This window comes from Melanaphis sacchari, unplaced genomic scaffold (genome assembly GCF_002803265.2).
Source record: "Melanaphis sacchari strain LSU unplaced genomic scaffold, SCAv2.0 Contig0_pilon_pilon, whole genome shotgun sequence".
In the NCBI taxonomy this organism is placed as follows: Eukaryota; Metazoa; Arthropoda; class Insecta; order Hemiptera; family Aphididae; genus Melanaphis; species Melanaphis sacchari.
In genome coordinates this window covers 3,000,811-3,122,706 of record NW_020270366.1, presented here as the reverse complement: position 1 = coordinate 3,122,706, position 121,896 = coordinate 3,000,811, and the positions used below count along the sequence as shown (strand labels likewise).

General features: G+C 25.9%; 5 protein-coding genes across 18 annotated transcripts; 4 read left to right on the top strand and 1 right to left on the bottom strand.

The window, feature by feature from the left end:
- Positions 1-760: 760 nt before the first annotated feature.
- Positions 761-7,659, bottom strand: LOC112596008 (ubiquitin-protein ligase E3B). The gene is made up of 19 exons (XM_025341448.1): positions 7,505-7,659; positions 7,275-7,430; positions 7,070-7,201; positions 6,496-6,826; positions 6,249-6,437; positions 5,970-6,164; positions 4,535-4,821; positions 4,325-4,470; positions 4,092-4,263; positions 3,901-4,019; positions 3,645-3,823; positions 3,422-3,570; positions 3,222-3,358; positions 2,999-3,162; positions 2,667-2,929; positions 1,662-1,791; positions 1,436-1,600; positions 1,253-1,364; positions 761-1,175 (listed from the first exon to the last, which is right to left on the bottom strand). The coding sequence occupies exons 2-19, from the start codon at positions 7,427-7,429 to the stop codon at positions 1,003-1,005; spliced, it is 3,198 nt and encodes a 1,065-aa protein (XP_025197233.1). The 5' UTR covers position 7,430; positions 7,505-7,659; the 3' UTR covers positions 761-1,002.
- Positions 7,660-10,187: 2,528 nt separating this feature from the next.
- On the top strand, positions 10,188-15,096 carry LOC112600576 (beta-centractin). Its single transcript, XM_025347845.1, has 8 exons — positions 10,188-10,321; positions 11,783-11,847; positions 11,940-12,266; positions 12,330-12,473; positions 12,540-12,705; positions 13,168-13,341; positions 13,406-13,468; positions 14,594-15,096. The coding sequence occupies exons 1-8, from the start codon at positions 10,274-10,276 to the stop codon at positions 14,735-14,737; spliced, it is 1,131 nt and encodes a 376-aa protein (XP_025203630.1). The 5' UTR covers positions 10,188-10,273; the 3' UTR covers positions 14,738-15,096.
- A 23,688-nt stretch (positions 15,097-38,784) lies between these two features.
- LOC112599623 (sterile alpha and TIR motif-containing protein 1-like) lies at positions 38,785-75,850 on the top strand. Of its 7 annotated transcripts, none has more exons than XR_003114953.1 (13): positions 38,785-39,187; positions 49,565-49,702; positions 54,875-55,510; positions 67,786-67,887; positions 70,106-70,261; positions 70,624-71,146; positions 71,568-72,390; positions 73,087-73,239; positions 73,458-73,540; positions 73,613-73,715; positions 73,849-74,038; positions 74,256-74,760; positions 75,477-75,850. XR_003114953.1 is itself a non-coding variant. In XM_025346674.1 (13 exons), exons 1-12 carry the CDS (start codon positions 39,089-39,091, stop codon positions 74,625-74,627), a joined length of 3,378 nt encoding a protein of 1,125 aa, XP_025202459.1. In that variant the 5' UTR covers positions 38,785-39,088; the 3' UTR covers positions 74,628-74,647; positions 75,477-75,850. The 7 variants fall into 7 exon arrangements, 1 of the variants encoding a protein (XP_025202459.1); XM_025346674.1 differs by having other exon boundaries at positions 74,256-74,647; XR_003114960.1 differs by lacking the exon at positions 54,875-55,510.
- Positions 75,851-86,195: 10,345 nt separating this feature from the next.
- On the top strand, positions 86,196-95,765 carry LOC112590937 (sterile alpha and TIR motif-containing protein 1-like). Of its 5 annotated transcripts, XM_025334559.1 has the most exons (7): positions 86,212-86,229; positions 90,902-91,073; positions 91,187-91,298; positions 91,356-91,706; positions 93,366-94,203; positions 95,143-95,295; positions 95,461-95,765. In XM_025334559.1, exons 1-7 carry the CDS (start codon positions 86,213-86,215, stop codon positions 95,552-95,554), a joined length of 1,737 nt encoding a protein of 578 aa, XP_025190344.1. In that variant the 5' UTR covers position 86,212; the 3' UTR covers positions 95,555-95,765. The 5 variants fall into 5 exon arrangements, with proteins under 5 accessions (XP_025190341.1, XP_025190344.1, XP_025190365.1 ...); XM_025334556.1 differs by having other exon boundaries at positions 86,196-86,229; positions 90,911-91,073; positions 91,187-91,706; XM_025334580.1 differs by having other exon boundaries at positions 91,187-91,706; positions 95,426-95,516.
- A 4,226-nt stretch (positions 95,766-99,991) lies between these two features.
- LOC112592679 (sterile alpha and TIR motif-containing protein 1-like) lies at positions 99,992-113,840 on the top strand. Of its 4 annotated transcripts, XM_025336832.1 has the most exons (10): positions 102,056-102,146; positions 102,276-102,548; positions 105,564-105,667; positions 105,794-106,319; positions 106,500-107,325; positions 109,823-109,975; positions 112,901-112,983; positions 113,053-113,140; positions 113,300-113,489; positions 113,589-113,840. In XM_025336832.1, the coding sequence occupies exons 4-10, from the start codon at positions 105,851-105,853 to the stop codon at positions 113,787-113,789; spliced, it is 2,010 nt and encodes a 669-aa protein (XP_025192617.1). In that variant the 5' UTR covers positions 102,056-102,146; positions 102,276-102,548; positions 105,564-105,667; positions 105,794-105,850; the 3' UTR covers positions 113,790-113,840. The 4 variants fall into 4 exon arrangements, with proteins under 4 accessions (XP_025192633.1, XP_025192617.1, XP_025192621.1 ...); XM_025336836.1 differs by lacking the exon at positions 105,564-105,667 and having other exon boundaries at positions 102,276-102,521; XM_025336848.1 differs by lacking the exons at positions 102,056-102,146; positions 102,276-102,548; positions 105,564-105,667 and adding an exon at positions 99,992-100,024.
- Positions 113,841-121,896: the final 8,056 nt, after the last annotated feature.

The window sequence follows — 121,896 nt, the reverse complement described above, 5'->3', positions numbered from 1 at the left end:
AATTAAACATAATACTATGTTTTAGAGAAACATACTAATTATGAGAAACTATAAGAACTAAAATAAAAAATAATTTTATTAATGAAGTACATAAATACATATATAGTTATCAGACTTATACAATAATTATATAATTTGGTAAAAAAAATTTTTAACAAAAATAAAACAAAAAATATTTAGAAAAACTATTCATATAGCACAATTATGAAAAACAATATAGGTGTGTGAATTATTAATTGTTTATTATAAATTAATAATAGTAGTATGATTTAAAATAAAATCAATGTTTAACGGTTTAATAAAAACTAAAAAAAAAAAATAAATTAAATGTTTATTATTACTATAAGTGAATATTATAAATAATTTTCAACGGCAAAAATATCATATGATCAGTCTCAATTTTTAAGCAAATTAAATATATTCAGATAAAATAAATATAAGAAATTGTAAAGTATTAAATCTCATAAAAAAATAAAATAATTATCACAAAATATAATTTTATTTATGTAAGTTAATGGAAAAAAAAAAAAAAGAAACAATTAGATTCTATAAACAAAATCATATAGGATAGAAATAATTGATATTTATTAAAAAAATTTAATACTTTTGGAGTGGTCTATGTGAAAAAAATAAAACATTGTTCTAAATATTACTTAGTGTTAATTCAAAATTAACTTAATGTTAAAGTAATTCACATTTTAATATGCTGACATGTTAAATATTTAAATACAGTTTGTATTATCATCATCATCAATAATATCTATGTAAATCAGCCTAATATTTAACTATGTAAAATTATTTGGAATGATAACTTGAAAACTATTAATTCCCCTATATAATGATGATTTTCAGTCCTTACATTATTAAAATTATAAATATTTATAAATAGATTAATTAACTACATCACATACAATAATCATAATTCGTAAATCTTAGTTTCATAACAGCAATTATAATACTCAATGCATTTAATATGAAATTATCCTGTTGTTCCAAGAAAATTCATGACAATTCAAATCCAGTATTTGATGAAATTGCATACCTAAGTTTGTCTCTAAGGATACTTTTTTTCTGATAGTTTGGGAGTTTGAGTAAGTTAAAACATGTAGAAGCTGAAGGTAATCTAAGATTTGGATCTTTTTTACGAATAGTGAAGAATCCTCGAATAACACTAACTAGAAATAAGAAAATAATAATTGTAAAGTATGAATGAAAAAAAAAATTACTTTTAAGAAGGTAAAATTGTATTCACCAAGAGTGTCACCAAAATCTTCATCGTCCGCTACTTGGACACATCTTATGGAAAATGGTGGTTCCAAGTATGCAAATCCAAGTAAAGGTGGTTTTGAACAACTTGTTACAAACTGCAAGGTAAATTAAAACATTTACTTTCAACTTAGTTTAAATGTATTTATAAATTAAGAATAACACATACTTTTAGGAAAAGTGATCTTTCTTTTTCTGTGAAGTCTTTTTGAAGAACTTCCCACAGCCATAGAATCACACGATGAGAGTCATGAAATCCTCCATAATATTGTGTAGTTCTTCGAAGATCAAGTAAATCAATAGGAGCGTTGTCTCCAGATATTAGTTTTTGAAGCTAATAACAAAAAATAAATTGATTAAAATTTAAATAATTTAAATAAATAAAAATTGTTTACTTCAGGAGTAGAAAATAGTGATAACCATTCAGGATTTATAACATATTTAAAACCTTTGATAAAAGCTGCTGTTTGTGCTTTGATCTGTGTATGCATAACATAATGTGCCATTAAATGTACATAATTAATCCTGAAATCATTAATTACAATAATTAGTATTATGATTCATAATAATTTATAAATAAATAGTTTATCAATAAGTTAATAAGTAAATAGTTAAAAGATAATATTTCAAAAAGTTTTTTCTACTTGTTACTTTTACTTTTTTGTAGATAAATAATACAATATCAAAATATTTAACTATATTATTGATTTTCTGCAATTTAAATGTTTGTATGTAACTTATGTATTGGGTGATTCTTTTAGCAGTTAAAATTTATTATCTTAGAAAGTATTTTTTTAAATTTAATTTGAAGTCATTTATATTTTTTATAAGGATAATATGTATTACATTTTTATTTTGTGCATCAAGACAGAATATATTTAAAACATTATGTATAAAAATTAACTATAAATTGGCAAATTAGAAGAAAGCATTTTATAGGGTGCACTAGGGACGAACAAGGACACATACTTAGCTATTCTAACCTTAAAATATTTATAATTTACAAGATATTAAGTTATAATTAATTATTCATTTACGGTTAATTTTGTAAGAATTAAAGTTCTCAAAAAAAAAAAAAATAATAATTTGTTTAAGAATATGAAATAAAAATGTAAGTAATATAAAAAGGCAAAACTTAAAAATGGAAATAAATTTATTTTCTTAAAAATAACTTTAAATCATGTAGAAAAAATGTTTTATAAGTGTTTGTACGTTTTTATATAATAAGTCTTAACTGATTAAAGAATAAAACTGCGTGGAAATAAACTATCTATCTAAAATCATGGCATGATAATTAAAAATGTATATACATATCATACAATTCATAATATTAATATACATGTAATACAAATACATAGTATTAAACAAGTTTACTATAAAATAAGTAAAAATGTTATTACTTGTTTTGATTAGTAACTGATATGACTCTTCCACCAGGTATAAGATCATGAGTAGTCAATTGACCAAGGTGATTATCAACCACTGAGAAAGTCAAGTCTAATTCTGAAACATCACCCTCATAATGTTTGACAGATGTTAAATTTCGATACAAGTCATTGTCTAATGAAGGCAACTCATCCATTGAACTATATAGTAGCTCTTGAGTTTGTCCTAATAATTGACTCAAAAAGAATGATGCAAATGGAACATCAACTACAATACCCTATAAAAATAATACAAATTCCATTTTATCCAAAATTAATTAATTTAAATGGATTATTAAAATAATTACCTCATAAACAGCTTTACCCAAAATGCGGCCAACAAATTCAAATAAGTTCAGATGGTTTTCTTGAATATGTGATGAAGGTGATGGATATAATCGTTGTTCATCTGTAGTACGAAATAAATTTAATGATGGATCAAATACTCTTTTTATAGTTTCTTCAAGAAATTCTGTAAATATCAATTTATTATCATCTAAATTACTAAATATAAAATTTTTGAAAATAGACCTTTAAATACACCATCTTGATCAATTCCTGCTTCGTCTAATCCCTGTTCATTTATAAACTTTACTCTAATTACACCTTTGAAGCGTTTCAGTGGTAATTCAGATATATATGTATAACCATCTTCAATTATTCGATTCCTTCACATTTATTGTAAAATATTTAATTTGCATTTTTTAATTATTTTATTAAATTAATTTTACCTCCGTATAGTGATGATTGGTGGTATAAAATTGTCGTTATCATGTAATTCATGTACACCCAAAGCAAACTTTTCACGAGAAACATACTTTCTAAATAATCGAACACGTGTTTCATGAGAAACTATATGAGGAATTTCTTGGATTAAAGTCTAAAGACAAAATATATTATAAATAGTTTTATAAAATATTAAAAAATAAATTAAGAATTAAACAAATTCAATACAGAGTATATTTTACGACCCTTTTTGAGTTCATTAAAAAATGAAGAAGTTTTAAGATCACCAATCAGCCAGTGTCCTGGAGGTGCAAAAGATCTACGGCAATCTCTGCGATAAAGAACCATTAAAAGTGTACGGCAAGATCGAAACAAGCTATAAGACGAAGAAGCTGTATCTTGAATATCTAAGATATCCAAAACAATAAATACATTTTTATTAAATTCACATTTGTAAAGAGTAAAAATAAAATTAATATCTTACTAAATAAATTCTGAGATATTCCTTTATAAAGAAATATGTTTAAAAAACTAGACATTAAAATGTAGTCACGCATAACAAATGGTTTCTGTTGCTCATACATTTCTATATCATCAAGAATACTAAAATAAATAATAAATATTTATTTTTCTTTAATCATGAATAAATTATTATCTAAAGAAACTCTTACTTACGTTATATAATGTGACATACTATCACAAAATAGTTGTAACATGCGCAATTCTCCTGAATTGCAATTTTTATCATATTCTAGAATATCCAACAGGTTTTTGAGACCACAATGAGAATCTAAAAATGCTAAAAACCTCCACAATAAATATAATGTGTCTTCATGATAACATAAACCTAAAAAGAGGAAATAGTTATAAATTTAAATGTCTAAATAATTAATGAAAAATATGTATACCAGTTATAATATCTAGTCTAAGTTGTGTAATTGTTTTAAGGCATGTAAAATATAAGTTGCAAGCAGCGACAACCTTTGTTCCATGAATTCCAGTAAGCTTATAATTTGATTGACTAGTGTTGGATAGTCTTAAATCGAATGCCTTTCTATCATGAATAATAATTATTATTTAAGGTTTTTATGTAATAATTATAATAATAAAAAACTAACTTGATTATCGCTATTGGATTGTTGGTCTTAGGCGGAGGTGATGGTACTTGTTGATTTTCAGGTATTTGTTCTAAAGCATTTATTAGATGACACCGAAGTAATTTGGAACATAAAGTTCCACACCATAATGGAATTAATTGATTTTTTAAAGGTGGTATATTAGGAGAACATTGACAATTTGAATTTGCGGTAAACCAACCAAGTTCAGGATGCCAAACACTAGATACATTTGAATGTTTTTTAACAACATTAACTCTAATAGTATCCAAAAATGTTGTTAAACCAATCTGAAAATAAAAAAATTATCTTAAGATAAATGATTAAAAGTAAAAAAAAAAATATTTATTAAAATATTAATTTTTACAAACAGTATATAAATTATAATATATAAACTATAAAAATAAATATTTTTCTTTAAAACCAAAAAATATTTGTGATGAAAAACATATTCTACTAAAACAATTTACAAATTACAGTTACTATTTATCATATTTAATAGCAAATCATATTAATATCATTTAAGTAATGTTTAAACAAAAATTGTTAATTATGTATGTCAATAAATAAGAATTACTTAATTTTAAAATAATTCATAAACATTATCTTTTATAAGAATAATCAATTCTTAATTAAATGAATTAGTTTTATAATCATATTTATAAGAGATATAACTCTACACTTAAACTTGATACTTAAAATGAAAATATTTAGTTCAATTAAACAAATATATTTTTGATTAATGATATTTAAAATTGAAACTTGGTAATAAAAGCCAATGTATAAGCATAGACAGTGTAATTAACTTTAAATTTGATGATTTAGAAGTAGTAATGATCAATGCTCTCCTTTTATTTGTCTTTCAAATCTTATATAAATCTTAACTAATCTACTTATTTTATTGATTTTGTATACAGATAATAAATGTCTTTTTTAAATAAATAAATAAACGATTTTGATAGTAAATTAATTTAACCTAATATTAATGACAAAACGAGGTTAATTTTGTTAAACACAAATTAGGTATATTGGGCCATAGAGGAAAAATTAGTACTCAGACATTCACTTAACATTTGAATAATTTATTTAAGGATGTTTGTTGATTAATTAAAAGAAAAACTTAAAAAATTGTTTATATATTATAGTATTGAATTTTTTTATTTTTGATAACATAAACAATTTTATAATTTGAATTAAAACTAACTTTGGATTTTTAAATGGTTACAAATTGCATTTGGATTTTTAAACATTAAATTATTTAAATTATTATATATTTAATATAACTGATTTAATATTTAAAAATAATATAATCTTTTTTTGTTTATTAAAGACCATAATATCACAGATGGTTTTAAATGTAATTAAATAGTTATATAACAATTATATAAATACATAAGACTAATTTTATAAAAAAATAAAAATAATATTTGAAACTTACAATAAAAACAGATGTAGAATTATTTTCAAATTGACCTGTTTCCGCACTTAATTCTGCTAAATGCACAATATTTGCAATTAACGATAAACACCAACTTGGATGTAAACAATGAAATATTTCATCACATTGATTTTGATCATTTAATAACTGCATTATCTTATCAAGTAAGTTAACAGAATTAAATGTTTCAATGATCTAAAATATATTTTTGAATACAATCATTATAATTTTATTAGAACTCTAAGAATATAATTATTAAATAAAACATATTATACTCACTTTAGTTGAGAGAGATATCAAATGCTCTACTAATAAAGGTATAGAATAAATCTTTATAACAAACAGTAGAAAAATATTTGTTGAAAAGTTGCTCAGAACCAAACATCTCCAGCAAATAGTCATTATAGCTGTCATAGCCACAGGTTTTAAATAGATTTTAATACCCAATAAACCAGTTATTAGCAAGGCCTAAAAAGATAATTTGTTAATACATTTTCAAATTAAAATATTATTTTTATTTGAATACCTGCATAGTATCAAACACATTTTTATTCAATAAGTGTGCTATCAAGTTTTCTGTTAAACGCTCTAATCCAGGTTTTAATCCTTGCAAAGAATTATTTGAATGTATGGCACACCATCTTGAAGTCGATGTAAAAGATACAATCATATGAAGTAGAGTGTGTAAAAAAGAAGAATCATCCAATGATTTTGGCTGAAGTTTAGTAAGATAACTAAGACAAATAGATAGAATTTCTTTGACATGATTTATCCAGTTAACTGCATGCTCACTAGTCAAAGCTACTGATATGTAGCTACGTTTGATTGAGTCACATTCCAGACTAAGAATTATATACCTAGAACATAAAAAAAAAAAAAAAAAAAAAAAGAGAAAAAACACATAATATTAATGGTCAATTAATAACTACATACAATATTATGAGATGTTACTTGAAAGAAATTAAAAATGAATTAAGTCAAGGATGTATTAATTATTTTAAATATATTATAAAATTTAGGAAAAAAATATGAACTAAATGAATCAAATTGAATGAATGATAGCTCTCATAACTAATATATGTTAAATATATGCATCGAACCTGCAGAGTTTCTCAAATCTATGTCTATCTTGTTTTTCATCCCAATAAATTAAAAATTTTTTCACAGATAAATAAGCAGTAATAGCAGGTTTTAAATCATTGATATTTTCAAACATTTCATCAAATTGTTGCCTATAAACACATAAAAACAAATACCTAATAATAACTTATTTACTAATAAAAATGAGCCATTAATAAAACTGACAGTATTAAGTTTCGAGTGCGTTTGCGGACTAGCCATCCTCTAACCAAAGATTGGACAAGGATAATTGATTGTTCACGTTTACGATCATTTGCTCTTTCTATTCGTGCAGCTCTTGTTTGTTCAATAAACTGCGTTTTAGAGTCACCAAACATCATTCTGATTAAATAAAGGTACAAAATTATATTATATAGTTAATTATTTATGCAATTGACTTTTGATAAATAACTTACTTAGTTACTTAATTAGATATATTTTGCGTTCATACTTTATTTCATAACTCGTACTCGGTAAGTCATAATCATAGGTAATAGCCAATAATAGGTATGATATGAATTATGAACTGTGAACTGTGAAGTTGGATGACCAAAGTTAGGTGACTCTTTCGTACGCCTAGTGATAAGAAACTATGTATGTTAGGTTGCATTCCAATACATATTTATATCATATGTTTATGAAGTCTAACCACAAGATAGCGTTATAATATTCATCGGTTGTCCATAATGGGCATAATGATCTATGTTATTCTATAACACTTGACCAGAACGAATCCAGGCCCAGGTGATCAGATGACTGTTTTTCGTAAGTTTATATTGTTTTAATTTTTTTTTTTTTTTTGGGGGGATGTTTTGGAAGGTGTCAAAGTACTTAACTAGCATATTTTTAGAGCCTGTAATATATACTATCTGCCTAGGCTACTTAAAAATTAAAATTAAAAACGTACACGTTAGCGGTAATTTAAATTCAAAACGATCGTTACTACAAGTTTGAAATTCATGAGATCTCTTTAAGAAGTCCTCTTTGGATAGTAAATTTTCCAAGCTCTACTATGTGTTTTGCCACCTTATTGCCGACAATAATCCGGTAACAATGTTTGGATTCAGTGCATTTGAAACGTAAATTTTAAAGGACTAGGAGGTCTAGGGGAGGGACAGTTAACCAGAACAATATCGTAGAGGTTGATCAAGTTGAAAATGTTGAGCTGCAATATTAGAATGCGACCTAACTAACGCGTCATTAATAGTGCAGAATTTAACTTTAGCCAGGGAATGGTCAAATGTTTCATTGAGACTAATTTGGTCTTAGTGCTAAATGCCAATTTATTAGAAAAAATCGAGAGTATCTACACTACATACAGATACATCGATACATGTACATGTCTTGTTACTATTGAATATAGTTGACATAAGAATGTCGATGTCAATTTGATATTAAATACGAGGAGACGAGAATTAAACTGTTGGTAACTTTTTTAACCCGTGTAAAAAATAAACAAGTTTCAAAGAGGAATTATTTATTTTTCAGAGACAGCAATTATTTATTGAGTATACATTTTTCTAAATTTTTATTTTAATTTTTAATTTTTTTAACTACAGAATCGTCATTTACAATAATTTTAGTGATGGATAATATAGGACGGTGTGTACGTGTACCTACTGAAATATGAAACGTACTCATGAGTTTCAAGCTTTTCGATGTATCGATAAAATAGTTAATAAAAAAATAAATAGTTGAAAATAGTTATTTTTATTGTTAATACATTTATTGTGGTGTTGGGTATACATACGTACATTATTGCCGCGTAACCAATTTGCGTCGTAGACTTGTGGAGTGTGGTGGGTAACAAGGCATATTCGTATGTAGTCAAATTAATGTAACGAGGTATTCAAATATTTAATATAGCAAGTCCGATACAATTGATACAAAGGCACTAATCAGAAATCTTGTCAAGTAGAGGCTTATCTTATCCCAGGACAAACCATACCACCAAATATATCTAACAGACCAAATATCCGCGCGTAGAATATTGCGTTTCTTACAAACAGACATCGGTTGACGGTTCGATATTTAACGCGCAAGAAAATGAACACTGCCTATTGGGATGTCACTCTACACCATGGTCTTAGAAGACCGAGCTCTACACATTAGTACTGTAACCAGTGTAACTGTTGGACGTCAATCGCTTCAGACGGTATAAGTGCACACACGTCATCTGCGGTCGGTACGGCATTCAATTCAGACGGATTGTTGAAAACTCATTTTTTCAATTTCAAGTCCAACTTATTTAAAACGTAAATTAGATCTACCTAATGGTTAGTCACAGATGCTACTTTTGACTCCTCAACCTGCCAAGATGGTTTCATTTGGCTAGAATATACACAGTTAAATGTCGAAAAAAGGAGTGACTCACACTCAGATAATGGTCTAATCAAAGTTCAACCTAAAATTGAATTTTACCTTTTAAAGGTAAGGCGATATCAATTGATTGCTTACGAGTTACACCGGCAGAAACGGCAATCTGTTGACAAAGAGCAAAAACCGTACGCGCTATAAAGGGGTCGTCGTGGTACACACAGCGGTGCCCCGATCGACCTGCTTGCGGACAAGGTAGTTGCGAGGGCCTGAACGCCGGGTTCAAACCTTGTACCACGGGACTCGGAGTAAGCTCCGTCGAGTCGGCTTGCTAATAGCGCCTCGACGCTCCGGGGGTGCTGGACCCGAGGCGCACGACCGCGTGGACTCACCGAGACGCCTAATATATATTGGAATGCAACTTAGTTTACAGGGTTTATTATCACTTATACGAAAAACGGGTAAGCCAACTTCACAACCATCAATAATTGAAGATCATAACAAATAAACCGATTAAACTTTTATAAAAAAAAGTTGTACTAAGCTAATTATACTAATATATTGTGTGAATTTTAAATTTCGATTCAAAAATCTGGAGTAATAAAATTGTGAGAAAATTACACTCATTACAGAGGTTTAAAAATAAAAAATTATTATTATCATTGCTATGATAATAAACCGGTTATGTTGGTAATGGTATTTAGGTTATGTTAACGCTTATTGTAATGTTATCAACTCAAGAATAATATTATAATATTGAACGTTTTTAAAGAAAGTTTTACTTATTAGTTATATGTAATTTTTTACAGTTTTATTTCATCAAGAATTTAAAGTTATAATAGTTATTTTTTACCAAAAAACGGCTCATCATGGAAACCTATGATGTTATTGTTAACCAGCCGGTTGTCATAGACAATGTAAGTCCTCGTCATCATTATATGATTTATGCATAATATTTTATACAACTATGAAAGCATGAACATTTTATAAATCATTTTTCGACCTACGTATTTTTTGTATAAGTAACAGAAAACGTGTGTTATTATTTTGCTTCTTCTGTAATTGAATTTAAGTTGTTTGGAAAATTTCATTTTTGATCTTTTGTATGATTTATTATTAGAGTTTTATTAGTAATTTATTATTAGTGTTTTATATTCTATAAAACATTTTTTTAACTCAATTTTATTTAAAATAATTACTCTATATGAAATTATTTAATATTAAATTGATATTTTCATGTTTGTGTAAAAGCTTTTTGTAATTATCTAGTATTATTTTAATTATCACCAATTAGGTTTAAGCTTATTGACATAATAAGCCATGTACACCTATATAATATGAAACTTTACTTGGACATAATATTACATTAGATTACATTTTAACATTTAACTATTAAGTATATGTATAATTTATTACCAAAGAACTAAATTTAAATTTTTTTTAAAAGATTAGGTATGTCTAACTTTTTGTTAAGTATGATTATATTATTTTCAGGTGTTATACCTATCAAGATTAAATAAGTTTTTGAATAAATTATTAACTAAATGAAAATCAGGCTTACATTTATTTTTAGATATATTCAATTATACTTTTAAACTAAATTATGTTTAGATCAAAGACAATTTAATCAGATTTATATCTATAGATTTCAAAAAGTTTATTAAAATATACTCATTTTTTAAATTAAATTTGTTATTAAATAAAAACGCATATTTATTTATATTTTATAATTGTATGTATGTTCATTTGTTTTTTTTTTATTCTGAGCCTTTTTAATTTAAGTAGGATTCATATATTGCATGATTAATTATAGCAATTCATTCAACACTTAAATAATTGTTTTGGTTAGAAATTTTTATTTAACAGATGTCTCTAAAAATGTTTATTTTAAGAAACTTGAATGACTTAAAAGTTGAATAATACATTTACCTTGTATTAAGTTTTAAAGTTTTTACAGTTATATATTTTTTATAAAGTACAAAATATATAACTATTCATGGTTTTAAGATTAGGATTATTTTACTGTAAATAAATGCCTTAAGTTATGTTTTATTAAATAAGTTTATGGACTTAATATTTATTACATTATTTTTCCTATTTTGTTTTATAAAACTTATTTCAAAATTTTTAATTAAATTAAATTAATATAAATGTTATTTTTATATTTTAGTAAATATTTGACTTATATATTATGTATAACAAACTTTTAATGATTCTTATAATTTATTTTTTATATTTATGTTAAATAAAACTAAAAATTATTGATTAAGTTTTAATTTGTATAAAGTTTTAAAGGTTTACTAAATTTATAAACTGACTTTGAGTAGTTATTTAACTCAATTTTGGATTATTTGTACTTATAAATTGTATTTTTGTAGGGATCGGGTGCTATTAAAGCTGGATTTGCCGGGGAACAAACACCAAAATGTTGTTTTCCAAATTAGTATGTATTATACAACATAGAATTATAATTGTACACACAATAGAATAATATATGTAGACTGTAGACAAATATAAATGAATATTGTTTTATAGTATTGGACGACCAAAGCATGTTAGAGTTATGGCTGGTGCTTTAGAAGGAGATACGTTTATTGGACCAAAAGCAGAAGAACATCGTGGTTTGCTTTATATCAAATATCCTATAGAACACGGTATTGTAACTGATTGGAATGATATGGAAAGAATATGGCAATATATATATGGAAGTGATCAACTTCAAACATTTTCTGAAGAACATCCTGTGCTATTAACTGAAGCTCCTTTAAACCCACGACGAAATCGTGAAAAAGCTGCAGAAATATTTTTTGAAACTTTCAATGTTCCTGCATTTTATGTGTCAATTCAAGCAGTTCTTAGTTTGTATATAACAGCAAATGTTAACAAAATAACTGAATATTAAAATTACATTTTTTTTATTTATAGATACGCTACTGGTCGTACCACTGGAGTTGTTTTAGATTCTGGTGATGGAATTACTCACACTGTTCCAATTTATGAAGGTTTTGCTATGAAACATGGTATTATACGATTAGATTTAGCTGGCCGAGATATATCACGCTATCTTAAGTAATTAATTATATCTTTGTAATTAAAATTAAAATATTATGTATAATATTTTAATTTTGTACTTAGGTTATTACTAAGAAAAGAAGGTTTGAATTTTTCAACATCTGCAGAATTTGAAGTAGTTAGAGCAATCAAAGAAAAAGCTTGTTATGTAGCTCTTAGTCCAGTTAAAGAAGAATCCTCTGATAGTAATGTGTATCAATATATGTTACCTGATGGTAATAAAGTTGATGTAAGTCTATACTTTATTATTTTTAATTTTTTGTTCATATTTTATTTACCTGCTTTTTTTTTTTTAATTTCTTAGACTCATAAAAACTAGTTATTAATTTACTTGTGTTGTCAATAACTTGACATATTTTATAACATTAGTATACAATAATTAGTATGATTTTTATGTATTATAATAAATCAAAATACATAAAGTATAAAATATTAATGAAATTGTTAATCTAAATTAAACTAAAGATATATAAATATTTAAGGTATAAAATTTAAAATAGTCAATGTTAGAATTTATATCTTAGCAATAATTGTTCAAAATTTAATATGATTTAACAAAAATGCATTTCAAAACTTAAATTAAAATGAAAAAAAGCATAGATAATTTAAACATCTATCAGTTAATATAATAATAATTTAAAAAATTTTAATTATATTCAACTGAATTTATTTTATTGTTTGTTTTTATAAGATTGGCCCAGCTCGTTTTCGTGCTCCAGAAGTGTTATTTCATCCAGATTTAATTGGTGAAGAATGTGAAGGTTTACACGAAGCATTAGTATATTCAATACAAAAATCAGATTTAGATGTACGAAAAAAATTATATCAAAGTATTGTTCTAGCTGGAGGTTCAACTCTATTATCTGTAAGTGAAAAAAAAAAATATAAATCAAATTTTTATTTATATTTTGTATTTTTTTTTTTTTTAGGGATTTGGTGATAGGTTATTATCAGAAATTAAGAAACTAGCACCTAAAAATATGAAATTAAAGGTAAATACTCAACAATGCTTAAAACTCTTAAATCAGTATTATAAATTATTATGTATTATTATTTTATTTTCCTTTTTTGTTGAGTACATTGGTACTTAATAGTTAGTTAGTTATTTATACACACAACAGTGACACATTGACAATGTTTATGAATAGTACATAGTTAATACAATCAATTTTAATATTATGGTTATTAGTTATGGGTTTTGTTGAGGCATTATATAATTTGTGGTCAATAGTGCAGGACTATAGAGAGGAAACACTAGTATAATATATTTATATAATATAATATTATTCTTTTTATTATTTAATGTGCATAAATAGTATTTGTGTAATTGTACAATATTGTGAGTAAATATTAAAAGAAACCAAGTTTAATAATCAATACAATTGTTTGTTTTAAAATAATTTCTTAAACATTTGACATACAGTTGATTTTTTAAAAATAATATGCTAGATTTTACAATAAATGTTTTAAAGTAATATGGATTAGTTGTATACACTAATTTTGTAAAGATAAATAAAATCGCTATAAACGGTTATTGGTTGTCAAATGGAGATGCCTATTGAAATGGTAAATGAATCCGTTGATAGAATAAGGATTGTGTATTATACGAAAATTATTAAAAAAAAATATGTTTGCAATTAACATTCTGTAAAATTATTATATATGTGTTAAAATTTTTGATTCCCATATTATATGAAATGTGAGCCTAATATTGTTATTATAAAGTTCATGGCCCTAGTAATTATTTGATGTGTGTCTATTATCGAGACAAAATAGTGCAGGTTGTGTCAATGTTGTTAAACTCCATGACGGTCATTGTTTATCAATTTATTTATTTTTTATCTATTCTTTTACTTATATTATGGTGTGTGAAAATATTTCATTATAATAATTGCATAGAAAGGTTTTTCTATGAAAATGGTCTGTATAATACATAATGGTTATTTGTTTATTCAACGTCCTCCAGTTATCACCGTGTCAAAAAATCACTTCCGTATTGTTATGTTTTAACCTTCAACCTTCAATCTCTGTAGATCTTAAGGTTTTTTTGGAAACATGGTACCTGCATACAATTGTGTATAATATAAAAATTAAATGATTTTTACTTTTTTTTTAAGATTTTGGCGCCACAAGAACGTTTGTACACAACGTGGATTGGAGGTTCAATTTTGGCCTCGTTAGGCACATTCCGCCGGATGTGGGTGTCGAAACGAGAATTTTTCGAAGAAGGCGCTCGAGTGATACACAGAAAAACTATGTAACCATTGTCGCTGATCTGCTCACCTGCTACGTTTATGACCTTTTTGGTTAAGCGTCACGTCACCACTAGGTACACGGTCATAATTACCTTATGCGAATCAATCATCATTTATATCGTATTTTTAAACAACGTCTCATATGATCGAGAAATAATCTATTTCACGTGGGCAATATTTTATACACAACCGCGTGGTTCTTTTTCTAACACGGTTTAATTTGACTTTTTTGTCATTCTTATTCGCGCGATGCCTAAACACCAATAAAGAAGTTCTTGTACAAACATCCATTTTTTGTCATTGGCCAATTTGTTTTCTTTATACCTTTTATTATTATTATTTGTTTCGCTTATCGATGTATATTTAATAACAATTATATATGTATACATATAAATATACTTATATATATATATTATATATTATATCGTAGAATTAATTTCTTTTTTATATTTGAAATACTTCACTACTGTATAAATACATATGATAATATGATATAGACGAAAGTCTCTGTCGTATAAGATTAATTTTTAATTTATCTATAGTTATTTTATTGTTCTAAAAAATTAATTTAATTTATTGACGATGTCGCTGCAGTCTTAACAGTTAAGCGGAATTGGTTAATAGTGTCTGTAAATATAGTATTATATAATTACTAAATTAAATTAATTTATTTTTGCTATTGAAATAAAAAACAATATCTATTAAAAATATTTGTTACTATATTATGTTTATGTGAAAGTATCAGCTTTAACTATGTATAATGTTATATAGTCCAATCTTCACTGCCCTAATTTGATTGACATAATCGGTATTAATTTGCCAAAAATAAATAGAGTTACTTAACAAAAAAAATTTTTATTTACAATGTATTTTTCTATTTTAATGAATCCATTCCATTTCCACCTAACTTTTAAACATTACAATATTATAATTCAATGGGCAACGATAATTGTATAAATAGGTAGTGGAAAACCTTCAAAAATAGACACTATCATAAAGTTAGGTATTGAAAAAAGCAGTTGAGACTTAGAACTTTTAGATTCTGAGCGGAGCAATAAATGTTTTGATTTTACAATGATGCATATTTTATTTTCTCGTTTTGGGTTTCTTATTACTTTTTGAAGCAGCTGTAAAACAATTACATTTTCGAGTTCAATATTTTTCCTGGTACTTTAGGGTAGTGTTTCTCAACCTTTGTATTATGGCGATATATTATTAAAATATTTCATATTTTGTATCCCACAATAAATAAAAAAAAAAAAAAATAGGCAATATTTAATTTTAATTGTTAATGTAAAATAAAAAATAAAATAAAAAAAATATATAACAAAAAATATTAATATGTACGCTATTATCATTTTCAAAAATTGTAAATCTATATTTCTTTTAAAGAATTAGTGATGATAATTTAAAATTTTAATTGATTATTATTTTTTAAGCATTTGGCTTTGATATCACAGATATTAGTTGTTAATGTACCTATAATCTTTTCGTTAGGATGAATCATCATCACTATATGATATTTGTGTACAGTTTTAGGATACTTACATACAATACAAACAAACCATGTCAATTTTTGTCGTATTTTTTCCACTCTAAAACGTTTTTAAATGTTTAATTGATGACTTCCTTCCTTCCTTCCTTCCGGATTCCTAGAATGGATTCGCGTCACTGCATGTTGAATCATATTGACAAATGGTATGGTACTATATTGCCATACTGTGTGTTTGAGTTGGTTATTTACTATGCAGAGATAATACAAAAAAAAAAAGATATTAACATAATAATTTATTGTACACCGCACAAATTACATGAAAGAGCGGCGCCACATGTGAATGAATCACAATAATAATTATATGTATATTATCTTATGTGTACATCTCGGATGAATCATACATTAAATAGGTGTCTACCGCCGTCGTCTTCTCGTTCTCATGTTTTCGAGTGAATAAACCGTGTGTTTATTTTAAATGTTGTAAACATTGTGGACTAAATTTGTAATATTAGGAAATTAAAAAGATCTGAACATAATTTGTTCTTTTTTTATCAAAATTAAGTATTGGCATATTTAATACTAATTATTAAAAAATACCATTCTATGAAAATTTCGGTATTATTTATTATTATAATATAAACTTTACAAACTAATTTTTTTAACTAGTTTGAGTGAAGTTATCCTAAAATAAAAACCCAAAAAAAGGTCAGGCGGTATATTGTTGCGACAAAGGTTAAACCATGAAGTTATAAACCTGTTATATATAAGACACGTCCTGGTGACTACCAGCATCTCTGACAAGGAACGATCTTAGAGATAGCCTTTGACCTATCTGTAACCAAGATAGTGTAATATGTACTTGCAATATATATGTATATTGTATATGTATACGCAGTATTGGCCTACGATTACGAGTATTACGTTTACTACGGTATATTATACTTTTTTTTCCGAAAAATTGTATTTGAAAATGTCATTATGTGTACTGTTTATAAATAATAATAATATATCATGGAAAAGTTTCAAATCCCCACGGGTCACGAATAATACTTTTTAAGTGGCCATTTGTGGCGCGGTGGTTGGCTTTAGTCCACTAAATGTATTCTGAGGTCAATCATTGGCCGGTGTCGTCAGTTCTCGTATGGGTGACCACTCAAGTTCTTAGTGATGAATCCATGGCGCACACACACACGTGTTCCAGCCCTACTATAACCAAACCTTACAAACAAACCTTATACAAAATTAAAAACCTAATGTTCCTATATCCACAGCTAATGGCCTCAGTTGCGGGCTTAAATGAGATCAATAAAAAAAAAAAAAATAATATTTTAAATAATTACAACAAAATAATTAAAATTGCTATTTTTTGTTTAAAATGTTTAAATATCTAAATTTATCAAAATTAGATTGACAAATATCAAAGAAAAAAAATTGATTATATATTTTAAAATTTTTGGTTTCAGAATAAACTAGGTTCAAAACTACCCCTATTTTTGGAAATCAAAGTATTTTATCGACAACTTGTCGCGTATTCATCCACAAAAAAGCATAGGTATTTAAAATCAATACATTCTTCACTCTACTCCGAATCTAAAATTAAATCATAAAATATTCTTAGTAATATAGGCTAACAGTATGCCTTTGCATAGAATCGTTTAATAATTTATCATTGAATTTAAATTTGTATATACATTACTGTGATTTATTTAATGAAAATAACGATGTAGTTACGTCTCACTGTAAATTAAAAATACCAATATTTTTTTATAATTTTATAATTTTATAATAATAGTAATGATAACGGTAAATTATACATACTAATGTATTGGGTATTGGTTATTATTATTTTACCTTGATGAAATGTTGTTTAACGCCGGTATATTATAGGCCTACTATGATATTAAGTAGTCATAACATAATAATTAAAAAAAAAAAAAATTGCGATTGATTATTATGTTTTTGGATATGACGTGACGACAGCGGTATAGTATATATGAACAATGTATGATTCATCTATTATGTATGTATAAGATATTATTATGATTATTATTATTGCTGTGTGTGATTCATTCACTTGTGGCTCCACGTATTCATGTAATTTGTACCTAATCGTGTTTTTTTTTTTTTAATCGCCGTCGCATAGTAAATAACTGATGCTCGACAGTGTAAGGTACGATACGGTGAGTAACGCGAGTCCGTTCTAGTAATCCGGAATGTAGGAAGTCGTAAATTATTCATTTAAAAACGTTTCTAGAGGAAAACAATAATTGATAATATGATTTTTTTGTATTGTGTGTGTAGGTATCCAGAAATGTGCCAATATATGGTTAATTTTTTACTTAGAAAACTGACGAAAACATTAAAATAACGATTAACTACTAATGTATTAAGCGTTAAAGTTAAATGCATAAACAAATAATAATATAATAAAATTATTTGTCAACATTATGCGTCCGGATGACAATGCCGATTCATATATTCACGCAGAAATGAAAATACTTGATATATTAATTATAAAGTAAATTTTTATTTAACATAGGCTTAAATATAAAAATACTCTATTGTAAGTACAAGATGTTGGTGAGCAGTGTTACGAACTGACTTTGAAATACTGTTAAACAACATTGTGAGTAGTGTTACGACTGACCTCAGAAATACTGATAATGATAAATAAGACAGTGAGTAGTGTTACGATCTGACTCTGAGCGTCTTGGATATCCCTAACCGTCTGCCGACCTCTTGCTCAGGTCTCTCTTATGAATGGTTGATTTAAAAAGAATCGATGGTGACTTCCGATGATACGAGGGCTCTCGCATTTAATTACGTATTCTTGTCGACTCTTGCACTCTCAGGATTTCGACTTTTCTAAGAAGTGAGCGACGTGTGATCATACCTAAATTGTCTTAATTAAATAATACAATGCTCTCACTATCTGCTCTGACCTCACATTAGTCGTATTGTCTTATCTTATTAAATAATCGGAACATATGCCACACTACACCGTACAATATAAATGTTTTAAAATAAACTAAATATTACATGGTCCGTAACAATATTATAAAAGCTTAGTATAATTTATAACACTGACATCAATGGCATTTGTCTAATATGTGGCCTACCAAACGGCAAGCGAAGATCGAGTTTAGTATGCGATCTTTCTGTATTACAGAATTTAATAATATGTGACTTATGTACCGTACTTGTGCTTGCCTATCTTTATAGTTTATTATAAAAATGTAATACTAATAACTGTATTTTAGTTTTATTATACCTTATTCTAAATTGATAATAATTGTCAGTACGTGTTTTGCCATTGGTTCATCGTTCATCGTGTGTATAACAAAATTATTTCAATTGAATTGTATGAAAATAAAAACATTAGGTAACTCTTACCACAATATATGTATTTAAAATTTTAAACTAATTCATATCATACGTTTCATGGTTCTATTATGATATATGTACATTAGAAAAAAATGATCGGCTACGGGTGAAATTCGAAAAAACAGCACTATAAGATGTATCAGAAAAGAATGTTAGATATATATATCAATTGATACGAAAACAAATGCATTTTTTTTACATAAATTGAAATTAATATATGATGAAACTCAAAACTCAGTTTGGATCGAATAATTGAATTTATTTTTAATTGATCACAAGATTTACCCATTATTACTGTTTGAAATGTTACGGGCCGTTCAAATAACAAGTGTTGTCGATTGGTTTAATTTGTGTAGAGATGTGTGTTAATTATTTTAAAAACCGTTCAAAAATGTCGAAAATAGGTATAAAAAGTATGTCATACAATTGATGAATCTTTAGTGAGAAGGAAAAGAAAATATAACCGAAATATTTTAAAACAAAAGTTTATTTTTTATAGTGGGAAAATGTAACAAAGGAAGTTTAATACCGATAATCGAAACGAAATATTACTTGCAGTTCTATTGTAATATCGGACTGAGTTAGAGTTTATTCTTGTTTACAAAATTTAGGCTGTTGTAAGCAGTGAATCACTATAAAAATTTGATTGTCCCAAAAAAAGAGGCTCACACAAAAACAATCGATTAACGGGTAAGATATTTATTTTTTTACATTTTTAAATTGATTTTTTTACATAGAAAGCGGATAACTATAATTTAAGATTTTTTTAATAAGCAATAATACCTGGATTTTTACACTTAAAGTAGAATTATGCAAAAATAATTTTTTTTTTTCATAAATATTATTTGGTTATTAAATATGAGTAATATGATTAAAAATAACTAAAAAAAAAAATTCTTGATATCTAAAAGGTCAATATTTAAAATGTCGATAGATTACGCGGACCGATAGATCATAATATACTAAATGAATATCTAAACAACAAGTAATTAAGATTTAAATTTGGCTCAAAAATATATAATAATGGATTTTACTTAATGAGATAGCTTTAAACTTTTATAACTTAAAAACTGTGACGACATTAGAATTTAAAATTTTGTAAAATAGACTTTAGCGCGACCTGTTAAATTATAGTTGTATACCAAATGTTAATGATAACTACCAAATTATTAAATTATCTACTTATAAATAACTAATTATTAATTGTTATTACTATATCTAATATCTAGTACCTATATAAATTTATTGATTATCATTGACGATCCAAATCGAAAGTTCGACTGAGTACTGAACTACTGACACTAAATATATTAGAACTGGCCGCTTGAAATGCAGTCGGTAATCTTTATATTCTAATCTCCAAATTATTTTTAACTATACAATGTTTGTTTTTTCACTCAGGTAAAATATCGCTTCATCATTATAGATGATCATTGAACTTGAAATGTTCATAAATCTCTAAGAATTTGGCGAATGGTATAACTGTAAACTCCAACAAATGTATCTTACACTCATAGGCGTGCGCAGATTCCAAAAGTAAGTAGTGCCCAACGCTCACATATTATTATCGGCCTTTTATATTAAAACTATAAGACTTTATTCTAAGCTTTATATGATTTTAATTTATATATTATAGAAAAATACAAGTTACACACTAATATACATCATCTCTGAGAGAGTGATCATGGTGGGTTAACATTCAAGTTAAAACACAATCAAGAATGAAAAATAAATGAAGAATACTGTTGATAATAGATGATCTCAAATCAAGGGTGGATCCAAAAATTTATCAAGGAGGGGGGGGGGGGTAATAAATCGTCATACTAAGGCCTGATTGACAGTTTATCGTAATTCTTTTGGGTAGTGGGTACTTTATTATCGTTATTTTCGTATTATAATGATACGTAACGCAGGACTAACGCTAGTGGATATTTTTAGCTATTATTACTGGGCGAAATTAAAAAAAAAATTACACACGTCATAATCAAAATCAATATATGCGCCTAAAAAATACTTTTTAGAATTAAATATACAAAACCTTACTTATATCTAACAATACCATCAAAACTTACAATACATAAATGAATACAAATAATTTATGTGTTAAACTTACTCTTTTTAGTTAAAAAAAAGGAATCAATAACATACAGTACCAATACATTTTGTTATAAAAGTATAAAAAACGACATATTAAAGTAAATATAAGAATTAGCTTGTACAAACCAGGACTAAAATAAAATCGAAAATAATTTGTAGATATTAATTATTGGAACTGCTGATGACCAGATGAAACATGTCATATTGTCGCATAGAATAAATTGCTTATTGCGTAGGTACTTTATTATTTTATGAGTACCCAAGGAGATCGGTCACACGGGTTTTCCATTGTAGAAAATTTCAATAATTATTTGTACTCCCAAATTCAAATGATTGAACGATGTAATATAGATATAAATAAATAACAATTAATTTAAACATAAGAAATAATTGTATAATAATTTTAAACATTGTCATTTTTACAAATAATCGTTGTCGCCCAGTAATTAAATATATGGTCTATTAGGCGACAAAAAGTTTTCTCTAGGCGACATTTTTGTCGCCCAGTATATTAGTTAAAATATCCACTGCGGTAACGCTGAATATAACTAGTATCTATTTTTCACAAGTCACAATGCAATACACTTTTATGTTATAAGCTCAGGGGGGTATTTACCTTATTATCCCCCTCCTCTCCTCCTTTGATCCACCACTGCCACAAGTTTTACTTGTGTTTTACTTCAATTGTAAATTGAACAATTGGTTTCTCAATGTACAATTACAATTAACTCATAAAATTTTTTAATACATTATACTAGTCACTACACGTTTACACGTTAAACTACATACAAACTTTCAACAATAGACTGTACCACAATGAATTATTCTAATTTTTCAAATTTGCTTTAAAAATTTAATCTAAAATTTATTTTGGTAACCGAGGTATATTTATTGCAATTAATATTAATATATGGGCAATTTAATTTAGATATTGGGCACTTCGGCCCATGAAATTCACATGGGTGTGTCTGGGTACACCCTGTACGCCCTATGCGCACGTCTATGCTTACATTTTTACTCCTCATAAAAGCAACTAAACCAACTACAGATGATACGGTTTCATAATCAATCGGTAAAATGGTAACTTTTGACACATAAAGTGATTCATTAGAAATCATAGTACCTTCTATTTATTACGAGAATACTTTTTTTATGAGAGGATGGGGCTGGGGTTATTTATCGATAGTTTCATAGCCAAACGCAGAAAATACTTGGCAGAAACACAAACCACATACATTTCACAGAAAAGTGAAATATATGCAAATAAATTCGTCGTCTTTAAGGTTCTTTGATATTGTATAATATATTATTTTATATAAATACGTTTTGTAATATACTCAACCGTTGTATAACGAACACTAAGTTCTAAAAAATAAACGGTTCTTAGCTGCTTGATTTTACGAGACTACATAAATGTAATTTATCGATACTTATCTTATTTATAAATATATAGGAGGTACCTATATAAAATTATATAGCATGGTTAAAAGTAAAATTTTGTGATAAATCGTAGTCGTAAGTGTACAGTGTACGAGTACACTGTATTCATTTAAAGAGAATAAAGAAAATTTAAGGTTTACTTATATCTAAAAATAATTCTAAAAAAATAAAAGGAAATTTTATAATACATTGTTTAAAAATCAATACATTTTCCTCAGTGCTCAGATTATAAAATTTTATTTTTTAAATTATTTATTGAAGTAAAGTTTTTTTTGTTTCTATAAAACATCTTAGTATGACATTATGAATTTAACAATAGTACCTATATGGATCTTATGGACTTATTATATATGAAAATATATTATTCAAATATAGTATGATTAATTAATTATTTTAAATTATATATTTAGATAAATGTACGATTTGTATGAATTTGCTAAGACGTATCTGGTCTTTTTTGTAGAGTTTAATTCATGCCGGAACTCAAGTACTATTATTATATTGGAAATTAGTAGAACTAATGACCTAAAATGTAATAAAAAAAATGTTCTAATTTCATTTTAAACATCAATGTTTAAATTCCACCATTGATAATATTACAAAATTATTTTATTTTTATTTTGGTTTAGATATTTATTGAAAATTTCAAAAATTCACAAATTATTTTAAATTGAAATACTTTAGGTTTAAAAATGTGATACAATGTTTCTTTGAAGTTATTACAGCAATAAAAAAATATCAAAAACCAGATGTACATTAATTTAATTTAATGCGCGTTTTAAATATGAATCGTTTATCCGTACAAACATTTATTGACTTCAAACCTACTATATAATAGAAGAAAGATCTCTAGTTTTGTTATAACTTATATTTGAAATAATTTAATTTGAGACTTTTTAAGTTCATTTTTCCTAAGATATTGAAAAAATTAGGTTTTAGGCGGTAGTCCCGCCTCTCTACGTCAAAATTGCTTTAAGAAAATTATAAATTTTAAAGCTTACAAATTCCGGGATTGAACTTAAAATTTATATTATTTAAAATTAAAAAGCTTTAACTTATAATTTGTGCAGGAAAGGGGGAATCTTAACGTAATTAAATGTTTTTCTGATTAACCGGAAAACTCGAATTTGTTACAATGAATTCATGAACTAGCTAAGTAATTTAGCTAATTATAAAATAACCTAGCTAGTTAATGACTGATTTTGGTAAACAGAAATAATAACATTAATATTCACTATATAGTATGTTAATATATTGTTATACAGGATAATAATTAATAATGTTATTACTTAATAAAATATTTTAATAGTAATTTTAACTATTTATGTATTAGGTATAATGTACAATAAAATGTATTTGGGATCGTACAGTTTATCTGTGGCCATAATTATTCATTGAATATTGATGATCGATTTTTTTAATATTGGTTACGAATTACAACTTGTGAATTTCTATAGTTCTATAGTATAAACTCACCTTACTGTCAAGTAAAAATTTGTCTCCGTGGTTTTATTTTTAGAAACTTTAAAGGCATACATTGTTTCAGTCTCGCTCGAGTCGTATTGTTCCAATGCATTTAAAATTAGATAGAATCATCAAATGAACATGATAAATTCGAGAAATTTTGCGATTTAAAGTAATCAAAATAACGAAGCTATTTACACAATATATATTTACTCCTTTATTGTGCCATTTGAGGAGTCAAAACTTTCTTGGCATTTTTTTATTATTTTTAAGTTTTTAAATGTTTAGTTAGTAGTCTTTATTAGTTGAATAATCATAAAAAATGTTGTTTTTGTAATCACATTATGTCAAAATATGCCAAAATGAAACAATAGTTGCGTAAAATGTAAAATTATGGAATGTTATTGATGACAATAAATATTAATATGGTAATATTAGGTTTAGAACGTAAAAATAACCTTTATATATAAATATATTATAATATTCTATCGTTTGAGCTATCTATTGTCTCTATATTTTACATGTTCGATGTTACCTACTTATGTGTGTTGATGGGGTACGTGTTTAAATTAGATTTATCTTGTAAGTTCTGATGTTATTTTGTTACGTAAACACAATAAACGATATATAGGACCGAGGCACTCTAAAAATTGTGTTAAAAAAACAAAATTTATTTAGGTGTATAAAATTGTTTTGTAAGTACTTAAATAATTTACACACGCGTTTCTAGTGGACTGCAGGTGCTGTATTACTAGAATAACACCATACAGTCAAAATGTAATGTAGATTAATCTTAACATTTTAAATTCTAATGGCTGAGATTATAATAGAGATCGGTTAAATAGAATTACATAAATATAGTTCCAATTTATTCATGGTTGTTAAAAATATTTTGTTAAATAAAAATTAATGCCGTTGAATTGAAGTTCGTAGAATAAATAATTGGCATGATATGACTATTAACATCACGCCGTTGCAAAATGCTAAATTGAAATGAGTCATGAATATAGTAAATTATATTGTCAATAATAATAATGAAAATAGTTAAAATGCGTGTATAAATATATAATAGAGTACATAATAGTAAATACTCGTACAACGACATCATTGAGTCATTCATTGATAATCGCATACCATTCATTCATCATTCATTTCATTCATAAATCGTATTACTGTACGTATGTTTAGCTATTGTATGGTGCATGATAATCGCTGATTGATTTAGTATTATTATTATTATTATTATTTACTCTATGCATCAGTGGTCTTTGACCGAAGGATCATGATATAGGTTGAATTAATTTTTACTGAAAATATTGTATTTGAAAGTATAAATGTGTGTAAGTAATATAATAATATACTTAAAAGTTTTATGTTCCACGAATAATGTTTTTAAACTATTACAAAGTAATTAAGTTCGTTATACATAATTTAGATATAAATTAAGATGTAAATTTGTTCAACTTTGAATTTAAAATTCAATTTCATAATGAAAATTATAATACCTAATAGAAATTAAGTTTTAAAATTTTAAATATCTATAAATAGCTTAAAAAAGCTAAATAGTTTAAAAATTATACGGAGGATAAAAAACAATAATATAAACATTTTTTGAAAATTTCAAATATCCACGGCTGTTCGTTTCTTAGTTACAGTAAAATAACAATAACCGTTTGAGGAAAAATTGTTATTTTATGGGTGAATATGTTGAAATGTAAAAATTTGAACTTCAAACGGCTATAAAAAATCAAATTGACTTTTTGATAGAATATATTTTTAATACAGGTTGACACAATTTATAAAATACTTACTACATTTTAAAATCTTAGGTACGAGTAACAAAAATTTTATGAACTTTGAACTGGAATAATTTACTAATTTTCGCAACTAAAATTCAAGTTTTAAATGTTTGTAAAAAGAATTGTGACTATACATTTTTGATATTAAAACTATTTACTAAAGGAAAATTATTTTTATTGAAAACTTTAAATATACATGTGTGAAAAACTAAAATATTTTGAAAATTCTAATAGGACTAGAAAATACTAGATAATACAGTTAAAAATTTGGTGAGCATTTTAGCCTTTATAAAATTATATTGTTAAATATATTTTTTGATTGCTCATAAGATCATAAAAACTTTGATTTCAATTATTATATTAACTGAATTTTTTTTGAAATTTGTTAAAGTAATTTGTGTTTTAAAATCTCTTCAAAAATGAACATAATAAAAACCTATCTATTAAGTATTTTTGATTTTAGGCCGAGCTTTTTAAGACATTCAAAACTATAATTGAGTAGTTGACTAGAGAAAGAGTAGACGATTGTTAATCTATCTTTTATTTAAAAAAGTAATTTGTGTTATTTAAATTTGACCGTGACTTTAATATGCATACTTTTATACCAATCATATTATACATATTTAGTACATTGTGTGATTAAAATACTAAAAATTATAGGTTCTTTATATACCTACATAATATCAACATCATTTTTAGCAGCCATATTTGACTTAAGTCGAGCAATAGTTGTTTGTTCTGTATTGTCTAAATAATTGTGTAGCTTAAGAAGATTTTTGAACTTTATTAAAAATATACTAATTATTAGTATAATAATTAGTAATATCTACTGTTCTATAAAATTAGTGTTATATTAATCTATATTGATGTATTATGAATATAGAAGTTGGTTGCTGAATCTCGGTGCGTCTGCAGAGATATTGAAATTTGAAAAAATAAATTGAAAATATTTTCCACCGGCTACGGACCTTTGTTTTTTGAGATTAATTAATTGTCTTAATTTATAGGTAATTATACCAAATACTAATTGAATGAGTGATACGTACTTATTTATCAAATAAAAATATAATATTAATATAACTTAATAATTGTGTAAGTGTCGGTGATCCGTCGCAAAATGTAGATATATGAGCATTCCACGTGGGTATTCACTCGAGTGGGCTAGACAAATAAGATGCATAATAGTATAATATTATGTTAATTTAAAATTAAAATTTTTATGTCGTCAATAAATTATCATTAATTATCTTCCACCGAATGATTCTTAAAATTGTATACCGTAATATGACACGTTGGATCATTATCATTTATTCTGCACAAAACTTTTTATTAGATTGCGTTAGTTTAAACCACTCATAAGTTGATTTTTAAATAACACTATTCGTTGAATTATTTATTTCACGTAGATTGATTAATTTATTGCTTAAGTTATATTACATATTATAAGCATTAAATTATAATACTATACTATATTGATGCACAAATGCACAATGTCGACTTACTTAAACTATATGTACCTTCTTCATATGTTATTGTATTAATATTAAGTGATCTTTTGATAATTCATTAAAGGTATCGTTTAATGTTATCCTTTATTTAAATACAGTTATAATTTACATGGTTATTTAAATGGATATTAAATAATTCCACAATGCTACGAGGAAGTTGAGTTTTTGGATACAATATTTTTGTAGAGCCTAATTTGTTTCCTATAACAAGCCAAAACTCTATTTAGGGGTATTTCGATACTATCGATATAAGTAAAAGTATTAATATAGTCTCCTTTCAATACTTTCTGGTATCATTTTTCGTTATATTGTTAGATCAAATAAAACGTACTCATTTTAGGAAAACTAGAGCTGGATCCCGAGATATTTTATCACTTAAATTAAACTAAAGTTGGATTCTTGGTGTTATTTAATAATACCCGAATGATATTTTATAATTTTATTTTAATGTTGTTGACAACAACACCACGGTTGCACGCTAACAGAAAACATAAGTAGAATTTGCATACTACTTCGGAGCTCAGCAGCATCACAGTCGATAGAAAAACAGCCAAAAGAATGCTATTATTAGTAATTAGTAGCGCTAATGGAATAAATCCACTCGTATTAAATTTTTTTTAAAACAAATAAATTAATGAGACTTAAATCGTATTGGTACTCAATAAAATACGTAGGAACTCAAATTATGCTAATTTTTTTAATTTAAGACCCAATTCGATATTTTCTCTCGTTTTTAATTTAATTATATTTTATTTTTATTTTATCTTTGATCTATATCGCTTATCACCCTCAAAAAAAAAAACAACCATAAAATGTACAAACGTAAATTTATTTTTACCCATAAAATTAATTTAACTTACATTTTTATGCAGTGCAATGTACAAATTATCTACTTATTATTAATTATTCTGTTAAATATAATATATTAAGTTCTGTAATTACTTTTCTCTTTATTAGTTGGTTAATGTCTAATAACAGTGAAAATGCTTTTGAAACAAAAATAAAAAGTAATTACTTATTATCAGATTTAAGACAAGTATCAGAGCTTTAATTTTATTTTTGACAGACCAAAGGTGTTTTATAAATAATATGTGCAAATAAACACCCTGTACCAATCTACTGATTTACCGAAATTTAGGTACTAATGATTAATGATGCGTATGTTTCATCAATTACATTAGTATCAGGACCATTACATTATAGTATTGTTATCAAACATTATTAGTTTATACAACAGTATCAATAACTTAGGTACTGGGGCCGATAAAAATAATATTATAATATAACTAATAAGATTATTAAATATTTTACATTATAAATGTATATTAGTGTTATCTGTTATTGTTCCATGTAGGTATTAAAATATGCATACAGTAATAAATTTAAAGTTTCCAAACCCATTGAACATATGGTATAATATGATAGAATTCATAAATTTGTATTTTCGTAATATCTAATTAGTAAACCAACAGGATACATTTTAATTCCATAATAACGTTAAGTTGCAGTGTATCTATTTTGAGAATACTTATTGTTCTATTCCAGATCTATGTATTTTTTTTTTAAACCATGTTAGATTTACTGTAGTTTAGTGTAATATATACTTATTGTCAACTGTGAAAAGTAATTTACCAAATGTAAAAACATAAACTTATAATTATAATAACGAAAAAACATTTAATTAATAAGTTTAAGTTAATATCAAAATATTCTTAGCTTTTGTGAAAAATAATATTATTCATAAAAATAATTCATCCTAAATATATTCTATATTTCATTGTTTAATTAGTCAGATACTATCTTAAATCTTAATAAAAGACAGGCAGAACATGAAATGCTATAGTTGAGGTATTATATTATTATTATCAATATTAATGTATTAAATATTAGGATTTTTGAGTAGTTGGTGATCGATGATATGACAATCATATGTTTATACTGACAAGTACTTTAAAATACGTTTAATTATTTACAACAATTTTTTTTTTTTGAGTTTTATAGGTATAACATTTGTTCTATTTCCTCTATATCCGCATCATAGTTAATTTCGGTAGAAATAGTTGTGTAATGTTTTGATTTCAATAATTTCGTAATACCTACACTGAATGTTTTGTTTAACTGATTATAGATTTTTTTTTTACACATCTAATATTATTATTTGTTTAGAAACAATTTTTTTTTTTAGTAATTATAAACACAATTAGAATTGAAATAGGTACAAATTGTAAGTAAAACTTTTTAAGGTAATTTTATTACAGTAATATATTTCATATTTACAATGAATACTTTATGATACATATTAAAATGTTACTCATTTTTACTTATCATAACTGTTTAATGCATGTTTAATAATCCTATAATATTACTGTATAAACATGAATAAATGCCTCCGATGCTGTATATTTATGAAAAATTAAATATCTTTAAAATATTACAATGATATAAATAATTAGATAATTTATTTATATGCCTAATCTATTTTATAGCAATGACATATGCAATCAATATATTATATCAAAAGTATTATTAAGCGGTATCGTATTTTTTATAAGTTGGTTATAATATTCCGTATATACATATATTGTAAAATTTACGTTTTATAAGGCCAGAATAGCAATCTAAAATAATTTTACGATTTATTGAACTAAGAAGGTAGTTTGATGATAATTCACCTGATAAAATATCAATTACTTTAGTTCAATTAATAATTGGAGCAAAATATTAAAGCTTAATTATACACATCTATTTACACTGTTTTATGGTAAGGCAGTATTGAATCAAAACTCAAAATTAATTTGAATAATATAAATAATATGGTTATGGTATAAATTATAATTTATAATAATTAAATAATAAATACAATATTTCGAAAAAATACTAAGAGCAAAATAAACTTTAATAGCTTTATCATAAAACTAATAAACTTAGTGATACAGACTGACAGTCTGTCTTTGCTTAGAACTGTGTTCGTATACAATGATATATTATTGAATTAAAATTTAACACATCCATTACAGTGAACCCCTCAACATTTACTATACAACAGGTACCTTTTTTTCCACATGTAATTTACTTAAAAGTTGCGTGTAATTAATAAAAATAAATTTGGAAAACGTGTTTTTCAACAATGATTTTATACTTTTATCTAATTGTTTTTTAGAAGTAGAACAAAAAAATATTTTATTAAGATAAATTCAGAAAGTTTTAATAACTTTAATAATTGTGAAGTATTTACATAAATTTAATTCATAAAATCTATTTAAAAAAATGTATAAGCCACTAGTTATACTTTATTTTTCTTACAATATGTTTCATTACATAATGTGTGTTTAGCAACACAACGAATATAAAAATTTAATGTTTAACTAAGTATTGAAAAAATTGAATAAGACATTCAGAATACTTGATAGAATAATGAGAAACTAAATACAAATATATAGCTTCTTGATGTATCATTGATGAACTAATGTAACTATAACCTTGACATCTATAGGTCAAATTTATGTATGCAATCAAGTAAACAGGTTTTGTTGTTAAGTTTTGAAACAAAAATAATATATTTGCTTTTCTTAAATTTATATACTTTGGTAGTTTTATTTTATTATTGAATACTGATTCAATAAGTAACAGTAAATATTTAAATATAAAAAAAAATCATTTTAATTATTTTTAATATAAAACAAGATAATTTCGAAGGCGTTTGTATTTTGCAATATAAATTATAAATTTAGAAAGGAGTAATGAATGTATTGATTATATATATAATGATATATATTTTTACTTTTACTGTTGTTTTTGATATTACTTTTTCTAGTAGAAAAACACTCCAATATAGGCTATATCTCAACTTTGTGGAAGGTGTCTTTTAGTAAATTAGATCTAGTTTGTAATTTTAATGGATTAAATGTTTAAACAAAATTTAAAATAATCGGGGGGAGGGATTGAAATTTAAAAATTCAAAATGTAATAACATCTTTTTGTAAATATTATAAAACAGTAAAAAATAAATTCATAATATGAATAGATAATATCTTAAAATAAATTAAAAATGTCATTATGCATAGAAAAATTCATGATAATATAATTACGAATTTTGTCAAAATTTTAACTTCAAATGCATATAAAAAATTGTGCTTACCTATTTTCAATATTTTTATACTTAAAAAAAAATAGTTTATGTAGGATCTTATATTTAGTTTTCAGAAATTTTGAATCTGCGAATAATTTTTTATTGTTATTTATGAAAAATAAAATGATTTGAAAATTTTTTATATGTATAAATAGCTCAAATATATTTAGATAATTTAAAAAAATTGTAGAAATTTCAAGTATCTACGGTTATTTGTTTTTAAATTACAATAATAAACAAAAATTGTTTGGAAAGAAATAGTTATTATAGGGGTAAGTATCCAATATTGTAAAAATTTGAACTTCAAATGATCATAAAAAAATAATTTAGCTTTACAGTAGAATTTTTTTTTATTTAGTCTGAAAAACTTATAAAGAACCTTTTGTTCAATTTTAAAATCTTAAGTAGAAACAGAAAAGTTTTTTATGTATTTTTAATTATACAATGACTTGTATTTTTCAAGATTTCTACGAATTTTATCAAATTCTAAATTTAAATGCGTATGAAAAAATATTGTGACTATAAAGTATTGATATTTTTTAATTGGAAAATGAATCACTTATTAGAAAACTTGTGTATTTTCAAGCATTTTTACTCATAGTTTTTTTTAAATAACCCCGAAAACCAAAAACTTTTTTAATACTATAAAATGTATAGAAAATTATAATACAAATATTTGGTAAGAATATTACAAGTTCCTAAAAAATTAAAATTATATTAGGTACTATAAATAATATTACAAATAAATGATGTAAATACATACTTATTATTTATGAAAAAAATTTGTAATTCTAAATTTTAACTAAATATGTTTATTTTCTATTATTTTTTTTTTTTTTTACGAAATTTGAGTCTTATAATTGAATTTTTTAAAATATATTTAGATATGTCCGGACCATTCCATACGATTTTGACTCTAATAAGTGACTGAACTTTATATATATGAGTCTTATAAGCGGCGTTCTCTGTATAATCAATTACATTTTTATCTTTGATTTTAATTATTGGTATGATTTAACTATTTAGGAAAAACTAAAAATGTTTTTAAAGTATCTTTTAAATTATAAAACTACTTTAACGGTTGTGTATTAATCCTGGAATTAAAGTTTAGATTCTGAAACTGAATAACTACTGATTATATGAAGACTCGAAATTTACTTCACGAAATATGCTGTCATCAAAAATAATAACTTTTTACTTTCTTTTTTTTTAACTGCATATATTATATTTATACGTATTATTAAATTACCCAATAATCATAGTTCATGTCATATTCATCTTAAAAAAAATAAATATCATCCCAGACCAATACAAACAATAAGATGAAAACATTTTTTGATTAGATATAAATAACTCGTTTGCTTTATATTTGAAATATCATCACATTGGTATTAAGTTTACTGGAGTGGATCAATTTTGTTGTCGATTATTAGTCTAAGTATTTATATTTTTAGACAGTGATTTTTTGAATCAATCTTTTAAGTTTTGTCATTTGCTAATTTTTTTACCATAATCATTTTTTAATTTTTTCTTTCTGATAATTTTTGTTACTAACCATTGACGATACAATGGTTATAAGGAATTATTAACAGACTGGCTGTTAAAGAATGACGTAGGCAATATCGATGTATGTAAAGGAGATAAAAATCGAAAATTACCTTTTTTTGTTTATTACAAATAACACATAAATGTGTTGCTATACACTATATATATTTTACGTTACAGGATCATCAGTATCGCCGTAAGATAATATTATGCGCTGAACGAGTACGTTACAATACATACTCGTATGCCTATGTGGTTATGTATATTAAACGAATTGCTTGCATGCCTGTGTTATGTAATGCTCCCAATATTGAAAATAATTATAAAAATAATAGCAAGTATAATTGTTATTAATAATTTTTGAGGGCTTAGACAACAATGAAAATGTCCATCGTCCCCACCCATGATAACTATACGGTTCATACAGCGAGTCCTGTCGCAAGTTTAATGTGTGCGTAGGCGTTATAATGATAATATATAACTTATTTAGGACTCTATATATATCTACTCTTATGGCCGTTGCAGGCCATTTAATAATATTGTTGTGCCACAGCGTGGCGTTTTATACGAACGCCGCAAACTTACAGCATAATATGGTACAGTTAGTATACATGTAGTAAGTGTGTGACAGACGAGATACGGCCCGTTAAATAAATTTCTACGGCAAAATGAAATAGGCAAACAGCCCATTTGCTGCGCGGGATAAGTCTTTTAATAGATTCACCGCGATGATATCCGACGACATGTATTTCCTCAACGGCCTATATTGCTCGAATAATACACGTTTTAGCGTGAGGATGACAACCGGATGTAACACGAACATAGTAATAAATACTGTACTATACGACTGCATATCATTGTACTTGTCACCGACGTCGTTCCGCCAGTCGTTATACTATATAATGTCGTTGGCAAAATTAGTTCTTTTCCTCCGAAATACACACACGCAATCTATACTTACGCACGTTCTTAATATTGGATAATATAGGACACCGAAAAATATTTCAGAAAATTTTAGACGAATAATGTTGTTTTATTTTGCGTCTTTTTTACTTTTAATGTAAATGCGTATATCATTTACTTCATATTATAATAAATATATACAGTAAATACAAAAATAAAAATTGCCTCGATCTAAATGAATTTTCTTTTATCAGATAAAAATCGTGATACCTAACTTGTTTGGACCAAGGGAAAGATAATTAAAAGCGGCATTGTATTAATAAAAAAAACCTTTATCATTTTCAAGGGCTAGAATTATAAGTTGATAAATTAATTAGCTGTAATGTTATTTAGTTATTAACCATTGCTATCTATAATTCAAGATTACAAACAAAAACAACTATATAGATCTATTATTTAAACAATTATCTAGAGTTTAATATTAAATAAAAGCAATAAATAGATCTGTTATTTAATAATTAATAGTAATATAAATAGAACTTTTAAGTTCTTAACTATATAGTGTTAAAACGAATATAGATTGTATTTATAGTTAATACAATTAATTAATGACAACATTAACAACTGATAACCAAAAAGTATTATTTCATGTTTATTGTATCAATTACCTAACAATAACCATACGATAATACAATATTATTTACGATTGCACATCTATCAGAAAGATAAATAATTCTTTGAATAAAATACCATTACATAATTTTGGTTTTAACATCATGACACATTCTCTTTAATATGACCGAATTTCGTTTTTCAGGAAACATATCTATATGTTTAATTTAGAACATTTAAGTTCTAAGTGAAAAACATAGAAATATATTAATAACAAAAAGATTTTATCTGTTAACAAGGTTTTTAACTGACTGTTTTTACCATATCGTTTTTTATAACTAACAAAGTTTACAAAACTTATACAGAACAACTTTGATATTTTTTGTTCTTAACAATTATTAAAAATCATTCATTACATAAGAAGATATTATAATACAATTATTAAAATTTAAAATTGTTCTTCTGATCAATTTGATGTTTTAAAACTGCACCTTTTAGTCCTGAACTTACGATATTATAATGATCATTAATCACAGTAGTATATTTTTATACTTTCATCGTTTGTATAATATTAGTATTAACTACTGATTATTATAATATATATGTTAATATGCTATTATATTTTGGCAACGGGTTACGAGAGTTTCGGTAAAAAAAAGTTTTCGTGGAAATTCGTAAGGCGCCGGTGACTCAATATATGGTCCAACCGGACACATTTATTTTCGTCGTAGTTTTAGTTTTTTATAATATTGTTTTTAGGAAAAGGAAGTAATCAGAAAAACGCCACCAACGGAAACCTTTATGTTTCTAAGATTTGAGAACTCCCAAAATAAAACTATAGTCTATATAATATGGCAGCGAACTTTAAAAGTACATATAATTTGTAAAAATTAATTCTATATTTAAAATAATTATTGTTATTTACTTAAAACTCTTTTCGTTAAAATACATTGCGGTTATGTTATCTTGTGATTTGTTTTTAAACGAATAACGACAAAGTTATTATCAAAAATGACTGATTTAAAATGGCATGGTACAACACTGCGGCATGAAAATTACAAATATTACAATGACTATTTTACGTAGGTATTTAATAACTCAAATAATAGTGTATTACAATAGTACTGTCTTTTTGAATAATTTTTTTAAATTTGATTTTGCATATAATCTATAATTTATTTCAAGTTTTTCAAAGGTTAAATGTTTCATCCACATATTTAATATTGAAGAAAATGCATTAAATATGTAATGTTTGGTCTGTTTGGATAATTAGAGTTGATATACTTACTTGGGTTGAATGTGGTCTGCGGGTAACCAGTAGTCCCATAAAAATTATTTAAGTTGGTTATTCATATTAATCGCTACGATGTACTGATATTTACCATTGTTCAAAATACAAATTATCGTTTGTTAATAAGTTATTATTTCACAGTCGGTAGTTCATGCACACCTGAGCACATTTAAGCTGAAGTGCATATGTTCTAGCGTTTATGTTTATTATTTAGTATGTGTTCAGGTATAGACGAAGTTTTTTACGACTTAGGTTTCCCTATAATTTAAGAAGTACCTTATTTGACTTCAAATATAGATTAGGTCGAAAATAGTCTAATGAATGATGTGAAATTGATTGAAAACAAAAAAACTTGTATTATACCTATATGCATTGTTTTACTCCGTTACAGATATTATAAAAATTTGGTTGCCAGAAATAGTAGAAAAAATCTAAAATTACAAAAAAAATAAATAAACAATCAAATTATCTTCGACCTATAAAAATATAAACAAAGTGATTTACTGAGCGTTCTCACTTTCTTTTTAAAAATTAAATTATTCAAATAAATAATAAATGTTTTCAAATATTTCAAGTTTTTAAATATTTAATTCACTTGATAACTATATATTTTCAACTACCAGAAATTTTAATTTTGAAATATTCACTATTTTGATAAATTATAGTAAAAAAGGGGGTTCTTATTTTTGAAAAAATAATATTGAATAGCATTCGTCTTTCAACTATTATTAATAGCAATATTATTTCTCATTACAACTTTAAAATTGAAAAAAGCTATTTGTATACACTTACTATTTGCATAATTTTAAGAAGGTATTCATTTAAGAGTATGTCTCTGTACGCTTAACATAGATAAAACGCATTTACGTAAAATTATTTTTTTGATGTTTTTAAGTTATAATAGAATCAAAACATATAAAACAAAATTTATACAACATATTGGTTTTATATTTTATTATTATTTGACTTTGTATTCGACTTTCAAAAAAAAAAATAAAAAAAAAATTATAAGTTTAAATAATGTTTTAACTTTTGTGATAATATTCAGACAAATCGATGTGTTATATTTTCAAAAATATTCTCTATAATTTTTGTTATAACTAATTTCACTCTAAAATTACTCAAAAACATAAAAAAAAAAAATTTTGTGTAAATGCGTTTTGTTTGTGTTACACGTGGGCCAGAGAAAGAGAAAACAAACAGTGCGCTGATATCTTCTTAAACGTTTATCACTTTTGGTTCATTTTTATCTAATACCATTGTCTCACTTAAATAATCTATGTTTACAGTTCTTTAAAGTTTGAACGTATTGTCGTCAATATATTATAATTTTTTTACATTTTATTAAATACAAAACAAAAAAAAAATTTTTTACTATAATAATAAATATTATTTTATAATCAACAACTATTTTGTAATAAATCGTATTTAATATGGCCAGTAAAATAAATGAATAATGGTGTAGTATAAAACAAAGTTAATAAGCAATATTATACATAATAATATAAATATAATATTACGTAGGTACACTGTACAGGGAAGTTAAAATAAATAAATATATAAATGGAATTTTCATTTTATAATAGCTTAAAGTGCAGTTGAAAATTTGGCAAAACTATATATTTTACATTAATTTTAACCAACGAGTTAATGAATATTTTGGCACATTGGCGTTCGTTTTTTTAAAGGTTAAGGTCAAAATTTTGGTTAAAAAAAACAGGTAAAATAAAATAATTTTCAACAAATTGTATACTTGATACTTTTCAAAATATAGATATACATAGCAGTCTATTCCAAATTTAACTATGTGGTCATATCATAATGCTAGTGTCTTTATACTTGATGAGCATGAATTGCCAAAATGTACATAGAAACTGAGTTCAAGAATTTGCGGTAATTATGCAATGTTCCGTACGGTGTATGATACATCATTTTTATAATCATAAAAAATTAATAAATACATTTTTACGGACATTTTTTTTTTAGTAACTATGCCAGTTATCATTAAGACTGGGAAAAAAATTACCTACAAATAAATTGAAATTAATGTAAAATGAGTAACAGGAAATTTACCTAGTGTTGAGCTCCATTTAATGGTCGCCCACACTATTTTTGGGTTTTGCGCTCGTGCTTAATGTTGTGCTAAAGAACGTTATACCATTGATATGACACAACATCAGTATCACTAAATGTAATTTTTAATAAATATCATAATATAATAAGAGATTTCCAATAACTCGATATACACGAATAATAGTTATTTACAATCGCGAGACTGTGCGGCGCTGTTTATGCGCGTGCGCGTGGTACAAACAGCCACCGCCACGCCAGGCTAATGACGCGTATAAAAACGGTTAGCCGGCAGTCATGTCGTACTAGTTCAGAAACGCGTCGGGCCCGGTGTTTGTAGTAGTCGTTAAGTGTGTGCTCGTCGTACTTAATAAGTGTTATCGTTAACGTCGAGCGCTTCCGATTTCTTTCGACGTCTGACTGATATTTCACCAAACTTCTGATTCTCCGGGTTTTTTTTTTTTTAGTTTGTAATCTTTGTCTTTAATTGGAGGTAAAACAAACAAAAAGTTAGTCTTGCAGTTATCATCTTCGACTTAAGTTTTTTCTCTTCCCCCCTTTCATCACCACAGACGTTGATTACCGAATTGACGAGTGTCGCATCCGTTATATACGCGTACATGTATGCAAAAACCCATACTTTTGGAACGCCACAAACCACCACGGCCATGCCGTCGCAGCCACCACTTATACGTCCTAGATTGTTCGGGAATAAAAAGGTTGGTGCACAATCATGATTTTCATTTCATAATATTACAATGTTTACGGTAAAAAATTTTTACTAAAAATTAATACATTTGATACATATAAAAATTAAAAGTTGTTTTTTTTAAAATAATATCAATAACAATTTTATCTTAAAATATTACAATATTTTAATCAAAAAATATAACGAAATTTTAATGTGTTGCAAGACATTACGAGTTTGTTATATCATAACATAAATAGTTGATTTTAAGATGTTTATAGGTGCTGCGGGGCAAGACAAATTTTAATAATTAATTATTTTTTGTTGATAAGTGTCTTTTTTATGATTACTAAAAAATTTTCACGAAGACAAAATAATAGGGACAAATAATTACTAATGCAGATTTTTTAACCTGTCAAACGGATTTAAATAATTAGTTGTGTGCTTGAATTTTGATTCATAGATATATTAATGTTGATTATTGACCGCTATCTGTAATGATTTTGAACGGTTCGATAACCTTTCACTTCGATCATATTATGCATTTCAAGTGTATTGCTTTGTCCTTAAATTATTCAGATTTCATTAAATTTATCCACGAACAGGTCTGGACATGTTTTTGACTCATTCATGAGTTAGATAAAAGCGTGACTTTACCCCATGTTTGTATATTCTATATAATATGTAGGTAGGTAAATTGTAGATAGTTATTTCCATGTGTACTTATCAATGGATGAAAAATTGTTCACTTCGTAATTTTTACAAATAGGTAGCTGTTTGTGAATTTGTTGATCATTATGAATTGATTGGTGACAATGTTTTTATATAATATCCGCTCCGTCGTTTTATTCTGGTCGCATTATACTTACGAACAGGTCCGGACTGGGAGGATACCGGCCTACTAGTCTTAGTAGGCAGGTGGCCCATAGATACTTTTCATGAAGGACGCCCATACAATAATATTAAAAGACCTTTTTTTCTGCTCATTAATTGTTCATAAGAAGTCAAGTGTTTTATAATAAATTTGAGGCGTTCGGCCTACTGTGCAGTAGAACGGTAGCACAGTAGCCCAGTCAACAGGTCCGGGCCTGTTTACGGAACATGAAATGATTCGTGTGTTAGATGATCTTGTGAATTACTCAGGTAATAAAAACATATAAAATCATAATGTTCTCCGAGGTAACTTTGCGCGAAAATTTCGTTTCATTTAGTAGAAATACGTACAAAGCTAGATGGGCTCAAGTCTCTGTTTGAATAATAGGTATTGCTTATGAATCACGTCAGGCGTCAGCGGCGGAGACAAAGAAAAAAATTCTCGTGTAAACGACACGCTTACAACAGCTGTTGCGCACTCATTTATTTTAATTTCCGAGCACACAGTGAATGGATATATAAAAATACACATGTATGATGTTTATTTAAATTTTTTTCATGCAATAAAAATGTAAAATGCTTTTTTAATTAAGAAACTAGTTTAGTGGTTGTATTTTCGTAGCTTTTTTTTCTATAATTCGGAAAAAAATAATAAAGCTTAAGGAATTTTAATTTTTTTGATAAAGTTTTCAATCAGTTTTTGGTAAACTTTTAAGTTTATTTGAATTGTTTTATACAAATTCATTAATTTACCGTATTGCTTTCTAATTTATGCATAAACTCTGGATCTAGCATAATTCTGAATTTGATAGTAACGTTTAAAAATTATTATACAATATAAACATAGAACTTAGATATTTTGCTTTAAATAACTGTTGTCTGTTTAAAATGAGCTAATTTATCAAATTTATAAATATATTTATTTACGTGTAGGTAGGTAATACTATTACAATGAACAATGTTATTTATATTAATACTTAATAATACTTGGATAATATTTTTAAAATGAAAAAAATATAATAATATATAATTAGGACATTCCTATGTACTCGTAATATGGTGAAAAAGATAGGCGAAAATTATACTTCCACCTATATAGATCCACCTCCACCATTGATGGCACATATATCACGACTTCTTTTGCTACGTGCGTATACCTGTCGCAGTGTTAAACAAAATTCTTGACGATCATCAGATGAGAATCCTTGAGATTCCGAAGACGGCGACTGATATAGTGACGTTTCGGGCAGATTGCCCGCGCAGGCTCACATACTCATCCCCACTTGGCTGTGGTTGATGCTGGTGCATGCAGTCGAGACCGGCGACGAAAGTCTCCGAGAAAACAAAACTCACATACTCACGCATAGACACAGTTGGCTGTGGCAGCAAACGTTATTATAATTACACAGACGTCGTAATATATTGTGTGTGCCAAGCGAGTATAATATAAAACTATTTCGGCTGTATATATTATAATTTATAAGTATGTTACGATATTATTCGCGTTGAAAAATGAATGGAAAAAAAAACTAAGCGATCAATTGAATTAGGTAAATAATATTTTTATACTCGTCCTATAATTTATGTATACACGTTCAAACTATCTACACTATATGCTCCATGTGTGTACCTCTAATCTCTTTATAAACATAATATACGATTCGATATAACTGTATACGTATATTAATGCTCAGTGAACATAAATCGGACTAGAATTTTTCGTGGGTGGATGAAAAGTGCTATAATTATGTGTATAATATAATTACATGTGTGTATGTGCATTTGCATTGTGCAGTAAATGCGTTTTTGTGTTTCACTTTACATCTAAACCGCCTGCCCGAGAGTAATACTTTATATTTTTAATATATATACATGCCGGATTTGTACAAGTGCATTATATATTATCGTTATTATTAATCGTTTTAAACTTAAGCTCAATATAATATTATATTATATGTAAATAAAAATACCATTTCATTTTTTTTAACATACCATAACGAGCAATTCTTAGTAAATAGTTATGAAAAATAATAATAATAATAATAATAATAATAATAATAAAGTTGATTATAATATACTTTTAAGCCATATAAGAAGTAGTTATACTATGATTGTTTTTAAGCATAGTAATTTGATCATTTATTATGGTAGCAGCTGCTGTGCAAATTTATGTATTTGTATTATTATATACGTACGTATTATTGATTCAGACGTATATGATTCATTGGCTTATCTACATGAAATCGATTTTATTATCGTATGAAGTCTACGTGCTTTTGTTTAAAAACATTATTAGTTTCGATATTATCCGATAAATTGTTAGTATTTGAGATAATTTTTCAAAATTGTTCATATTGATCGTATAGGTATGATTGTATAAACTATAAGATATACAATTGATTATTTAAAACTATTATAATACTCGTACTATAATATCGTGTATTAAAAATATTTCTATTGTAAATATCACAAAAAAAAACAAAATTGGCAAAACAAAAGTATATAAAATTAAATTAAAAATTAAAGCTGTAGAGATTTTAAAGAAATTTTAACAATGAACGATTTTCAATGTGTAAATTTAAATACACATCACGGTATTGTAGTATATTAAATTTTATTTCACGTATAAACTTTGATTCATCTCAATTAGTATACTAATTTTGGAAATAAATATATTCTATAATCATAATGAATTTGTGTTCTTGATACTTTCGGCAAGTTTTTATCATAGTATATAGGTACGAAAATCGGTACATGTGCGATTACAAACGATTTCCTGAAATGACGCAACGATCATGATTTCACATAAATAAGTGAAATATATAGTGGGCTAGAACTGACGTGTGTAAATATTGTATTATAATCAATAATAATAATTATAAAATAAATTGATGACATAGGCGAACAGCTCCGCAAATGCATTTCTACTGCACTAACTAAAAAAAAACTATATAGGTATGTATGTATGTTTATATAATAATACACTTAAATTGTGTAGTATATTATTGAAACAAATTTTGTTAGTGACTCAAAAAACGCATACCGGGATAAAATTCAATGCACAGCAGTTAAATAAATTAAATAATAAGCATATTAGTAGATCATATAATAATATTGTATTAATGTGCAGTAGGGGGTTTGGCGTCTTTGATTACATGTTACCTGAGTGTGCAATAAACGCGTATTATTATAGATTCGATCGATTTCACGCGTGTGAACCAGCTGTATGATATAAGAGTGAATCGTATTCGTTCCCGGTGCAGCATTACATGGCAGTGTGCATAATTCGTACAGACTATATTGTATTTTAAATATTTAGTATTTTCGGTGGCGTACTGTTATTTAAGTTATCGTATTATTTCAATGTATTACACGTACACTCTTATGTTTTTCGTTATTCATACATTAATAGTTATTATATAGGTTTTTCATTTGTTCAAATCGATGTTAGAATGCATTTTTAAAACCACTTACAAAAGTTTCATGTATATCTTAATAACATTGTGAGAATCCACTACAAAGTATAAATTATGATGTTATCACTAAAATAATGATTTAATACTTGGTGAACTCGTTATTTTAATACGTTTTTTCGAGATTTCGAATCACTTTATCGAAAAAGTGACAAATTTGAAGTTAGATATATGCAACTATATATTTTATATGCTTTGAATTATTTTATACATCTATTATTTTATTAAATTTATTTGTTTTGATAAGCAATTATGTTTTTTTTTTTTTTATTTGTTGGTATGTACTAATTATTGTTATCATATGTATAAAAGGTAAATTATAAGACAATATTTAATTGAAATATTAAAGTTTGATAATATTTTATATTTAGGTAGGTATGTTATTTTGTTTTTTCAAGTTTATATATTTACTATGCTTTTATACCTACTAAGTCTTTAATATGATATTAAATTAATTTTAAGCCATTGAAAATTCTAATAAAATGTATATATTGAATACATAAACAAAAATATTTTCTAGGGCGTAAAAATCATATAAATAAACAATAAATTAATTGTATATTGTATATATTTAATTAATTTATAATGATACTGATACAGTTAATATATTTTGTTGCACTTATTTATTTTATTATTATAGAATGTGCATAATATTAAACTAAAACATTATAATATTATTTATTTGTTATGAAAAAAAAAAAAAAATTAATAATTATGAATTATATAATGTTATGTATGTTTAATTTTATGAGTGGGTCGTTAATATATATATATAATCAGTGAAGGTGTTTAGGAATGCAAAAATTATTGCGGTTATAATTAATTACCAACTTCCTTGATGCCATGCACATTATAAATTACTCGACTAAACTTTTTAATTTCTTAACTCAAGATTATTTGACTTATGTATATTTTTATTTATAAAGTGCAAACAACAATAAGAGATCATAGCAGTTCAATTGTGCATATATTCTTCCATGGTTATGAAAGTTGTTAAATTGGCAGACAATTGACTGTCGTGTAAATAAACCTATCGGTCGAGTACTTACGCAAAATATATTATTTATAGAGATCGAATGCTCCAAATAAATTATTTATTATTTTAAACGCATACTTAAATGACAGATTGCTAGTTGATAGTATCGGAGGATTTATTCGATCAATTTTTGTATTTTGCGTCTGTTGAATATTTCAATGAGGAATGTAAACATCGTTTTGTTGATATCTATAAAAACAATTATTAATACCTTATCATTGTTATTTTTTTTTTATTCATTGTTTATAGGTGAAATTACTAGGTTTTTGTTGTGTAGATGGATACTCTACTAGCATTTAACACAAATAATAACGTATTTTAAAATACTATAATATTTTCAAAATAAAATATAATATTAATAGACCAACTTCTTTTTAAAAAAACGCCAATTAGTGTGCGTAAATGTTTGTAAAAAGTAAGTGTTAGCAAAATCTATAAAAAGAATGTAATTAATATTAAAATGTTATGTTTTAAGAGCTGGTAATTTTTGTCAAAAGAATTAATTAATAAATTAATAATTTTTAATGAAGCTTATTAAAATGGTTATCACTAGTGATGGTTTATTTAAAAATCCTAATATAAAATTAATATTGCAGTTTTTGTTTTAAAAAAAAGTAGTAATATTAATATATTTCATAGTCATAATAAATTACCACGAAAATCAATTAATCAATTAAAAAGTGTTTAATCTATAAGACAAAAAAATGACACAAAATACAAATCATAGTTACGAAAGAATTAGAACTATCGTGAGCATAATATTAAAGTTGCTTTTATCGATATTCAATAAGTATTTCGCTTGTTTATTAATGACAATAATAATAATTTGAATTATGAACTCAGCGTTACATCAACAATAACGATAGTATTGTCCGTAAATGTGCGTTATTATAATCAATATAGAAATTAATTCGTATTATATTTTCAAATTACCTAACATTCCAGTGATGCGATATGGATTTAAAATTTTTGATTTTATTCTCTGAAGTTTTATTATTAAAATTAATCAAAAGTTTCGAAAACGAAAAAATCGTTACATCCAATTTTGGGAACCCTAAAAAAAAAAAATAAAATAAAAATTAAAAATGTGAAAAAGTCAACTTAAGAAGACTTATTTACGGCAAATAAATTTCTTGTTTTCAGAATCTTTGTTCCGTCACAAGATCGTTCGATATCTTGAAAATAGAATATGACATAATTTTTATATATCATGCGTAATACTAAGATTTCCTAAACATTAGTTGTTTTAATCAAAACATTTTTGACAAAGCAAACATTTTAATGACTTTGTTGGTAGTTTGACAGGGTATATAATTATTATGTTTTACTCACTTGCATAATATACACCATGATAATTTCTGTCGATTGTCGATCATTGATCAAACTACGCGAGAAATTTAACGTCGAGAAGATCTTTATTGTGTCTTTCATTTCACATATTACCATCGCGTGATGTGTACATTTTGCGTTCAATAAACGACTTCACTGTCGAAAACCTATTATATACGATACATAAATAAGTTTTTGTAAGAAAATTATGCGTAAATTGGGATAATCATTTTCGATCATATCAAAGAAAAACTCGCGCTTTTTTGTCGACTCTGTATACGCATATATTACAAAACTTATAAATACACTCCCTCAAACCGCCAGCCAAATAGGTAACACCGATTATTAAATATATGCACGTCATTTAAAATTTCGAATGACTGTAGAATACGCGGAAATTACATGAAAATTTGAAGACAGTATAGGTACAATAATATATTTTTATTATTATAGTAGTACGTTATCGGGCCTCTCCGGATGGACTCATCGTATAAACTCGTTATAAGCTGCTAGTTTCGCGTAGGTGTCTCGTATGAAACGCGTTTAATGATTTGACCTTCCATCGCTACACGAGTATAGAGTAAAATAAATGGGTACGGTGGCAGCGTCGTTTTCGTCGTCGTCAATGATGTAGAATATTGCATTTTTGGTTGCCGAAAGTGGGCGCCGTTCGTCGTTGTACACACAATGTATGTACTATATTATATTAATATAATAAATTTTTATTATATTTTATCGTCCAACGAGGATGCCGCCCATCGTAAACTCAGGAAATGCCTTTGGTTCGTCACGACGTTCGACATGTGTTCTCTCTCACAAGTTACAAGTGGTTCTCAAAGTTGATGATGCTTCGTGAAAACTCATAAACAATAAATAAAATATATACGGTGAAACCCCCCTTAGCAAAATTCTCTAAATAGCGGACGTTCTTATAAATACAGGAACATTTTCACCACTTTCATATAGAAAAACCTCCAAGTACTAGAAACTTTAATGGCAATTTAATTATTAATTTTAACAAATTTTATCGTAAATCAATGTTATTGATGTAATTCATTGGATGTCTTCAGCTACAAAAAATCGTTTAACCCGAGAACCAACTGAAGAATTTGTTAATCGCATTAAGTCGATTGACAATAACATTACAAAGAATGAATACATAGCACTAAATTATTGTGTAGAGACTTACGACACCGATATCAATAATAGTACGAACATGTCCTACACTAAATGAGATAAAAAGTGATGAAAAAAAAAACGAGATTTAAGATCAAGAAAAGGATCTAACGGGAAGTCTACTTGAAGGCATTAGCAGCGAAGGGTATACGCAAATACATTTTTTCTATCACTAGACAGAACTATTCATTGTTCTCCAACGAGTCGAATTAAAAAATGCCTTGATCACGAAGTTACTATGCATTAGTCTTAAACAAGCTAAAGTAACTGATTTTTTGTTAATTTTTATTTTAAAATTATTTTCATTTACATTTTTATTAATTTTTACGTGCATAATAATATCATAATTTTAAATAATAATATGTATAATTAATATTTTCATTATTAAAATATTATTATTATACATATTATATAATTAATGTGTACTTAATAGTATACATATATGAGAAATATTAAAATAGAAATAAACATATTTAATATATAGTACGATGACGCCTTTACCGCCTACGGATTTTGTTTATATTTAAACCGCCCGAAAACGTGGATATACATCAACGACCTTGTATAAACGCATCAAAATCAGCGAATGCGTTCGACGAAATAGAAAAGCTGGGTATACTACTATACTTAAAGACTACGGCGGGAACGGGGAACAAGTTTTCGGTGTGGCATAATAATAGTCGTTGTTTTACGTTGCTGTATAGTTTGTTATTCACGATAGTTCGTTTCCATGTGTTGTGATTTTACTTAGTTTTTGATTGTGCGATTCGATTCGGTATGAAACACATTTTTTTTTCTTAATGTTTAATAACAATATATTATTTTGCGATTAAACACTAAACAAGTATATTATAATAGTAAGTATTTACGTATTTTCTGAATTACCTACACCAATTTAGAGTTATCTGGTGTACTATAATATTTATATTATACAATGCGGGAATAGAAAAATATAGTATGTAGTATCTGGAATCTGGAATACCACTAATTTTGCTTATTTAAACTTTAAAATAATATATAAATACTAGTAAATACATAATATAAAATGTATACCAACACAGTAATACAATATATACATATATTTATATATTGGCATAGGGTTAATAATATTTTGAATTTTTTACTAAGAATTTATATGGCGCCAAGAACTCATTAATATGAAAAATTGATTTGACTTGACTTTGTGGTACATTAAAATTCCATTTTCTCCAACTAACAATTTTTTTGACAAATAAAAAGTAGTATAGTATTGTATAATTTAAGTAATATAATATAATATGTTAATAATAATAATAATAATATATATTTTGTATTTACTAATACATAATATAATATTCGTGATTTCATAAGGATTTTTTCTAAAAATAGTACTGATTCTTTAATATTTTTATTAGAAAGAACACACAAATTATGAAATATATGTATATATATACTGCTTATTTATTTTATTTATTATTTCACATCCTCATACAATTAATTATATAAAAATAAACAAACGAAATAATTTGCGCTCAAAATCCATAAGAAAGCTTGAGTTGGAGACAAAGGTTTTAATGAAATTATGTTTATGTAAAAAAAAAAAAAAAAAAATAATTATAAAAGACGCTAAATAAAGAATAATTTATGTATAAATCTAATATAACAAATTATTTATTTTATCAAAGCATAATTGCATTTTTTAATTATAAAATAAATGTATTTTTATTAATTTTTTTGCTTATTATATTTGCGATTTAAGCTGACATTACTTAAATTGAAATCATATACATTTTATTGATTTTAGTTTATTTATGTTTTTTGAAATATTTGTGTATAAAAATACAAACATTTACTGATACTTTGGATAATGAGTTAGTACAATAGCACTTAATACTGTAATGTTTAATATATATTATGTGCATGTAAAACTGATAACATATTATGTTATATTTATATACCTTTGATACCTCGAGACTTAACTTTTTATCTGACTGAATTTGCAAATGACAAGTTTATAAAATAAACAAAAGAAATCTATACCTAAGGGTATAATATTATCATACATTGCATTGTTTTATCCGTTTACATGGATTATATTATAATCATATTATTATGTCAATGTCCTTGAGCTACCGTTGTACATTAAGTACTTTATATGTCTAAAATATATTATTATTAAATAACTAAAAGTCACTTGTGTTACCGATACCATAATTTAATATAATATATCGCGATGTTCGTTTAATTAACAGATGATACATACTGACATCTCTCCAAAATTGAGTTTTTTTTCAATGTACAATGTTACCTATAATTAAAAGTATACTATTTATGTAACTTACACCAAATTATCGTAGAAAAACTAAAAAAAAAATGTATTAGAAAGCTAGTAAAGCCTAAATTAACAATACTTAATTAAGTTTTGCTTTTGCATTCTTATAAAATATTTTGGAAATGCGACTTAGTGATAATGTAATTATTTTTATATTGTTTTATATTTTACTCGTTTAACGTACATTTTTTGTTTTAATTTATGGTGTAGATGGCAGGGTTACTCCAGGATTCTGATGGTTCAGACTTACACGATATGAGTTCGGTAATCGAAGGTTTTCAGAAGAAGAACAGCGTCGGTTCTATGGGATCAGCGACGGCGATGGCCACAACCGCCGGCAACCATATGGTGAGTTGCACAACCGATAAATGTTTATTATGTTATGTGTGCGTATGTGTGCGTGGGCGTAGTGGTCGTAGTCTTTATTTCGCATCATTGTCTGCGGAATATTTTAAACAATTCAATGGAAGATCAGAAATAAAAACTGTATCTACTTATATAACAATAATGTGTTTTATTTATTATTTTGCTCTTCGTTTGTTTTTATTGTTTTTATCGACACCTGCTGTAGTCACTGAATCGGTGTAAAGAGAAAACAGAATAAATGGATTCACGAAATATTAGGGCTACAGAATTCGAAGTATTTGCGACGTCTCTAAAAAATATCAAAATACCCTCTGGCTCCCATAGATAGTACGTAATGTGTAATGTACTAATGTAATTCTGATTAATTTATTCATTTGGTATTTGACCTTAAATCATTTTTTTTTTTTCGAAATAAAATTTATTTTTACAACTTATATACTTAAAAAGAGAAATCTGTTATATTTTTTGAATTATATCTCAGATTTTGCGTGTATTTATTTGAAAATATGATGTATTTGTTTGATTGTTTTTAGTTTTTTTTTGTCTTGGAAATAATTTAAGGAAGTGAATAGATTAATGAATTTAACACATATTGGATTTAGATAAAAAATTTATACAATTTAACTTAAGAAAGATTGAGAAAATCTAATCAAATATTCATGTATTCATAATTTAAAAATCTGGATTACCTAAATATAGGCACATATGAGTAAGTTCTTTTAAATTCATGGATTTATTACTGATTTACAAATACAAAATGTCATGACTTATGGCACATTCAATTGAAGCTGTATATTTATTTTAAAATTATTATTAATCTATATTAACAAAACCAAAATAAAAGACAATTAAAATAAAGGTTTCCTATATAAATTAATGCAAAAAAAAAATGTCATTAAATAATTACACAAAATGTGTCCAGTGGCGTTAAAAACGATAAAGTGTAGTTGATTTTGTGGTTGATGGTATTTAATTATTTATTATTAGTATTAGAACCTTTTAAAATAAAACTTTAGAGACATGTCTTCGGGGAAATTTGTGTTGTACCAGTTGTACCGAAAGTCATGGCAATCATCTGTGTAAATAGGCATTTCTCAATAGTTAACTTTTTATTTATTTTTCTATTTTGAGGGGAATATGTAGCGCAAATTCTTACAAAATACTGAGGTTATGGGAGGAAATCAATAGCGCATAAATCCATTCAATAGAATAGAACTTGATAATTTTCATATGAAATGTATTAATTAATGTTGGAGTATAGTATAATTTGTGTTGGGTATATTGCAAATAATATCGAATGTCATTTTAAATTCTGAGCTGGGTGATTAATTTGTTGATTTTATAATGATGTTAATTTTATTTATTTTTTATTTAGTGTATGAGTACACGATAAGTTGTCGCAATATTTTTTTTTAATATCTAATTGAATTTAGATTTTTGACAAAATTTGTGAACATCTCGAAAAATACAAATTATTTTGTAGTTAGAATTACACAAACATTTTTTGTTTATATAAGAGATTTAAAAAAAATAGTATGAGGCTTATTTATTAGTTTTTCAATATTTGTATGAAAAAATTTTTTACTGGAAAGCTAAATTAGTTTTTTCAAGTGTAAATGTTTACGAAATTTGATATTCACCAGTAAATAATTATTAATTTTTTTTTTTTTTTTTTAATTTTTATAATAAATATACAATCTATTTAATAATAGCACAATAAGTATATGTGATATAGTAATATTAACAGGTGAATTCAGGAGTAAGAAGTCACTCATTAGTGACACTTAAGTCGAGTAAATTTTTTATTTTTATTTATCTGATCTTGGTCGGGAAGGAGAAGAGAGAAAGGGAGAAAAAAAAATAAAGGGAAGTGGAGGAATATCGAATAGGCTTATTAGAGCTTAGAATAGCAGGTCTTTGCATCATCTTTTTAGACGGCGTTAAAGAACTTCAGGTAGTGATAAGGTGTTTAGATTTTTGATGAGTAGGTTTTCATGATTGTTTAAACGTGTGAAGAAGATTATTTATTCTCAAACAATTTTTCATATTTTATTATATTTCAAAAAAAAAAAAAAAATAATAAAAATACTTGAAATTTTACTGAATATTTCTATCATTATTTTTATCATATAATATAATTTTCAAACTTTTTTGAGTTATTTATAGACATGAAAAATTTTTAATTTTAAAATATTTTCTTCTATAAATGTCGATAAAAAAAGTATTCAGATTCAAAATTTTTGAAAATTTAATACAAGATTCTACATCAGTTATTTTTATGTGTATACAAATATTAAAAATATAAAGGCATAATTTATTTTTTGTGAATTTGAATTTAGACTTTTGACGAAATTTATTTAAGTTAAAAAAAATTACAAACTTTATTGTAGTTGGAAATTCATAATACCTAATTTTCGAAAATTTAATACAAGATTCTTCATTAATAGTTCATATTGAAACCACAAAATCCAAAGAAATATATAAAAGTAATATTTATTAAATTAATTATTGAAATGATAAATAACAATGTTAATTATTTAGTTTTAATTTAAAAACATTATTAGTGAAAAATTAAAACTTTTACGAAAATTATAATTACTATAAATTTTATGAGACGCAATGACATTTTCGTTTTATTTTAAATTTGCTGTTTTACGCTATTTAAAGAAAAATAAAATAAAATTTTGATTTAAATACATTTTTTTAATATAATATGGTATAAATGTATATTATTATAATGATAGTTAAATATTATGTTATCAAAAAAAAAAAAAAAATGCATATCAACCTTATTTCTTACTAAATTTTGCTTAAAATAATATGTAACATTCAATTCAAAGAAAAGTTTGAATTCTAGGCCCGCCGAGAATTTTTAAATTTTTTTACGGCCCTCTGTAAAAAAAAAAGTTGGTTACCACTGATTTAAAGAAATAAACTGTTCTTTAAAATGTAGTTTTATGTTTTTTTTATAACAATCAACGTAGATATAAATATATTATGTTTTTTTCTAAAATTATCAATGTAAATATAAATATATATATAGATAGTTTTCATTAAAATTGTGGCTTTTGAAAAATAATGATTAAGTATTTTAAAATTTTCGTATTTTTTAATTCTATAAAATATCAAATTAATTTAATAATTTTCATATTTTTTGAGACATTTATAATTATTAAATATTTATACACAACAAAAATGGAGCTATGAGTATTATGTACGTTTGCTCAGTTGAGGTGTATTCGATGGTTTTTTATAAAATTAATTTGAATCATTTTAGTAATATGATATAGTAGGTAAACAATAGTAAAGTTTCTTTAAGCAGTTCAATAAATAAACAAATCAAAATAATTTTAATTTAGATCTAAAATCTATAATATTATATTAGAAATAGTAAAAAGGCTTTTTCCGATAATTAAATATGATGTAATAGTATACCTATATGACTACCGGCTACTCATATCAATTTATACTTTCATGACTCAATTGAAAGTTTAATTATTTTTCAATTATTTAAATACGACGCTTTTACAGCGAATGTATTTACTGTATAATATTATAAGACATAACATATTATTATACTATGTATATACAATTTCTTATCGTGCATGTGAAATCAAATTTATACAGCTCTTTTCCTCTCGTATTAGAATTAATTATGATGGCATTTTATAACCTTGAAATTTGTAATATCTCGGCATCATCAAGGTCACATGCTTTTTAATACAATATTATACCTATAATATTTATAATAATATGGTCCTGCAGCAAATCGAAGGTGACATTATAATAATAATAACGACAAAAGTAGTTTGTGTGGAGAAACGCATGTAAACGGGTGTTACGAAATAAAAAAAAAATAATAATAATAATAATGATGAAGTAGGCCTACATATACCTATTATTATTTTTATTATTATTGTGTTCACGTGGACCGACATTTCATACGGAAACCCGTTGCACATGATTTGTTTTTATAGACCAAAATCAAAATTTATGGTAAACTATGATTCATCTTTTCACATCATATGTTTGCATAATATACCTTATAAATTATAATATACTATAATAACATGTGTAAATGAGCATAATCTCCGGCTGCAAGAATTAACCACCAGTATTATGTTAATTTTTTGTATTTTATTAACGGGTGCTTACCTATTGTTCGAGAGATAACAATATATTATCTTCCCAAAGTGTCATCATTACTCGCACATACATTTAAACAAATTATCTTCATTTTTATTTAGTATATATTTGATCTATATACTCGTATAAAGGCAAAAAAAAAAGGTAGATCATTTTATTATTTACCTCATTTTTGAGAAATATAACGGGGAAACATTTTTTGACATTGACATTTATTATTTTTTTAATTATTATATTATAAATAATTATCATATTATTATATAAAATACAAATTAGTATACTATTTAAAAATAAAATAAATAATATCTATTAAAACCTACATTAATTTATAGTAGTTGATGAAAAATTAGGTTTGAATAAACTTATTTTGTAAAACATTTTCTATTTCTGCATTACTGCCCACGCACATTATACTTAAGAATAAGGTTATCACAAGTCACAATTTAGTTTAAAAAATGATTTAACTCAGATAAAATTTGTATTCCATGACTTTGTATTTTGCACTTTCAAAACATTTAAAATTGAAGGAGCCCATTTAAGTTTCATCAGTACACTTGTCAGTTTAAAATTATTTTTACATAGTTTATCATATTACGTTAAATTTTAGAAAATGTTTACTTTTAAAATGTTTATAGGTGACTGTTAATACAATTATAGTAAACATATAATATTATACTACCAGACGTTTGAATCGATTTGTTTTTAAAAATTAGCCTGAAATGCTGAATCATCGATTATAATTTTTAATTTCTTAACTGGATCACAAAGTTATTTTGTGTGCTTTTATGTTTGACGTAAAAGATATTTTGTTTATGAATTTAAATAGTTAATTATATTTCGGAGTCACAGGACACATTTGCAATATTAACGTGCAAACATGGTGTTGATAAATTTACATAAAATTAAACATGGGCTATAATAAATACGTTACAATCATAAAAAAAAAAAACAAATCAATAAGAAATAAAAAACAAAAACGAAAATTTTGATTTGATTTGTTTTCAAAAGGCGTCATCGAAGAACACGTCGTCGTCGTCGTCTTCGAGTTCACGGATGATGGAATCGTCGTCGTCGTCGTCCACATCGTCTACGTCATCTTCTTTGAAACATGTCCTGCACCGACAGGTGTCTGAAATGACGACCACGTCATCCGAACTTCAAAACTCTCAGCTGCTTCAGCAACGGATACTCATGGACAGTGGTGACGTTTCCGAGGTCAACGCTATGACCACCGAGGATGCGGATTGCTGCCCCCCGGTCGATGGGACAGACCCACTGGTCACGTTTCCCGAGTCGCCTCCCGTTTTGGTGTCCAACGTGTCACCACTTATGCATGCGTCCACTACCCGTCCTAAACCGGTCCGCATGACCGTGGATGGACGACTGAAACACCCAGCTGCAGCCACAGCGGCAACCACCGAACGGCGAGTGTCCACATCAAAGTTGGTCCAAGAGGCATATGAGTCGTCATCTTCGTCGTCGTCAACGTCATCGAGCAGTAGCACGGTTTCCGATTCGCAGGACGTACTGAACAGCGATGTCCGTAAACTACACGCGGCCAATGCGATCCGGGTAAAGCTCGCCGGAACCATCGGAAGCACCATTGCCGACCACGACACTGAGACCGCTCTGAACAAACTCCAGGTACGGACGTGACGTGATTATAAGTTCGGGAAGTTTAACGTTATATTATAATCGGTGGATTATATTTGGAAGTGGTGATATGTAGTATTTAAGACTTAGGTACTACAATAAAAAAAAAAAAAACTACAGATGATGAAACTAGATATTCCTGTCATATTAGCGTAAGCGTAGCACAAGACTAAGTGTCCCGATAGTATAGGTATATTGTAATTTTTAATCTAAAGTCCTTGATCTGTAGGTATAGAACAATCGTGCGTAGGGGAACTTACAATTGTTTTTATCATTGTCGATGAAAGTGAGTCACTGGTACTCAATAACTGAAGCACGAATATTGTATTTAAAAATATCTTAATTGAAATCATTTGTACATCGGTTGATATTCGTTTTTAACGTTATCAATGATTGCCATTTGATATGCAAATATTTGAAATTATCTAGTTAGAACGTAGTTAAAATTTTGTAAATTTGGAATTTAATTTTTATCCTTTTTCTATCCTCTCTCAGGAAAATTTTGTTTACGCAAGTATAATGAGCAATTCGACACGTGTGTTCAAGTAGTTGTGATGTATGATCAAAATTAATTAATAGTTTTTCACATAGCGTTTGGTTTTATTTTATATTTCATAAATAATAGATATGTATTGGAGTAATTTTTTTTTTTTTTTTGAGTTATTTGTTATGATTTCTAATCTTTGGGTATTTACTCCTAAATCTCTATTCTAAACATTCTAAACTATACAAAATTAATGATGAGAAGGTATGAATAAAGTTAAAAACGGTGATACTATGTATTAAATATTTAAAAATTTAGATAAATCTCTTTCTAATTTATTTATACAATTTATACTTGTTGATTTGTCAAAACTCGTTTGGAGTAGTAGATTATTAGCTAATCATATAATCTTCCAAGAATCAAAAGAGATAAAATAGTATTGTATTTATGTATAATTGTACCTATGACTATGTGAAATATAGAATCACAGTACATACATAGTTTAGATGGAAATGAATACAAATAAATTCATATTGTTAAGGTTGGTCAGTATTTGAATAAACGAGATCGCGCTGCTAGTATAAGAATTTTGAGGCATTTCTTAGAGGAAAATGTAATATTATTACATTTTGTCATTCAGTAATCAGTATAAAGTAATGATTATATTTTATCCATACACTCTATATAAGTTAATGAAGAATAATCGTTAACAACTTGTAAGATCGTATCGTTAAAAGTCAAATCACATTTAAAATGTTTACTTTTACTTTGTATAATTTTGAATTTTTTTACGAATGCTAATTTTTGGACTGTATACTCATCGGCAGGGACAAATTGTTATATCAAATTGTTGATATTTAAAACGTAGAAAACTCTGGCAGGTTATTCACCCACACATTTAATAATTAAATACAATAATACGATAGGTCACATATCGTTTATAGTATATTATTTAAGAAATATTTTGATAAAATCTAAAGATTGACATTTACGCCTTACGGTCATCCATCGATCGCTTTTAAACAACTTTATCAATAATAACTTGTAACTATCGAACAACTTTACCAATAGTCCAATATAATATTAGACGTCCAGATGTTATCCTATTGCACGTGTCATTTCATACATGTATGTCATTTTAAGTGTTACTGGCGTTTATACATCAAGTGTTGTTTCGCGGGTATAATTATTTTCTGGTTGATAGCACGTCGGTCGCGCGCGCGTAAAATAAATAAAACAAGAATTTTATTATTATTACATTCGAGTGATTTATCGCGCATTTATTTGTCTGCATATGATATTATAACCAATTTAATAATAATAATAATAACATGTACGGACACGGTTGTCGTGAAGACGATGCGTGGGCGTGAGAGAGATAGAATGAGAGAGAGAGATCAGCGACGAGAAACTGGTTTGCTCGTGCGACTTACGGACTCGGTATCACTTAATTCTTTTTTACTCATGCCTACTCGCTTTTCATGATATTACGTATTCCTTCGCGTGTCCACCTCTTTAATATATCTCGATATTCAGCAGTCCGTTTACAACCAGTCGGTCATGGTGGCTACTGACGCCGCAGCAATAAAACCTATAGGAAAACAAAACGAAACAAAACCCTCTTCTGCGAACTTGTTTCCGATTATTATACATATTGTTTATTGTTGCGCAAGCATGGCGCGCCTTTAATTTTATGCAGTCGTATAATACGTGCTCGTGCGACTGACGACGACGCGACGATGGCATTAATACAGGCGCCTTTCATGCCGTGGTTTCCTCGACCTACGCGAAAAGCGCCGCCGTCGAGACGGGGTTTCGTTTTGTTTCTCGTTTTACAGGTCACGCGTGACCTCCGCCATCTGTTCGAAAAACAACACCCGGACACCGTATACTCGCGTCGCACCTTCGCACCCAAAACTCGTTCACCACTACACGACCCTATGTATTTTCCGATGTTTCCTATAGATATGAAATGTGGACAACGCAGTGGTGAAAATCATTTGAGTGGTGGACGTAGCTTGTATATAAAGTGATACGCGAATTGTCAAAGACACAAATATTATTTCCTTTCATCGCTTATTTAACATTTAGAACAAAACACCAATTCGAATGTTAAACTGTAGTATTGTTGAATTGTATCAAATTATCAAGGTTTAGTTAAAAATGAGGCAGTCTTAATTATCATTAGCTAATAGGCAATGGTTAATGAAAAGAAACAGTTTTTAAATCAAAATTCGTCCATTTAACGACGGTTTAACCAAAAATAATGACCCACCAGAATTTCGTCTGCCGCAACGTAATAAAAAAAAAAAAAAATGGAATTTGTTTTTATTTATTATTACTGATCATTGATCGAGGCATAGGTACTTTTTATTTTAACATACCTGCTGCAGCAGAGGACAAACTGGAAAATGACTTTTATTGATGTAAAACCGTTTTGTTCTTTCATTGCAGCAATTTTTGTGATGAGATAAACACGCGTTCTATATAACTGTATAGGTTTGCGTGATAAAAAGCTATATATATTATGATATAGCGTCGGTAAACAAACGTGTGACATGAAATAGTATGTTGAGTTTTAGTTGTTTGTGTGTTTCAGAGATGACGATCTAAGGGAATAATAATATACCAAATACGATATACTCGTATGTTATACGTGCTCGTATTTATTTTCGGATCACGTTTTTCAATTAAATATCTTATGCTTTCTGTTTTATTATATACACGCATGTGTTATGAAAATACACAGGTGTGGTCAAGCTGGCTAAAATAAACTGTGACATGACCATTACCTGAAACAAACTGTTAGATAGATCTAAACGCAAGATGAAACACATTCGAAAGCCGCCTTTAAAAAGAGTCGTCCTTGGTCGATACTAATATACTATACTTGTATATTCGTATTATAATAATTATTATTGAAATAAAAAACGATTATTATTTACGTCCGTCGAATTAAAGAAAATAATTACATATAGTATGATGAAATATGGCTTATTCCATATAACTTGTGATTAATTATTTAAAATCATCGTAGACAGTTTCCCAACGTGCGGAGAATTGAACATTTTATTAACAAATAAAAGTATACTATTATTGTAATTTTCAGTGGTTGATTTGAAGGGAGCGGGCTGTTTACCCTTGGCCTTGTTTTTAATGTTAGACATTAGTCTATGTAAATTACATTATGGTACAAATATCATACAAAAAAAAAAAAAAAAATACTCATAGAAAATTATTTGATAATATAACTATTATTATTAGTATACACTCTCCTAGAGTAAATATATATTTCTTTTTATAGGAAGTTATTCTGTTGTTATAATTAGTAGGTATGATAAATAATAATATTAATCAGTACTTTATATGAGTTTAATTTCCATTTAAACATATCATTATGTTATAATGTAAAAACATATTATACATTTGACATTACTATTAGGTACACAAAAGTTCTTCTCAAAAAATGACACGAAATTGTGTATTATGTTTATAATACGAGTATTATACAAATATATCATTATATTGCGTGATAAAAATATTAAAAATTAATTTACATTTATGTAAAATTGTAATTTGACATGAGTATGGTATTAGCTTTTTATGCAATGCAATATTTATTTAACACTTTTAATATTATACATTATTATTTTGATAAAAAGTAACGTGGATATTGAATATATCTGTAAGTTATATAGGTATATATAGTTTATTAATTATTTATAGTTAATTATTATTGTATTGTCATTATTGTTTTCCCTATCAAATGTGTACCTATGTGACGTTATTGTGAGTGTTCGATTTAAATTTTTTACAATATACAGTAAAACTGGTTCTGTGTGGAATAGCACGGGACCAATAAAAAATTCCGTTTTAAGCAGGTTTCCATGTAACTGAATAAAAAGGAAAATTCTATACTATAGTGTTACAATATTTTGAATGATTAAGATTTAAGATTATAACATTTTCCGGCCAATAATAAAAATAAAATATAGGTTATAATAAATTTTAATTTTTAATAAATATTTACATTATACGTATTTATTAGATATTTCAAAATAATGATAACATTTCAATTCTAAAATTTGAAAAACATAATGTTTAGTAAGTATTGATCAAATAATAATATAATAAAATAAAGTAAGCAGATTAAAATACAATTAAATATTGCTAAAATTAATAATTGTTTAATTACAAAATAAACGTGGTTATAAAAAATATTTTTGTTTATTTTATGATATATTTTTTCGTTTGTTAAAGGTATATATGATTTATGGGACCAAAAAATCTTTTTGTTTTACGTTAAACAGGTTCCGTTTTATCAAGGGTTTAATCCTATGTTAAATTATAGAAATCTGCCGGGACCATAATATATTTCCACACAGAACAGGATTCCGTCTTATCAAAGGTCCGTATAAGACAGGTTTTACTGTATATATTACCTATATACATAGTAATTAGTGAAAAAAATTTTATGATAGTAAAGACCTTTGATCATGCAATTATGCATACATAGTTTAAAATGATTCGTAGATAAAAAGCATGAATCTAATTTATTATTTTGTTGAAGAAATATTATAAATAAATAATATTATACTATCGTTAATAGATTTGTTTACATTAAAATAATATTTTTTAACTATAAAGTGATTATACGTTTGTTATCGATGGTTTTAAGTGCTCAGTCGATAATTCATTTTAGCAATTTTAATAGGTATTTTTTTTTATTTTACTGTTTGTTGATATATTATTGTAATATATTCATAAAAGTGTCGACTTTCATATTTTATTAATTTAAGTAATATATAAATGTCTAATGACTAGTATAGTGGAATGTGCCAGATTATATGTACTACGTCGTATATATTATAATTTATAAACATCCATCATTAAATTATATAAAATATGTATAGGTAAAATTATTGCAGTAGGTAGGTACATAATCTAATATTGAATCGAATATAAATTGCAAGTATAAGTTATTTGCACAGGAGAGTAATTTGACCGATTAATTAGTTTGTGACACATTAGATATAAATTGTTATTCCGACAAAATATTATTTTAGGATAATCTAAATATTATGCGATACACTCTCTTATAACCGATAATTTAACAGTATATACATATAAGACAAGTATGTACTTACCTACTTATATTTTAGTTTATAATAATATTTATTCTTAGAAATAAATTCCAATTTATACATTTCCTTAACTTAACATTGTAAAATCAAGAATATAATATGATTTAACGCGTCCTTTAACCCATAGTAAATAAACGTCGAAGTCAATAGCGAAAAGTTAGAGGTGTAGTTATTGAGTTTTCCAAAAAAATCACAACAATACTTACTTTGTGTTTTACTTAATATATTTTAATATCATCACTCTGTAGGTAGTACAAGTTATTGTATCATTGTTTATATGTTGTTTATGAAAAACGTCTTAAGCGTGGTTTAGAAAGACTCAGTTCTTGGGTTTCGCATTTTTTATTTAAGTTTAGAGTTTATTTACGTTTAAAAAAAAAAAAAAAATTATTTTTATTTAATAGCATTTAAAATGTATATTTTTTAGATATTTTTTTCTTTCTATAACTTATGAATCAATTATATAATCAGTAAAAATTTGGTATTTTATAGATATTTGTAAATAAAACTATAATATGTAAGACTTCGCGTTTATTTTTGTATCGTATAGTAGCTATATATATTTGTAAAGAAGCACATCATTGACAGATTAATCATGTTAACATTTGTCAACAATCTAGGCTCCTTATTAGATGAGAAAGAGAGAGCAAGAAACGCCACAAGTACTTGTCAATGAACCAACTGTATAACGTAAACAATATAAATTATACACACATACAATTATTTTGTTTTATAATTTAGGATTAGTCGAACAATAATATTTCCAAGTAGTAGCTCTTGATATTTTTCTAATAGGACTTATGATATTATTTTCTACCACTCGACCTTTAGGTTCCATATGTGATAAAATAATTTACATTTATTACGTAATATGATAATAGTTAAAACTTCACGGTAATTTTTGCGTGTACGAGTTGATTAAAAAAAAAAGGTATTTCTTAAATATTTTAGTCCTATAAACATACAAATGTCCATAATATATAGGTATATATCATAATTTTATCAATCTAGTTATTGCGTGCTTCAAATTGCTTCACTTTATTATCATGGCGCCGACTAGGATTTTTCTACAATATGGTTGTTTTAATGTGCTCTTGTCCACGTGAACCACTGATAAGATATTGAAATGCGTTCCCAATACGACGATGATATATATAGGCAATAGTATGTCACATATACGATATCTGTGTACGCTTTATATTAATTTGTACCAAATTGTGTAACTTTTGTGATTAAATCTTAGTACAAAATTATTTATATTATTATTGGTTTCGGTTGAAATTGTAATATCAAAACCCATTTATTTTTTATTTTTTAAGAAATTAAAATCATAATATTTTTATATAGAATATTACAGTATTTAAGAAAAATAATAATTATTTGAATTATATAGTGCGGAAGTGGTTATTATTGTTTGACTACCACACGTGTACCTACATACGTTTACATTCATACGTTTACAGACGCGTATACTGTATACAAATTTAGTGGTAATTTGTCACTAAGACATAATAATACAAATGTATATATTGGATGATGAATAAAAAAAATAAATAGATGTTGTTACGGGCGTCTCAAAACAAATCCTATTGCCGTGTAAAATGTATTATTGAATTATTCGTAAGTAATATTATCATGCAGTGTTTAATGCGCAAACATTATTTTATGACTCTGAATAATTTCGCCCGTGTTATTACGCGACGGCGGTGAGGGCAAACTCGGCAATTTTCTTATTCAATTTTTTCTTACATTATTAAAACGTGTGTACGACTGATGTTCCATCGCGATTAACATAATAACAACAATATTATGATTGCAAATTTGCAAAAAAAAAAAAAAAACAATGAAATTTCCCATAGTCATTGAAATACGCGCATTAATTGTTCGTCTCGAAAACCAATTAATGTTTTTTTTTCATTCTTGCATTGCAGTTTTTTTAGACCCACTTATAGTACTTGTAAACTATGTAAATACAATAATATTTATACATTTTTCGTACACTGCAGTCTTCATGCACTTTTTTGTAGTAATCTTACGAAATTCAGTCGCGTCAAGATATTGTTTGTTTAACTGTTGGCTGTTGCTAATTAAAATATAATTACCTAGGTATACTATAATAATACTATTATATACCATTTTAACGATTTTCGATATGTGATTGATTGAAAATACAGATATTAATATTTTATAACACAGCAGCTGAAATGTAATTGCAAAACATATCTGTTACTCAAATATGGTTTGCACGCGGTGCAATTATAGATACACGATATAATTGTTGTTTAGAACAATTTATTATTAATACATTGAAATGTCAAGTTACATTAAATAAAATAAATGTTTATCGGTTAAGAATCTTTTAAACTTATTGTCTGTTCGTTTGACGATAGTTAATATTATGATTTATGTTCCGCGCAGCAGATGTTATAAAACACTGTTATATTTTTTATCATTATGACAATTTTGTACGTATTACGAAAATGAGTTGAATTGAGTGTGTTGTTTGATGCACATATAATTAGCAATGATTAGTTTCTTATGAGTTATTAACAATTCTACGAAATCGCCATACGATAGATTTGGTATAATCGATAATATTTTATTAGTCATATCATTCTAATTTTTTATATTTTATTATTATAGCATATTATTATAGTCTCTATTCGTTTGATGTATTATAGTATAGTGATGATCGTACAGTGTACAACAACGCACAACAGAGATAATATCAATATATTTTTAAGTTCACTAATCCATAAATATACAAATAAACCTTAGTATCCATTTAATTGCTCCGTTATTGTGATTAAATGGCTCAAATATTTTCTTCGATGCATTCTAACGAAACATTATTTAAACATTTTCAAAAAATCTCTTTTCGTTCAGAAAACTTCAATTGCCAAGTAAGTAATTTTTGGTTTAGATTTGTTTCTTCAAAATACACTAGTTACTCTAGTAGATATCTACGAATAAATCGTACCTATCATTTAGACTAATCAGTTATATTAGTCTCCCGAGGGTATAATTAACATGGGTCAATTTATTATATCATATTCGTACAGTTATTATTTAAATATTTTTAAATAAATTTCATGTTCTCAAACAATTCATTATAAGACAATCCTGATCCCCGAAAAGTCGTTTCTCATTTTCACCCATACATAAAATTGTTTTTACTTAATTGCTCGTGCACTCTAATTTGGTAATTGAATATTGCAAAACGTATCTCGTCGTCGAGACCAGATCGTTTTTCAGTACTGAAGGCACGTAACAAATTTATTGCTTGATCGATATTTTAGGAGAGTATTCAATATAGTAATAAGTAGACTATTAGACTATTATCTTTGTCGTTAATATTTTTTTTTCGGGCTCGGCGGTAGCGCCCAAGTCGGGCAACCAAACGTACGACGCCGCCACCGTTTTTATTGCCGCCCCGACCCCGGCGTACCGTTACAACCACAACGGGTCACGCACATGCCTTTTGGTCCCGTCGTTATAGTCACGTAAAACTTAAACACAAAAATAAAAAATAATAATACTGAAAACTTTGTCGGAAAATTCGCTTGTAGTTTTCTCGAGTTCGTGGTAGCTGTTGCAGGTGGGTATATACACCACCTACAGTTCGTATGTATTTGGCTAATGTTTATTTTTTGCGTACCGATACATGAAAAAACTGTTTTGTTTTAATAATATTATTGTCGTCATCAAAAATCGTCACGACGCCGGAGTAAATACGTCTGCTTCGGTGTGGTTTTATTATGCGTGGCGTTTGGCAGCTAATGAGCGGTAGCGGCGGCGCGTTCAAAGCGACCGAGAAAATGAGTACGTTCAAAGGGACCAAGGTAAATAATGACGACAAATCATAACAAAATATTATAAAAAAAAATAACCCTAAGGCGATTTAACAATATTTGTTACCTAATTGTGTAATAGAAAATATATGACACATTAATAGTATTAGGTGTATTGTTTAAAAATATGTTATTATATTAATACTGTCATGTGGCAAATGGCATATACGTACAGAGACGCTAAAAATACAAAGAATTTGATTTTAGTGGCGGCGGAAAGTCGAGTTTTTTTTTTACATTCTCGTACGGTGAGGATAAATCAAACGAGTGCGCGTCTTGGCAAGTCAGCCAAATTTATTTTGGTGCCGTACCGCCGACACAATATATACATATATATTCGCAAAGTTCTTTTATTTTTCCCTTCGTCTTTGGCTAAAATAACCGATAAACGAGACATAAAACCGATTCACGGCCAATCCGTTCTGCGCGAAAAAGGGGAAGTAAATATTCTTTAATTTTTTGGCCGTATGTGTGAATTGATGCCGACACTGCACGTCCTTGAACCATTTGCCTGCGCGTGAAACGAAAACAATAATAATGTTATTATTATTAAACACTAGGTACCCATAGAAAATCGACATATCGACCCCAGTCGTAATGTTTTAATATTGTATGTATGGCACGCGGATAAAAACAGTAAACACTATTGTATATTATTTATAATATAGTCTAAACAATCGCTGACTGTTGAATAATTTGTATTTCAAACGATTCCGAATACTATAAGGAAATGTTGTGATTACAATTTAGCAATCAATACGGTGGTTGATAACGTAGGTATGTTTAACTTTTTAGTTAGAATTTTGATGTTACGCGAATTCTCTATCTGTATAATACATTACATAAGAACAATTATTTATTTTTTTTGACTCGTTGTATACAATATTGATATTATTGCGAACTACAAGTTACAACGTTTTCTACAAATTGATATCGAAGTCGTGTGATTTTGTTTTATAATGAAATGATCACATTTGAACATTTTTTTTTATGTTATAAGTTTTATTTATTCAATCTTTTACAAAAATAAGAACAATAAGAACAATTGATGGTAGCTAAAAAATAATAATAATAAAAAATAAATAAGAGACAAATTTGACGGCTGTTGAGGCCTCCCAGCGGAGGTACTACGACATGAATAACATTTGAACATGATAGCTTTTTTAAACGTAAATACATAATACCTAATATAATTAATCACCTTACTTTTCGTATACGTTTGATGATATAATATCATAGACACTTAGTCTACTGGCTGGTTGTTTTTGTAATTTTATGGAATTATACTATAAAATAAACTACATTTAACGTGAACAAGTTATTTACTGAAAATTTTCAAGGACAATATAAATCGTGAGTAATTTTCGATTGAATATCGATTGGTTGGTTTTGCACGCGTAGGATGGAAAGTAAATAAAGAATGTAAATTCCAGAACATAATTTCACGTTAAGCCGTATACCGCCGCTCTTTTAATTATCCGTTTCATGTGATCGGACGTCTGTTTATTAAAACAGTATATAGGTTTATTGATTTGAATTTGAATTTAACACCACGAACAAAGGCATGATGTTAGAAATTAGAAAAACATTTTTTTTTTCTAAAAAATATCCAAAATGAGATTCTTTTATTTAGGCGCTGCTTTTAATTAATTCAAGAACTTGAGTGAAGAATTCGCCAGATAAATACTATGATAATATAACTTTCACATTATACTGTGTGCTTTTTTTCGTTTAATTATAAATCATTAATATTATTATTATTATCCGTAAAATGTAAAAGTTAACAATATCATTAATGTAAACCTTAGAATTCTGTACGTTAGAAAAAATCAAACAACTGTATATGTATGTGTTTGTATATGTTTTAATTCTTAAGTCTAAACGCGTTCATTTTTTAATTATGCGATGTTGGGGAGAAGATGGTTGGCTGTAATCCAAAATAGCTAAACTCCAATATTTTAATTTATCCGAAAGCTTGCGATGCGATGATTAATTAAAAATTTTAAACAGTAAAATACATATTTAATTGATTTTAACTATAGTCAAAAAGTTTTTCGTAATCGCGATGAAAAACAATTCAAAAGATAGACAATTTGCGATGGTGAATTGCAAGTTTATGTGACTTACTTTAGTCATAAATAAGCCATGAATACGTTTTTAGGAAAAACAAAATTTAAAAAATACACATTAAAAAGCATTATATATAACTTTTATTTTATTGAACGTATATGTATATACGGCGGACGACCAAAAGAAACAGTTGATTAAGTGGATCAAACGTTTGTGGGGGCATCATCTACTTTGTAACATAATAATATGTATATTTTGCACACGGCAATATAGATATCGTTTATTATTATTACTATTACACCCGAATAGGTGTTGGAACGTCATCGTCGTAGCGGTTGTTAGGTAATAAAAATACGAAAAAATACAATGTCTCTTGAGTCTTTTCGCATTTTTTTCATCGTCTCTATATTATTCTGTGGGAGTTTACGTATATAATAATATGTGGTGATAATATACCCACACTCAAACACGAACGCTTACACACACGCGCGTATGACTTAGTCGAAAATTCGCGATTGTCTAAGTTTAGTTTTACAATAAACATCGTCGCTACCACACAGCTGTAGGACGGTATTTCAGCAGTGTTTTTTTTTTTTTTTTTTATGTAACGTAGACGAAAAATAGTATACGATCTTCGTCACAGTCAAAGCTTTGTGCTGTCGCGTTTGGATCAGTATTCGGTATCGCTGATTTTTTTTTTTTAAACATTTTTCACAGGAAAAAAGAATACTGAAAATTGGAGAACTATCTCAACAGGAAAACCAAAACATCAGTGCTGCCACGATGAAAGTGCAGACCGATTCGTTTAGTTCGGAAAAGGTATGCGGCGATTGTTTTGTTCATAATATTGTATAAATCAATAAATGTATATTTCATTACATTAGTCGTGACTACATTTTTTCGAGTCATCTGAACATTTTTAATCAATTTTGATCTACTGTTGCAATTATAGTCATATAATTTTTTGCTACCAATAAAAATAGTTAAAACATTTTTATTTTTCTATTAAATACTGAGACAAATTCGAAATTAGAAAAATCAGAAATTGATATTTGTCTAAGTTGTTATTTGCATTAAGTCGTCGACCGTGGCACCACGTGTGAGTGTGATGTTCGTAGATAAGTAAAAAACTTGAATGAACTAATTATTACACGAGTTAATCATAAATCTACTGCTTTGTTTAATGATAATGATATATCTATATGTTATTCCTAAGTAATATGACGATTGACAGGTTTATCTCTCCTCCCTCTCGTCTTTTACATATGATTTATAAATCAAAATAAGATGGTTCATATTATTATTATCTATATTGCCGTTTATATAAACGCATTCGATATCTAATATTGGTTTAATATTATCAATCATTAATATTACAGTGCCACCTAGGAAAAGTAGATAGGTACATATTTATATACGTGTGCTTTGTGAAATCCGAACGTAGTAAATACTTGTACATGGTTAATACAGTCGAATGGATATTACTGAAGTCATTGGCCTGTGAGTTGTTTTCTCATACTATCATATCGTTAAAAGTATATATATTTATATATTTTTTTGTTAATTAAAAAACGAAAACCATAAGTTTATAAATATTACCGAAATGATTTGAAAAAAAAAACAATCAATTAACAACGTATAACTTTGAGTGTATACATCAGTTTTATGCTCTTCCCTTAAACTTTGAAGTTATACAACGATATTTGTAAAAATAGTTGAGAAAATTCTAATAATTGAAAAAATTATTAAAAATCTCGAGTGGAAATGAGTGATTCACTTTGAATATTAGACTGATTTAAGTAAATATACTCGTATTTAAAAATTAAAATTTAGTGTAATGTTGATAAATAATTTATTATGCATCATTTAAACGTTATTACTCATGGTCCAAACTTCATAGGTATGCATTTGTTAAAAAAAAATTGCTATGAAACAAGAACTTATTATTATTTTTTTAGATTTACCATGGTTTATTATTTATTGTTAAGTCTAATTAAATAATGCTAAATATTTATAAAAACAACTAAAAAAAATTTAAAAAGTATTTGAATTTTAATAATATTATAATTACCATATTGTACTTTTTGGAATAGTACGATAAAATTGATAGAATTTCATAAAAATAGAACGGTTTTTTTGTTTAATATAAATTCAACTTCTCGTGTTTAAATATTTTAAAAACGTTTATTAAAAAAAAAAAATAATTACTACTACTAAAAATAAGCGTACAGGTGTGGTCGCAACAAGAATGCACATATTACTGTGCATAAATTATGCAGATATGATATTGTTCATAATTATATTATGTGTATTGGCCATGTTGAACGAAAAATTACATAACGTGATATTAAACGGATGTCAAGTGTAATCGATACGCATACCACTAAAATTAGTAGCTAACAATATTGAAGTAATGGTTAAACTTATAATAAATGAGTTTCGTAGTAAAATTACTCTTGATATTAACTCTATTGCATAGTTAATCAATTTGAGAAATTACTTTCGAATTACGAATTTAATTGTATCGTGGTGTAACGTTTTAACAAAATTACAACAATAGTAAACATTAATTTCATTATCTTTTTGTTTTAAGGTGAAAATGATATTGTTTATTTTAAATTCCTTAAATTTTTAAAGGAGTTTATACACATATAAAGATTATGTTTTTTAATCCTAATCATTAATATAAGAAATATTATTAAATAATAAAACATAAAAGTAGTAATTTAAAATTTTTTTTTCTATCAAAAACTGATATAAATTATTTTTAAAAATGTTAGATATTTTTGATTTACCTATATATCTTTTGCAAGCTTATAATTTGTGATGGAGATAGGAGTTATGACTATTACACGACTAAACTAAAGATATACATTTAAATTAAATAAAGGGTTTGATAAATTATTGGTCCTAAAATGTTGTATAAGTTAATTTCATGTTTTTAATTATTTTACTATTTTTGTAAGATCTAAATTGCAATTTTATACTCGGCCATAATATTATATTAGTTTCATTAATCGTAAATTATAATTTTTAGAAAGCTTCAAGCGCACAACAACAAAGACAAACGATAACGTCCTCAGGAATGTTCAACCAAGAAAAACATATAGCTCAGTCATCACAATCGAACTTTACGTTCACTAAAAAAGGCATTTGTACGAGTTCAAAAGCCGTGTCATCCGCTACTTCACAAGTAATAATTAATTTTTTTTATTATTGATTAGTTTTGTAATTTATTTATATGAATATCAGTTCATTATATTGTAAGATGTATTATTAAATTTTAATTACTAATAACATGTACATATAACATGTATTAGCTATCAGAATTCATTTAAATCCTAAAAGTTAGGTAACTAAAATTTTAATTTACATAGTTTACGTTTGATAAATTTAGGTTTTTTTAAAAAAACAATAAACAGGCTCGTAAAATATATGTTGAAATTATACACTACAAATTGTTAATAGTGTGTTGCCACTTGCCACACATTTTATTTAAATTTCAATAAAATATTTTGTAGAATGTTTGTAATTTGATTTTAATTAAATTTATAGTCGTCTCACAACGGGTCTTCGTCTGGTGGTAGTGGTTCATCACCTCCGTCGACACACGTGATCAGGAGTGTCGACGATCTGTTAAACACTAATTTTGATGATCTAGACCAGATGCGAGAAATAGCCAACACTCAAGACGTGGAAAATGCTATAAAGAAATATTCGCTTTACCTAGAAAACGCTGTTAAGGGGCTGATGAGTGGAAAGTATGCAGATGCCAGAGGTCCAGTAATGCTTAACAAAATGTTCGATATGATTTGTAAGGCGTGGGCCGTGCCAACCTACGAACTTGGGTATACGTTATGTAACACATTCCGGGATTGTGGTGGAATGGATTTGTTGATAAACAATTGTGTGTCCAAAGACCAAAAACTCCAGTTTTCCAGTGCCAGATTACTGGAACAATGCTTGACCACTGAAAATCGCTCATATGTAGTAGAAAACGGGCTGGAAAAAGTCGTACATGTAGTGTGTGCATATAAGAGTCAAGTGAGCTCAGCTGATCAATCTAAAGTCAGTACTGGTAAGTTATTTTTTTTTTATTAATTGCATCCAAAAAAATCAGTATTTTTCGTTTCAAATTTGTAACCGACTATGCTCAAATATTACCGTGCCAGGTGGTGTTGAATATTTGTAAAAAAAAAAATATGGCTTGAACGTTCTAAATGAAATATTAACACTAAAACATGGCTTGAATTAAAACTATGAGAAACAAAAATGTCGTTATTTATACAAATTAAAATTAAATTAGTGTATATAAAAGTTAATTCTTAAGACGCGAAGATATATTAGTATACTGTATAAAAGCGATGAAATATATTTATTTTTTTTATATCTCATTCTTTATATTTCGTTTCAAATGCATTTAGGCAATATAAATATTATTGTATTTCAGTTGCACTTAAATATCATGATATATCTAACGAAGTCTGAATATGTTATAGGAATTCTCGAGCACCTTTTTAAACACAGTGAAGTGACATGCAGCGATGTTATCAAACTCGGTGGCTTAGACGTATTGCTGTACGAGTGTCGTAGACGAGATATCGCGACCCTGAGACACTGTGCTGGTGCTTTAGCCAACCTTTCGCTGTATGGAGGTGCTGAAAATCAAGAGCTGATGATAAAGCGCAATGTGCCTACATGGTTGTTCACGTTGGCGTTCAATACGGACGACAACATCAAGTATTACGCGTTTTTAGCTATAGCTGTTTTGGTCGCCAACAAAGAAATTGAGGCAGCCGTGCTTAAGTCTGAAACTCTGGACCTGATAGATCCATTTGTAACCACCCACACACCGTCAGAGTTCGCCAAGTCGAACCTAGCCCACGCCCATGGGCAGAGTCACCACTGGCTTGAGAGGTTGGTTCCGGTTTTGAGCTCAATTCGGGAGGAAGCATGCAATTTGGCCGCTTTCCACTTTTGCATGGAGGCTGGAATAAAAAAACAACAGGGAAAGACCAGTATATTTAACGTGATCAACGCCGTAGAACCACTGAAGAAAGTGGCCAGTTGTCCCAATGCCATAGCGTCCAGGTTTGCCGCTCAAGCATTGCGGCTGATTGGTGAAGAAGTACCACATAAACTTAGTCAAAAAGTACCATTATGGTCACCTGAAGACGTTCAAGAATGGGTCAGACAGATTGGGTTCAGCGAATGCTCCAAAAATTTTGTGGACAGTCGAGTGGATGGTGACCTGTTGTTGCAGTTGACCGAACAAAATTTGAGGGACGACATCGGAATACATAACGGAATCATGCGAAGAAGGTCGGTATACTAACATTTAATTACCTAGTATTTGAAAGTTTCATAACATACACAATTTTTATAAAAAAAATTGTTTGCGTACCTATATTATACAAAATTATTATAAATTTTAAATATATAATATAAATCAAAAAACGTCATGTGTAATATCAATACATATATACAAATAAATGTCATCTTTTAACATAGTTAAATCAAGTAAACTTAGTGGAAATGGCAACAAACTAGTAATATTAATAATAAATTATGATATTTAAAATTTATAATAAAATATTTAAACATAATTAAATGTATATACTCACAATGTACGTATTAACAGGTTTTTCTAATGATATACTAAAAGAATTTTGTAAATTTGTAATAAAAATTTTAAAATATAAAATATCATTATATTAAGAAAATTTAATGAGAGCATGGATCACATTAAACGTTTATTAATTACTTGTTATATCAATGTATTATAATAATTGTTTTATAATTTATAAAATAAATTAATATTACAATCAATTAAATAACAATTTATAGACATAATACACTTCTATGTTTTATGTTATTACTTATTACCATGTATATAATATATTCTAAGTTATATTTGTTTTATATGATTGTTGAAATGGTTATTAATTGTTGTATGATGAGTTTGTTATAAATTTATACATCAAATCATTTTAATATTGTTTTATCTATCGTTAACAGATTTATGAGGGAAATACACAATTTGAAACGATTGGCGGATTACAGTAGTAGAGACACAACAAATCTGAATTCGTTTCTTCAGTCTATAGGTTCGGAGTTTTCTGTGTACACTTATTCCATGTTAAATGCTGGTGTTGATAAGGAGTCAATAAGGTGAGCAATTTACCAAATTATAAAATATAAATATTTTTTATTTTATTTTTTTTAATGCAATTTTTTTTTTTAAAAGGTGTGTTTAATTTTATGAAAAACGATTTGATAAAAATTCAATAAGAAAAATATATACTATAGAAAGTGTTGAAAATTTGTTTCTAATTATATCGGTTTATTATTTAAATATCACTCTTCATTAAATTTAATTCATGTTCTAGATTCTTATCAGAAGATCAGCTCGTACAAGAGTGTGGAATATCAAACAGCATTCACCGGTATAGAATACTAGACTCGATAAGAGGTAAATTTTGCGATAGTAATGGACTTAAAAATAAACGCGATTACAAACATTGTTGCTTTTTATCATTAATAGACATGGAGACACTAATAGATACATCCTCTTACGAAGAAAACATGAATAAGAATTTAGACGTATTTATCAGTTACAGACGATCGACTGGATCTCAATTAGCGAGGTAAGGCGATTGTTTTTTTTTAAAATATAAATGTAAATATATCTAAGTAATAGTATTATAGTAATAATATTATGTTGAATGATTTTCTGAAAACTACAGAATAATATCGATAATAATTGATTCTATTTTTCAGTTTGCTCAAAGTACATCTACAACTTCGAGGGTACTCAGTGTTCATCGACGTCGAACGTCTAGAAGCTGGCAAGTTCGACAACAACCTGTTACAAAGCATTAAGCAGGCAAAAAATTTCATATTAGTACTAACGCCGAAGTCTTTAGATAGATGTATAGGTGATAATGAATGCAAAGACTGGGTGCACAAGGTAACGCCAACAAACTACTGTAATAGTTTACATATTACATACATATAACATGTTTAGGGACACTCGAAATACGAGTATAGATTGGACATTTCTAGGTTTATTTCCATAATTTTTTTTATTTTCGTACTATCATTACGAAATTTTATCTTATCTCGCTAATCTTCATAAATCGGTTAGTAAATTCAATTTTCACTAATCTCATCGAGTAATTTTACAGGAAATCGTGGCCGCTATACAAGATCAGTGTAACATCATCCCGATTATGGACAACTTCGCATGGCCTGAACCCGAAACCTTGCCGGAGGATATGCAAAACGTGTGGAAATTTAATGGCGTGCGATGGATACACGACTACCAGGACGCTTGCGTGGAGAAGGTGGAGCGATTTATGCGTGGTGAACTGAGTGGAATTCGGGACGGTGCCAGTTCGGGATTATCGCTAAATCGGTCGGGTGGTATCGGCGCATCGACTATCAAGAGCGACCCGTCGGTGCCGAACACGCCGCTGACCGTCGGCAGATCACCGCCTACATACCAGCGGACACAGTCCAACGACAGTGACCGTGACTTGACGGGTAGCAAAGATTGACTAGCGGGGAACACTTCCAGGTATTGGACAGTGATCGACGTTTTGCTTTCCCGCCCGAATCGGTTACTACGTTTTGTGTCCGTCCGCTTGTTGTCGTCCGTCCTGCAGCGACTTCCGATGACTTCACGGTTAGGTGCGTATGAACGAACTGGGCACTTAAAACCAGACAAATGTTTCTAAGAGAACTTTTTAATACTCAATAAAGGTTTCGATATTTTCGAGATAACTTTTAAAGGCTTAAACATACAAACCATTTTATACTCAATTTAAAATAACGCCATGTTTATAGGTGTAGGTATACCATTTTCTTAAATGTATAATAATTTATATCGTATACATTTTAGTAGAGATTATAGACCTTCAAGTATTTATTTGAATTTAAGTAGTGTTAATTATAATTTATTATTTCTTGACAAAAATAAATCGAAGAAAAATATGAGTATTTATTTCTATTAAAAAATTTTATAAAGCCATGAGAAAAAAACCCATTCACCTAGAATATTAATTTCGATTTTGGTTCTAAAAAAAATTCTTTAACTTCCTCAATTTTAATTCTATTAAAATAACAATTGAATGACGTTTTATTTAAAAAAATATCTTTTAACACTGCATGTTAATAAACGGACTAGATTTTAGATTAGTTGTTACATACACTCATAAGTATTTATAATACAATTTGTAAATAGGTCTTTTGTTTTTAAATATTTTAACATGATCTACCAGTGCTTATACCAAAGAGTAAGTGATGTGTGGTTTGAAACGCTTAAATTTAATATTATTCGTTACGATCGTCTCATCACACATGACTGATATGAGTCTAATATTAACACTTAACATATTTATTTAAAGATACCGGAAGTGTTCGAGATTACCTGCTTGGAAGCCACCAATGAGTCCGAATGGTCGTGGAAAGTGTCAAAAACGGGCAAAAAGCGTAGAAGGTCTACTAGAGACCACTGTCAAATCGGATTCACCAGTACAGGTACAGGCTCAAATGAAAAAGGCAAAGAGTTTGGAAGAGTACTTGGATACTTGTGAAGAAGACGTCGAAGATAGCTGTAGTGTCTCAGCGTCGGTCAGTGATAGCATAAAGAAGAAAAACTTCGTCGACAAGTGTATAAACAAAATGAAATCTTTTATAATGACCACCAAAAAGACTTCAACGGACTCGAAATAATAAATAGATTAATTGTATTATAATATAGTGTATTATAGTGTTTACATATTTTTTATATATATTATATAATTTTCGTTTTTACATTTTTTTAAATTTTATGTTGACCTTATATATTTGTATATTTTTTTAAACCTATATGTACCTATATTATATTTTAATTTACTAGTTGTTATTATTACTACTATTTTATTTAATTTTTTTTTTATAATAGTGTTTTTATACAAGTTTATACGATTTGTTAGCATGTTTAAAAAATAATGCACTTAACATCATATATTTTACTATAGTATATAATCATATTATACAATTTGTGCAATACTTATTATTATGATTTATGTGGATATTTATTATATCGAAGTATGTTATAATTATAGATATAAACAACGACTAGATTATACTAGATATATTTGTCTTTTTATAACGTATGTAATTTTGATTGAAGTTTCAAGTTAGCTTTATATTATACAAATAAGGTAATGTTATTATGTAATATATGTAAGGTAATTTTTTGCATATATTTGTGTAAATACCTATCATATATGAGTACATTTTGCCTAGAGTGTAAGGTCTATAGACTAAAAGCAGTTTACTTCAATGATAAAAACAAGATGAAGATTACCTAGTTGTTATACTCATATCTATGGTTAAATATTGTGTATTAATTGATTACATGTGATTTAAATGTTTTCAAATATAAAAGACATTGAAACAACATCATAATAATTTTATTTAGCTATTGCATTTTAAAAATGTTTGTCTCTCTCATAATTTTATAACTAGAAAATAGTGATAAATCTAATATAATAAATTATTGAAGTTAAGATAATAAATTATTAAAATTACCAAACAGCATTTTTATTATTATACCTACCAATAAAATTGAGAAGTCAAACTAATAAATATTATAATTTAAGTATAGCTCGTTGTAGGTCAATGAACTATGAATTTGCTACATTTGAATTCAATGATAAATCATTGGACGAAAAACTCTAAATAACGTGTTAGTTTAAAAGAATAGTATAAAAACTATTTGTTTCATATCGTATGTTGAACTTATTTATTGGCCTTAATTTTTAAAATTGAAGATATTATGAATTTATAATTATAAACTAAATCTATTTTGCCCAAAACTGGTGTTATATTAAAAATCATGTTTCTGATTAGTACTGAGAATTTTTTATTCTTACCTCTTTAAGTATCAATTAGAACCAATTTTCGATCAAAAAACCATATTCAACGTTAAATATAAAACCATTTTTACTGTTTCGTTACAAGATAAAATAAATAGATACATAAAATAAATAATTAAAAAAAATTAAACAAATCATTGTAAAATTTATACAGTTTTCGGCTCTCTCAAATTCTAAAACATAAACTGATTTTTAAAATAGGAATTTAATGTTCACATGATAAAAATTACTAAACTAAAATATATTTGTCCTCATTGGTTAGGCCTCTTTAACTTTTTAAGTATCGATTTTGATTAAAAGTAAATTAAATAGATATAAAGTCAGTTGATAGATACCTGAAATTTGGGTATTGAGTAACTTGTTAAATTTAATATAAGTAGGTGAATATTTTTTTTATTTCATAATTATCATTATTTCAATGATTTTAATTTTTAATGACAAAAATGTTATTTTATTTAAAAAAGTTAAATAAGTAAAATTATTATTTAATATTGTTATGGTTATAATTATTATAATCAAGAAAAGTGTAACTTTATTACCTATTTACGTTACGCTATGCAGCACATAATCTAATATAGTTAAAATTAACCTTAAACAAGGAGACGAATTCTTACCGATATTATTTAACCAACCTTGCATTAGAAAAAAATTATAAGGAGTTTACCTAAATTATAAAAGGTGGAAGTGAATCAGGACTAGCTAATGCAGATAACTAGATTCTTATTTAAGATACCTGACAAGATAATATAACTAGGACACTTATTGGTTTAATAAATGCAATTAAATTAATGGGACTTCTCCCAGTTAACCAAATACATAACGAGAAGGACGAACAGCAAAGAGAACTTGAAAGACTGGGAAAATGGTGATTTTTTTTTTCAACGAATTAATTGTTTTAAGTATTTAAACGTAAGGTTAGGTTATATGTAAATAATTCAAATTTATTGCACGAAGAAATAAAACTACATCTTAAGTCTTAAGCATATTTTTCACATGAGTCACAATAAGAAGAAACTACAATAAATTGTTGTTCTCTGAGTGAAAAATGTTGAGGAAAATCTATAGCCCAATATTCAACGATAGCAAATAAAGAAGAAAAAGAATAGTGAATGATTTTAAATTTGTATTATATGAACTTATAAAGATGGTAATGATAAAATTAATGAATCGGTTAAGACCACGAGAACATAAAAAGCAATGATGGTTTAATGTGGTTAGGGAACATCTGGAGAAGATAAAGCCGGATTCTAATAATAATAGTCAATTAAAAATAATTTGCTAAAACTTAATATCAAAGAATCACAGTACAAGTATTTTGAAATTTATAATAATAAAAGTTTAGTATTTAATTAATAATTAGTAATAGACTACTCAAATAATAATAAGTCTTAAGTTTCTTGTTAATATAATAAGCACAGAAGTGTTAATTAAATTAAATATATTGGGATGATTTCTGATAGAAATTTGAGGTGGACTTTATAAATCATGTTGTATGTTCCTGTAATAAGAAAATTGTTTTATGCATTTAAATTGTTCAAAGATATTCTGAATACCAAGACTAAACGTTTCTACTATTTATTTGACATTAGTATAGATTTTACAGTCTATTATAAATTATGATATTGTTATTTGGCAAAATATATTGAAAATGTCTTTTTTCCCCATTATTTTACCGAAGACTGGTTTGTGGCATCGACGTTAGGTATTTTACTCTTTAGTATAATTACAACAGAAGATACATAAATTGAGAGCTTTATCGTTTCAAAGTTTTCTTAGGCATATACCTAATACATAAAAGCTTAAATAAGCGTTTTGTCATTTTTGTTTTTCATCTTCTTTCTTTTACATTATTTCATGGATAAAGTTTGATGCTAAATTTCATAATTCTAGGCTGAACAGTATCACTTAGATGAGATCTTCTGGGATAGTGTCAATACTAAGTTATATGTAGTAGCTTTGTACGTCTGCTGTACCAAGCACTGCAAAACGAAAACTTTAAATTGAAGATGGCAGTGCAAATATTAAAAATTCTTAGCGTCAAAAATAAAGTCTAACAAATTTTGAAAGTTACCTAAAAATCTCTAACAGTAGTAACAACTCTCTATTAAATATGTTTTAAAAGTTAAGTATTATTCTTGTACTGATAAATTCTCATAATAATAATTGAAAACTGGATTTATATGAATTTTAAATTGTAAAATATGCATGCAAACATGCACTAAAAAAAGTCAAAATATGCAAGAACATATAAAATTATAACATGTAAAATAAAATTTTTATTTTTATTAAATTTTATATTTGATTTTAATTTTGCAGTGATAATTGTTTATTAACTTTATTTAAATTTTCATAAACAAAAAGTATAAGGAGTATAATATAGCAAATATATAATACAAAAAGGGAATTTGTTAAATTGTAATTTAATTTTTAATCACTAGAAAATACATTGTAAAAAATATTTTATTTAAATTAAATAGTAGATAAAGTGATGATATAAATATGAAAAAAGTATGATTTAATGTAATATGTTAATTATAAAAACAATAAGTTATCAAAGTATAATAAAAATAGATAAAATAGGTAAAATCATGTTTTAGCTATAAAACTCGTACAACCAACCCAAATAGAAGTTTAGTAACTTGTTTTTAGCGTCCAAATCTTCTTTGAGTTATAAAATATTTGATATTATATAAACGTTCCTATAATCTGTTTTTCTTTTGTTCAACACTTTTTTTGGGTCATTAGATGTATATTTGTATGGTTTTTTGTTGAAATATGTAAACATATGCAAAAATATGTAGTATAAAATTTTAATATTTAATCAATCAATTAACAATTTGTAGACACTCATTGATTGTATATGTTACGGTTAAAGTACGAATACCGGTTAAACCTAGAATTTACCGGTAAATCCTAGGTTTCGTCGACTACTGTTGGTAAAACCTAGGATATACAACATCGTTTGGTCAAACCCCGAATGATTTTTGTAGTTCGGACTTTTACAAACGAGATTTGGTAAATCTTAGGATAAACAATCAGTGTTAGTAAAAGTCCAAACATTTTTACCAAAGTTATTAATTATTATTATTATTTAAGTATATTAGTTAGTATATTATTTTATTTTTATTATACATTATGATAACTAAACTGCGATCGGCTTTTATCTTGACTATCATAATTATTATTATTTAAGTATGAACTTTGGGAATTTTCATTTCGATTTTCATATACATCATGATACTATAAGACCTTGACACGTGTACCTACTCATACAATCAAATCACTATCAATATAATCACAATACAATCAATAAATTAGCCAAAAAGGTACTCTAGGTATATGATAAAAGTTGTTCCTACTTTATACTGTGTTGCACAATGCACATACAATAAAATTTAGTTTATGATACGGAACAGGTTTGATAATAGATTGATTATCGATTGTATAGGCATATTGAAAATAATATTGTGTGCAGTATTCGTTTTACAATTGTCGCGAAAAGTATATGATTTTCAATATGTCACTTCAAATACGGTTTTATGAACTTTTAAATGGTGTTGTTGAAGCAAAAAATAATAAAAACACTCTATACATAACTAATGAAAAGTATAATGTATTATTGAACGATGTGAAAGAATCAAAATTGGTCAAAGTTAAAAAATCAATTCACTATCGACGACTTAAACGGTTTGATATTGTTAATATTGGCGGAGAAGAAAAACTGATTGTTCCGATGAATGGTGCCTCCGAAGAAATGCGTTACTATGTTCGCTATGATGATTTGTATGAAATTATTCATGAAGCACATATTGCAACGGATCACGGAGGTAGAAATCGTATTGTGTATGCTGTTAATAGTAAATACAAAAATGTTAATATTGAGGCTAACTATAGACATTAATAATATATCTGTCGGTTGTCTATAGATTAAAATAAGGTGCAATGGTGTTGCCCATAAGCGTGTGACATTTTGCTATAAAATGACCTGATAAAATGTATCGTTTTTTGTTTTTAAAAATTTTTTGAAGTTGAAATCATAAGTGTGTGATTTTTGAATGCAATTGAAAAACTAATTAATTATAGCATTTTGATTTTGAATGACATATAATACACATATTTAAATTATTTTCGTTTGTTATACTGATAAAAACCTTATTATATTGTATGAATTATCTTTTAGTTAATATGCTATGAGCATAAATATTACAAATACTTTTAAAGCTGTTAAAAATTGATACCTAAATTATTTCTTTTAGTATATGATTTAATTACTTTTATTATCTTAATTTAAAAATAAATCACAAAAGTGTCATACATCTCAAAAATAATCAAAAAGTGTGTGACTCATCATTATTACGTATTTTTTCCGACAAACTGAGATCAATTACACCTAGATTCATCGACGAACCAATGATAATGCTACTACACCATTATTTTCATTGTTATATGAATCTTCAAAAAATATGAAAAATTATAAATGTCTGTAAATAGCTCAACAAGATTGGAAATATTTAAAAAAATATATTATTTGTATAAAATGATCAAATATGTATTTGGTGTAATTTTCAAATATATACAGTAATTAGTTCTTGGATTACAACAAAAAACAAAATCAATTTTTTCTAAAACTGATTTTGTTTGAAAATTTGCATTAAAAAAAAAAAAATGTAGTTAGTTTTTATAATTCTTTTAAAATGTTTTAATTAATTTTTATTTTAACATTTTTAAGTTTATTACTAGGTACAATTTTCTATTTAAAACCAACATTTTAGTTAAAAATTGATCTATTTTTCCGACTACTTATACTGTATACCTACATACACACAAAAAATACACATAATATTTGTAAAATCGATACATTAATTACTTCACTCAGAATCTAAAAATGATGTGACATTTCCTCTAGAGTATTGGTTAAAAAATAAGTAACACCGAAGAGAACAAAATAGAATTGTCAATTTTTTCTTGCCGAATTGGGTTATTTGTTTACTTCAACAATCCAACACACTCTAAGTATTACAATTTTTATTATTTATCATTTATGTAGATCGATTTTTACATGCGAATGAATTCTGCTAATGAAAATAAATAAAAGATAATGTTAAAAATCAACAGAATATTAATTTTAAATTTATAAATAAAAATATTAAATTCATAGATGTTCAGTTATGAATATATAGTTATAAACATACACACATACGTAGTAAGTATACCATAATTTATAACATGAGGCTGACGCTGTACATTTTTCACAGTATTTTCCATCGAATTTAAAATGTATTGTTTTGTAATGGAGTAGCTTTACACGCAGGATATGATACGTGGCGTTTTTATCGCGGTGGAAAACATCGGTGAGCTTGTGTCTTAACAGACGAACTCCAAAATAATAAAAAACGTGAACTTCTAATTTTACATTGTTTTAAATTAAAAAGAGTTTAGACTGGTAACGGAAAATGTCACAAAATATGCAGAGTACAAAACGCAGTGGAAAACGCTGTGTATACCCCGGACTAAGTTTAAATAACTTATTAAGATATATTGAGTTTCGTTATTAGTGTACTTTATAAAGTATATTTTGTATACACTAAACTTATTTCAACATTTTTAACGCATAACGATGATATGACGAGGATAAAATCATTATAAATCAGATAAGTATTGGGTATAGTGGTATAACGTATATTATCATAAATTGTCATTGAGATATCATATCTTAATTATTACTATTTATGTTATAGCTATTACCAAGTTGGTAACCATTCATGCCGATAAGTGTAAATAATCATAAGTTAGAATTATGCGCTACAAAATTCATATAGTTAATATGAAGAATGAAGCAAAGTATATTATTTTGAAAAAATAAAAACTACTGGAATTACTGCATTAGGCACTTAATCTTTATAAATATCATATAATACAAACTCAAAAGGATAATTTAAAAAATGGTTTTATATAAAAAAAAAAAAATTTTGATACGCAGCATAGTGATGAATGAACTCTTAATCCAAATATTTGTCGAGTATTTGCAATAAGTATCAATGTCCAAAGGTATCAATTTATTATTAGTAAAAATATTTACATAATTTATAGAACTATACATGTATACGAGTATATATTAAATATTTAATCTAACTAATGAGAAAATTTAGTCAATTAACTTAATTTGACAAACAATATAGTATAATATTAATAAAAATGGCAATATTACACAGACGATTATACGAATTATTTTATTTTTAGGATTATTTTCATATTCTATTTCATCGTATTTTTAAAAATCAAACAGATTCATGTTTCAATGGATAAAGCATGCATAATTGTATTTTACTGCGCAGTTACGGTGCTTCTGAAAACATTACATACCTATTTTATTATGACACATATACCTTTCCCAAAGGTAGTATAATAGCGATTATCCTCTTCCTCTTCAGTATATTTACTTATAATGAAGATGTAGAGAAGATTAGGTGATACCGATTTCATAAATTTGAGGTGCTAATTTTTAAAACATTTTAGTAGTACCACAATTTTTCCGATGACAAATTTATTGTGAGTGCATTACGATAATTTATTTGTATTAAATAGTAAATAATATTAAATATTTTACATTTTGGTTATTTGTTATTTTTTTTTTTGAATATTTTACATATTAATGGTGTCTCAAGTCATTGTTTTATAATATATAGTAATAAAAATGACTACACTTTTTTTTATAATCAGTAGTGACTTATCAGTTGTTACCTACCAAACATTTTAAAATTTAAAATTTAAATTCATTATTCATTAGGTTCATTGTTAAATAATTTTAACTAAGGAAGTGTTATACTTAATAAATTATTATATTATTTTCTCTAGTTGTATTTTCATTTGTAGGTAAGTGTGTACTGAAATGTCTTTTGGGTTGGTAGACCTTATAATTAATTAAGATACTCTTAGAAAATCTTAATTTCCTGATTTAAGATATTTTAAATTTTCTTCTTATATTTTATAGTAAATATTGTATTTTAAATGATTAAAAGTCTAAATCAAAATTTTAATTAACAGAATTTTTTCATTAGTTTTTCAGAAAATAAATACCTATTTTTATTTTTGTTTTATTTGATGCAATTTATATAATTTCCATACATTTTAATATTCATCTATACACTGGTCAGTCTTGTTTAAAACTTTTCAAATGTATTCAGAATACGTATTTAAATATTTGGTACCATTTTTATCTAAAATATGCATTCAAATATGTCTTTTTAAAAGTATACAAAATTCTTAAACAAATACTTTTTTTTAGTTAAATACATTTTATACTGAAATATTTATTTTTATTAATAATTCATATATAATTAAAATTATATGTAGATAGTTAGTTAACCTTATTTATAAATAAAAGTTAGAACCATTATAGAATAATATTTTAGGAATAAAATCTAAAATAGTACATTACGAAAAGTTGGTAATTAGAATTTGATGTTAAACACTACAATGAAAAAAAGTATTTAATATTCTAGAATAAAAATATAAATAAAAAATACTTTTTAATTATTCAAAAATACATTGGTCGAGAAGTATTTAAAGATTAGTATTTGAATACATCACTCCAGTATCTCTCCAATCTTAGCCGGCGTTCCTCATGGCGCAGTAGCATCTCCAACACTATTTAACTTATACTCGGCAGATCAGCCCACCAATCCGAATACTCAAATTGCCGAATATGCCGACGACAAAGTAATATTCTCCTATCACACCGACCCGGGCTTAGTCTCAACCTCTCTCCAAAACCACCTAAATAACCTATCATACTAGTACTCTCACTGGCGTGTCAAAATAAACGAAAGTAAATCTGTACACACTACCTTTGCTCTCCGCCACAGCCAACCTCCTCCAATGCAAATAAACAACAAACCTATACTAAACTCCAATATAGCTAAATATATAGGTCTTATTTTTGACAAACATCTAACGTGGGCTAAACACATTCAGTAACAAAAATAAAACTAAACAAACGACTCTACGCTCTCAGATCCATCCTTGATAAATTCTCAAAACTATCCCTCCGAACCAAAATTCACATATATAATCTTCTCCTTAAACCAATATGGTTATATTCAAAAAATTCAAGTGTTTCAATTCAAAATCCTCAGACTTATAACCAATTGTCCTCCTTATATTTCTAATCACACCCTTCACACAGATCTCCATATTCCTAAAGTCACTGAAACAGCCAAATTATTTTACTCCAAATTCAGAAACCGCCTTCATAACCACACAAACCCTCATGTTAAAAAGTTACTATTCATCTCCATCCCTGGGAATCCCCCTAGAATACTCAAGCGACAATGGTCTCAAGATCTTATAAATTTAAAAAAAAAAAAAAAATCAAATCATAAAACTATAAATAAATTGTAAATTCACGCCGAAGTGCCTTCGCTGGTTGGTTCTTCCCTCAAGATATTCAAGCTCATAAACTATAATTAAATATAACCATAATTTATGCTTATTGTAATTTTTTTTTCTTTGTACAGATTGTATAATTTCCTAGATTAAAAAAAAAAAAGTATTTGAATACTTAACAATAGACTGATGTTGGTCTTATAATTTTTTCATGAATATTTTAATTTTTCTTGTTACTTACATTTTTCTTGACCTAATAAAATATATATGCTCAATTATGCTGTATGTGTCCTTTTTCATTATTCAAACATTATTTGTTGTAATAAAAGACGAAATTAGTTTTAAATTGTATCTTTAGTATAGGTATATTCAACTGTATTTATATTTTATTAAATAATAAAAGTGTTATTATTATTTATAATATATATATAAAAATAACGTAGTTTTAACAATTTACTATAAAATTATCACACTACGTATTTAGAGAGCATGTGATGATAGATTTAATTTTATTAATAATCAGTTAATACGCAGAATACGCATAATATAATACGTATTTCAAAAATTTCAATCTTAAAATACATTATCTATGATATTTTTACTCTAAGAATGTATAAACGCCACGTTGAGGTATGTTTATAAAATTTTTTTTCATCCAATGTGTTTTAATCATAATTTCAAAGTTAAAGTGACAATAGTTTCTGGTAACGAATTTAATGTTATTAATACTTTGCTTATAAATTACCTATTCCCAGTTTATTTGTAACTATTATAACAAATAATTGAAAAAATGTTGAATTTAGGCTATTGATTTGCTGTACTGTATATATTTAATGAGTTACTGTAACGGGTATGTAAAATTTAAATTCAATGATATATTATTGTACACGGAAAATAATTTTAAATGAAAGTGGTCTGTATAAATATATATATATTGCTATTAAAGTAATGTATTTTACTTTTATACAGTATTAGTAATACCATAGGTTGAATTTATTTTTGTGATGTGATTGAATTTTAAATTGTTATTATGCGTATACAATATTATTTTCATAAACAAATTTTTTTAAAAGCTAAACATTAAAATTACTATAAATGACTAATAATTACGTTTTAATTTTTATACTTAAGTGTATTAGTATTAAGTAATAATGATAAATAAATTTGATTTAATAATTATAGTATCTATAATTATTTGGGAAGTATTTTATACTATGTCATTACAATGATAACTGAATAATAGTTGAATATATTTTAAACTTGTTTTTACAAAAATAGTGTACGTGACATATTTTTATAAAAAAGTTACTGATTAGTGACGATTGCTTAAATGTTTCTTTATGTTACACGATGACACAAAGGTTATTTTTATTATTTTACCGAACAACTCTCTGATATAAAAACTATAAAAACAGTATATTTTCAATGTGTAGATGAAAACATTACGTATTAGTACCGTCAGTGCAATTCGTATCGTCGATTTATTTTTCTTATTTTATTTTTTTTTTTTATTAAAACGTTATTTGAAAAATAGAATCGCTTAAGTAAAAAAATTAAAATATCTAAATTGTTGTGATAAAAGGACAAATCTAGTAATTCGGTTCAGAAAGGTATGTGTTAATATTTATTTTAATTAAACACTTAATACATAAATTAAATTATTCGGTATAAATTATCTACGTGCTTAATTAAAGACTAATATAATATTATACCTGATACCTTGTGTTGCAACGTAAAACTTATTAGCTCTAAAGCCTAGAGAAGTTGGAGATTTCTTTTAGTACAAAGGTTTAGTTATTAAATATTGATGCTAAAAGTTAATTATAATAATTGTTTTATTATTTATAACATATCATATTGTAACATACCTGTAAAATATTAATATACGTATATATTTTATCAAAATATCTACAGTGAGCAAAATTAAGTAAATATTAGTAAAAATGTTTGAAACTATTATTATTATGACATTTTATAAATTCAAAAGAAAATAATTGGTTTATAGTATTCACCTTTTTATGTTTACTTTTACTCAAATTCAAAAATTATTTTTTGTGTTGTATGTGTTTCTCAAGTATATACGACTAGTATACTTAATTACTCGTTAAAAATTTCATCTTTTATAATTAGATTCAACATGTATTTTATTGGTTATTTAATACTTGGTATAATGATCAAAATTTTTAAAAAAGAACTTTTTGTTAGTTTTATTAAAATAATGGAACATGTATTGTTCAGTAAAAAATTAAAAATATTAATTTATAAGTAAAGTGGTAGAAGAAAGTCAAACAATTATTTATCTGTGATGGCCAGAATATTGTTGAGATGAAAACCGTTAACCAATATAATGTAATAAAAATATTTATTTAAAGTCAAAAAATATTAGCAATAACTATTTGAAACCATAATTATTATGATTAATTATAAATACCTACAAAAGATAATTGATTTAACTCTTTGTATACTTTATAATATTTGCAAGTGCATATTTTATTGTTTACTAAAAAAATTAAAATAGTAATGTTCATTTTTAAGTTATTAGAATTAGAATATTTTATGATATGATTGCAGTATAAACCTGTACGTTCATATTACAGCTATATCATAAAATAAGTAGTATAATATGGGTGATATACGATTGCGAATGAAGTATTTCCTATAACACGATTTTATGTTAATCAATTATAAATGTTTAAATAATAATTTTTTAAATAATTAAATAGTAGAGTATAAGGGTATTCTGCTATTACGCTATCAAAACAATTTATATAAATCTATGGCCAAAAAAGATAAATCCTAAATTGAATCAACATTAATATATTTTAATAATTATAATTAATAAGATCCACAAAGATCTAATTTTATACTTTTTTAAAAAGAAAAAAAAAGTAGAAAAACATTTTAAAAACTATTATTTTTATTTTTTTCAGTTTATATATTATGTAACAGTATATTAATATTTATACTCCAAAATTATTGTAATTAATCAAAATTTTAAACATATATTATTTTATATAATTTTATTTTAGTTTGTAACGTAGCTATAATCTAAAATAGTATTATTAATATCGAATAGTTTTTATTTAAAAAAAAAATTAATTGAATTCTCAAACAAAATAAAATATACTCAGAAAATATAAAATTAGCAACGTAGCCTATAAAAACGATCGCAATCGTTCGTTTTTCAGCTAAAAAAACAAATTTTTTGATAAGCGATATTCGTTCGCAATCATGTTATAAAAAAAGGTAAAACGTTTGCAATCGTGTTGTACCCTCATAATATAATAATGCGTATATTCGTATAGATTGTATTTTAACAATTATATCAAGTGCTGATAAAAACATTATTTTTATTTTTCATTTAGCACCTATAAATACATACGTATTAAATATTATTAGTGGAGTATTTTAATTTATGTGGTACATTTTTAGATCACTCATTTTCCGTTAATCGTTGAATGTTTATTTCGTAATAGTTATTAGGATTCATTTGATAACTTCACATATTTATTATTTTCAAATTGTTATCTATTTTCACATGAATCACAGCTAAAAATAAATATTTCAAATATTTGGAGTTTTAGATGCTGAGCGCACTGAAGAATGTATTGATTTTACAATGATGTGTGTTTTTTCTGTCTGTTATTATGTTGATATATCATATGTGGTAGTAAAAATTCGATTTTAAGATTTTGAGGTGGTTTTTGGTAGCAATTGAATCTAATTTGTTCTTTATGGAGTCAAAAGTAAAAAAAATTCAATATTTTTTTAATTAAAAAAAAAATCAAAAAAAATTAAGTAAAAATGGAAACTTTTATACTAGACCAGTTTTTGATAAAATGTATTTCTTTGTTTTATTATAATTCAAAAATAAAAAATGATAAAAAAGATGTTCATTAGATGTTTATATTATCATTTTTTTATATTGTATAATTTTAAAAATATTTTGATTCTATAAATGTCGGTGAAAAGTTATTTTCTGGGGTCTAAATCTTTGAAAGTTTAATACTAGATTTCACTCAACTTATTCTCATAATGTATAAAAATTATAAAATATAGATCTATTTTTTTTTGCATTTTAAGTTCAAATTTTTATAAAACTCGTCGAAATCACAAAAATAAACATGCTGTAAGTATATTTTAGTAAACTCTAAAATAAAATTTAAATTTGTATAACTTAAGTATTACAATTCATATGTTCCTCATAAATATTTCATTCTAGAACCAAAAGATCTACAATAAAGATTATATAAATTATAATAATATTATTATAACGGTTAAATACTAATAATATAATAAATGTAATGTTTTCAGAAAAAACCTTAACTTAATTTAATACTAAAAATAAAATAAATGACTTCAATAAGTATATAAAAAAAAAAATTATCACTTATTGGTATAATCGGCTTAAAATCATTTTTCGTGTTTAATGAATCTATCATTAAATTCAAATTTAATATATTTATTATAATGACCCACTTGATACCTAGTATATAGTAAAGTGATACCCATATACTTACCCCTTTTTAATTTTTAAATAAAATCTTATATCAAGTTTTAATTTTAAAAAAAACATTCAACTTATAATATATAAAAGAAATGTTATTATTTGTGTATGATACTAAATTCACTTAGAATGTCATTGATGATTAGATCAAGGAATTTCATGTATTTACATATTATTTTTAGTTAACTTAATCGTATGTTTGTGTACATATTAATACATTTCACTACATTTGTGATTAAATACTCAAATCTTTTAATGCACATTTTTGGGTTTAAAATTCATATTTTTGGTGATTTTAATAAAATATTTTAAATTTTTAGTGCATATTTTGATAGTTTATCGAAAATTAAGCACTTCAGTAAATATATTTCATGAATTAAGATCAACAATTATATTAAAATGTGAATTAGTTATAAAGACGATAAAGATTATTTTTGTGTAAACATTTGGTTAGTGGATAAATTATATTAAATCTGTATTGACTATATTGTTGTTTTCTCATACATAAATATGTATAGCATATTAAATAAAGGAAAATAATTAAAATAAATTAAATTTTTATAGAAAAAAAGGAATTTTTTTAAGTGTATATTTTTAAATACATATTTTACGATTTTTTAGTGTACAAAAATCCTTGCTATATTTATGATATTTTGAGTATTGAAATAATAAATAAATAGTTAAGTATTAGAAGTATTTATAATAAAGATAATAAATTATAAATTATAAATGATTTATTTTTTTGCAAACATTAGTAACGATATTTTTTAATAATATTGTTGATGAAAAAACATATCATGAAATATACTTAATAATATAGGCTGACCGTCTTCGCTCGTAATCATTTTTTGTATATAATGATTACATCATTAAATTCAAATTGAATACATCTATTATAGTGACCTGATCGACTCCTAATGTATATATAAGAACAGTGCCTACTAGCTTAACATTTTAGTACCTACTTTATTTCACGGTTAGTTAAATTATTTAAATAATTTCCTAAATTGAATAGTTTTTGTAGGAATTTATTACCAAACAAGATAATAATAAACTTAATGGCTCCGGGTGCATTGCAACAGAACCCAATGATTTCCTCAATGAATAAATCGCAGTTAAGTTCGGTGTTCAATAAAAACGATGTTCGGGCGAGTCTGACTTCCGATGATGCTGTCATTACTCATCAAGTAATCTTCTGATATATATATATATATATATAAAGTATTTATTAGACATAACTTTCTTTGAAATAGACTATTTTGCTAACTTTGTACATACACTGTTGGTGTTGTTTACACAGATCGATTTTTCTCCCGATAACGGCGAATCATCACCTCACATAATAATAAATCACCCGGAAACTAGAAGTGGCAACTCAAAGAAAAAAGTTAATGATCTAGACATGATGCAAGGTATTATGCAGCCAAAATATGTAGAAAACATGTTACAATGGTATTTGCTGTACGTAGAAAACGCTGCTAAAAGTCTCTTTATCGGAAAGTATACTAACGTCCAGGAATCGACTGTGCTTACACAATTGTTCTACTTGATTAGAAATTCATGGACATTGCCGACTCATGAGGTCGGGTATGCGTTATGTAACAGGTTCCGAGATTGTGGTGGAACGGATTTTCTATTAAAAAACTGCGTATCCGAAGATCCGATACTCCAATTTTTTAGTACTAGACTTTTGGTTGAATGCCTGAACTCAGAAAATCGTGACTACATGATTAAAAATGGTCTAATTCAAATCAAGTACGTGATACTCAAGTTTAAGTGTCAAGAAAAGAAGACAGCTGATCAATCGAAAGTCATTACTGGTAATATTATTATGAGCGAATTTATATTTTAATCTCCATTTTGAATTTTGCTCCTAACTTATAAATAGATAAAATTTAAAAGTAATAAAAAAAATTATAATATGGCCGTGTCTACATCAGCACTGTATAAGGTTAAGTACACGAATTAAATTTAAATCGTAAATTTTAAGTTTTAAATCACTCATTATTATATTTATACGTACATGCATATAAAATATTGATATTCTGTAACTTTAGAATCTGAGCAGAGCAATGAATGTATATTAATTTTACAATGATCAATGAAGTTTGCTATTTTTTTCATTTTAATGTTAGTTTTCGGTAGGGCCCGGATTTATATATGCTCTAAAAACCTCAGAAATACGCATTATAAAATATGAATTTATGCTCTTATTTTATAGATAATCCTATAAAATAAAAAATATGCAAAAACATCGATTAAAAAAAGTCTTTTATTTTCATTTAATATAAATAAATAAAATGGAATGAAGTTACGCACACTCGAATTACGACAAACACGACGAATGTATAATTCACTAAAATCTACTCAATAACAGATTACTACTTGTCCCGATAGGTCTCAGATAGGATAAGAAAGCGACTTCGTCAAATTACAAGGACTATAAATAAACTATAAATACGTTATTTTAATTAAAAAAAGAAAAATATTACATATTATGAATTTAAAAATCATATATACGTATACAATAAAAAAGCCGTAAAATACAGAAATATGCAAAAATATACAAAACAAAACTTTATAATTAAGATCTATTAACTACAAATCAAACTTATAGCTTACTTAGCTATTTTTTAGACTGTTCAGAAAAAAATATGTGAAATTGTAAATTTTACTCAAAATTTCATATAAGTTTTTTTTTTATATATATAAAAATATTTGAAACAAATAATTTAGGAATTTTAAGTCCAAATGTTTAAAAATCTCGACAAAATCATGAAAGTTTTTAAATTACAAATATTTTATAAAAAAATATTTATAAAATTTTCAATTTTTATGGCTAATAGGTGTTAAAATTAATACAATATTTAAAGATATTTCATACTGGAACTAAAAATTCTATAAAATATACAAATACGAGTACTATTATTGTTTGTCCAGCCATTACATTATTTAACCATGCTAATTACTTAGTTCAAAAATATTCATTAAGATTATTCGTGAGAACTTAAAACTTTTACGTAGGTGTATTATGAATTTAACTATATTATGTAATGATATTTTAAAAATATGTAGATTAATTTTAAGATATTATCTGTTTTTACTACGAACCTATTCATACTATTTTATGGTAACGTAGTATTAACTCAAAAGTTAAGAACAATAATAAACATTATTTAATAATTAAACACTGATTTTATAATAAAGATTATGTTTTCAGAAACAAATTATGTGTCAACCTACTATAATGCTAATAGTCATATAAATTACTTTAATAGTTATACAAAATGACGTATTATGAAATATATTCGGTGATATAAGTTGATAGACTCTCGCCATTCAGAATCGTTTTTTATATAAAATTATGTATTACATCCATTAACTGTAACCCACTAAACCTACTATACAGCATATAATTTTTTTAATCTTTTTAATTATTAGTAATAGTTTTATTAAAAGCAATTATGATGTTTATTTAGGTTTACTCGCAAAATTATTTGAACACAGTGAAGAGATGTGTATGGTTATAATCGAATGGGGAGGTCTAGAGATACTTCTGAAAGAATGCCAGAGTCAAGATACCACGACTTTACAAAATTGTGCCTGTGCATTGGCAAACTTATCACTGTATGGTGATTCCATGATTCACAAGCTTATGATCCATCATCACGCACATACCTGGCTGTTCACGTTGGCGTTCAATGCAGACGATAGCGTTAAGTATTATGCTTTACTGGCTGCGGCTGTTTTAATAACTGATAAGGATATTAAGACGGCCATGAACAATTGTGATACCCTGGATTTGATCGATCCTTTTATCGCTACACATTTTCCGACGGATTTTGTTAGAATCGATATGATGCTTGGCCAATTTCAAGATCAAGGCCAAGATTGGCTGCAACGGCTTGTTCCAGTTTTGAGCTGCGACCGTCGTGAAGCATGCACTTTAGCTGCTTTCCATTTTTGCGCGATAGCTTATCTCCAAAGTCAGTGTCCCTACAGTAAGGTCGCTGAAACTTTCAGAATGATCGGCGCTGTTGCACCACTGAAGAAATTGGTTGTTTCTCTCAATAATGTAACATCTGCGTTAGCGGCACAAGCGTTGCAGTGGATTGGTGAACAAGTGCCACGATCACTCAGCCAAGAAGTGCCACAGTGGACAGTTACAGATGTTCTCCAGTGGATCAAGAGTGTTGGATTTGGTGAATGTGCAGAAATATTACCAGACAATCAGATGAATGGCGATTGGTTATTAAAGTTGACCGAGGAATGCCTAAAAAAACGCTTCAAGATGCAAAACGGAATTACGCGAAAAAGGTTTGTATAGGAATTTTAAAATTCTTAGCCACAGTAAAAACGCTTTAAACTAAATTTTTATGCTTGTGTGAAAAAATAAATAGCATATCCAATTAAACAATTTATTATATTTTTGGGTTAAAATCTGTTTTTAAAATTGTATTACTTTTAGGTAAGTTCTTGGAAATATTATAAGATATAATGTATATTTAATATGTTTATCGTATACAAATAAATCAACGCATTGTGTGATGGGTGCATTATAAAATGAATGTTCACTAAAAATAAACATTAATTTACTTTTTAGTTAGAACACAAATTCATGGTGTTTATGTTTTTAATTTTATAATTCATCATAAGTTACATATGCTTTTTATATGAGAGTTTTATTAGGTATTGAATTATAGCTAATTTATTTAGTATTGAATTTAATTGATATTATTGATCAGCCCATTTTTTTTTTATTTATTTGTTTTTATTACAAATTGATAATATCATTGAAGATATCGACTACCGAGATTAAATTATTTTAGATAAAAATAATTTATTAAAATGAATCATATTATTATTATAAATTCAATAAACAAATATTTGAAATTTATTTTATACCAATGAAATTTTAAGTTTAAAAAAAGGTTAAAAGTAAAAAATTGCAAAGTGAAATATTCTATACTCCTAAACCTATTTAGATATATCTCAATGGCTTAGAGTAGTATACATATATAATATGTATTAAACATTTTACAATTAATAATAACATTGACATAATGTACGTATTTTGTTGCAATGTTATGTTGTCATTCACAGATCAAAATTCATAATTATATATTTTAGGTATCATTATTTTTTTTCGTGTTCGAGTATTTCACATCATCAGTGTGAAATTAAAAATATTTTTAGATTAGTTAATATTTATTATTACAATACATTATATTTCGTATTCATTATTTTTAATTCTAGATTTATGAGAGAATTACACAAGTTAAAACAATTAGCCGATTATAGCTGTAAAGATCCTACCAATTTAAACTCGTTTTTACAATCGATAAAGCCAGAGTTTTCTGTTTATACGTATTCAATGTTGAATGCTGGAGTTGACAAATATTCTATCAGGTTAGATATTTAGGAGTTATTATTATTCTTCAAAAATAAAAGTACAATTCTTTTGGTTATGTTCATTAATATTATTTCTTGTTAATTACATTTAATGATTAAAATTATTACTTTATTTTTTACATTTTAGTGTATTAATGCACGATGGATGATATTATGTCTTAGGTCTTTAACAGATGATCAACTCGCATGTGAATGCAGAATCTCAAACAGCTTTCACCGTAGCATTATACTAAACTTTATAAAGGGTAAACGTTGACATATTAACTTTAAAATCAATAACTTTGAAGTTGATTCAAGAGAAGTGAAAATAATAAACAATATTTTGTCGCGTGCAAAAAGTAAAAATGCGCGCTGAAAGATATATGTATATTTTCTTGACTTCAGGATCTTGATGGATTTCAAGTATTATATCAAATATAGTATGTTAAATTTATCATGATAAGTTACAATTATTTATGTTAATCTAAACACATTAATATTTCAATAAAATATGTTGTTTAGGTGATATATACTTTATTATGTATTGAATAATAAAAAAAAGTTATAACGCTCTGAACGTTTTTTTTTTTTACCATAAAAATTGACAACTGTATTTTATTTAACAAAATAAATAATTATGATAACATTATATAAAATTATACCAATAATAGTAGATAAAATGAAGGATAAAACATTTCAAAATAGAATTAATTTAATTTAATCTCAACACTAATCATTTAAAATAGTTTAATACGAAAACCTTTTGATTGAGATTAAAGTTCTAAAAAAGTATTGTTAGACCAAGATATTAAAAAAAGTTATTATATCATAAGAAAAAAATAGATATTATGTTAATATACAAGTATTAATAAAAATGTATATTTTAGGTTTAATGTACTTAGGTGATGAAAATTGTAGTTATAAAGTCAACCAGTGTATACAAAAATTAATTATGTGATAAATAAATAGATTAATATCACATGTAGTGGATAATAGTTAAAATATACTATACATGTTGAGAAAATATTAAGATATAGTTAATTATTAAAATTTTAATAAATAAATAAACAATATAACATAAATAATTTATTTGTAGGTTCTTCCATGTATAATTGTTATTTAATACCGATTTTACTAAACATTAAGAAACAACAACAATTCAAATACAATTAATTACATTTAATTTATAAATAATCCTGATGCAAAACTGAAGTAAGTGGTTGACATGTTTATGGTCCTATAAAGCAGGCTTTAATGAATGTCGTGCTGCTTAAAAGTAATAAAATAAGGATACGTCGTAAGCGTCCAAAATTCATGCACTTTCATACGTACACGAACATTAATATAAATCTATGATATGGTGTGTAGAAACGAAAATAAGCGAGTGAACTGGCTTTTCTTGTCGACAGTACATCATACATGATACTTCGTCCAGTCTTGTGCAGTATTCAAACATGGAGACTGGAGATTCAATGGGTCATGTTGTTGTGTTTCGCAGTAGCTATAGTAGTAGGGTTGGAGATTAGTATAGTTTAAAATTCAAATTGTTAAGTTGAAATTGTCTACTTTTTAAAGTTATTAAATTATCAATCTATATAAATTATAAATATATTGAATAACCAATTTATAAGTTTAACATATGCCATATATATATTTACAATATACGTATACTAATTATTGGCTTATATATCAAAGAACACTCATTTTTTTTCAAAATTTACTAACGTTTAAAAAGAAATGTATGCTTAAATTTTAGTCACTTAGACTTAAAATACGAGTATATATAATTTATTAATTACTAGTCCGAAATTCAATACTTATATATCGAAATACACCAAAAAATATTATGCTTCGAATATTAAATTAAAAATGTATATTATCTTCCAAAAAAGTAAAAAGAAAACTCAAAAAATTATTTTTTTTTTTATTTTGATTGGAAATTTTATGAAAATAATATTTTTATAAATGCTTTTAAATAATGAGTATTATTTGATAAAAGAATCATCCCGTATTAAATATTTATGAAATATAATGTGACAAATAAATAAGTATTTTTAGTATAATTTTAATGAGTAAGTTCATATTTTTAAATAAATAAAATACAGAGATATAATTATGTAGATGCTGGCACGAAGCTAGGTTCTAGAAAATAAAACATAGGTATATATTGATAAATATATCACTTTTTATTTACTTTTAAGAAGTTTTGTAATGTCCTTAGTTAGTGTCCTTATTTGTTCATTAATTTCTCCTCTACATTAAATAGCTCTAGATACAGCTATATAAGGTATATTTTAAATTATATTTTTAAGATTACATTATATAATGATATGAATAAGTTGATACCATCATTTTTTAAATTAATTTATTAAAAGTACGGATAGATATCTTATGAGCAATTTTATATTAATAATATTACTGATGTATCTTGAATTAACAAAAACGAAAATGAGAAAATATTCAAATAAAAAAAATACTAATAATAACAAAAAAATGATTCTACATTAAAGTTTGGGAACTTTTTCGTTGGAAAGAGCCATTTTTAAAATCACAAAACTATAGCCACACAAGTTTAAACATTTTTTTTTTTGTCGGAGAGGGGTAGATAAAATTTTATTTAATTTTTATATGAAATAAACTCCATAATCTTGAAATTCAGAGTTATTATCAATATAAAGTACAAAAATAAAATAAACTATATTGTAAATTGAAAAAAAAATTATAATCGAATTATAATTTATATTTAACGGGTCTCGGTATTAATGTATTTTTCAAAAAGCCATAGATTGCATATTTAGGGGCTACAGGTTTCCGACCTCTGTTCTAAATTATCAATCTAGTAAATTCTTACTTGGGTGTAAGGACTTTTAAGTGGTGCATACTGGGGCTAAAACTCATTATTTACGCACATTTTCCTTTTTTACAACTCATTTGCGCACAAAAACACAACTCATATGTGCATGATTTGCGAACAATAGAAACATTTTTTCAAAGAAATTTACCTACGTATAGAATGTACATAATCTGCGTACGTACCTCCAAATTTTTGAATTGGTCATTAATAAGGCTGTGCATTTAATGCACTAAAAAGTGTTAAATGTGTGCATGCATTTTGCACTAAAAACAGGCAAAATATACACTAAAAAATAAAAAAATAAAACATGTAAATGCGTTAAATTTACAGAATTAGACATTGGTGATGGTGGAAAATTATTATACTCTACAACATTTTCCTTCACCCTTTATAAAGCTTAAGACTTACTGTCTAATCATATTCTGGTATCATAGACTAGTGGGTTATAAAAATACTGTTTGAATTATTTAATTAAGCATAGCTCTCTAATGATCAATAAACTATTACTATTTACAGTTTTGTTGATAAAAAAACAAACAATTTTAATTATAATTACTATATTTCTTTTTTTACAATTAGATCCTTAAAATAATACATGTTGAAAATAAATTAAAATAGTACATATTTTTATTTTTTTTTTTTTGATTTATAATCAGATTAATCAGGTATATTTGTTTTCACATAATTTTGTTTTTTTAATATTTCGTTTCTACGGGTATTTTCTTTATTTTTTTTATTGAATTAATTTTTAAATCAGTATCGTCTTGAATTTCCATTAATATTTGTATTAGATTTATAGATAAAGCAATAAAGATTAAAGCTTGTTCCATACGACTTATATACTTGACGAACACAGTTATCATGATTATTATAACGTATTATTACTGTTCGGTGACGAATGATGATAAATCAGAATTAAAAATAATCATTATACTTTAAGACACTCTATATACCCAAAACTGTACCTACAAATAAATTTCTATTGTTCACAATTTTGTACGCAAACGAGTTGTCGTAAATTTATAAAATCTATTGATATATGTGCAAACAAGTCTCAACCGCATACAGATACAGATTAAGAATTACGATAATGTAAATATACAGAAGGAATTTTAAAATTAATATAATAAAAGAGAAATGAAGAATCTATTTTATCTGATGGTTCTTTACTAAAAACCCAAGTAGACTTGAAATTTTTTGTCAGCAGGCGAGGACCTTTTTAGAGATAAAAGAATAAGAGAATAATAATTATGCTGCAAGTTGTCTATTCTAAGTATGCAAAAAATTTGAAAATAAACCTATTAAAAACAAGAATTTACACTATACATTGTATATATTATACAAGATATTTGTGATTAATAGTTTAACTATTCCATTATACAAACGCTGAAATTCTACAATAGAACGCATTAAATTGCATTACAAGGACATAATAAGCGCAACTATTTTATATTAAGTACAAATACATCCACCACTAAATAAAAATGACTAAAAAGATAAAACGCCTTACAACACAATACTTTTTTTTTATCTTTTTTTTTATCAATTGCAATGGAATGTAAATGAAGTATTAAAAAATTAATTAATCATGTTTTTATACTTTAAAAACAGTTTCACTGATATCATTATCAACAACAATAGAAAAATGAAATTTAAAGAAAGGCATAGAACTACATTTACAAATATCGAGGGATAAACCCGTGGTTAAGGTTTCTAAGAATAATTGAATAATGTTATTTATTTTGCCAATGAGAATCAACGAATGTGTTGAATTTTAAAACTAAATTTACGACATCAGCAAACATAAAATACTGATTTTATTGTAATGAACGAATGCATTCTCTCCGAACACTCCCACAATGGTAATACAATATACATAATAATCGAAGAACTGTAAGTATAATTAAATATGCATTTTAAGAAAAAAAGTTTTGATTTTTTTATCATTGGTATATATTATTGACACGTAAGTCATTATACCATAATACTTATGAATTAATCAGAAAATATGGAATATTACTATAAATTATAAAATATTAGAGGAAAAATCGAGATATTCATTTTGCTATAATATAGTAGTTTGCGAGTGCACCTCGTCATTGAGTAGATTGTTGAAAATAATGAGTTTAATTTGAATAAAATAATAAATTACTGTAAACAAATAGCGATTGTGAGCGAAGATAAGGTGTGTCATCTTATTTTAAATTAAATAACATAATATGTCTATATTATATTTAGTAAAACCGGTACTCGGTAGGTTAAACTATTTTTCTTTAAAACATCGCTTTTATATAATATTATTGTTATTAATGTCCAAGAAATTACTGAAAAAAATAGCTAAAAACTAATATAAACATTTTTAAAATAATAATATATGACACGAAAAAGTTTCAAGTTTCTATTTCATGAAAATATTATGTTTAAATTAAAATGAAAAAAATGAGACTATATTTAATAGTTTAATATTTTTTAATTACTATAAGAAAATGTATGAAAAACCTTAAACTTAATTGTCGTTTTTAATTATTTTATAGAAAAATAAAAATGTTACATCATAAATTGAAAAAAAAAAATTATTAAAATTTCGATTATCAAAAAAAAAAAAAAGAAAAATTACTATTGAATAAAAAAAATGTATTTTATTGAAAGCCAATGTTGAATAAATATTCCCATTTTCCGAGTTATTTTTTGTGTGTTTTGCAATTATGCAACCATTATAGAGAATGTACTAGAAAAAACTAATTTTTGAAAAATATATTAAGGGTATTAACAATCTTAATTTTAAAGATTCAAGCAACTTTTCTGTTTTATACAGAACTCAATAATAGCTACAATAAAGCAGAGGTCTTTTTCCTTAGAAGAACCTAACCTTAGAATTTAAAAACAAAATATTTTATGAAATAGGTATAAACTAAAAATAATAAAATATTGACTGTTGTAATTGAAATATAATATATAAAATATAATAGTTGATAAAGTTATAAACTAGAAAAATTTACCAGAAAAAAAATACAGTCTCCTGCAAAGTATTTTAATTGTATCTTTGTGTACTTATTCAACTAACTTCTCTATTTGTTCTTATAATCTTTTTTTCAATTAACGATTAATGCTTAAATATTATAGATTATTAAACTACTTTTAATTTTGTTATGCTTTATAATATTGCATATTTATTTTTGATTTAAGTTTGTATTTTATTGATCTCCATATCTTTAAATAATTTTTACTTAATCCTTTTTTTGTCGAAAATTAATTCAAGAAATTTTTTTCACATAAGTAATACATATTTCTAAAAAACATGTTTTTAAAAATAACCTTTTTTTTTAATATATCATTTAATTATGATTCTACTAGCTATTGTTGTTAAGCGAATGATAATTGTTATTTTTGTATTATCGTCACGTTCATTTTATAATATGGAATAATTTGTATGCAATGAAATGCCTATGTGAATATTACTAAAATCTATTGATAATACATTTCTCTTGTAATCTAAATTATAATGACTTTTAATAAAGTAAAGATAAAATACTTTTCTGATTTTATGATCGATTTTTTTTTAAATATGTATTATTGATTAATGAAAATAGATGATAAAAACATTTAATATAATATACTCGTTAGTAATTTACTCTTATTATTATAATCTTACCTATCTGTTACTTTTAGAATTGTAAAAGAATTTAAAGAATTCTAACATTTACAACGAGTATGTTCTTCAAATGTTTTTTGTTTACTACGTTAAACTATTTGTTCAATAATATAATAGTACGTAAATATTATTGCTGTTGAAAAATAGTTAACATATATATGACATGACGAAAGTTAATAAGATAATATACCCAGAATTCGCAATATTAAGAATTAGCATTTGCTATAATTAACCATTTATTTTTCACTTTTTACTGTACGTGATTAGTTCACGTAAACGTTAATAAATAACTTTTTGTTGAAGTATTCAGTTGAAAATGTTTCGATATACAAGGTAATAAGTCGAATAATCAATAATAAAATGGTATGTATTTTTTAATGTTAATATTTTATAGAGTCATTATAATTTAATTAAGTTTTTTTAGTAAAAAAACAACCGAAAAACCCATCATATTTGTTATTTTTGTATGAAAAATTAGTATATATGTTGCAGCGGTGGCAACTAAAAATCATTAGATACTATCAGTCATCAGTTGTTGTTTAGCATGTCACATTAAATTATCACGTATTTATTTGACGTTAATTTCACGGTATTAGTGAATAATGGAACATTTTATAATGTTTCTTATGTACATACTACCATAACATATGAACGTGCTTGAGCAGACATTAAAGATTAATTAGGCAGTTTTAAATACTAATTGAGTACAGATTCAACATCGCAATCGCTATAGATTTGGTTCGTATGATTTTTGTCACTAAAAAGGTATTTATTGTATTACATTTATTTGAACTTAACATTACACACTATTCAAATTTAATACATACAATTTTTACCCAAATTATATATTTTTATCAAAAAACTGTTAATGTAAAATTTAAATACTTATTTTCGATTAAAATCGAAACATTTTATAACTAAATAATAATATAAAATATTTTATAATGCAGGTCAATCAATATGTAGAATGTCGATTAGAATCTAGTAACAGTATTATAACTGTAAAAATTTAAAATTGATGACATTATCGTTTTTATTTATCTAACGTTTAACGTCTAGTGTCTATGTATTTTTGAATTATTATAAACTAGATATTAATTAATATTTAAAACTGAAATAGTATACATTTTAAAGATAAAAATATAAAAAATATTTTTATTGTTAATTATAACCCATTACGAATTTTATTTCATGAAATGGCTTAATCATAAATAAATGCAAGGCTGAGTAAAGCACTATTTTTATTTTTTCTTGTCAAGTTTAATTAATATAAAAAATGTAAGTTAGTTTAAAGTTATAAATTATTTTCGTTATGAATTGTACACGTTATTTATATATAAACAGTATTTATACAAAAACAAAACTATATGTTAGATAAATACACAGAAAAGTAATATCATTAATAGAAAACTAGGCCATCCAACAATAGACTAATCTAATAAAACTTAAAAATTATTTTAAATTTTTGAAAAGATTATACTGATTATAGTAACAAGTCGCTTTAAATGCTGAACTGGCTATTTGGTTGGGTAATTTTTAATATATTTAAAAGTAAATTTATTGTGTGAGACTGTAATAATATTCTATAGAAATTTATAAAAATTTATATTTCTAAGTCGCTATTGTCGCTAAATCGTTATGTTCAGATTAACATGGTGGAGTATTTGTGTGTCAAGTGGTCAAACGTTCACATGAAATAAGAAAATCAGTGATAAAACTGTAACCTGATCGTGTTGAATAAGATGCTTAGTAATCTATCAATGTGTCTGGTAATTTTCGTATGCAAAACATTTCAACCAATCATACGTTACATCACATGATGTATGTGTATGTTACGTTGTTTTTAATTATAAAAGTATGTAGAGTTATGCTTATTTTTTCATGTCTGCAGTTATCAGTTCATTAATAAATTTAAAGTTAACTATGGTTGAGAATATTGTAGTTCTCACTAATTTGATGAATCGATGGTGGGTGCGTAAAGTTTTTGGAAAGCTATAACAAAAAAACGAATTAACGATTGTGATGTAGTTAAATTGCCTATTCATAACGCCGTGTTACCATTACTCGAATACTATTAAAATACATTATTAATATACTATCAATTGTCATAACATTTTTTACCATGCAACATCCAATGAAGAAATGCTAACTAATATGCTGGCGTAAATACATATGAAAATAATGTTTCATATGAAATAATATAACACCTATTACTATTTCTCAATATATTATTAAATATTTTAGGTAACGAAACTTCAACTTCTTAATGATAACTTTATAAATGTACATACGTATTTAATATGACAATTTTATTCATTTTAAACCATCATTCATATTTTCAGATTTAAAGAGTCCATTTTAAAATTTAAAAAACTTTCTGTGTAGTTAAAATATACTGTCGAAATAATTAATATGGAGGTTAAAATGAAATATTTTCATAATGATATATACTATACGTCATAAAAAATCATTATGATATGTGATTCCACGTTACGAAAATAACACGTAATTTATATTTTTATTAATAGTAATACATTTATTCTGAGTATTTACTGTTTAACGACTTAAGCTGTTTTTTTTTTTTTTACTTTTTAATTTATCATTAATTTAATGGTAAATTAAAAATAATACAATTTTCAGCATTGAAACAATAATCTGCAATTTGGAAAAATGATATAAATATTAGGAATTTAAATCCTGTAAATAATAGTTATCAAATAATTTGTTTTTAATATTTTAAATATTTTATTATAAAGCTTTGAATAAAAAATACAAGTTTAATGATTTACATAATAACATTGTGTATACAAAATAAAAACTATGAATGAATTAAAACATTGGTATTCGTAATGTTTTAGTACCTAAAAATTCAAACTATTAAAATAGATTGTTGTATGTTATATATTTTAGCTATATAATAATTGTTAAGTTAAACTATAATCTTATTTTCAAATTTTTGATAATTTATTCATAATTTTCATATTTGATTGTAGTATCTATTTTCTAAAATATAAGATTATAAATACAAATATAAAACTTTGATGAAATTATTATGTTCACGTCACTTTACATATTCAAAATATAATTTCAATATCTATAAATTAATATGCTACGTTACTATTGTTAAGTTGTTCTCTAATTGTTGAGCTATAATAAATTATTACTTAAGCTAATAATAATAAAAATAAAAAAACTTTAATGACACAATTTTTTTTTAATTCTCCACAAACATTAAATAAAAATTAATAATTTGAATTTTAGTATATAATGATTTTAACTACTAGTTTTATAAATATACGAATAAAATTATGTAGAAATACATTCATAGTATCCTGTACTAAATGAGCTTGTATGGTTGTATTTTTTAATTTATCTACATATTTGATTTTTATTACATAATAAATGAAATTATAGATTTTTGCATTTTTAAAATTATATTTTACCGTAGATAATTGATTTTTTATAATAATGACATTGTGTTAGGTAGTACACACAGCGAGTACTTATTATTAGAGCACGAATTTTTATGCACTAAAAAGTTGAAATATACCATATGCAGTAGAACCTTGATAGTCCGAACCTATGATAACCCGTCGAATGCAGTAATCTGGACGGTATAAGTCTATTTGTTCGTAAATGTATTTGTAAATTGTTCGGAATTTAAAGTATTATTCAGAAAAAAATTACTGACTACTATAATTAAGTTTTATTATTATACACATTTTTTTTTTTTTTTGTAATTCATTAGTTAAAGTTATTTATTATTTTTGTAATTTATAGTTTCAATACAAATATTGTTTTCATTGAAAATAATAAAAATGAATAAATAACGAACGTTCATGAGTTAGTATTGGAAATCTCACCTAATTGTAAATGGAATTTTCGTGAGTTCAAGTATCATAATGTTTTCATTACTCGTTCATCTTAAATAGCCGTAACAATAACTGAAAATAACTATTTTCATAAATGTTGTTTAATTTAATATAATATTTAATATTTTCTTTTTTTAGTTTTAATCTTCACACAACGGTTTTTTATCCGAATGCAAGATATATACAGCTAAAATTATGATCAATTCTAAAGACAATCTCTTGAATATTGAATTCAATGATCTCGACCTGATGCTGAATGTCGTCAATAATGTAGACGTTGAACATGTAATTCAAAAATATTCTTCGTATCTAGAGAACACCATCAATGCACTAATGTATGATGAGAATGTACACTTCAGAACTCAGAATAAAATAATCAACAAAATATTTGATATGATATGCAAAGCATGGGCTGTGCCCAACTACAAACTTGGGTACTGGTTATGCAACTCATTACGGGATTGTGGTGGACTATATTTGTTGATCAACAATTGTGTGTCCAATGATCAAAACCTACAGTTCTCCAGCGTTAGATTACTAGATCAATGTTTGACGACAAAAAATCGTGATTATGTATTGGAAAAGGGGGTGGATAAAGTTTTGCATGTAATATGTGAATACAAGACACAAATTAGCTCAATTGATAAATTAAATATATGCACTGGTGAGAAATTTTTTTTTTAATACTTATCTGTAAAATATAATTTCTTTTTTGTTCTTAATTTTTATGAAAAATAACTTGTTTTTTAATTTTGTCATATGAGATGGCATTGAATGCTTACAAATTTTCCCTTGACTAGCCCTATTATTTATTGTTTACAATACATTTTTTTTATTTTTTTAGGAATTCTTGAAAAATTATTTAAATACAGAGAAATTATGAGTAGCAGTGTAATACAACTTGGTGGTTTGGACATATTACTCTACGAGTATCGAAACCGAGACATTATGACACTGGAATATTGCGCCAGTGCTCTAGCAAACTTATCGCTGTATGGAGGACCAGAAGGCCAAGATCATATGATAAAGCATAACGTACCCACATGGTTGTTCACATTGGTACATAACACAGATGTTAATATCAAGTATTATGCTTTCTTAGCAATGGTCATTTTGATAACTATTAAAGAAGACGAGGTAACCATAAACAAATCTAAAACCTTAAATTTGATTAATCCATTAAACACTTCGCACATATCGACAGAATTTGCTAAATCCGATATAGTTCCACATTCTCAAGGTCAAAGTCAAAAATGGCTTAAGAAACTCATCCCAGTTTTGAATTCCGTTTGTGAGGCTGCGTGCAACTTGGCTGCATTCCATTTTTGCATGGATGCCGGGATTAAAAAGCAACTTGGTATGATCAGCATATTCAAAGCAATCAACGTGATTGAACCATTAAAAAAAGTGGTTAGTGACGGAAACATTATAGCGTCCAAATTAGCTGCTAAAACATTACGATTGATCGATGAAGGAGTACCTCATCAACTTAGTGAAGAAGTTCCTCTATGGTCAGTAGATGACGTACATGAATGGGCCAAACGAAGTGGATTTAGGGAATACGCCAATAACTTATCAGAAAATCTTGTTGATGGTGATCTTTTGTTACAAATAACCGAGGAAAACTTGAGGGAAGATATTGGAATACAGAATGATATTAAGAGAAAAAGGTTGGTAGTGCGTGTGACGTATATTATTAACGTAATATCACAATCCGGGCTTGAAATCGAAATTAAATAGCAAGATTTCAATTACAATTTTTTTTTTTTTTTTTAATTTCAATATTAGATAACTTATTAATTTTATAATTTTTATACTTTTACACATTATAAATTTAATTATTTTGTGATTTGTAATTATATTTTAAATTCAATTATTATCAATTCAAATACTACTTAAGTTTCTACGATTTTAATTTTAATTTTAATCTTTAAAGGCCATAAATGCGTGATCATCGTTTGCGTGGCTATAAAAGAAAACAACATATTACATATTAGTTATCTATTAACTATTATCTTACAATGAACAGCATTATAGAACTATTAGCTATTGTTTAATTATAAGTTATACTTATTTTTTTTTTTTATTATTATTATTATTATTATTATAAGGCGGTTATTATTTTTATAGTGATCAATGATTTTCATTTTTTTTCAATTTAAAATTAAAATTTGATTTCTTAAAAAATGTTTAACGATTGTAATCGATATTTTAAATCAATTTCAAGCTCTGTATTCACAAATTTTTTAATAATATTTCCATCTGGATCGAATCGTTTTTAATAGTTTTTATTAAATATAATCTGAATATGTTTATCCTTATTTAATATCTTATAACTGTTAATTACTTTGTTTAGTAGAATTAGGTTAAATATCATACAGCGTTTCAGTATTTTTTAATTTAGAAAATGCTTGGTCTTGGCATAAAATATTTATTTTATCAAAAATAAAACTGTTAATAATTAATTTAAATAATTATATCATGTAACCAATTACTTTAGTATTTAGATTTTGAGTAGAATGGTAATTATTATATTGGCTTTTTAAATAATTTGTGTATTTTTTATGTCGGCCTAACTTCAACTTAAAAGCTTCAATCTTTAACTTCTAGTATCAAGTCTTATTTAGTTTATATTAGTTCAAATTATCTAGTTTTAAAAAAAAATTTTATCAGATATTTAAGACCGTGTGGTAATTTTATCGTAACAATCACAAGTAAATGTCAACATGCAAAAACTAAATTAAAAAACAATGTCCACATTAACTTGATGATTTTAGTGAATGTTAACAGACATAACAATTTTTTGGTTGATAATAATAACAACCATGGTTCATAGGAATAAAGTTTAATTACTGTAGAAAATAATTTGATAGTAGGTATACGTAGTAAGTAAACTAAGTAAATAAATATACATTAAAAAATATTGATAACATTAGATAAAATACAATGTGTTTAATTAATCAATAAACTATTGTTAATAAATAGATTTATTATTGAATTATATTAAACAAAATTTAAAAAAAAAAAAATGATATTATTAATCATTTTAAATTTAAATTTAATTATTTATTGCAACAAAACAAACTTTCATGAGATTTTGAATTGCAAAAATATTTATATTTTTATTATTCATCTTTATTCTGTGTATGTAGTTTTGCAATTTATTTCATCACCATGTACCCTTGCTTGCTACTTTTTTAATTAGATATAGAAGCTTGTCATCTTAATAAAATTTGTCAATTAATTATCTTCTTCAATTAATCTTTATCAATTTATTAATCAATATTAAATTTTTTTGGATAATGAAGACTAATTTCTAAGGTATAAATAATTCATAAATGTATAAAATTTTCTTTGTAAGTCAGTTTATACAATTTTTTGAAATATTTAGTTACTAAAATATAAGAACTTGTGTTAAATAATAAAATTTATCAAATTAATTAACTAATACCATAAACTATCACCAACTACTAACATTCATTAAACAGTAATATTATATAATAACAACAATATTTAAATAAAAACAATCTAAGAATATAAAAATTAAATTAAAATACATTGATCAAAACTGTAAAATATTTGAAAGAGTATTTTATACTGTATATAAAAACACTGATGAATATTAATTGAACATCATACATAAGGTTCGCATTATATACTTAATTAACCCTTCTTTAGAACGTATGCATAAGTTTTGTTTTTTTTATTAAAAATAGTTGATTTCTATATCAATTTCTTTGAAGTATGATAATATAAGGCATATAAGTATTCAGTTTGCCACACATCATAACTTACAGTATAACCAGTGATACGTTTTATAAATACTTAATTTATACTTTTTTTATTTAAGTTAATCAGAAAATTATTACCTAAAATGCATATTAAAGAATTTATGGTTGTTTATTTTTAATATGATATGAACTGCAGTTATATTATTTTGTTATAGCTTTTGTGTGTTTGAAAATAATCGAAGTTATATTCAGCATTTTCATATTATCCACAGCATTGTGAATACTAAACAGAAATAATATAATATCCTAGATTTCCCAGCCATGCTGTGTAGTTTTTTTAAATTTTGTTTATATTAAGTTTAAACCAACCTCAACCATAGAGTTTTTAATTCGACACAATGCCTAATGCAAATACTATATTATTTATTGTTTCTAGATTTATGAGAGAACTAGACAATTTAAAACAATCAGCTGACTACAGTAGTAAAGATTCTACTGGTTTACAATCATTCTTAATGTCGATCGGATCAAAGTATACCATGTACACATATCCCATGTTAAATGCAGGAGTTAACAGAAACACGATCAGGTTAGCAGGTTTTCAATTTTTTAATTATTCTAATATACAGTATTTATATGCGTTATTATATATTATATATTTAAGATTCTGAGCGAAGCGATGAATGTATTAATTTTACAATGATGCATACGTATTTTTTTTTTTTTCTATGTTGTTGTGGATTAGTACACGAACAATTGTCAATAAAATATTTCGATTTTCAAAATCGGGGATGATTTTGGATATAAAATTGTATTTTGTTTATATTTTAGAATAATTAAATTTCAAAAACCTAAATTTTCTCACTACTTATTTTTATAATCGAAAAAAATAAACAAAGAATTAGGGATACACAAAAATTTTTACGTAAACCCAATTTTCGACAGAATCGGTTTTATTTTTTGTTATAATCATAACCATTGATGCAAATGTTTTTATTATTGTTTTTTATTGACTATAAAATTATCAAAATATTTCGACTAATTTTAGACAACAAAAATACATATGATATATTAAATTTTTGTTTTATAACTAATGATTAAAAATTATTTTTGGGTAGAAAACCTTGAAAATGTATTCCAAAACTCCTCATAATTTTCTAATTTCTCAGTTGAAAAATATCGAAAATCTATGGTCACAATATATTTTTTTAAGCATTTAAAGTTATAATTTTAACAATATTCATTATAACCACAAAAGTTAGTACCTAAATTATTTTTTAGTTAGAAATTCAAAAATATTTTGTTTTTATCCCTTAAATTTAAAAGTTTAATACTTGTTTTTTGATTGGTTTTTTAGTCTTTAAATGAAAGAAATAATTCTACAAAAAAGCCAAATCAACTTTTCATAAACATTTAAAGTTTAAATGTTTACGAGATTCGATATTCACCCTTAAAGTTATTATGTCCATCAATCAATTTTAGATATTTTATTATATTTCAAAAAAAAAAAAAATAATAAAATAGAAAATATTTAAAATGATCACTAAATATTTTTATTATCATTTTCATTATATAATAATATTTTTAAATTTTTAACTCTTTTCAAGTAACTTAAAAGAACAAGTTTTTTCATTTATTTTTAGTTTTTTTTTTCCAAAAATAATAATTAAAAGCTAAAATTTTGAAGAAATTCGTCAAAATATAAAAAAATCACAATTTATTTTGTAGCTAAAATTTTATGTAACCTTTTCTTTTTTTAAAATAAGTTTTGAAAATTGAATACAAGTTTTTCATATTGAAATCATTAAATCTAAAAATGTGTTCCGATTTGGATGAAATAAATTATTTAAGCGAAAAATAACAATATGTTAATTATTTCGTTATAATTTAATAAAAATATATTTGTGGGACTTTAGCTTTTATATATATTATATTATTATGAGTTATACTATACATAATAACATTTTTGATTTATTTTAAAATAAATAAATATATATCTATATTAAAAAAAAAAACATCATTGTACTTAATATCTAAATATACACAAATTTTCGCTGGAAAAACAAGTAACCCAGGCACATAAAGGAACGGAGTCGCAAGATACAAATATAAATTGTATATTTACTGTAATAGAATAATAATAATATAAAATTATTACACATTGTTATTACATATTTGTTACCATAATCGGTCACAATAATTTACTAATTATCACTTTATATTTTGTTTGTTATATTCGATACCAGTGGTGCTATAAGAATAATAGTTTTACAAATAATTAAAAATATAATAGGATAATAAGTACATTATTTGAAACTAAATTTATTTTCTTTCCGTATTAGTTTATGACTTGATATAATATTAAATTAGTTCATAACGAACCATATATTATTGTTTGCCAAATTCCTTACAACATTTATCAAAATTAAATACTTATTGAATTTTTTTTTTTTTTTTTTGGTTTGGGGGGTGTCCAGACCCGTAGACCCCCCCCCCCCCCCCAAATACACCACTTGGTGCGGTAGGTTATGTTACCGACCGTTTCGTGTAAAAATGAATACCCCTCAGTTATAGGATCACGTCTAGTCCTTTATTTATACAAATATATTAATTACAGAATATATGGGGCGAGTAAGGTTCACGGGTGCGTTAGCCATGCTTACGCGGTGAGAACTCGTGTTCGACCGACGATATTATTAGTTCGGTCTTACCACACATAACATGAAATAGTATTTAAGGTCATAAGGTGGGACGGAGTCCCCCGCCGATAGCGCGTAACTTATGCAAGCGGCTACTACTCGGTGGAAAGAAGTTCGGGTCGACAGTACTTAAGCAAGTGACCGTGGAGAGTGGGGTCGATGGCGAGAGTCGTGTGTCGTGCTGTAAGACGTCCGGTCCGGCTGATTCCGATCGTCGTCTTAAGTGGTCAGCGTCGTCGGGTTCGTTGATGCCGGCTCGATGGTCGCCGTTCCACAGCTACTATGGTCAGCTGATTCTGGTTGGACCTGGACAGTAACTATTTGCTGGTCACGGTCGCGTTCATCTCGTTGAATCGGGCGATCGACACTGGTCTGCTCGGTGATATGAATAAAATTAGAATGCTGTCCTCGTCCGGTTTACACAGAAAAAGGTCGACGTCGGTATTCTGATCTCCGGTCGTCAATGTTTGAAGTTCTTGTTGACTTTTTGACGGTTAGAGTTGAAATTGAAGAGTGACCCATTTGGATTATAATAGTTGTTGCCGATTGGTTGTAAGTTGTTGTTATGACGAGTCATTATCGCACTGTTGCCTGATGGTTGTCTTTAGTTTGATGCAGTTTTTTCTCATTATACCGTTAAAACTTTATTGTGTAAAACCTACCATTTTTAACTGTATCTTACATTTGTTGAGTGTGCTTATTGGTTGTTAGTGGTTTTGAAAAGGATTGTTTATGTCATACTCCGTTACATATTTTAACGAAATTTTAGCTATAAATATCCGAGTTCTACTAATAAGAATCAAATAATTATTCAGGAATTTAACAGTAAAGCAGCTTACAGACAATTGCGGAATCGCAAACAGCATACATCAAACTCGTATACTAAATTCAATTAGAGGTAAACGATTTTATTAAGCAAATAAAAAAAAATTCCATATTATTTAGTATAAATTTGTGAACTACACAGATATTAATATGATGCAATTATCAATGGACGAAGAAATCACCGATGTATTTATCAGTTACAGGCGATCAAATGGATCTCAGTTGGCTAGGTAAGTATTGTATTTTACACATCGATTCATTGGAACAAAAGTTAAACTGTATAATAATAATATTACGATAACGCTTTAAGAAATAAAATTAAAAATAATAATACTTAATAACTTTATTATTGTATTAATAGCTATTACAACTGAAATTTATTTTTGCAGTTTACTCAAAGTTTACCTAGAAATTCGAAATTATCGAGTTTTCATCGACGTAGTACGTTTGAAAAATGGACATTTTGGCCATAACCTACTAAAAAATTTAAAGCAGGCGAAAAACTTCGTGCTTGTATTAACTCAAAATTCGTTGGATCGATGTATTGGAGATAATGAATGCAATGATTGGATTCACAAGGTAATGAAATATCTCGTGACGCCGCATAACAGCAGCATAACGTACTATTATGCATACATAATAATATATACTACGTTTACTTTTATACTCGGTTTGTAGGAAATTGTGACTGCAATGCAGAACCAGCTGAACATAATTCCCATCATAGTAGATAATTTTACTTGGCCAGAAATGCTTCCAGAAGATATGCGGAAATTACAAACGTACAACATGGTACGGTGGTCACACGAATTTCAGGATACATGCATGGATGCTATCGAAATGGCTATTCGTAGCAGTTTTAATACCATACCAGATTAAATATAATATACATTTCTAAAAGGATATTATTATTACTATTATTACAAATAACACACATTTTTTATAATATTGTATTCACGAAATAAAATTATAAAACACATCTATATTTATTAAAAGAAATATTTGTGTGTGTACGTGTGTATCGAGTTAGCGTCAAGTCTATTACACTTTTAGCTCTGAAAATATTGGTGCTTAGCTAATTCTATACAAAAATGCAAGGCTGGGCTTTAACGAGTTAAAAATTAAAATTAAGTTAATACGTTAAGTTAATATTAACTAAGTTAACTAATTCGTTACTTTTTTTTTGAAACTAACTTTTAATTTCATAAGTTAAATTTTTAACATATTTAACATGTTAACTTCAAGTTAATTATATACAGAGATTTTAAAATTAAGTTACATTTTAAAATTTGATATAACCTATTCATTTATAATTTTATTGATTTAAGAAATATTAGATAATAATATATATCATATTATAAAATAAATAGGAAAATGTATAATTAATAATTATTACCGGTTGTTTGATATGTACACAAACACAATATACATATAATAGACATATAGGTATTTCCAATTTTGTAGATAGCCTGTATCTAGTGAAATACCACTAATACCCACTCACATGTATTATTAATTAATAGTTTTAAATTTAAAAATTTCAATAATTGACAATTATATAGACGTATAGTCGTGAGTATAGGTTCTAGCCGTTCTAGGTAGTAGGTACTACGGGTAGCGACGGCTGTGTACTTAATTAATAATTAGTTTTGTTGTAAACTAGAATTCATTACCTAGTGACACTTTACGAATACGCCACACATCCTGAGAAATACGTTATTACTTGAAATTATTTAAATAACTCATGGGGAAAAATGTATTTCTGAACATCTTTGTTAACTCTGTCACTCTGATTCGATGTTAATGTATGAATGTTAATGTATCTCATATACTCTTGTATCTTATTACGCTGATTGTGTTTATACTTTATATGGATTTCCCAAATATTGACATGTAGCAGCTAATAGTAGAATTTGTATAATTTGTGTATTTATATCATTTTAACTCCCCCCTTTCCTTTAATGAGTAGAACAGTGGAAGAGAGTTGGATGGATTGTCAACTGCCCACCCTAAATCCTCAGTAAATACTGCTAAGTATACTACATGGTTGGTCACATGGGTACAGAAATCTGAGCTTGACACAAATTCAAAATTAAGTAACCTATTTTTCTTACAGATTCGAAAATAATTAAATATTTAATTAAGTTAATTTTAACTTAGTTAAATTTTTTTATTCACTAATTTTTAAATTAACGAAGTTATATAAAAAACATTAGTTAACTTTTAAATTAACTTACTTTTTCTTATATTAACTTAACGAGTTAAAAAAAAACGTTAACTTGCTCAGCCTTGCAAAAATGCATTTTTAAGTTAATTTTTTAATTTTTGCATTTTAATAAGGATTAACACGGTGATTTATTAGAAAAACAAATGTATATATATTTTATATTTAATTATATAAGATTGCCATTGGTTACAAAAAATAAACAGCTATTATTATTATTAGATATAATTTTTGGACTGCATTTTGTATTTGGTCAAATTCGCCCAAATGATTTTGTTAAAAAATATGTTTAAATTACATTTAACAAAGTTTAATGTAGGGTAAATCCACTATAATTACTCCAATTGTTTCAGTCAATAGATGCATTGAAATAATTATGTACTTGAAAATTTCTTTTAACCTCATTACATTTTTTTTTTTATAGTTTATCTGATATTTTCTGCATTTAGTGGACAGCAATTGGGACTCTTTTCACCCAAAATGACCTTTCGTTTTTCGCCCACGTCTATTTTTGCTCAAATATTTTAAAACTACATTCTATTTTTGCCCAAGAATATTATAGCACTATTTAATCAAAAAAGTTTTTTTTTTTTAAAAAAAAACATAAAAAAAATAAAACTAAATTAGAATCAAAATATCAATGAAATATTTATAGTACAAGAAATAAAAGTTAAAATTTTCAAAATTATGTTTGAAGTTCGGAGGAGGCAAATTCCCCAACATGTCCTCCGAGCACCAATGGTCTTACATATAAGCTGTTTAAATACTCGTATTATTTAAAATATCCCTTAGGTTTCTTTTGTATATCATTCAGAAGAAATGTTATATTCAATTTGCATGACTGCAACACAAAGAAAGAAATGAATTGAGAATATTCTTGTTTACATTAAATATGATCTTGTCATATTTTTATAAGTATAATAATAAACTAATAAATTAAACTCGTAATTAATATATAATATATAAACGAGTCTATACAATATATAATATTAAACATGCATAAAAAATATTTACATAGAATACTGTAGCTGGTAATATGCATAGTAAATTAACAATTTTTTATTATATAGGTATAGTTTTTTATAAGTAATGTTATTAATTTATAGTTGACTTATTTTTAATTTTACGACTAAGCCAATCACTTGTTAATTATATAAAATCTAAATAATTTTTATCACATTATATAACAAATTTAAAAATGGTTTTTGTTGAAATCACTAATAACAGTAGGTATTTATAATATCATGGTATTTAAAGAGGGCGATATTGTGGCAGTTGCTATCCAAAACTTTTTTTTCTGTATAGTTTTCACTATTAAATGTTTCAGGTCAATGGTAAAAACGCTACATAAATAATATATTTTTTTATGAAAGTATGTTGCAGTTAGATAAGTACAAAAAAATTGTTTGTCAGTGATCTCATTGTTGATTTTTAACTCTACTCAATAACAACAATATTCACATTAAAAAACTAGACTCAATTATAATGTTTTTTTTAACGTTGACATAATAAGCAAACGGTTTTTATTATAATTTTCGATAAGACTTTTATATTTTAATTTTTTTTTTTTTTAATGACTGTGGTGTTTTAGCTATATTACCGTTAAAAGTAAGTATAAACCATATCAATCGAGTTTTTAGTAATTATTAAATAATTTATTTTAATACCAAATTTCAATACTCAGTGACTCAATTCAATAACAATGTACAAATTGTTTTTTCTTTGAATTTATGATAAAATATAGCTAAATTTTTAAGCATTATAAATAGGCTAGTTTTTATTAGAAATTCATAACTCAAATTATTAGTTACTATAAAAATCAAGCAATTTAATATGCATAAATGGTATTCAAATTATTTGTTTTATAAAAATAATATGAGAAAATAGTACATTTAAATATATTATTTATTCAATAAGTTAATAAATGAATTAATGTTCACTTAATTACACCATTAATATTATCTATTAAAATATACGCTGCTGTGACTTCCAGAATTAATCACGATACAGTAGTAATGTATCCAAAAATGTGTCATATTGAACAAAACTAATTCACAAATTCGATACTTGGTGGGTCGAAGGTGTCTAGTTTGTTGCTTTAACATAACTATAAACTTACTTAGAAAATTATGAAATATTAGATTATTGTAAATTATTTATGAATGAAAATGATAATATATTATGTGTATATTGTAAATTCAACCGTCTAATACATCCCAAAATAATGCATTCGTGCGATTGAATAACTTTAGAATATCGGAACACTTAAAATTATAGTGAAAAGTCTCCGATTAAGATTAATGGTACCTTAATCTTCGGTACAATAAGTATTTTAATGTTAGAGTAACAGATTGAGGATGATTTTACGTAAATTACATAGACTTTTGAATCGGACAAACACAGTGTTACTTATAGACCAAACGACATCAATAACATTTTATTGATAGGAATTTTTGAATATTTTGTTCTAGTTTTTTGAGTTCTCTGTGTAAATATGAGATAAAATGAAATATAGGTAAAACCTATATTAAATGAATAACTTTATAAAAATAAAGAGGTGTCAAGAAAGCACTAACTAGTCATTTATCTGTTTATAAACTCGGTAGATGATGGTCACTTTCTTGCACTCTTTTAGTTGAGATGATCGATACTTAGATCGTAAGATGTTCATTTGATGGTCGCAGCTGGTAGGGGTATAGTATTTATTAAATATTTTTGTTTAGCCTTGTTGTTTAAGAAGTTTAGGTATTTTCATGTGATATATTATTATTTTGTTTCATGACTTCATCGAGTGATAAAGTACATACTCATATTATAATAAGTGGCGTCTAGCCCATAAGAATGCTTTTCATATTTGAAATTTATTCAAGACTAGTCTAAATCTGCATATTTTATATTATTTTTCAGTCGTCTCTATTGTTTACCAGTTTCTCTGGATATTTTATTTAAGTATAAAAAAGTAGTTATTTATTGACATATTGTAATATTATATAACAGGTAGCTATTTTGTATATTTTGTACAAATAAAATAATTAAATTCATTAAAGTAATCAGTGTTTTGTTTAACTATTTGTTTTAACTTACTAATATAAGATTCTCTCAATATTATATTATTACTTTATTATCATTTATCACTACATACATTTTCATTAAATTTTTTAATTTATAATGTTTTATATCAAAATCAACAAAGATGCAATTATAATAGATAAACTAAATTACATTCGCAAAGAAAAATAAAATAGGTAATTTATATTTTAATAAACCGAACAAATATTCAAAATAAATTAACTTAATTTCAATTTCTCTAATGTAATTATTTTTTTTGATCGTATCCTTGATAACAATTTCTATTTGATTGGTTGGATGGTTACAGTAGTGGATTTAGCGGGGTGGCGAAAGGACACCCCCCTTCCATAAGCTGTGTTTTATTTAGGAAACAACAAGATATTAGTTTATAACCTTTTTTTCTACTTTTTCCATTTTATAGTAAAACATACACGTATATAAGTTATTTTTAATATTAGCCCCCTCCGTTATCTCGGGCTGGATCCACTTATGGTGGATAGAACGACCTTTTTTTAAATTATTTTCGAAAACATGTTGGATATTCATATTATAGTATTATTTGATGTATTATCAATTCAGGTTAATCTAATACATTTTAAATTTCAATAATAATAACAATTGAAATTCCGTCTTATGTATAATTTAAACTAACATCATACATACTTCTACGACTAACCTACTTCAAATTTTGGTAGATTTAGATTTAATTTCGTTGCATATTATTATCCTTATATATATATATAAATATTCTATTTATATACTATGTTTCTAACACTACCAATGAATTTTATTACGGTTTTCTTTTCCGTAGAGTTGTTACAAATACTTCCCTGAGTATCTCCAAGTAAGTCATTTTTTAATTTTTTGTTTGTGGTAAGAAGCGGAATGGATAATATTGTATTTTATAGTTTTTGGTGAAAGATTTTAATAATTTTATGATTTTTTTCATAAAGTTGTAAAATTATATAAATTAAAACTTTCCTACATAAATAATTGCGTCTTCATTTATAACTGCGAGTGGATAAAACCAGGTAATTTAACAAGTAACAAATATATGCAATACGTACAATCGGGTTTTTTTCAATTAACAGTAAACACCTACATGTAATTTGTACACTTCAAAAAGTAGTAATTTTTGGTACCTAATTTTTGTTTACGGCCTCATTGCATTTTCACGATTTGTATGACTAACAATAGCGTCTAGTATAGGTTTACTGGTTATTCAGTTCGTGATGACATTCTTAATTCTTCTATGTATTTATATATGTTAGCCATTCATATCAACCTAAAAGCTTTGAAATAATAAATGATAAATATCCTTCGTGTCTCAGAGAATATAATTATATACTTTTTATTGAAAACAGTCAAGTCGTTAGAAGTTTTACAGTCACAAAAGACACGTGGGAGAATCAAAAATTATGAAAGATAATTTACGGCATGATCCGTGGAGACATGAAATATGTCTCTGTTTTCGCAGTTTTAATTTATTAATCACGGAATTTCATAAAAATTAAATATTGTTTTAATAATATTCCTTACGTATATTACCTATTTGCTCGATATCTAGCAACTCCACTTTTTACGTTGTATTCGAATTTTTGGTAGTTATCTTTACAACTTTACCGCTATGTAATTCGGCAAATTATCTCATTAAAAACTGAAATGTGTCATTGTCTGGTAACTCTCTGTATTTTTGCTATTTTGATTATTGCTAGAATCTGTTATTGAAAAACACATAAGACTTCTAATGGAATGCCAAAGTCGTTAAACTGTGTCTACGAAAATGTATCTATGCACTACTATATACTTATCGCACAATGGCGGTGTCACGAATTACAAGTTGATGACTATCTATACTATTTAGTAAAAATAGTTTCATAAATTAAGACCATAGCAAAAAAAAAAAAAAAACAAAAATATCCATAAATAATTTATAAGTAACAAAAGAACCTGATAATCAAAATTAAAAATTAACTAAAAATAGTGAAATGGTAAAAATTTACTATCACAATTCTACATTTTTTATGAATGTAATTGCTTCCAGTTCCGCTCTATGAAACTTTTCGATGTGTCCAATGCATTGGTCGTTTTCGACTAAAATCGTAGTCTTCCTTTTTCGTTTAAACTAAAGAGTTCAATATTTATCATAGATGTAAAAAAGTATTTAAAATATAAGTTATATACAATTCATGTGTATAAATATATAATATAAATAAATAATAATGATAATAATATTATTTTCGTTTATAATTATTTGATCAATACCTAAATAATTATTAAAAATAATAGGTATCAAAAATTATTAAAAATATAATAATATATATTAACCTATGTATGTGTTTATAAAAACAAAATAAAAAATATAGGTTAGTGGGTACCGCTATACTATACATTAGGTGTCGAGTAGATCACTATATATAGATCTACCTTAATCATTAAGTATATTTTGTCATATTATGTTTTTTTTATACAGCTATTAAAGTTATTTATTTTACTTTTAGTATTATTATTATTATCGATGATAGGTTCTTCAGTTCCATCGGTTTCATCGGTTCTCTAAGATCCGAAATAACCGATATTTATGGGTACTGGTTCTTATGGTGCGTCACCATTCCAAAAAATTTTAAAAATTCTATCAAATTGGTCAGTGGTTCTTAATCTGTGGTCCGCGGTCCTCTTGGGGGTCCGCGACAGCCTTAATACATAATATACATCAATATAATATTATGACGTATTGTAAAAGAAAGATATACGAAAAAAAAATTGATAAGGGGATCCGTAATTTCTAAAAATTTTTGATCAGGGGTCCATGATCTACAAAAAGTTAAGAACCGCTGAAATAGATAATTAAAATGATAATATAAATATTCGGTAATAATTGTATGCATCTATTATTATTATTTTTGAAATATAAAAAATATTAAAAATCATTGAAGAGAAATAATTACTTCACGGGTAAATATCGAACTTAATTTTAAAAATATGAATTTTAAATGGTCATAAAAAAATAAATTTAGTTTTCTGGTCGGTAACTTTAAATAAAGAATCTTGTATTACATTTTTAAAAATCAGGAATAAAAACAAAATTTTTTAAGTATTTCTAACTAAAAATTAATTTACTAGTAATAACGTTTTTAATGAATTTTTTAAAAATAATTAAATAAAAAATGATAATATAAACATTTAATGATAATTTCAAATATCTACAGTAATTAATATTCAAATTACTTTAAAAAGCAAAATCTATTTTATCAAAAATTAGATTTGCGTAAAAATTCCGGTTTTATTAATTTCTTGCTTGTTTTTCTCGCTCATAAAAATAGGTACTGGAAATTTTTAAGTCTAACCATTTCCAACATTCTTTCTAATCAATTGACCAATGAATAATAACAGGTGCTTTATGATATATTAATAACCACAATATAATCTCCATAAAGACCTAAGAATACCTGACTTCCTGAATTTCCTTCTTGCTGTTTCAAACAATTTTACAGTGACACTTAAAACTTTTTTAATTCTTCAATACCCAATCTCCATAATTCCCCTGACCTTATTAATCCCTAACGCTGACTTAAAAGAAACTGGACTAAAGACCTACCTACTCTAATTCAGCTTAACATTTTTATACTTCACTCTTTTCTTTCTTTACATTTTTATGTGTTGTCAATAGACTCCTTTTTTCGTGCTATTCAT

Coding starts and splice junctions, on each gene's coding strand:
- LOC112596008 (XM_025341448.1), bottom strand. CDS start 7,429: ATGATGTTTGGTGACTCTAAAACGCAGTTTATTGAACAAACAAGAGCT. Junction 6,827..7,069: donor AGATTTGAGAAACTCTGCAG/GTTCGATGCATA, acceptor TTTATGTTCTAG/GTATATAATTCTTAGTCTGG. Junction 3,163..3,221: donor TCAAGATGGTGTATTTAAAG/GTCTATTTTCAA, acceptor TGATATTTACAG/AATTTCTTGAAGAAACTATA.
- LOC112600576 (XM_025347845.1), top strand. CDS start 10,274: ATGGAAACCTATGATGTTATTGTTAACCAGCCGGTTGTCATAGACAAT. Junction 12,267..12,329: donor ATTCAAGCAGTTCTTAGTTT/GTATATAACAGC, acceptor TTTTATTTATAG/ATACGCTACTGGTCGTACCA. Junction 13,469..14,593: donor CTAAAAATATGAAATTAAAG/GTAAATACTCAA, acceptor TTTTTTTTTAAG/ATTTTGGCGCCACAAGAACG.
- LOC112599623 (XM_025346674.1), top strand. CDS start 39,089: ATGTATGCAAAAACCCATACTTTTGGAACGCCACAAACCACCACGGCC. Junction 71,147..71,567: donor TCAATCTAAAGTCAGTACTG/GTAAGTTATTTT, acceptor AATATGTTATAG/GAATTCTCGAGCACCTTTTT. Junction 73,541..73,612: donor AATACTAGACTCGATAAGAG/GTAAATTTTGCG, acceptor TATCATTAATAG/ACATGGAGACACTAATAGAT.
- LOC112590937 (XM_025334556.1), top strand. Junction 91,707..93,365: donor TCAATCGAAAGTCATTACTG/GTAATATTATTA, acceptor ATGTTTATTTAG/GTTTACTCGCAAAATTATTT. Junction 94,204..95,142: donor AACGGAATTACGCGAAAAAG/GTTTGTATAGGA, acceptor TTTTAATTCTAG/ATTTATGAGAGAATTACACA.
- LOC112592679 (XM_025336848.1), top strand. CDS start 105,851: ATGATCAATTCTAAAGACAATCTCTTGAATATTGAATTCAATGATCTC. Junction 107,326..109,822: donor AATGATATTAAGAGAAAAAG/GTTGGTAGTGCG, acceptor TATTGTTTCTAG/ATTTATGAGAGAACTAGACA. Junction 112,984..113,052: donor TATACTAAATTCAATTAGAG/GTAAACGATTTT, acceptor TGAACTACACAG/ATATTAATATGATGCAATTA.